This window comes from Anopheles merus, chromosome 3R (genome assembly GCF_017562075.2).
Source record: "Anopheles merus strain MAF chromosome 3R, AmerM5.1, whole genome shotgun sequence".
NCBI classification, from domain to species: domain Eukaryota; kingdom Metazoa; phylum Arthropoda; class Insecta; order Diptera; family Culicidae; genus Anopheles; species Anopheles merus.
The window spans coordinates 36398470-36504542 of record NC_054084.1 but is presented as its reverse complement, the minus strand read 5'-3'; the positions used below and the strand labels follow the sequence as shown (position 1 = coordinate 36504542).

At 42.1% G+C, this 106073-nt stretch overlaps 14 protein-coding genes across 17 annotated transcripts; 3 read left to right on the top strand and 11 right to left on the bottom strand.

Moving 5' to 3' along the window:
* Positions 1-5573: 5573 nt before the first annotated feature.
* Positions 5574-14128, bottom strand: LOC121597668 (Bardet-Biedl syndrome 2 protein homolog). The gene is made up of 11 exons (XM_041923623.1): positions 13787-14128; positions 13348-13531; positions 13120-13239; positions 12161-12270; positions 11597-12002; positions 10935-11489; positions 8673-8773; positions 8350-8559; positions 8013-8176; positions 7512-7660; positions 5574-6438 (listed from the first exon to the last, which is right to left on the bottom strand). The coding sequence occupies exons 1-11, from the start codon at positions 13910-13912 to the stop codon at positions 6338-6340; spliced, it is 2226 nt and encodes a 741-aa protein (XP_041779557.1). The 5' UTR covers positions 13913-14128; the 3' UTR covers positions 5574-6337.
* Positions 14129-16997: 2869 nt separating this feature from the next.
* On the bottom strand, positions 16998-18297 carry LOC121597439 (keratin-associated protein 19-2-like). Its single transcript, XM_041923193.1, has 2 exons — positions 18050-18297; positions 16998-17991 (listed from the first exon to the last, which is right to left on the bottom strand). The coding sequence occupies exon 2, from the start codon at positions 17544-17546 to the stop codon at positions 17229-17231; it is 318 nt and encodes a 105-aa protein (XP_041779127.1). The 5' UTR covers positions 17547-17991; positions 18050-18297; the 3' UTR covers positions 16998-17228.
* Positions 18298-29317: 11020 nt separating this feature from the next.
* LOC121597238 lies at positions 29318-30804 on the bottom strand. The gene is made up of 3 exons (XM_041922847.1): positions 30326-30804; positions 30131-30263; positions 29318-29967 (listed from the first exon to the last, which is right to left on the bottom strand). The coding sequence occupies exons 1-3, from the start codon at positions 30755-30757 to the stop codon at positions 29915-29917; spliced, it is 618 nt and encodes a 205-aa protein (XP_041778781.1). The 5' UTR covers positions 30758-30804; the 3' UTR covers positions 29318-29914.
* A 5942-nt stretch (positions 30805-36746) lies between these two features.
* Positions 36747-50155, bottom strand: LOC121597237. Of its 3 annotated transcripts, none has more exons than XM_041922845.1 (4): positions 50079-50155; positions 37749-38161; positions 37554-37686; positions 36747-37396 (listed from the first exon to the last, which is right to left on the bottom strand). In XM_041922845.1, exons 2-4 carry the CDS (start codon positions 38118-38120, stop codon positions 37344-37346), a joined length of 558 nt encoding a protein of 185 aa, XP_041778779.1. In that variant the 5' UTR covers positions 38121-38161; positions 50079-50155; the 3' UTR covers positions 36747-37343. The 3 variants fall into 3 exon arrangements, with proteins under 3 accessions (XP_041778779.1, XP_041778778.1, XP_041778780.1); XM_041922844.1 differs by lacking the exon at positions 50079-50155 and adding an exon at positions 49302-49412; XM_041922846.1 differs by lacking the exon at positions 50079-50155 and adding an exon at positions 48115-48360.
* On the top strand, positions 49653-50362 carry LOC121597239 (glycine-rich RNA-binding protein-like). The gene is made up of 2 exons (XM_041922848.1): positions 49653-50046; positions 50153-50362. Exons 1-2 carry the CDS (start codon positions 49787-49789, stop codon positions 50268-50270), a joined length of 378 nt encoding a protein of 125 aa, XP_041778782.1. The 5' UTR covers positions 49653-49786; the 3' UTR covers positions 50271-50362.
* Positions 50363-54115: 3753 nt separating this feature from the next.
* Positions 54116-55273, bottom strand: LOC121597604 (glycine-rich cell wall structural protein-like). Its single transcript, XM_041923480.1, has 2 exons — positions 55161-55273; positions 54116-54662 (listed from the first exon to the last, which is right to left on the bottom strand). The coding sequence occupies exon 2, from the start codon at positions 54619-54621 to the stop codon at positions 54202-54204; it is 420 nt and encodes a 139-aa protein (XP_041779414.1). The 5' UTR covers positions 54622-54662; positions 55161-55273; the 3' UTR covers positions 54116-54201.
* A 1079-nt stretch (positions 55274-56352) lies between these two features.
* On the bottom strand, positions 56353-57159 carry LOC121596382 (lamprin 0.9-like). The gene is made up of 2 exons (XM_041921270.1): positions 56912-57159; positions 56353-56827 (listed from the first exon to the last, which is right to left on the bottom strand). Exons 1-2 carry the CDS (start codon positions 57102-57104, stop codon positions 56445-56447), a joined length of 576 nt encoding a protein of 191 aa, XP_041777204.1. The 5' UTR covers positions 57105-57159; the 3' UTR covers positions 56353-56444.
* A 4792-nt stretch (positions 57160-61951) lies between these two features.
* On the top strand, positions 61952-66967 carry LOC121596335 (hemicentin-1-like). Its single transcript, XM_041921182.1, has 7 exons — positions 61952-62168; positions 64651-64807; positions 64880-65028; positions 65095-65572; positions 65631-65833; positions 65903-66587; positions 66656-66967. The coding sequence occupies exons 2-7, from the start codon at positions 64744-64746 to the stop codon at positions 66895-66897; spliced, it is 1821 nt and encodes a 606-aa protein (XP_041777116.1). The 5' UTR covers positions 61952-62168; positions 64651-64743; the 3' UTR covers positions 66898-66967.
* A 1248-nt stretch (positions 66968-68215) lies between these two features.
* LOC121595979 (estradiol 17-beta-dehydrogenase 8-like) lies at positions 68216-69489 on the top strand. Its single transcript, XM_041920490.1, has 3 exons — positions 68216-68375; positions 68480-69094; positions 69160-69489. The coding sequence occupies exons 1-3, from the start codon at positions 68336-68338 to the stop codon at positions 69240-69242; spliced, it is 738 nt and encodes a 245-aa protein (XP_041776424.1). The 5' UTR covers positions 68216-68335; the 3' UTR covers positions 69243-69489.
* LOC121595977 (serine/threonine-protein kinase ATM-like) lies at positions 69186-79416 on the bottom strand. Its single transcript, XM_041920487.1, is given in 19 exon segments — positions 69186-69894; positions 69963-70242; positions 70245-70332; positions 70407-71049; positions 71120-71655; positions 71726-73127; positions 73187-73308; positions 73385-73677; positions 73753-73906; positions 73972-74214; positions 74278-75225; positions 75287-75564; positions 75639-76163; positions 76227-77779; positions 77838-77971; positions 78045-78404; positions 78489-78718; positions 78782-79310; positions 79374-79416. Coding segments are annotated over 18 exon segments (8661 nt in total). The 5' UTR covers positions 79275-79310; positions 79374-79416; the 3' UTR covers positions 69186-69515.
* A 1680-nt stretch (positions 79417-81096) lies between these two features.
* On the bottom strand, positions 81097-84954 carry LOC121595978 (protein PAT1 homolog 1-like). The gene has a single exon (XM_041920488.1). The coding sequence runs from the start codon at positions 84568-84570 to the stop codon at positions 81454-81456; it is 3117 nt and encodes a 1038-aa protein (XP_041776422.1). The 5' UTR covers positions 84571-84954; the 3' UTR covers positions 81097-81453.
* Positions 84955-87801: 2847 nt separating this feature from the next.
* LOC121597516 (syntenin-1-like) lies at positions 87802-88825 on the bottom strand. Its single transcript, XM_041923331.1, has 4 exons — positions 88657-88825; positions 88358-88596; positions 88015-88281; positions 87802-87940 (listed from the first exon to the last, which is right to left on the bottom strand). The coding sequence occupies exons 1-4, from the start codon at positions 88795-88797 to the stop codon at positions 87895-87897; spliced, it is 693 nt and encodes a 230-aa protein (XP_041779265.1). The 5' UTR covers positions 88798-88825; the 3' UTR covers positions 87802-87894.
* A 396-nt stretch (positions 88826-89221) lies between these two features.
* On the bottom strand, positions 89222-90475 carry LOC121597515. Of its 2 annotated transcripts, none has more exons than XM_041923329.1 (4): positions 90389-90475; positions 89633-90299; positions 89475-89567; positions 89222-89407 (listed from the first exon to the last, which is right to left on the bottom strand). In XM_041923329.1, the coding sequence occupies exons 2-4, from the start codon at positions 90272-90274 to the stop codon at positions 89348-89350; spliced, it is 795 nt and encodes a 264-aa protein (XP_041779263.1). In that variant the 5' UTR covers positions 90275-90299; positions 90389-90475; the 3' UTR covers positions 89222-89347. The 2 variants fall into 2 exon arrangements, with proteins under 2 accessions (XP_041779263.1, XP_041779264.1); XM_041923330.1 differs by having other exon boundaries at positions 90365-90440.
* Positions 90476-95207: 4732 nt separating this feature from the next.
* Positions 95208-96279, bottom strand: LOC121597517 (general odorant-binding protein lush-like). Its single transcript, XM_041923332.1, has 5 exons — positions 96103-96279; positions 95965-96040; positions 95805-95893; positions 95616-95730; positions 95208-95524 (listed from the first exon to the last, which is right to left on the bottom strand). Exons 1-5 carry the CDS (start codon positions 96199-96201, stop codon positions 95436-95438), a joined length of 468 nt encoding a protein of 155 aa, XP_041779266.1. The 5' UTR covers positions 96202-96279; the 3' UTR covers positions 95208-95435.
* Between the last annotated feature and the right edge of the window lie 9794 nt (positions 96280-106073).

Genomic DNA, 106073 nt, shown 5'->3' with positions numbered 1-106073 from the left:
CAAGAAATGTAAGCGCGAGAGAGACAGCGATAAAGAGGAAGTAAAAGAAGTAGTAACGTATCCAAACCATTCAATCCCGCCTTCGCAGCTTCCTTCCCCTTCGCAGTCCCCAGGCAGCGACCGATTCCGTCCTACGCCATCGCAATGTAAGGCACTCTTTCAGGCCGTCACCCACGCGACAGGCAGTTCGATACAAAATACAGACAAACACACGCCAACTTGTCGGGCCAGACAAGATTTGTCGCCGTATTTTTGGGCCATTTTCGGACGGAAAAGGAAACTGCTGTGTGATTGCTAAAATCGGACAAACACGATCTGTGGAACCGCTTATGGGATATGGAATGGGAATGCGAATCTTTGCGAACGAAAGCACGGCACACCAGGGACATCCTATCGATATTTCCGTTTTCGGACTGATGGTGGATGGGAGATAGCCGGGGATGCCGTGTTTGGTGCTCCGGAGATTGTGAACTGTGATGCGTCTATGAGATCATGTGTTGGACCAAATCGCTCAATTGGAGTGTCTGATGAGGAGTGTTGGCTGAAATCAAAACGAAATCTCGCAACAAGCATTTGATTTCCGCAAAGATTGATTGTTTTGATTCAATGAAATAGTTCCTAATAGTTTAGATGGAATGTTTAGAGAAAAGAACAGTCCTTTAATCACTAAGAATCACGATCAGAGGTTGAAAACTGATCGACTTCTTCGTTCTTACAAAATATCGACTTGAAAGTGATACTTTGACATGATGCTTAATTCTAGTTCAAGTGTGTAAAGTCATCCAAATTGTTAACTTTTTTAGGTAAAAAGCATAAAAATGAAATCCATAAATCAATGGTGCTTGAAACAAGTTTGTAAAAATGAAGGTAACTTATTATCCTAATTTATTAATAAGCAGCAGAAAATTTAAGATTTTTTTTATAACTTATAGTATGGATTATCCACAGATTCTGAAATGAAGACAGCAAAGGAGCATTATTCTCAATTGTCCAAAATTTACTACTAAACATGTTGTTTCGAATTTTAGAATTGAAAATGAGATATTGGATAATATAAGGACAAACAAAATATATGTTCCCCGTTGGCAAGTAAATTGCATAAACATAAATTATTAAAAAGTTAACGCATTTTTAAGCAATACGGCCTTTTTGGACCGTTACTCCTGAATAAAAAATAAATAAAAATAGTTAACGCAATTCAAAGACAAAGCTATTGAGCATAATTTTTGAGCAAATGATTAAGGAATGCAGTATTCTTATCATTGGTGTACAACATGACATATACAACATGATAATATACCTTACTAAATGTACGTTAAGATAACGGGTAATTTGTACGCTGTATCAAGTTTTCTCAATTTTACAATATTTGACCACCAGGTTCAATGCTTGATCCACATCATTGTATCACTATTTAAACCGTTTTGGATTTATTCCAACCAACTAGATAAGTAGTTGGTAGGGGCAGTCCCGTGGTACAGTCGTCATCTCGAACGACTCAATAACATGCCCGTCATAGGTTCAACCCCAGAATGGACCCGTCCCCCCGTAGCAAGGATTGACTATCCGGCTGCGTGGTAATGAATTAAGTCTCGAAAACCTGTATAGGCCGGCATGTCCCCGTAGGACGTAACGCCAAATAGAAGAAGAAGAAGAAGAAGAAGTGGTTGGAGAGATAATAAAGCAGGTAGGCACAATACTATTTACTTTTGAGTCCTCTCCACATTACTTTTAGGATGCGTAGAATGATAAATTGGGATTTTCTACCAAGACACTCGTAACCCATCAGGCTTTTTACGATCCCTAATTAGTACGTAACATGATGTTGAAAACACTGTTGAACAAACACAAAGCCTAGCACATTATTGTTAATTTATCTAGAACCGCAGAACGAACAACTTCAAAGAGTATAGATCATGCTATAGAAACGGCTCTTGAAGCACGTGCTTCCCTACAATCCTATACGATTACCTTATCTATCCACTCATCGGCACTGATTGGCCTGCGAAGTGCCTGATTGTAGTGTTTAGCCACAACGGTAGCAACAACGACTACTACCCACTACCAATACTACCACTGCTTCTGTCGGTTAGTTAACGAGCGTCTATAATTCATAGGTTGGCTAGTAGCGATCACCAACAGATCGTTCAAGTGTCCACACTTTCCTATCTCAGGTATGATGATGAAGCGTTTAAGTGGCAGTTAATTCGTTTAACACCAAAACGAAACATTCATTTACTTCTCAACCAGTGCAAAACATGCGCCAAAAGTGTATTATCGAACTCGGTACTAGGTGTAACAGTGCATAGTTTTTTGTGTGATAAAAACAGAGTTATTTTATTGGGCTGTATTTATAGCGAGCGCGTTATTGCAGCCGTAAACGCTTTATCAGTGATGATAAAAAGAAACACGTAACACACGATGCTAGAAGACGGATTGGAACCTGGCTGTGATCCCGCCCGGTTGAAGGAATGTTAAAATAAAACAATCCAATGCTGTCGGTGTGTCGTGTATGTTTAGAGAGTGAAAATTACGACGCTCGATGTCTGCCGATGCGTCTAATTCCCTATCTTTGTTTGTGTGTACGTGTGTGTGAGATTGAGTGTTTGTGTCCATCGTTTGGTGTGGCCACATTCGTAGCACACATGTGTTGCTTGTGGAGCCGCGCATTCGTACGATAAACCTTGACACTTTACCAGCGCACTTAGAAAACTCAAAGCACACGCACACTTGAAATCACCAATTCTTTGATAAACAGAGAACTACCAAATTGACCTCCAAGGTTGCCCTCACCTCTCCCTCTTTTTATTCGGCACAAACAACTGTGTTCGTCTCAGTGGACGAAGCACTACCGACGGCACTTGTGGCTGGTACACTGGCCCACACTGGCTCAAAGGTGTTGTCCACTTATCATTTATCGCTAGTCCAAAGTTGGGTGGAACGCGGAATTTTTCGGAGCTCGGTGTGCCTTCATGAATGTCAGTGAATCAAGCGACACATTTACCGGACCATCGCAGTGTATGCACTACGATCGACCTATGCAAAACGACGACAACAAAAAAGGAAAGCGTTGCATTTTAAAGCAACGGGTTTGCACGCGACTTCATCATTACCCCTTGGTTCGTTTGTCGCTAGTGGATACGGGTTAGTGGCTGGGAAGTGAATGCGCTTCCCTGGGAGAGGTACGGTAGAGCCACGAGCACATTGTATCTAGTACGGCATGTACACAAGCGGCTTATCAGTGCAATTGCATCAATTGCCGGCACGGAATGTGCAACACAACCTTGACGATGAGCGCGCCAATGGGATGTGTTTTTCTCACTGTACTAGATTACTTCGTGTGTGTGTTTAAATTAAGGCACGAATTTCGGATTACCCTAGAGCTGGCAGTGGGGTACCTATTAGTGATCAATCCATTACAATCATGTGCAATAAAATGCAGTTGACCGGGTTGCAGCAAATGTACTAGAGCATTTTTTATCACAATTTGTTGAGTTGATACTGCAAATACGCTACCTAAACAACTCAACAAATATCTTTTATATTATCTTGATTAAAACAACCTAGGAACTCATAATCTTTTGGTTTCTTTCTAGGCAAAATTAATAGATAAAGTTCTGATTTTAGGGGAGCGTGAATATATTATTCATTTTATTATAATCTTTTATAAACAGGCAGAAATATTTCAAAAATACTCTAAAGGATTTTGCGTGAGGGAATATATGTTCCCTTGGATAATTATAATTCCATATGAAGCTGAATAATGCCTATGATTTTTGTAGTCATTTCCTAACGGATGTCAAATTCAAATTCATTAAAGCATCGAAAACTTGGATAAACCATACTGCACTAATTAAACCAAACAACAAGAAGTCAAGCAATCTTCCAACAGTTGTAATCTCAAGGCAAATTGAAATATCTATATTGCTTTCTGCATACGGTTCTTCAGTCTAAACTTTAATTTAGAATTCAAGTTGCACTTGCAACTTTTGAATTCAGTATATTCTAACATATTTAAATGATGATTATAGCTTGCATAGTTATTAACACACCTCAGCAAATCCTAAGATGTTTTTCCTAACGTGTTTTGATTTAACTTCAACAGATTGAATAAGATAAAATCATAGTGAAATATATCCAGAAAGTTTGACATTTTATTTCGAAATGCTTTGTTGACTAAAACTGCCAATATTACTCAACTTTTAGTATTAGACACTATTTTCCACGATTATATTTTAAGGAGCAAATGCAAAAACAGTCTCATTGAAAATACCAACAACAAGGATTGAATGCAGCAAAATGAATATATGACACATTGAAATTATTATATTAATTGATTCACTATTTGTTTGATTAGAAATAATCAATCATTGAATTTAATAAACATAAAAGTGATTTTTAGGGAGTTTTATGCATCGTTGTAACTAAGAAAATAAATTATTGATACATAAATAAATGAGAATAAATGAGGTATAATAATATTAACCAAGGATCATTCAATTCTTATTCTAATATTAAATAAAATTAAGAAATTAGTCTTCCGAGTGTATTGTACGAAATATCGAGTTTACAAATAATGGAACAAAAAAAGATGAAACATGGACTGACACAAACAGATAAAAATGATATTTGAAACACTAAACACATTGATTTTTGTTATGCAATACTCTACACATCCATCTTGCTTGGCCCCACAAAACCACTTCCTTCCTGGGGCGCTTTGGAAACAATCAATACTTCCTCTGCAACTCTACAGCGACTCGAAAGCCAAAGTGTTGGTGATGAGCCGAAACGAAACCCCAAAGCCCGCCCGTCGTAAACCTTTCACGAGCACACATTCACATGATCACCCACCCGGCGGTACGTCGTCCGTAGGATGGCCCTGAGCAGTAGGATTGCAAACACAGTCCAACACACGCCCCGTGTGTCGTCGTCGTCATCATCGTCGTCTTTGGGACCACCGTAGCCACCACAACACAGCCAGTAATGAGGTGGCAGTGTATATGGTGGAGTTGCTTGAACGCCCGTAGGGTAGGTTGGCCAGGGCCGGGTTGCTGTAGTTCGTTGCGGGATGCTCGAATGCTGCAAGAGATCCCCGAGTGTGGCAAAACCGATCGCTTCTCGGAACGATCGTGATGGTGGTGGTGGTGCTGGGTCTCCTTCAAAGGCAGGCTGTTTTCATCGTCGTCGTCTTCGTCGGTCGGAGATTTTATAGTCCCGGCTTCTCCGCTCGCAAAAACTTGCGCGTTCTCAGCATTTTGGTGACTTTTATTGCAGCGAAACCTGTTTTTACATGCCTTTTTTGGACACATTGCCGCGAACGTGGCACGGTCGGTTTGGATGAGTGAAGTGCGGCCGCAAATGAAAACTCCACACCGGTGCCCACTTTATTCAAAACGCAAAGAAAGCTGCGGACTTCAGACTTCAGGGAATGTGTTTTTGTACAATTTAAAAATTGTTTTTCTCCCCCCCCCCCCTCATTTCGTAATAATCCAAACGAAACGAAAGGGAAACACAATGAAGACATTCAAACGACGGTGCCGTACGCAAGCGCGATTTGTTTTGTATTTCAATCGCGGCTTTGTACACACAATCAATTCGCTCCTTATACGCCACGCACAGCTACGATCGTTCGGTCTAATGTGCTGTCAATAATAAGTAGTACAACAGCTCGAACTTCCGTAGCAAGTACACGACAGTTTGATTAGAACCGGTGCAGTACTGCTTCGACCGGTATGAAGTCATCAGCCGCTCCATACCCAATAGCACGATCACGCTACTGCTGCTGATCACGTAGGACGTGTTTTATTGGATGTTGGTGTTACAGTTCCCGCCGGTGATTGGACTGCTTTCGGTTGGCGCTGGCGACAAACTTTGCATTAGCGAGACACACTGATTTATTTCTGCTACGAAAGCACACACGGCCATTCGCGTGCAGCGCCAGTAAGACGACGTGGGAGGGACGCCTCCATGCGTAGTGGAGAGCGATAGTTAACTGACGACCAAAAACGAACGGCTTTCCCAAACGCCATCTGTTGACTGTTGCTGTAGTACTTGCTGGTACTCCCCCTTTCGGATGTGTGGGTCGTATTGGTTTCGACCAGGCTTCTCAACAATTCGTTCCCCATTAGGGTACTTCGTGTGATCAAGTGATCTTGATCGTCAATCAATTTATTCGTACGAACGAATGGATGCAAAATAAATATTACAAAACTGTCAACTCTCTACCGATGCTCTATTCTCCTTACAGAATTATACAGAAAAGAACTTACGACGTCGAGCGGACAAATCGGCTCCATTAGGCCTCTGGTGATGATGATGTTGGTCAGAGCTCGGCTTACATCTCTCCCATCTCGATGATTTTAAGCACCGCATCAATGTTGTTAGTCTTGAGTGCCTCCTTGAACCTGCCGATCATGGACGAAGCAAATGTTCCGGCTGCGCGTGTTTTGTTTGGAGGGCGTTGGTAAAAAAACAACAACAGTAAGTAAATTAATAACATTACACCCTCGATCCGGTGCAGGTTTTTTGTATGGAACACAATGGCACTTGTGCTGAGGGAATGCTGCATGTTTATAGCTATGTGGAGGAGGACTTTAATTCGCACACTGTTTTATTATTAAATGCGTGGTGGTGGACCGCAGCATTGACTACATCCGGCGAGTGACTGCAGAATGAGCAAAGTGCCGGTGTTGGGAATTGTTTTCCGTAGTTTGTTTTTGCTGCGCCTGCGTCACCTGAAGCGAGTCTACATCCATGCTCAACTTGACCAAAGTGACATAATGATTTGAAATCGCTCAAAAATGAAGCTCTTCGCAGGTTGTGAACTGAAGATCGCATTGTTTGGAAGCTGCTAAATGTGCAGGCATTTCACCAGGCGTTGATAATTGCTTGATAACTTGTTTAATTAAGATCATCAAGCCCTACCGCAGACGAAGTCCCAAATTAATCTTCATTAGACCTGATGGATCATCGTGAATGTTTGATCTTTTGCTGCACGTGAACTCGTCACACGGCGCACAAGCAATGCTCGGTAAAGTCATCTAAAGTTTAGCGTGTTGGTCAAACTCAACCTAAACAACTCTCCCAAATTGTCTAACGGTAAGCTTGTGGACACTAACTTCCTCTCTGTCTCTGTCTTTCTATGCCATAACCACCACAACAAACGATCGTTTGTTGGTAACGCCAACCCGCTCCCCCCTCCTTCCAGAAAGCCGAGTTGAATTATTCATGTCCGTAAAGTAATTTAGCCAAAACGCGACTCCGACCCACCAGAAGGTGAGGTAAACAAGCGCTGTCTTTTCAGCGTCAAATCATTGGAGGGGTGGACAACATCGCGTTTAGCCCCTTTTGTGGTGTGATCGTTGGATGTGCAAGCAATCGCTTTGCAGGGTTTCTACATTTGAAGTGATCTTCATCTTCAAGCTAAACCAAACATGAACTGATACATCAAGTTACGGTTGAAAGATTCAAAATAACAGACGAACCCTGTAATACCCTTGGTCCCTTACCTCGCAGTCGCGACGCATTGTACAGGATACCGTGGATGCGCTTCAGTGCCAGCTGTATTTCGCTCGTGTTGACCAGCCGGATTTTATAGCTCTTCACGAGATCCTCGTTTGTGGCCATCATTTCATTGTGATACTTTATGACGTCTTCGCTGCAGTTTTGCACCAACGTGTGGGATTGGTCGCCCCGGGTCTCGTCCCGAGTGGACGGATGAGGCAAGAAAGAAAACAGAAAGCACGAGAGAAAATGAGTTTGTGAAGCGAGGCTCACCGAACGACTCGACATTAGTGTGATTCTTTTTACAGCACCATGACATCATCGCTTTCATGTTGGCATGACGATGGTTTTGACGCTATACGAGCCAGACATGGTAGCGATGATCTTCGTTGCACCATGGGCGATGATGGTAAACCGTATTTAGCAAAAAAAAAGATGACAATTGCTAACGCCAATTGACACAGACGATGCTAATAGTATTGTACCAGTAGAAAACCAAGCCTTACCCGTTGTAGTACCGAGCATCTTCGGCCCGTATCAGATGACTTTTGATCTGATTGATGTGCTCCACGATCTCCGAGCTGATCTGCTTCTCGGTCTCTTGAAGGCCTTGCAGTTTTTGAAACAGTTCCTTCACTTCTTCGCTTACCACCGGAAAGCAGGCCTGGGACTGTTGTGGTTGCGTTGGCGAGAAAATAAATTCTACTTTAGCACCGAAAGGACGTCCAGGCAGGCGATGGCACAACCATAAAGAGGGAAACTCTTCCGATGGTCGCCCAGTTGTCCAGTGCACGTCCGTGCAGCCGTGATCGTGCAACAATGGGACGCATTATTTCTACTTACGTTCATGTTGTCTATATTGAGAAACTGCACCAACGACTGCACGAGGTCACCGGCCAGACCGATGTCCTCCGTGTAGAAGCGCGTCTTGCCATCGTAGCTGAAGTGTAGGCATACGCATTTGGCCGTCCGCAGGCTGATCAGGTTCAGCTTCAGCTCGGTCGCGTCAGCGTCTGATGTCATGTACTCGATGTTGGACGGTAGCAGGAAGTTCTGTAACGTTAACGCGATACAGAGAGAGCAAAAACGCATTCGGTGATCCCGACCCTCAAGATCGTTCTGACTGCCCTCTACTAGATTAGCGCCGACCAGCATCTCTCCCTTACCTGATTGACCCAGATGCATATGCGCTTCAGACGCTCCGAGATGCGAAACTCGACGTAACATCCCCCCGGGCCATCCTTCGTCGGAAGTGTGTTGATGTAGGCTGCAGTATGATCGTGTGTGTGCGTGCGTGCGTGAAAGAGAGAAGTAGGGGGGAAAACAGATACAGTCACGATCATTCCTTTTGCGATGCATCTCACCCACCCTTATACGTGTAGTCTAGTGTACGTGGTCGGGTGGGCGAACTTGTATGGGTGGGTTGTTTTTTACCATGTATGTAACCCACTATCCCCACCGTAGCCTATACCACCACGGACAAAAACGGATCATGACGTGTGAGGGTTACAGAAACAGTACAACAACGACTCACCGCAACATGAGGATGCGGTTATCGAGGAGGTTGACGCAAGGAATGGAAGGCATGACAAAAACTTGTTTCCCGTGCACTTATCGCTTTCGTTTGCCGGCTTGGAGAGAGATATTTACATTTTGCAGTGGATGTTTTTTTTTCTTGTTTTGGGGTTGTCTCTTCCCCCAACGCACGAAAGATTTCGTTGAGATAATGGTAAACCATTGATGGTTGAGGTGATTTTGTCGCAAAGCCCCGGCGCGGTGTCACTCGCAGCAACGACGGAAGGTGTTGCACCCCGACTGTGTTTGCAGTGGCCGGGTTGCAAACGTTTTGCCAGATAAGACGTTTGCTAGACTCAGTTGGACTAAAGGTATACAGGGTAAGGTTGTGTATGGAATAGCGCATTACACTTGAGAACCTTGTCGCTTCGTCACTTTGTGTTTGTTAAGAATTTAACGACCTGTTAAGAGACGTAACGTTTGCTCATCCATGCTAAATATTGTCGTACTGATCCAGTACACAGACAGAGCTGGCGCAAATCAACTTTCAGCGCTTATCAGTGTCAGCAAAAAACAAATGAACGTTGAATACTGTTGAAAATGTAACGACATGGGATTGTTTGTTAATGTTGACAAATTGGATCATTTGATTGGCTTTTACAATCAAATTGTGTTTGAGTTTACATGATCCTTTCTTTTGACTTCGTCGCATAATTGGGTTGACTGTTTTGCTTGGTTTTAAAGTTGAACGCGGATTTTGGCTACCAAAGTTTAGCAGATATTCTATTACAGCTAATATTTAAACCCATATAAATAAAACATACATTAAACTAGTTGCATGAGAACTTCAATAATCAATAAACTTCATTATAATATAGACAATCAGTAGCATAATGAAAAAGGCGATCAAATAAATAAAATATAACCCAAAATATACAAAACATACAAAGGGTTAATAACTAAACATAATGATTGCAGAGTATAGTTGAATTTATCCGATACAGTATTTCACGCTAAACTAATAAAGTCTATATGGAAATAGTAAAATAAAATAAAATAAGAATAAAATATAAAAGTACTACTACTAAATACGATAAAAGTATAAAATATATAACATACTAGAGACAAACAAAAGCCGAAAAAGTTATAACGAATAAAGTACAAAATATGAAAAGAAAAAAATAAACGTTATGGTACATACGAAAACAAAGATAGAAAACGTATTAATTAAACGTACATAACGCATAATCAAACGCTTGTACATAATCAAAACAGCTAGGAATTGTTAGATTCAAAATTAATCTGTGAGATTTAGTTTGTTGGACGAATCAATTACTGATTAATTATCAATTGATTTTATTTATAACAAATTCAACGTTTAACCATATCCTGTCAAAATTCAAAATCGCAATTCTTTTTCCATTTAGCATTAACTTAATATAACATAAAATTCACATTTGGTGAACAGGATAATTGCCATCATTAAAATATGGTTTCAATCATGTCAGATTGTCGGATATAATTTATGTCTATTGTAAGTTAGTTTGTGTCAAAGCAATACTTCTACAATGTTTTACGTAAAATGATTGCTCATCTCACTTTGCTTCCTCTCTGGCACAAAAAGAAACAAGCGTACAAAAGTCATTTATCACACTAGAATTGCTTGCAACTGTGCAAACAGCACACAGCTGCCACTCCCGACCGTGAAGCATCTGTTAGCGTTTAACACACGATAAAACCATTCATGGGCCTGCGATTGGTCATTAAGTCAATCGCAACGATGACTTACGCATGCAAGCACGTGTTGGCGGTTTAAAATAATCAGACGATCTTCACCTCATCTACAAATACCGGGTGACTAAGCGCGTAAAAAAAAAACAAAACTGCACACATAACGTAAGCGGCATACTTACACACACTTTTCGGTGACCCGGTCAGATTGTGCGGTATGGTGTACATCGCAAACTTGGGCAGCTGACGGGTCAGTTCAAACACGTGAAACTGCACACTGCTCGGGTAGCCGACGAACGCTTTGATGTGAATGTCCTGCGCATTGTCCTTGAGCGTCTTGAGCGGTATCAGTATGCGCGAAACGTCCTTCGTCAGGTGCGCGATCAGCGTTTCCTCCTTGAACAGCTGATCGGCAAAGATCAACACGGCACGGATCGTGGTCGAGTTGTTGGTCGACACGGTGATGTCGATGTTCATATCGTTGCTATCGTAGCTGGTGGAAATGCCGATCTGTAGCCGCGTGTTGGACGGTATGATGCCGACGTTGTCCGGCACACTCTGCACCAGATTGCTTTCGCTCGTGTTGCTCAGGATTTCCTTGTTGTACTTGATGTTGTTTTCGTAGTGCTTCAGCTCGAGCAGCAGTTTCTGCTTCTGAGTCAGCAGAGCGTTCATTTCCTCATCGGCAACGTTGTGCAGCGTTAGCATGTTGACGCTTGGCGTCGTATATCCCCGTACTGGTGGAAAAGCAGAGCGAAAATCAGAAAGAGAGAGAAAAGGGCATGAAACAAGTGTCTCATCGTGTGATCTCATCGATCCACACGCCCGATCCCCGTGGCCTCACTTTCTCCATCCGCCGTCACGACGACAAGATCCAGCAGCCCGATCCCCCGATAGTCGTTGCAAGCGATCCCGCACACGAAATCGTTCATCTTCATCCGGAACCAAACGTCCCCGGTGCGGGGATCACGTACATCGATCTTGCCACTCTTCCAGCCGACGATCATTTGCTTCGCCTCGCATCCCAGAATGTCGTACGTGGCCATCGCTGTGGCGCGGGCCTTCGACTTGATGCGCCACATTCGCACGTTCTCCTCGAACACACCGATCGTGCCGTTCTTGACGCTGTACATAAACTGGCCGGTGCGCAGGGCGACCAGATTCTGTATCTCGTTGCCCTCGGTAAACTCGTGCAGCAGCGCTTCCTTCTTGTAGATCCGTATGCATCCATCATCCGTGCCGGTGATGAGCTGTAATTCGGGTAATGAAGGCGAAAAGGTTTGACAGACGTTTGATGGGGCGATTCTTTCTGTTTGATTGAAATGTCTTCAATTCTAGCAATAAATCACCTTCAAAGCTTGGTGCTTGCCTGCGGGTGTGAGAGTGTGTGTCAGTGATAATGTCTTACCTCATTTTGACCGTCCTTATCGATATCGATTAGCAGCAGTGAAACCACGCTGCCAGACGTTATCAGCCACAGCACTTCGGTGCCCTCCTGATTGTAGCCTCGGACGACCGCTGCAAACATAAATAGAATTATTTGCTTTGCTGTATTTTGGACTCTTTTGACCAGCCGTAACCACTTGACCGGTAGTTTGTTTGTGATTGCGTAAAAAGCATACCTAGGCAGCCCTGTTGCGATTAATAATGATATTCTAATGTAAAATAAATGTTTCGATCGACTTTATATTGAATAGATTACTTAAAATACATACTTTTTTAACAATGATAATACGTAAATTACTGCATTACTGCATGTTAGGATAATTGTTAACGAATATAAATTTATCTTCAAATATATTATTTATAAAGACTGCTATGCCTTAATATAATTCTCAAATGAGCAGTCCTTCCTAGTCGATCTTCATGAATAATACGCATAAATTCCCAAAATCATCTATACAATTCTTTCTTTTTAACCACAAACCACGGACAGAGACGATCGCAAGGGAGACGATCTGCATCTTGCTACGTAGTATATATTGCCATTGCCGTGACCGAAATTGATTTTTTCCATTTATACAAGTATTGTCACAACGAGAGACCATGTTAGGAGAATATTAATAAAAATAAACGCACCGACGCCTTCAAGACAGGACGTAGTTCAAATCTTATTCACACACAGCATAGACTGACCGACTATACCCTGGTGTGGAGTTAAGCATGTTGTGAGTTATATTAGATAACCATATTATTGATATTAGAAACCATAGCTTTTTAATAATTTTAATCGTATCAATTGTTTATACATTTAAAGGAAGTGAGATTAAATTATCGCACTAATACACAATATTTGTTATTTGAATATTTCGTAGACTGTTAAAATATACATTGAAATGCAAAACATTGCCCCATATACATACATACCATTGCCGCCAACGATCAGCGTATTGCCCGGTTGGTTTGCGTAGCCACCGATCACGGCGGACCGTACGCCCTCGTGGAAATCTCTCTGAAACATGTTACAATTTTCATCCACATGGTACGCTGAAAACAGACAGACAGAAAGCAAAACGATGCAACCCACACGGTTGCAATCCAGCAGTTGAAGTTACTTTCTATAAAACGGTCGCTGCACTCGACACGGCCACCTACCTAGCACATGCGAAGGACTTCCAATCACCAGCACGTCGCGTTCGTCGTCCTTCTTCAGCCGCCCGGCCACGATCGCCCGTATCGGAAAGTTCATGTTAAGCAGTGCGATGTCATTTTTGATTTCCGAAATCGAGAGCTTCGAGTTTTGCAGCCCGTAGCGTTTGTGGGGCGTGTGGATTAGAATCTGTCCGGACGGGGTGGAAGAGGTGGATGAGAGGGTTGAGAAAGTCATGCACAATCAGCAGAGCGGAAATCGATCACACTCAAGATCGTTTCGATTCGTGATGATGGTAGTGCGAACGAAGTGCGTGCAGCAATCGAGCGCAACTCTCCGGTTTTGGTACACAGACGGTGAACTAGTTTTCACGAGTCTCCTTTTGGCCGAGGGTCACACTACCATCACACACATAGCATAGGGTGCGCAAAGGCAAGCTCCTACCTTGTCCGCCGTTGTGACCATGGTCAAACAGGAATGGATCCCGTCGTACTTCCCGCAGGTCACCAGCTTTTCGAACACTTTGTAGTTGAGGGAGAACGAAAATACGGGTTTGGTGGATATGTCCATTGCGATGGGATTTGGCAAACCACAAAGAAAAAACTTCCACTGCACCAGCAGTCAAGACGTTTGTGATTGTTTTTTATCGGGCAGGAAGTTTTCGCTACGATTTGTTTGTACATTGATTCGCGCCATGGAAACCGTCCGCCTTGACGGTGATGGAGTCGCTCATGCGCACTCTAGCGTGTTGACATACCTGTTGATAATGGATTCCGCTGATCTCGCGCTTTTGGAAGCAACAGGTGATACTGCCGGTGATTTGAATGTATCGAGGATGTGTTTTATTTAAGTGATGATATTATGATTATTTTAAGGAAATGATGCATCATTGATCGAAGCGGCTAAACTCTTCTAGTGTGCCGTTTTAAACATTTACAAATGAAATTGATGACGGTGTGAATTGGTTTTAGGGTATAAAAAATAAGCTTTTAAAATTTCTCTCAGAAATAAATCATTTTTACAAATTCTATTTTTTTTAAATTATATTTATATTTTTGTATGACATAAATCACCATCGTTTATTTGTTTTTATTATGTGTATTTCAATTGATGGTTGGAGATTAAGATTACTAACTCTTTTTAGAAAGTTATATTTCCAAACAAAATCTGTGAATTTTAATCACAATTGTTGTTCGTTGCATTTATTCTCTTCTACTTCGTTAGAAATGGAATGTTGTAGCTGATTCAAACCGATCAATCGTTGAACGCAATGAACCAACCGACAAGTGAATCGCCTTGTTCATCCGGCTAAAGGTCGAAAACGAAAATGTGAATGAATTTCGAACATTAAGCTGCCAGTACACGACCACCATGTTTGTTTGAAAGCGTGTCAATAATCATTCAAGCTATAAAACATATTATTTTTTACACTTTTAAAGAAAATCTTTTAAATTACATAACATTTAAAAAGAGCTCCTAAAGTATCTTTCATAATTAGAATTTTGATTATGTTATTAGCTATAACATTTCAACATTTTAAGTTGTTTTTTCTGGCTTACACTTAGTTTGAAAAGTTCTAGTCTGTTAACTTCTTCTTCTTCTTCTTCTTTGGCTCAACAACCGATGTCGGCCTGTACCCATTTGTGGGCTTGGCTTTCAGTGACTAATTGATTTCCCCCCATAGCAGGATAGTCAGTCCTACGTATGGCGGCGCGGTCTATTTGGGGATTGAACCCATGCATGTTGTTAAGTCGTACGAGTTGACGACTGTACTACGAGACCGGCTAGTCTGTTAACTTACTGATGCTTATTTAAAATAAAATAAGGAGAATAGTCCTAAGGCTGGAAATAGACGAACTGAAATTTTCGGAGTACCGTGAACATCGCGTAAGACTTGTTTTGTTATAAAATCTGGCAGACTGGCGAGATAATCGTGGTTCGTGTATGGCCTCATCCGAGGTCTGGTGACGATTGAATGTGCCAAGATAAGATATGTTTTATTAATTGGCGAATCAAATTATTTATTTCACATAGTTTATACAAAATAAAATAAAAAACTCGTCTTTCGACAGGAGTTTTCAAACAAGTGCACCAGAAAAAGTAAAACTAATTGGTTCGCGCTACCACGAAAATCTCAGCAACACCGAAGTTGGGTATCTCTGCGAAACAGCAGGCGCGATTGTAGGCGCGGAAGACTTGACGGCCCAACTGTCCTACAACTGTTTTTAACAAGGCGCGAATTTCGCGGTGCCGTGACGATCTCGGTTCGTGTATTTCCAGCCGAATGAAATGGTACTGAAATTGGTGATGAGGCCCAGATCGACTGTATTATCAACTTTTACTTCTACCGCTGAATGATCGATCAATTTGGTAGGATTGTAGCAGTTTTTACACTTATTATTTTTTGTGATTTCACACACTTCAAACAATATTAAACAAGGGTTAAAAAACACACACAATATTGCATCGAAATTTAAACAAAATCGAAAAAAACAAAACGAAAATGTTAAACATGGCACTTCTATAACAAACATTCAGTTTTCATTTGTGTTGGCAAAAAATTATCTCTAGCCACAGCAAGAGGGGCGTAGGGCTGTGTAAATAAATTCTTCGACGCGTATTCCTGTTGTGCATGTTTGGCATTTGAACTGTAGATCGTTTCAATTTGCGAACTTTCTTACCACTGCTCAAGTGTAAAGTTTCGAAACGGGGATCTTTTGCATGAGAATGGCAGATGTAAGCGAAAGTAGCATTCACTAGAGATATCCTCTTCTTTGTTGGCGATCAAAACATTTAAAAAACTGTTTTTCATTCAAAACTATTACTAGTAAAAAGATATATCTCCAACCCAATTTTGTTGTTTCCTAAATTAATAGGAAACAAACTTATGAATAACACATATTTTTCTAATATGATATCCAATGTTTATTACAGTCTTAGTTTATCGATTATTTTACTTGCTTGCGAATGTATACCCCCATACATCAGTATGATGTCATTGTAATCAGATGCGTCACACAGTTATATTCTCAAACAACCGTTGAAATTCAAATGAAAGTCCCTTGAGGTTCGTTTAGTGGATTCTTCTTTTTTAAGCAACAGTATTACTTCTGCGTCGAAGTCGTCTCTCTTCGATTCCATACCAAAGTAGGAAACCATGTAGAAAAAACCAGCATGTAGACGAGGGACAAAATGTCATCTCGCTTGCTCGGTGTGCACTGCATTTTGCAAGCCCGAAGTATATTAGATGTTGCTGTTTTGCAGGCCTTATCACGACCTATGAGACCATTGTTTGGCTGTTGGCTGCAGTGCACGAAGTCTAGCTCGTGAAAAGCCTTCAGCTTGTCGAGCAAATGCAACACATGTAGCACATCAATGTACCAGAACCATTCACAAGCTTTCGTCAGTTGCCCATAGATTTTGCACTCTACTTTTATGACTTTTTGCGTCTTATCATTCGATATTTTAATGGCCATGTTTTCGTTTTTTCCCAGCGTTGATCCTTTTCGTCCAGAATCTGATAATTACTTAACTGAGTGCTAAGTTTTACCATCATCGACATGTTGATTGCGTTGTTTTGTTGTGGTGAGGTGTGTTTCAACTGAAACAGCGATTACTTCCGAGAACACATTGTTGATACACAACTATTAGTATGATTAGTTATATAATTTTTAGTAATTTTATTACATAAAACAACATATTATAATTTAGTTTTCTTATCTTTAGAGTGTTCACTTTGCTTCTCCAAAACTAGCTCACTAAACTGTTCCATTTTAATGGCAACCGAGTTAGACGACATTCAACAATCGTTTACGAGCAATATTTGTAGTTTAACGATCACAAACAGATTTTCGCAGCTCTCTCTTTTAGTTCCCTTCAGCTCAACTTATCCTACCAATATAGCAGGCGGAGCGAAGAATGGTCGTCTTCGTCGGTAGTATCCATAGCCATGTCCGTAACCACCGTAGCCACCGTATCCACGATATCCACCATATCCACCGTAGCCATGTCCATATCCTCCGCCGTAACCACCGTATCCTCCGCCGTAACCACCGTATCCTCCGTATCCTAATCCACCGTATCCGCTGTACGGACCTATTAAGCCAACTCCAAATCCAATCTGTGGCACAGGATTTGACTGTGTCGGTACAACATTAAGGCTCAGGATTACAGTAAGAACCCCCAACAACACGACGCACTTCATTTTGTGATTTAGGAAAAAGTTCACTCCAAACTATTGCTTTCCGAACTCTTCAATAATCCGGTTGTAAGACGAATGAAATCGGCGAAAACACCGGAACAGGATTTAAATAGCCAAGCCGAGATGAGAGAAGCGTTAATTTTCACTCAAGCAAATCGTCGTAACAGGCTTTACAAACACGCTTCCGAAAACATACACGACAGAGACGATGAGATGGCTTGCCACGAGGCATGTTGGTGCTAATAACGATTTATCTGGATGATGAGAATGTCGAGGAAGGGAAGCTTGCTGGGAAGCGAGAAACGACAAAGTTCCGAGACGAAGAACGTAATGCGCCATTTGTTTATCGAAACTCATCATTCTGTGCAGTGATGTTAGTCGGAGATGTTGACATACGCATCGGGAATTCGGCTTCCGTAGTATCCTTCATATCGTTGAAAGATAAACCCTGTAAGTAAAACCCATTTGATTTACAATAAACACAATTCCTGCGCTGGATTGCATACCTGGTATACTACGGTAGCGAGTATCATCGTATCGAACTCCAACACCGAATCCGCCCCCGGGAAATGACAGGAACGGTGATCTACGTTCCCGTTCAACGTTCCCTTCCTCGTGTACGATCGCGCCAAGTTGATCCTCTCCAATCACTACACCAAACACTAGAACCACAAGCAAACAGTGTACCGCGGGTTTCATCCTGCGTGTTAAGCTTTTAATCGTTTCGCAGCTCGCAAAGTACTGTAGGTTGCTACTGTCAGCAGCTTCTCTAGAACCTCTCTGGTCAAAGGAATCAGTGTGCAAACAACAGCAAAAATCAAACACATTTGTGTCGTGTCTAGCTCGCGTACATTTTCAAAATGCAAAAAGTAAATATGCACACACAAGTGAACCGCGGTAGAACTATTGAAAGCTGCTGAACAGGTTTCGCGCCAAAAGATTTGTGGCAAGATGAGAACGAGGGTTAAGTTCGGAAGTAAGCGTTTTGCAGTGAAGAAATGATAAAAAGAAACCGTTTCCTGCTGCAGTATTACTATTTTTTATCACTATTGATATGCAGCTTAAAAACCAGTTCAAGCCGAGAATGTTTCATCAGTGCTTTTTTTATTCTCATATTATTTATTATTTTAAATTTGCAAGGTGAAGAATTTGTGTTATGTTTGAAAAGCCTTTTGAGTGCTACAGTGATATTAACTTTGAAGCTTATAGGATTTAAGAACATTTGTTAAGTAGGACTATCACAATTTATGTGTCCCAAACTAATGAATCTAAATTGTGACTTTTTTGAAATTGTCTTAACAATTATCTATTATCTAACACAGAGGAGTCCTACCTATTGTAAAGATCAAACCTTATTTATACTTTATACTACTTTTAAAGGTCCTAAAAAGTCGTCAAACTTGCACGACTTCACAACATGCCCGTCGTGAGTTCAAGTCTAGAATGGACCTACCCCCTGTAGCTGCTGCGTGCTACTAAAAAAGGCTCAAAATCCTGTGTATACCGGGCAGGTGCACGTAGAACGTTACTCCAAGTAGTTGCAGTAGGTAGCAAATGATAAGGAATGGAATGAAAATGGAATTAAATTCAAATCATAACGATATAAATAAATCGAAATATTCTCGTTCTACATTAGACTTTTACATAGAACGAGTATGAATTATTATAAAATAGTCAAATGCAAGATAAATATGCAGGTAGTTTATGCCTGTATGCATTAATCAAGAATCAGCTGGCCTGTAAATAATTTGGCCTTGACAATTAAGAAGAACGGTTGTATTCATGTATCATGCATACGCAAAAAAAGCGTACCGCTGTACAAAATCGAATCAAAAGCATTTAATGCGTATGACCACTGAGCGTCCCTCAGTGCCACGCGCACACTGGTATTTGAGAACGGACATAATTTTTATTCGGTTATTTGTTATGTTCAGCACGAAGTGGATTAAAATTTGTGATATTTACATCGAAAAAGAATTTAAATTTCTTGATAATTTCTAACATTGTAGTCATTTAAACAATGCCATGCTAATGATGTAAAGTAGCTTTTCATAATTGTCATTGCTTTAAAATTGTGCGGGAATTTACGATATCAAGTAAAGGTTTGAAACATTGTATCATTATAACGATAAATGATTATGAGTTGAAACTAACAGAATACATTATCTTGCAAAGACCAGCTAAAATGCTATTTAAATCTCTCAATTGACTCTTAAATGCGCAATCATAGCGGTTTAAGTACATTAAAAAAATCATGTTCAGCCTGAAATTTGGTTGAGCCAAATGGAAATGAATTTATTTTCAGTATAAAAACGCAAACTGCATGATGGATTGGCTGTCGTTATTATTAGCATTTATTGTACATTCTTCAACGACACTCATTTATCATTTTGAATCTTCAACTTTTGCTTGTATTGGATCAGAGAATCACAATATGGTAATGATGCATAGATATGCATAGACACAAACCGTCCCATTATCCCCGAAATATTTTAATGCTTTCGTAGTTATGGAGCTTTTTATTTTATTCCAAAAATCGAAAGCACTGGTCCGACAACAAGTCATAAAAGTCGACGAATAAGTCGACGCAAGATCTTGCGATCTTATGTAACTGCACATAAAAAAAAAGACAAACCGTAATAATTATTATCAAAATCATATATTTATTGTATCAGTTCGTTGTTTCCCAAATTCAGGTCAAATATGTTTTCCATTTTCCGCCGCCTGCACACTATCTGTTGTGCTCTGACATTCTCAACAGCAGCAATCATCATCAGCTGTTGCTTCATCCTGCACTGTTGTGTAAACATAACGGTCCACTATTTCGTTTGCCGTTCATCGTTTAATTAGCGTCCGAATCCGAATTGCTTGACCTTGGTCACCTCGCGGTAGTGTCCACCGAGCAGCCCATGGTGTCCGTGCTTGATGTGGACCTTCCTCTCGACCGTATGCTTGAACGGCAGCAATCCTCCTCCGAAGCTCTTTTCCTTGTAGTGATACTGATATTTCAGTCCTCGCTTTTCCCGCACAGTCTCGTCGTTGACTTCCGCCACGGTTTGGTCGTTGTGAAGCTGACTCTCTTCCGCCAGCATATCGACCGGCGAATCGATCGGTGTTAGCGTGTGGCCAACATGAAGCACCGCCACAATCAACACTAGCCCGGCACAAAGGAGCTTCATTTTTCCTTCACTGAAGTCACTTCACTTTGTTTCTGAAGCTTGCGAGACAAAAAGTGAGCGGCGTTGGCTCTGTTTTTCCGCGATTCACGAAAATGCTGCCCCGAAATGATCCGGCTGATGGAACTGTCTGCAATTGACTGGCCAAAGATGATCGCCTCTGTTTTCGGCGGGTCCAAATCTCACACCCGCACGCCGATGGGCTTGGTTTGAGCTTCTTTTTTTGTTCAAATCAATTTACATAACTGGTCTGTGACGAGTGGGGAAAGTGATGCCCTCTTCTGGACGGTGGGGGGTGAACTTGAACCGACCAACACTGCCTGCCGAAAGATTTGCTCGCAACGTGCAGATGGAAGCGTATCCGATTTTTGAGTCAGCGTAAAAAAACAAACACCTGAACTCTAATGCTACGTGCTTGGAATATCAGTGGAGCGGATTTTGCGGATGTTTCTGACATAAATATAACTTTTCCAAACGGGTTCTAGCTTGGATTGAAACAGGTTTAGAAAATGCGAGTAAAAGGGGCAATCCCAAAAATACTTTTTTCCCTATCTTATTGAAATATGGTATAGTGATAAATCAATAATTGACTATTTCCACCAGACATACCAAACCCAATACAATCGAATTATTATCACAATCAGCAATCAGTTGCCAGGAACATTTAATCCGGCATGTTGTATGAAGAATGATAGTGGGGACAACAATTTTGACCAATAAAATTCCCAATGGTTTATTTGTTACTTCACGAGCGGGTTAACTGCTCGTTTAGAATATCATTTTTAACACAATTTGAACCAAATCAAGGAAGTTGAAACAATTTGATATTTGAACTTTGTGTTTTGTGTTTTGAACCATGCTGGCTAAATAGACTGCATGTGTGTTTTTTACTCTAATTTTGGTCGTCATCATGAATAAGTAGTAGATTGGTAAGAAAAAAGAAATCGTTGCTGAGGACTTTGTATGAAACCCCTGTGCAATGTGCACTGTATAAACGAACCTGTAGTAATTTATAGGACCTTGCTTTGAACGAAATGAAACCCAAGTTTGGTGGAAAAATTCATTCCTGGATCTCAAAATTTGACACTCGAATCAGGATTTTTAATTCCCGGTATCCGGGAAAGCTGGATACTTGTCATTAAAACTGGATAAAAGTTATTAGTGAATAATTGAACAATATAATATCCAATCTGGAGGTGTGACAACGCATTTGAGAACCATTTTTTGGCATGATATCTATCAAATTTGTACAAACAAATTTTCAATCGTGCGCTCGTTTGTGGATCTAACTTGGCTACTATAGACCTTAAGCGATATAAACATTCTTTATACATTCTTTATATTTTTGGAAGTTTTGTATGAGCAAACAACTGATGAAAAAACTACAAAAAAGGTTTTACGAATATTGCTTTGTACCATCATGACACTAACATGTAAAGACTTTACCACGTGGCAAAGATATTTTCATCTGCTATCAATGATTGATTAACAGATGTCATCACACAACCTTAAAAAAGGGTAAACAGAAGTCATGGACCAACCAGCCACTGAAGAAAACATAAAAATCTGCGGAGAACGAATTTCCTGTAAAACAGCAGCCATACATTACTGCCACTGTTACTCGCACGACGCTGATGATGCACCTCACGAATAGATGCAGGAGATTTCAGGGGGTTTCTTAATTTTGAGTCGAATAAAGCCGCCTAAGTCGAATTTCACGTTTTTTGATACTATTTATTACACGCAGTTTTTGATTTATATTAATACTTTTATACACTTTATCGTTTATTTGATATGATTCGTGCAGAAAATTCTAATATTTCTGGCTTTTAGCGGTTTCAATTTGTTAGCAAAAATGCAATTTATACCGAACTGGAAGCAAATTGTACTGATTTGACATTTAATCTGTCAAAGGGGTCCTTTCCGTTTTAAGCAAGGTGGAATATAGAGGAGGTGTCTTCTTAGCGTTTGGCATGTTGCCATTTTGAGATTCAGTTTGACAACAGCCGTCGATATTTGTTTACAGGCAGCAGCTGCATTATAACGTGTAAAATGCCGATTTATGGATTGTGGATGCAAAATTTTAATGCTAAAAAAATGTTTATTAAACGAAAACAATTCATATATCATATCCAAATACCAGCAGCATTCGTCGCATTGGACAACTGCCGTCGAATCCTGGTTTTGTGCTTTTTTCTAAAGCCTCGATGCCCAATTGTTCTACATGACGACACCTCCTTTCTACCCACTTTGGTTTTAAGTTCGTTGGCTAAAAATTCAGAAAAATCGTGTCAGCTGTTTGCATTGTATCGCAGTTTTCGAGCAGCTATCTAAGTGGGTATAATATACAGGTGGGCTTATCCCAAGGTGTATGAATTTAGAAGGCTGATTTTTATCGCTTCTGTTTCTGAATGGAGATTTTAAGAGTGTTTTGTGTATTCGTCTAGCCTCCAGAAAGCTTTTTTCTACAAAAGTCTTCACCTATCCTGTCAAAAAGTGATATTCAAATTGATGAAAGTGAATTGAACTGATGCGTACATTTTCATCCGCTGCGGCTACAAAGTCCATGCATTTTCGATCTCGCTACTTGAGAGACAACACAACCATTGGCATTGGCATCTTTGCGATCGGCTCTGCTGTTGGGGGTATTAAAAAGACACACGATCTAAGCAAACGTGCGTGTGATATATTGCACATTTATTTCTAATTCAGCTAGCGGACGCAACTGGAAACAAAACTTGAATTGAATGCATACAAAAGAGGATTCTGGATTTGTTTATTACGGTGCGCGTATGCTGGTATACGGTGCTAAGTGTGTACCGAGGTGCAAGGTTGCAATAGGGCTATCGGGCGAGCAGATTGTCTCACCCGCGGCTATCCAGAATGGAGCAAACATAGGACGAGCAGACACGGCTATTGTCGATGTTAATCGAACAAACAGTAGCTGCTCGACAACCCGATGCGGAACGGCATTCGAATAGCTCGTCCAATTTTTCTTCTATTCGGGATAGCTTAAGGTTACTCAGTTTAACCTCCCGCTCCAACGACCCAATCCGCTCCTCCATGGTTTCAAACCGGGCAGTCAGACAATCAATCGAAGAGGACACTGGAAAAAATAAACGCATAAACGTTCCTCATCGATTAGTACGATTAGTACGATGGTAAACAGTGATGACAAAAGTTTATGATAATTTCCCGGTTTTCCCGGTTTTTTTCCCGGAAAAATAAAATTCCCGGCTAATTCCCGGTTTTCCCGGTTTTCCCGGTTGTGTGGCCACCCTGGAGATCGAAGTAGGCACCAATTACAAGTGCCAATACTCCATATTTTTTACATAAATCAAAACGAGACATTTTTAACGACGTAATAGCTAAATGCACAGTTTATGGATTTTGTTTGATATTTGTTACAGAATATAAGAATCCACCAAAGAGTAATATTTCACATCGAAATCGCTATCATCGTATCATATCGAATCACCATCCACTTTCCACTAGGGCAGCGGTTTTCAACCGGTTTAAAACCACTGCACTAGGGGTTTGATGTCGGGAACGAACATGTTGACTCTTTTTTTTATTCAAGAAGGTAAAGTATACATAGGTATAGGTACACAGGGAATGTTGATTTTTGACAGATCAATGCTGTGGGCTCCTGCCGAAACATGAAACAATAACATACTTTTGATTTTGCTGAATAATCAGATATGTACACATGCGCTACGCGCTATGATATTTTTTTCAGTAATATTTTTTAAAACTTATTCCGGGCAATCGTGAACATAATTGGCGCAGTCGGCTAGGCCCAATTCACGTTCAGTGACAAGTATTCAAGTACAGTGCAGTGAAATAACGGAAATAAATCTGTGTATTCATTATTTCATAAAGTGTAAGAACAAGTGCACGAACGGTTAGTTTCAACTATTTAGAATTGGAAGAGAACCTTCGAACAAAAGCTAGCGGCAAGACTCCCCAGCCAGCGTTACTGGGTAAACTAATCAACGCAGGACAATCGCTGACCTAACCCGTGGACAACGAGTGACCAAAGAAGAAAAGGAAGGACAATCGCTGACCCAATCCGTGGACAACGAGCGACCAAAGAAGAAAAGGAAGGACAAAGCAAAGGACAGGTAACGGAAAACCCTAATTTCCCGACACGTGGATAAAAAAGGTGAGTTACATCCTAAAGCATAAGTTCCCCCACTCTTGTAATAAAAAGGCGGTAGGCAACAAAAAAATTTTATCATTGAATGCCAAAATATACCCCTTTCCCAAAAGTTCGTTCTTTGAAATTCACTAGGGACAAGAAAGTACCAGTGAAAATGGAACAAAATATACACGCACTGATTGAATCTATGCGCTTGTTAGAGGAACGCGTTAACACGCTCCAAGCGGAAAACGATAGTTTACAACGCTTCCAACAACAACAACAGCCAACGACCTCGAGTCGCAGTGCTGACTATTTTCGCATCCCGGATCCAATTAGGGTCATTCCCGGATTCGACGGAAACAAAAAAAAGTTAATCGGTTGGTTAACAACAGTTAAAAAAACACTAGACCTCTTCAAAAACAATGTGGCACCAGAAATATTCTGTGTCTACGAACAGACCGTAATTAATAAGATAGAGGGCAAAGCACGTGACACTATTTGTGTGAACCATTTAAACAAAGAAACCCTACTACTTTTGATGAAGTCGCAGATATTTTGCAGAACGTTTATGGCGATCGAAACAACATCGCAACGTATCAAACACAACTGTGGAACCTAAAACAAAACGAATCTTTGAGCCTTCACTATAGAAAAACAAAAGAAATTTTGATCAATATGAAATCAGTAGCAAGACAGAATACGGTATACGCTTCACATTGGGAGGCAATTAACCTGTTTTTAGAACAAGAATGCCTCGCTGCGTTCATAAATGGTCTGAGCAAAATATATTTTGGATATGCACAAACCGCACAACCAGAAGACTTGGAATCAGCTTATGCCTTTCTATGCAGATTCCAAAACGCCGAAAGAACTAAATCAAACACCAATAATGGGTTCGAAAATCATCCTTATGTCGATAAATGTAAAAAGGGATAATAAATTTTCACAACCTAAACACCTTGAAAATAGACCATTCAATAACATGAAACCATCTTCAGATCGTACAAAAATTGTTCCCATGGACGTCGATCAATCCTTACGGTCCAATATGAGAAACAAAATTTTCTCGCATACAGCCGAAGAAGATGACGGAAAAACAATATCAGAAGAATCCGATTCAGACGAAGAAACCGATAATGAAGAAGATGTAAATTTTCAAATTACTGCAAACTTAAACCCACCGAGTTAAACGTAATTAACGGACTACCCTTTTACACAACAAAATTAAATGACTCAAACATCAAACTTTTAGTAGACAGCGGAGCGAACAAAAACTTTTTAAATCCAGAATTAGTTCCACTAACTCAAAGAGTGAAATGCGAAACAATCACCATAAAAAATAAAAATGGTAGGTTCAAATCACAAGAATGCACATTCATAACCATTCTAGATAAAAAATTAAAATTTTACCTTTTCAAATGTCATAATTATTTTGACGGAATACTCGGATACGAATCACTCTCCGATATGGAAACACTAATTGATACAAAAAATCATAAACTTATTCTACCAGATCGTACAATCGACTTAGAAATAAGAACATTAGAACCCCCTTCAATTACATTAAAAGCTAATAATTCTCAAATTATAAAGCTTCCTGTTTCTCAAACAAAAGGAAACATTTTTCTTCCGAAAGACTTTCAAATAAAAGATGCAATAATTCCTTCAGGCGTTTATAAAGCAAAACAAGGATATGCTAAAGTTCTTGCCTGGAATTACGGCGAAACATTAACATTTCATTGGACTAAACCAGCAAAAACATATGAATTAGACAAAATGATCGAAATAAATCATATGAGCACACACCCATATAATGATCATCCACAAAATTACATAGCAAATCTCGAAAATTTAATTCGCACCGATCATTTAAACAAAGAAGAAAAACATAAACTTTTCGAAATTCTTAAACAAAATCTAGGCATCATCCATCAAGAAAAAGAAAAACTTTCATGCACCACCGCTATTAGACATCGAGTAAAACTAAAGACGATATACCCATTCACACAAAAACTTATAGATACCCCAATATTCATAAAGCAGAAGTGAATAGGCAAATTGAAGAAATGATTGCTGACGGTATTATCCAACATTCTATATCCCCATGGACATCCCCAATCTGGATAGTCCCTAAAAAATCAGATGCAAGTGGAAAGGAGAAATGGCGCATCGTTGTTGACTATAGAAAATTGAATGAAAAAACGATCGATGATCGATACCCTATTCCCAATATAGAAGAAATTGTGGACAAGTTAGGTAGAAGCATGTACTTCACTACACTTGACTTAAAATCCGGCTTTCATCAAATTGAAGTTGATAAAAGAATAGACCAAAACAGCTTTTAGCACAGAAAAAGGACACTTCGAGTTTATACGAATGCCCTTTGGCTGGATACTTGTCATTAAAACTGGATAAAAGTTATTAGTGAATAATTGAACACTATAATATCCAATCTGGAGGTGTGACAACGCATTTGAGAACCATTTTTTGGCATGATATCTATCAAATTTGTACAAACAAATTTTCAATCGTGCGCTCGTTTGTGGATCTAACTTGGCTACTATAGATCTTAAGCGATATAAACATTCTTTATACATTCTTTATATTTTTGGAAGTTTTGTATGAGCAAACAACTGATGAAAAAACTACAAAAAAGGCTTTACGAATATTGCTTTGTACCATCATGACACTAACATGTAAAGACTTTACCACGTGGCAAAGATATTTTCATCTGCTATCAATGATTGATTAACAGATGTCATCACACAACCTTAAAAAAGGGTAAACAGAAGTCATGGACCAACCAGCCACTGAAGAAAACATAAAAATCTGCGGAGAACGAATTTCCTGTAAAACAGCAGCCATACATTACTGCCACTGTTACTCGCACGACGCTGATGATGCACCTCACGAATAGATGCAGGAGATTTCAGGGGGTTTCTTACAGGGTTTTCGAGGATTATATAGACATGTTCAGCGAGTTGTAGATTCGTTCAGGCATATAATAGACTCTTTCAGCGAGATATAGAATTGTTCGGAAGTAGGCGTAGACATTTTCGGTTATACTGTAGAGCTGTCACTTTCGTACCCCTTGGACTGCAAGTTGGATCATTCTCATCAGGAGGTAAACAAACTTTTTTCGAAAAAATAAGCTTTTTTCAACTAATTTATGTATTAAACAGCTTGGGTAATGATTATTAACTACTTTTAGGACTTTAAAGAATGAAAAATTGAACCCTGCGGCACAGTGTGTAAACAAAACAAATGACAGCTCTACAGAATCGCTGAACATGTCTACGCCTACTTCCGAACAATTCTATATCTCGCTGAAAGAGTCTATTATATACCTGAACGAATCTACAACTCGCTGAACAAGTCTATATAATCCTCGAAAACCCTGTAATTTTGAGTCGAATAAAGCCGCCTAAGTCGAATTTCACGTTTTTTGATACTATTTATTACACGCAGTTTTTGATTTATATTAATACTTTTATACACTTTATCGTTTATTTGATATAATTCGTGCAGAAAATTCTAATATTTCTGGCTTTTAGCGGTTTCAATTTGTTAGCAAAAATGCAATTTATACCGAACTGGAAGCAAATTGTACAGATTTGACATTTAATCTGTCAAAGGGGTCCATTCCGTTTTAAGCAAGGTGGAATATAGAGGAGGTGTCTTCTTAGCGTTTGGCATGTTGCCATTTTGAGATTCAGTTTGACAACAGCCGTCGATATTTGTTTACAGGCAGCAGCTGCATTATAACGTGTAAAATGCCGATTTATGGATTGTGGATGCAAAATTTTAATGCTAAAAAAATGTTTATTAAACGAAAACAATTCATATATCATATCCAAATACCAGCAGCATTCGTCGCATTGGACAACTGCCGTCGAATCCTGGTTTTGTGCTTTTTTCTAAAGCCTCGATGCCCAATTGTTCTACATGACGACACCTCCTTTCTACCCACTTTGGTTTTAAGTTCGTTGGCTAAAAATTCAACCTGTCAGCTGTTTGCATTGTATCGCAGTTTTCGAGCAGCTATCTAAGTGGGTATAATATACAGGTGGGCTTATCCCAAGGTGTATGAATTTAGAAGGCTGATTTTTATCGCTTCTGTTTCTGAATGGAGATTTTAAGAGTGTTTTGTGTATTCGTCTAGCCTCCAGAAAGCTTTTTTCTGCAAAAGTCTTCACCTATCCTGTCAAAAAGTGATATTCAAATTGATGAAAGTGAATTGAACTGATGCGTACATTTTCATCCGCTGCGGCTACAAAGTCCATGCATTTTCGATCTCGCTACTTGAGAGACAACACAACCATTGGCATTGGCATCTTTGCGATCGGCTCTGCTGTTGGGGGTATTAAAAGACACACGATCTAAGCAAACGTGCGTGTGATATATTGCACATTTATTTCTAATTCAGCTAGCGGACGCAACTGGAAACAAAACTTGAATTGAATGCATACAAAAGAGGATTCTGGATTTGTTTATTACGGTGCGCGTATGCTGGTATACGGTGCTAAGTGTGTACCGAGGTGCAAGGTTGCAATAGGGCTATCGGGCGAGCAGATTGTCTCACCCGCGGCTATCCAGAATGGAGCAAACATAGGACGAGCAGACACGGCTATTGTCGATGTTAATCGAACAAACAGTAGCTGCTCGACAACCCGATGCGGAACGGCATTCGGCGAATGAAGATGAGGTTCAGGAGCATGTGCCGCAGCTGAGCAGCGAAGAGCACAACGCGATAGAGGAAACGGAAGAGGATCAGGATGACGAGCAGGAACATCATGAGCATGAGGCAGCGTCAAGAATTACAACAGGAGGTGGTCGCATCGCAAACGAGAGCCCGGAACGTGAGCCGAGTGATGGAGACGCTCGTCACGTACGACGTCCACCCCCCTACAGGAGCTTTCATTCATTTCGTGTCTGGCATAATCGCTTCTTGTTTTGCGATGAATGTTTCACGGCATTGCGAACACTGTTGACAATGGATGATCGCTCCTGCTCCGTCTGCTCTGCATTAAGCCCAAAACTGAGGGCTTTGACTAGCAGAGCGATAATGCCAGACAGGTCTGCAAACCTGTACTTGAGGAAGAGGCTAGTGAAGAGAAAAGAGAGCGAAAAGAAAGAAAATTTAGATTAGATTTGGATTTTGCGAGCGAAAGAGAGAGAGAGAGAGAGAGAGAGAGAGAGAGAGAGAGAGAGAGAGAGAGAGAGAGAGAGAGAGATATAGATAGACGACAATGCGCTTAAATACGTACAGTCAGTGATGGCATCTCTTCCAGACCAACTAAATTGGCATAGAACGTTGTACGTGACGAGCGCCTCCATTACTCGTCTGACGTTCCGGTCTCTCTTTTGCGATGCGACCACATTCTGTTGTAATTTTTCCGCCTGAAAGATACAAATCGGTTAACTCCTCCGGTTAATGGTCATCTTCCCACGTTTACTCTTACCATTTGCTGTACAAACGCTTCCTTTCTGGCACAGCTATGGTCCAATGTTAAAAATGCAGTCACGGTTCTTACTGGCAGAACCGGGATTTCTGGCACTGCCTCATGCTCCTCATGACGTTCCTGCTCGTCATCCTTATCCTTTTCCGTTTCCTCTATCGCATTGGTCTCTTTGCTGCTCGGCTGCGGCACCTGCTCCTGTACCTCATCTTCATTTGCCGAATGCCGTTCCGCATCGGGTGCTGCTCGACAACCCGATGCGGAACGGCATTCGATCAACATCGACAATAGCTCGTCCAATTTTTCTTCTATTCGGGATAGCTTAAGGTTACTTAGTTTAACCTCCCGCTCCAACGACCCAATCCGCTCCTCCATGGTTTCAAACCGGGCAGTCAGACAATCAATCGAAGAGGACACTGGAAAAAATAAACGCATAAACGTTCCTCATCGATTAGTACGATTAGTACGATGGTAAACAGTGATGACAAAAGTTTATGATAATTTCCCGGTTTTCCGGGTTTTTTTCCCGGAAAAATAAAATTCCCGGCTAATTCCCGGTTTTCCCGGTTTTCCCGGTTGAGTGGCCACCCTGGAGATCGAAGTAGGCACCAATTACAAGTGCCAATACTCCATATTTTTTACATAAATCAAAACGAGACATTTTTAACGACGTAATAGCTAAATGCACAGTTTATGGATTTTGTTTGATATTTGTTACAGAATATCAGAATCCACCAAAGAGTAATATTTCACATCGAAATCGCTATCATCGTATCATATCGAATCACCATCCACTTTCCACTAGGGCAGCGGTTTTCAACCGGTTTAAAACCACTGCACTAGGGGTTTGATGTCGGGAACGAACATGTTGACTCTTTTTTTATTCAAGAAGGTAAAGTATACATAGGTATAGGTACACAGGGAATGTTGATTTTTGACAGATCAATGCTGTGGGCTCCTGCCGAAACATGAAACAATAACATACTTTTGATTTTGCTGAATAATCAGATATGTACACATGCGCTACGCGCTATGATATTTTTTTCAGTAATATTTTTTAAAACTTATTCCGGGCAATCGTGAACATAATTGCCATGGCTAGGCTAGAGAAAGTCCAACGCAAATTTACCCGTATTGCCATTCGTCGCTTCCTTCCCAATCAGTCTTCTATTCCTCCATATCATGTCCGTTGTCGCCTGCTTAGTCTGGAACCTATCCAAGCCAGACATTCTATCATCCAGTCCCTTTTTGTTGCCAATCTTCTCTCCTCTGACCTTGATTCCCCATCTCTCCTGTCGCGTATACCCCTTTATGTTCCGTCTCGACCCTTACGCCCGAGAGCTCCCCTCTACATTGAATTTCGCCGAACCCGTTACGGCCAAAATGACCCACTCCTACGAGCGTTAGCCACCTTCAATGACCACTCCGATCTCTTCGACTACCATATCCCACCCCCCCGTTTCCGCTCCCTCCTTCGCAACACTATCACCCTTCCCACTCCATAATTCGTTAACCCGCACATTCCTTCCTCCCCTTAGTTTTTAAGCAACATATTGTTAAGCCTTTGGCGGACAATTTAATTAAATAAATAAATAAATAAATAAATAAATAATTGGCGCAGTCGGCTAGGCCCAATTCACGTTCAGTGACAAGTATTCAAGTACAGTGCAGTGAAATAACGGAAATAAATCTGTGTATTCATTATTTCATAAAGTGTAAGAACAAGTGCACGAACGGTTGGTTTCAACTATTTAGAATTGGAAGAGAACCTTCGAACAAAAGCTAGCGGCAAGACTCCCCAGCCAGCGTTACTGGGTAAACTAATCAACGCAGGACAATCGCTGACCCAACCCGTGGACAACGAGTGACCAAAGAAGAAAAGGAAGGACAATCGCTGACCCAATCCGTGGACAACGAGCGACCAAAGAAGAAAAGTAAGGACAAAGCAAAGGACAGGTAACGGAAAACCCTAATTTCCCGACACGTGGATAAAAAAGGTGAGTTACATCCTAAAGCATAAGTTCCCCCCCACTCTTATAATAAAAAGGCGGTAGGCAACAAAAAAAATTTATCATTGAATGCCAAAATATACCCCTTTCCCAAAAGTTCGTTCTTTGAAATTCACTAGGGACAAGAAAGTACCAGTGAAAATGGAACAAAATATACACGCACTGATTGAATCTATGCGCTTGTTAGAGGAACGCGTTAACACGCTCCAAGCGGAAAACGATAGTTTACAACGCTTCCAACAACAACAACAGCCAACGACCTCGAGTCGCAGTGCTGACTATTTTCGCATCCCGGATCCAATTAGGGTCATTCCCGGATTCGACGGAAACAAAAAACAGTTAATCGGTTGGTTAACAACAGTTAAAAAAACACTAGACCTCTTCAAAAACAATGTGGCACCAGAAATATTCTGTGTCTACGAACAGACCGTAATTAATAAGATAGAGGGCAAAGCACGTGACACTATTTGTGTGAACGGAAACCCTTCTACTTTTGATGAAGTCGCAGATATTTTGCAGAACGTTTATGGCGATCGAAACAACATCGCAACGTATCAAACACAACTGTGGAACCTAAAACAAAACGAATCTTTGAGCCTTCACTATAGAAAAACAAAAGAAATTTTGATCAATATGAAATCAGTAGCAAGACAGAATACGGTATACGCTTCACATTGGGAGGCAATTAACCTGTTTTTAGAACAAGAATGCCTCGCTGCGTTCATAAATGGTCTGAGCAAAATATATTTTGGATATGCACAAACCGCACAACCAGAAGACTTGGAATCAGCTTATGCCTTTCTATGCAGATTCCAAAACGCCGAAAGAACTAAATCGAACACCAATAATGGGTTCGAAAATCATCCTAATGTCGATAAAAATGTAAAAGGGATAATACATTTTCACAACCTAAACACCTTGAAAATAGACCATTCAATAACATGAAACCATCTTCAGATCGTACAAAAATTGTTCCCATGGACGTCGATCAATCCTTACGGTCCAATATGAGAAACAAAATTTTCTCGCATACAGCCGAAGAAGATGACGGAAAAACAATATCAGAAGAATCCGATTCAGACGAAGAAACCGATAATGAAGAAGATGTAAATTTTCAAATTACTGCAAACTTAAACCCACCGAGTTAAACGTAATTAACGGACTACCCTTTTACACAACAAAATTAAATGACTCAAACATCAAACTTTTAGTAGACAGCGGAGCGAACAAAAACTTTTTAAATCCAGAATTAGTTCCACTAACTCAAAGAGTGAAATGCGAAACAATCACCATAAAAAATAAAAATGGTAGGTTCAAATCACAAGAATGCACATTCATAACCATTCTAGATAAAAAATTAAAATTTTACCTTTTCAAATGTCATAATTATTTTGACGGAATACTCGGATACGAATCACTCTCCGATATGGAAACACTAATTGATACAAAAAATCATAAACTTATTCTACCAGATCGTACAATCGACTTAGAAATAAGAACATTAGAACCCCCTTCAATTACATTAAAAGCTAATAATTCTCAAATTATAAAGCTTCCTGTTTCTCAAACAAAAGGAAACATTTTTCTTCCGAAAGACTTTCAAATAAAAGATGCAATAATTCCTTCAGGCGTTTATAAAGCAAAACAAGGATATGCTAAAGTTCTTGCCTGGAATTACGGCGAAACATTAACATTTCATTGGACTAAACCAGCAAAAACATATGAATTAGACAAAATGATCGAAATAAATCATATGAGCACACACCCATATAATGATCATCCACAAAATTACATAGCAAATCTCGAAAATTTAATTCGCACCGATCATTTAAACAAAGAAGAAAAACATAAACTTTTCGAAATTCTTAAACAAAATCTAGGCATCATCCATCAAGAAAAAGAAAAACTTTCATGCACCACCGCTATTAGACATCGAGTAAAAACTAAAGACGATATACCCATTCACACAAAAACTTATAGATACCCCAATATTCATAAAGCAGAAGTGAATAGGCAAATTGAAGAAATGATTGCTGACGGTATTATCCAACATTCTATATCCCCATGGACATCCCCAATCTGGATAGTCCCTAAAAAATCAGATGCAAGTGGAAAGGAGAAATGGCGCATCGTTGTTGACTATAGAAAATTGAATGAAAAAACGATCGATGATCGATACCCTATTCCCAATATAGAAGAAATTGTGGACAAGTTAGGTAGAAGCATGTACTTCACTACACTTGACTTAAAATCCGGCTTTCATCAAATTGAAGTTGATAAAAAGAATAGACCAAAAACAGCTTTTAGCACAGAAAAAGGACACTTCGAGTTTATACGAATGCCCTTTGGCTGGATACTTGTCATTAAAACTGGATAAAAGTTATTAGTGAATAATTGAACAATATAATATCCAATCTGGAGGTGTGACAACGCATTTGAGAACCATTTTTTGGCATGATATCTATCAAATTTGTACAAACAAATTTTCAATCGTGCGCTCGTTTGTGGATCTAACTTGGCTACTATAGATCTTAAGCGATATAAACATTCTTTATACATTCTTTATATTTTTGGAAGTTTTGTATGAGCAAACAACTGATGAAAAAACTACAAAAAAGGCTTTACGAATATTGCTTTGTACCATCATGACACTAACATGTAAAGACTTTACCACGTGGCAAAGATATTTTCATCTGCTATCAATGATTGATTAACAGATGTCATCACACAACCTTAAAAAAGGGTAAACAGAAGTCATGGACCAACCAGCCACTGAAGAAAACATAAAAATCTGCGGAGAACGAATTTCCTGTAAAACAGCAGCCATACATTACTGCCACTGTTACTCGCACGACGCTGATGATGCACCTCACGAATAGATGCAGGAGATTTCAGGGGTTTCTTACAGGGTTTTCGAGGATTATATAGACATGTTCAGCGAGTTGTAGATTCGTTCAGGCATATAATAGACTCTTTCAGCGAGATATAGAATTGTTCGGAAGTAGGCGTAGACATTTTCGGTTATACTGTAGAGCTGTCACTTTCGTACCCCTTGGACTGCAAGTTGGATCATTCTCATCAGGAGGTAAACAAACTTTTTTCGAAAAAATAAGCTTTTTTCAACTAATTTATGTATTAAACAGCTTGGGTAATGATTATTAACTACTTTTAGGACTTTAAAGAATGAAAAATTGAACCCTGCGGCACAGTGTGTAAACAAAACAAATGACAGCTCTACAGAATCGCTGAACATGTCTACGCCTACTTCCGAACAATTCTATATCTCGCTGAAAGAGTCTATTATATACCTGAACGAATCTACAACTCGCTGAACAAGTCTATATAATCCTCGAAAACCCTGTAATTTTGAGTCGAATAAAGCCGCCTAAGTCGAATTTCACGTTTTTTGATACTATTTATTACACGCAGTTTTTGATTTATATTAATACTTTTATACACTTTATCGTTTATTTGATATAATTCGTGCAGAAAATTCTAATATTTCTGGCTTTTAGCGGTTTCAATTTGTTAGCAAAAATGCAATTTATACCGAACTGGAAGCAAATTGTACAGATTTGACATTTAATCTGTCAAAGGGGTCCATTCCGTTTTAAGCAAGGTGGAATATAGAGGAGGTGTCTTCTTAGCGTTTGGCATGTTGCCATTTTGAGATTCAGTTTGACAACAGCCGTCGATATTTGTTTACAGGCAGCAGCTGCATTATAACGTGTAAAATGCCGATTTATGGATTGTGGATGCAAAATTTTAATGCTAAAAAAATGTTTATTAAACGAAAACAATTCATATATCATATCCAAATACCAGCAGCATTCGTCGCATGGACAACTGCCGTCGAATCCTGGTTTTGTGCTTTTTTCTAAAGCCTCGATGCCCAATTGTTCTACATGACGACACCTCCTTTCTACCCACTTTGGTTTTAAGTTCGTTGGCTAAAAATTCAACCTGTCAGCTGTTTGCATTGTATCGCAGTTTTCGAGCAGCTATCTAAGTGGGTATAATATACAGGTGGGCTTATCCCAAGGTGTATGAATTTAGAAGGCTGATTTTTATCGCTTCTGTTTCTGAATGGAGATTTTAAGAGTGTTTTGTGTATTCGTCTAGCCTCCAGAAAGCTTTTTTCTGCAAAAGTCTTCACCTATCCTGTCAAAAAGTGATATTCAAATTGATGAAAGTGAATTGAACTGATGCGTACATTTTCATCCGCTGCGGCTACAAAGTCCATGCATTTTCGATCTCGCTACTTGAGAGACAACACAACCATTGGCATTGGCATCTTTGCGATCGGCTCTGCTGTTGGGGGTATTAAAAAGACACACGATCTAAGCAAACGTGCGTGTGATATATTGCACATTTATTTCTAATTCAGCTAGCGGACGCAACTGGAAACAAAACTTGAATTGAATGCATACAAAAGAGGATTCTGGATTTGTTTATTACGGTGCGCGTATGCTGGTATACGGTGCTAAGTGTGTACCGAGGTGCAAGGTTGCAATAGGGCTATCGGGCGAGCAGATTGTCTCACCCGCGGCTATCCAGAATGGAGCAAACATAGGACGAGCAGACACGGCTATTGTCGATGTTAATCGAACAAACAGTAGCTGCTCGACAACCCGATGCGGAACGGCATTCGGCGAATGAAGATGAGGTTCAGGAGCATGTGCCGCAGCTGAGCAGCGAAGAGCACAACGCGATAGAGGAAACGGAAGAGGATCAGGATGACGAGCAGGAACATCATGAGCATGAGGCAGCGTCAAGAATTACAACAGGAGGTGGTCGCATCGCAAACGAGAGCCCGGAACGTGAGCCGAGTGATGGAGACGCTCGTCACGTACGACGTCCACCCCCCTACAGGAGCTTTCATTCATTTCGTGTCTGGCATAATCGCTTCTTGTTTTGCGATGAATGTTTCACGGCATTGCGAACACTGTTGACAATGGATGATCGCTCCTGCTCCGTCTGCTCTGCATTAAGCCCAAAACTGAGGGCTTTGACTAGCAGAGCGATAATGCCAGACAGGTCTGCAAACCTGTACTTGAGGAAGAGGCTAGTGAAGAGAAAAGAGAGCGAAAAGAAAGAAAATTTAGATTAGATTTGGATTTTGCGAGCGAAAGAGAGAGAGAGAGAGAGAGAGAGAGAGAGAGAGAGAGAGAGAGAGAGAGAGAGAGAGATATAGATAGACGACAATGCGCTTAAATACGTACAGTCAGTGATGGCATCTCTTCCAGACCAACTAAATTGGCATAGAACGTTGTACGTGACGAGCGCCTCCATTACTCGTCTGACGTTCCGGTCTCTCTTTTGCGATGCGACCACATTCTGTTGTAATTTTTCCGCCTGAAAGATACAAATCGGTTAACTCCTCCGGTTAATGGTCATCTTCCCACGTTTACTCTTACCATTTGCTGTACAAACGCTTCCTTTCTGGCACAGCTATGGTCCAATGTTAAAAATGCAGTCACGGTTCTTACTGGCAGAACCGGGATTTCTGGCACTGCCTCATGCTCCTCATGACGTTCCTGCTCGTCATCCTTATCCTTTTCCGTTTCCTCTATCGCATTGGTCTCTTTGCTGCTCGGCTGCGGCACCTGCTCCTGTACCTCATCTTCATTTGCCGAATGCCGTTCCGCATCGGGTGCTGCTCGACAACCCGATGCGGAACGGCATTCGATCAACATCGACAATAGCTCGTCCAATTTTTCTTCTATTCGGGATAGCTTAAGGTTACTTAGTTTAACCTCCCGCTCCAACGACCCAATCCGCTCCTCCATGGTTTCAAACCGGGCAGTCAGACAATCAATCGAAGAGGACACTGGAAAAAATAAACGCATAAACGTTCCTCATCGATTAGTACGATTAGTACGATGGTAAACAGTGATGACAAAAGTTTATGATAATTTCCCGGTTTTCCCGGTTTTTTTTTCCCGGAAAAATAAAATTCCCGGCTAATTCCCGGTTTTCCGGTTTTCCCGGTTGAGTGGCCACCCTGGAGATCGAAGTAGGCACCAATTACAAGTGCCAATACTCCATATTTTTTACATAAATCAAAACGAGACATTTTTAACGACGTAATAGCTAAATGCACAGTTTATGGATTTTGTTTGATATTTGTTACAGAATATCAGAATCCACCAAAGAGTAATATTTCACATCGAAATCGCTATCATCGTATCATATCGAATCACCATCCACTTTCCACTAGGGCAGCGGTTTTCAACCGGTTTAAAACCACTGCACTAGGGGTTTGATGTCGGGAACGAACATGTTGACTCTTTTTTTATTCAAGAAGGTAAAGTATACATAGGTATAGGTACACAGGAATGTTGATTTTTGACAGATCAATGCTGTGGGCTCCTGCCGAAACATGAAACAATAACATACTTTTGATTTTGCTGAATAATCAGATATGTACACATGCGCTACGCGCTATGATATTTTTTTCAGTAATATTTTTTAAAACTTATTCGGGCAATCGTGAACATAATTGCCATGGCTAGGCTAGAGAAAGTCCAACGCAAATTTACCCGTATTGCCATTCGTCGCTTCCTTCCCAATCAGTCTTCTATTCCTCCATATCATGTCCGTTGTCGCCTGCTTAGTCTGGAACCTATCCAAGCCAGACATTCTATCATCCAGTCCCTTTTTGTTGCCAATCTTCTCTCCTCTGACCTTGATTCCCCATCTCTCCTGTCGCGTATACCCCTTTATGTTCCGTCTCGACCCTTACGCCCGAGAGCTCCCTCTACATTGAATTTCGCCGAACCCGTTACGGCCAAAATGACCCACTCCTACGAGCGTTAGCCACCTTCAATGACCACTCCGATCTCTTCGACTACCATATCCCACCCCCCCGTTTCCGCTCCCTCCTTCGCAACACTATCACCCTTCCCACTCCATAATTCGTTAACCCGCACATTCCTTCCTCCCCTTAGTTTTTAAGCACATATTGTTAAGCCTTTGGCGGACAATTTAATTAAATAAATAAATAAATAAATAAATAAATAATTGGCGCAGTCGGCTAGGCCCAATTCACGTTCAGTGACAAGTATTCAAGTACAGTGCAGTGAAATAACGGAAATAAATCTGTGTATTCATTATTTCATAAAGTGTAAGAACAAGTGCACGAACGGTTAGTTTCAACTATTTAGAATTGGAAGAGAACCTTCGAACAAAAGCTAGCGGCAAGACTCCCCAGCCAGCGTTACTGGGTAAACTAATCAACGCAGGACAATCGCTGACCTAACCCGTGGACAACGAGTGACCAAAGAAGAAAAGGAAGGACAATCGCTGACCCAATCCGTGGACAACGAGCGACCAAAGAAGAAAAGGAAGGACAAAGCAAAGGACAGGTAACGGAAAACCCTAATTTCCCGACACGTGGATAAAAAAGGTGAGTTACATCCTAAAGCATAAGTTCCCCCACTCTTGTAATAAAAAGGCGGTAGGCAACAAAAAATTTTATCATTGAATGCCAAAATATACCCCTTTCCCAAAAGTTCGTTCTTTGAAATTCACTAGGGACAAGAAAGTACCAGTGAAAATGGAACAAAATATACACGCACTGATTGAATCTATGCGCTTGTTAGAGGAACGCGTTAACACGCTCCAAGCGGAAAACGATAGTTTACAACGCTTCCAACAACAACAACAGCCAACGACCTCGAGTCGCAGTGCTGACTATTTTCGCATCCCGGATCCAATTAGGGTCATTCCCGGATTCGACGGAAACAAAAAACAGTTAATCGGTTGGTTAACAACAGTTAAAAAAACACTAGACCTCTTCAAAAACAATGTGGCACCAGAAATATTCTGTGTCTACGAACAGACCGTAATTAATAAGATAGAGGGCAAAGCACGTGACACTATTTGTGTGAACGGAAACCCTTCTACTTTTGATGAAGTCGCAGATATTTTGCAGAACGTTTATGGCGATCGAAACAACATCGCAACGTATCAAACACAACTGTGGAACCTAAAACAAAACGAATCTTTGAGCCTTCACTATAGAAAAACAAAAGAAATTTTGATCAATATGAAATCAGTAGCAAGACAGAATACGGTATACGCTTCACATTGGGAGGCAATTAACCTGTTTTTAGAACAAGAATGCCTCGCTGCGTTCATAAATGGTCTGAGCAAAATATATTTTGGATATGCACAAACCGCACAACCAGAAGACTTGGAATCAGCTTATGCCTTTCTATGCAGATTCCAAAACGCCGAAAGAACTAAATCGAACACCAATAATGGGTTCGAAAATCATCCTAATGTCGATAAAAATGTAAAAAGGGATAATACATTTTCACAACCTAAACACCTTGAAAATAGACCATTCAATAACATGAAACCATCTTCAGATCGTACAAAAATTGTTCCCATGGACGTCGATCAATCCTTACGGTCCAATATGAGAAACAAAATTTTCTCGCATACAGCCGAAGAAGATGACGGAAAAACAATATCAGAAGAATCCGATTCAGACGAAGAAACCGATAATGAAGAAGATGTAAATTTTCAAATTACTGCAAACTTAAACCCACCGAGTTAAACGTAATTAACGGACTACCCTTTTACACAACAAAATTAAATGACTCAAACATCAAACTTTTAGTAGACAGCGGAGCGAACAAAAACTTTTTAAATCCAGAATTAGTTCCACTAACTCAAAGAGTGAAATGCGAAACAATCACCATAAAAAATAAAAATGGTAGGTTCAAATCACAAGAATGCACATTCATAACCATTCTAGATAAAAAATAAAAATTTTACCTTTTCAAATGTTATAATTATTTTGACGGAATACTCGGATACGAATCACTCTCCGATATGGAAACACTAATTGATACAAAAAATCATAAACTTATTCTACCAGATCGTACAACCGACTTAGAAATAAGAACATTAGAACCCCCTTCAATTACATTAAATGCTAATAATTCTCAAATTATAAAGCTTCCTGTTTCTCAAACAAAAGGAAACATTTTTCTTCCGAAAGACTTTCAAATAAAAGATGCAATAATTCCTTCAGGCGTTTATAAAGCAAAACAAGGATATGCTAAAGTTCTTGCCTGGAATTACGGCGACACATTAACATTTCATTGGACTAAACCAGCAAAAACATATGAATTAGACAAAATGATCGAAATAAATCATATGAGCACACACCCATATAATGATCATCCACAAAATTACATAGCAAATCTCGAAAATTTAATTCGCACCGATCATTTAAACAAAGAAGAAAAACATAAACTTTTCGAAATTCTTAAACAAAATCTAGGCATCATCCATCAAGAAAAAGAAAAACTTTCATGCACCACCGCTATTAGACATCGAATAAAAATTAAAGACGATATACCCATTCACACATTTAGCCGGTCTCATGGTACAGTCGTCAACTCGTACGACTTAACAACATGCCCGTCATGGGTTCAAACCCCAAATAGACCGTGCCGCCATACGTAGGACTGACTATCCTGCTATGGGGGGAAATCAATAAGTCACTGAAAGCCAACCCCACAAGTGTGTTGGCAACCCCACAAGTGTGTTGGCAGGCCTTGACCGGCATCGGTTGTTGAGCCAAAGAAGAAGAAGAAGACCCATTCACACAAAAACTTATAGATACCCCAATATTCATAAAGCAGAAGTGAATAGGCAAATCGAAGAAATGATTGCTGACGGTATTATCCAACATTCTATATCCCCATGGACATCCCCAATCTGGATAGTCCCTAAAAAATCAGATGCAAGTGGAAAGGAGAAATGGCGCATCGTGGTTGACTATAGAAAATTGAATGAAAAAACGATCGATGATCGATACCCTATTCCCAATATAGAAGAAATTGTGGACAAGTTAGGTAGAAGCATGTACTTCACTACACTTGACTTAAATCCGGCTTTCATCAAATTGAAGTTGATAAAAAGGATAGACCAAAAACAGCTTTTAGCACAGAAAAAGGACACTTCGAGTTTATACGAATGCCCTTTGGCTTGAAAAAACGCACCTGCTACTTTTCAACGAGCCATGAATAATATTTTAGGTGGCCTTGTAGGAAGAAACTGTCTCGTATATCTAGATGATATTATTATTTTTGGTAAATCACTCCAACAACATTTGGACAATTTGAATAAAGTGTTGAAAAAATTAATTGAATCAAATTTAAAGGTTCAATTAGACAAATGTGAATTTTTAAGAAAAGAGTGTGAATTCTTAGGACACATCGTAATCCAATTTAAACAAAATAGAAAAAATATTGCATTGGCCCATACCAAAAACAACAACCCACATTAAAGGCTTCTTAGGAATCCTTGGTTATTACAGAAAATTCATAAAAGAAAATTCAAAACTGACCAAACCCCTCACAAAATGTCTTAAGAAAGGTTCTAAAATAACACATAATGACGAATTTATAAATTGTTTCAACGATTGTAAACAAATGCTCACTACTGATCCAATTTTAAAATATCCTGATTTTAGCAGAAAATTCATTTTAGAAACAGACGCAAGTGATTTCGCCCTTGGCGCTGTACTTTCACAAAAATTCGAAGATGGTAAGGAACACCCAAGCGCTTACGCTTCTAGAACGCTTAACGAAACAGAGTGCAACTATTCAGCTACCGAAAAAGAGCTACTCGCCATTGTTTGGGCAACCAAGCATTTCCGACCGTACATTTTCGGAACAGTTTTTGAAATAAGAACTGACCACAAACCTCTTGTTTGGCTAAGACAGAAAAATGATTTAAATAGAAGACTTCTTCATTGGAAACTGGCCTTGGAAGAATTCGAATTTGAAATTAAGTATAAAAAAGGTACTCTTAATGGAAATGCAGATGCACTATCCCGCATAACGGAAAACCCTGCTTTAACATCCGAATTAAATGCAAATACTGCCTCTAACAATACTGACACTATGACGCAACACTCAGCAGATACTAATGATGACGAATTCATCCCAGCAACTGAAAACCCACTAAATGAATTTAGAAATCAAATAATACTAAAAGAAAATAATAATGATTCTCGAGAAGCAATTACACTTTTCGGAAATTATCATAGAATAACAATAAAAACACCCCTTTTTGGACCAGCTATGTTGATCAACATAATCAAAGAATATGCATCTCCCAAATGTGTTACTGGCATTTGTTGCAGCGAAAAAATCTTACAAAACTTACAAATTATTTACAAAAACTATTTCTCTCGCGCAAAATCGATCAAACTATTTTGGACAAAAACAATTTTAGAAGATGTAGATGATGAAATTGACCAGGATTTGATTATTGAACGACAACATAATGCAAACCATAGAGGAATTATTGAGACCAAGCTACATATTGCTGGAAAATATTATTTTCCAAACATGAAAACTAAAATTACTAAATTTATTAACATTTGCAAAATATGTCAAAAGCTAAATATGAAAGACGCCCATAAAAACAAAAATATCAAATTACTGCCACTCCTAAAAAACCTTTGGAAATCGTTCATATGGACATCTTTATAATTAGTGATAAACATTTTCTAACCCTTTGCGATAAGTTCTCAAGACTAACCATGGCGATTCCTTTACAATCAAGAAACGCTATACATATACTAAAAGCACTAACTCAATTCTTCGCTAACGTTGGAAGACCTTGTTTGCTTGTGATGGACCAATAATGATCGTTTAAATCCACCACAATCAAACAATTTCTTGAAGAAAATAATGTAGAATTCCATTATACATTAAGTGTTGGTCAATCCTCTTCAAATGGAACAATAGAAATTGTCCATAGAACAATAAGAGAATTGCACAACATAATCTCACTACGAGATTCAACAAAAAATTTATCAAATACTTCAAAAATTAATTTGGTAGTCTCAATCTACAATGATTCTATACATTCTCAAACAAACATAACCCCTAAAGAACTATTTTTCGGCTTCAAAAACGAAGATCCTATCCCTGAGGACCTTCAAGAAAGAATTAAACAAAAAGAGGAACTTTATAGAGTGTATGCCACAAAACAAAAAGAAAAAAAAATCCAAATACATAGAAAAATTAAACAAAACACGAGAAGAACCAGAACTATTTAAAGACAATGACACGATCTTCGAAAGGAAAAGATATAATTTAAAACACGAAGAAAGGTATCGTGAAACGAAAGTTTTCGATAACCTAGTTACAAATATTTTAGACCGAAATGGAAGAAAAATTCACAAATCAAAATTGAAAAGGAAACGAAAAACCTAACATACCATTTAAATTCTTTCTCATCCTTACGGAAATCACAGCTGAATATTATAAAAAACTAAAATTGAAATTTGGAATGATTCATTTCCTCATAATAGTTTTAACAAATTCAAAACTTATAACAGCAACAATTTATAGAGACTAACCTTAACTATATTCAGAATTTAGCCAATAATATTAGCCTAACCAACCATCTTAAAGAAACCTTAGACTACAAAATCCTATCAGCTTATAAAAAAATTAGGAAATATAAGACCTAGAAAACAAAAGAGAGGCATAATAAATGGTTTAAGAACAATTATAAAAATAATCGCAGGAAATCGCAGATCAGAAAACACTTAGAACATTCAGAATTTAGAACAGTCAGAAAACAAAACCATATCCAACATTAACGCTCAAGTTAGAATTAATTCTGAAATAGAAAAATCAGTGAACAAAATTACACAAACTCTAAAAAAAATCGAAAATCAAATGAATAATCAGATAAAAGTCGTAAAAACTCAAATAGAACAAGTAAATCTTATCCTGAACATTGATAACATTGTACAACTGCTAGAAGATATAGAAGAAGAGACGGATGTAAAATTTGTAGCCAAGCATAAAAACACCATTTTCAATGTTAACGAAGAGTGCACGATTTCATTCAACAACCCACAACCGCTAAACGACGAGTGTATCTCAAATATCATCAGAAATCATCCATTTAAATGTACCACCACCACGAGCTCCGAGCATACGATAATACGAGAAATGAAACCAGGAGTCATTCTAATCGATACCACCTTTGGCGTGTCAGTCATTGATTCACGTTCAAACAGCCAAATAATAGCAGTACCCACACTAATTGAAACCGGCAATTGCACCGTAAAAATCTTAAATAGCACATTTACTGCGCATATTGATGTGTTAGACCAAGAAGACTACTTCCTACCCTTAACTGGCAGCAAAACAGAATTAATTCTAAACAAGCCAAGTATACAAGATCTACACACAACGCATATTAGTAACATACATCAACTCCATACAATAACACTCCGCTTACGCACGCATACAATTGCAGGAGGGATATTAATTGTTGTTCTAACAGGCTTTCTTATAACTGCATTTTGCATCTACAAACACAAAACCAAACATGCAAAGAAGAAAATGTCTACCGAAGCTATTCACAACATCATCCCACTGCAAACGTCGGTAAGTCGATCGAGGACGCCCGACGTTTAAGGAGGGAGGAGATATGTACACATGCGCTACGCTCTATGATACAGGTGCTGAGTAAGAAAACGGTCGCAAGCGAGCCATCGATGTTACTCCACGCGCGGAGTCAGGTTCCAACGGAACTCCACTGGAAGCAGGTTCCCACGACCAGGTGTGGTGTCGTATGTTCTGACGGACCGAGGCAACATGATCATCATAAACGTGGACGACAACGTGACCGGCAAATCTGGCAGCACCGAAAACACCAGCCTAGCTAAATACCACCGAATCCAGAAGTTAGCTTTAGTCTTAGTTTAGCAGTTCGCAAATAAAGATCCCCAGTAATATTTTTTAAAACTTACTCCGGGCAATCGTGAACATAATTAATCATTAAAAAGTTGACCAGAAGAACACTAAAATACGTATAAAAACACACATAAAACCACATTTCTTGTATCAAATATCACCAATTTCACTATGCATAATCCAATGACTTGAGAGAAAAACAATCGGCCTCAGCACAATTTTTCGATCGAAAAAATTCGATCGATCCGGCTGTCATTTTGGTGTCATTTGACACTCATTTCGCCGCCAAGGTGTTCATTTACTGGTTTTTTTGAAAACTGGTATACCATGACACTCACGAGCAAAATGAACTATGCTACAAAAATTCGATCGTTCCGCTTTGTATGGCAAAAAATCCGCAACTCATTGAGCTGCGGAAATTTTAGAGTATCAGAAAAATGCCATAAATCAAGGTTAATGGTTTTGAAAAACGTTATGTAAAAGCAAGTTGGTAATTGTTCTGGTTCTTTTTGAATATTTTGGGTGATAAAAAATCATTTATTAAATATAAAAAAAAATGGTTTGCCTACACTAAGTACGAATATCTCTAAAAAATACATTTAAATTGGAAAATAAAAAATAGCAGAACATAATACGATAGTTTATCGTTCAAAATAATGTCACTTTCATGAAAAATAATAAAAACTGTAAGTGTACGAGCTGCTGCTGAATTAACCTGCCCAATACTAGTACAGTTACCCTATGTGCTTTTTAGTTGGCAAGTTTTTTGCCAAAATGATTTTTTTTTCAATAGGCAATAGATAACTCTTCACGGAACGATCGTTTAATGGCGAATCTTTCCCCTTCCACAGTCAAAAAAAGAAACGCGAATAGTTTTGCGTTTCCATGACACGATTCTGGTCAACACATCAACACATGTTTTTACAATACGAAAATCACTAAAAACTTTAAAAGAATCTTCTCTCAAGTGCAGGCATCCAAAAAAAGTTTAAATAACAAAATACACAGTTTTCTTTGCACCTATTAAAAGATTACAAGTAGAGATTCTTGCCATCGACAAAAATTGCATGAATAAGATTTGCCCAGCTCTGTTTGATTTTCCATTGCATGGGAAACGGTGATTTTAACAGGAGTTTGCAAGCAGAAATCGTTTCGTCGAAACGCGGCTAATAAGTTTTTTTTATGAATTTTTCAAATATCGGATTTTCTATACAAACGCATGCTTCTTTAATGAACTTTCAGCCAACTATACAGCGTTCAACTAAAAGCGTTCACTATTGAATACTGTGTAGCAGATTTACTGCTAACAGTAGGTCACATCTAACTTAGCATTGTCAAAAGCCAGGTAAAAAGACGTAACCACCAGAAGCGTAAGCGCATAGCCAGCAGCCAGGAAAGAAACGTTAAACACCAGAAGCGTAAACGTTCTTGTGTTTTACCCCAGAACATAAATAAGGAAAACGTGCCACATATAAACAATAAAAACCGTAAAACCCGTAAAACCCAGGCATAAACAGGAAAACGTTTGCCGCATTCACAATGCACGGATAGTTGATAAAACACAGGCACGCTAGGTATAATTTAAGAAACCCCTGTAAAAAAACCAAAACCGGAAAACCAAACGAAAGCTCACATTTGACAAACATCTGGTTGCCAAGTGTGTCACAAATTTCACACTATCTTTGTTATAAATAAAGCTTGAATTGATGGCGAAGTCAGTTCACCTTCCATAGACACGTAGATCACTCGTGTTCTGGTGCATAAGGAAAAGATAACCACTTTTGGTTATCAGCTGTTCAGTCAGTTGACCGATCAGCATTATCCTCATCGAAGTAAAGTGCACGTTTGCACTAGTTCCACCCAACTTCGCCCACGGTGTCCGATTCCGCCTCGGTCATCAACTCGACGCGCAAGGTCGATCCAGTCCGCTATTCCGCTGACTTAGCAAGTACTTCTTTCGAACTTTGCGTAAGTGTGAACGGGTTGACGTAACCGATACGCGACGAATTTGACGCTCCGCGCATTGACTCACCGAAACGGTTTGAGAAGCGCGGCCGAACCTACCACAACTGACTGTAATTGCACTCGACTACGGGATCAACTGCTATGAATATCTCAAATTCGATAATAACCGACTGTTACTGGGACATTGTAACAGCAAAGATGCATTTAAAAATGATTTACAAATCCTTTTGGGACGACTCGTTGCTTCTAGCAATCTGTCATAGCTTTTGCCACGAAAGTATGGCTAACTTCGATCGTAACGTCGCTAAACGCGAGCAACGCGGTTTGTGAAAAATTTACCAAAACCTCGAAAACCTCCACGAAATCCACAAGTGGCCTACTACGATTTGCTGTCATTGAAATGCGATTGACCATTATAATTTCACATTACAAAGAAAGATTTTGCTTTTGCACAGAGTGAAAAGAGAAATGTACAAATGATTCAAAGAATTTCATTGGTTAGGTCATTGTTACTCGAAATTTGTCCTATAATATACGTGGCTCCGATAGATTTGGCGTCATAGTAGACGCATCAGTAACAATGATGAATCATCATGACACAGTATCATGAAAAGATCAATCAAGCCAGTTTGCCTCATCATTGTTGACATTGGACTATTTACCGCCCTTGACTGGTCACACCGCACCATACATAACTATCGCTCGACTCGACCACCACTCCCACCACTCTCGCCCCTCTGTGTGGTGTGTTCATTATGCGGTAAACAAGGTGAAGATTTCGGAAAACCCTATTGCTTAGGACCTGTTAAACGAGCCCAACCGACCTCCACCGATAAACAAAGATCTTCGAACGGTTCACTGGGCCTGCGGCTCCGCGTTCAAAATCATTCACAAAATTGCCCCACCTTCCACCGAAGGCAAACGACCGGATAGTGGCGTCCACAGTGATTGAGAATCACGCAGATCAACGCGGAGTAAACAAATTATGAGGGAGAGCAAGCAAACAAAAAAAAAGGAACAAAACCGAAAACAAAAGCAACAAGTAGTTCAGTTTCCGCAGTTCATACGATTAAAAACAACAATAATAACAGGTTCGTCGTCTAACGTAACGGTGAGCTCTTTCCTTTCGGCATCGATGGTGCTGCTGCTGCTGCTGCCCTTTTCGCTAAGCCGGAAAACATGCACCGCAGCACACATACACACACACACACTTATATGAGCGCTGGCGGGCTAATGAGACATCGGAGAACTTACGCACTTCCAACACCAACGCACCCACCCAACCTGTCCCGGCGCGTACCATCCCAGGCGAGACCCAGGTGAGATTCTACTAACGATACGACGTTCGAGAAGCTGCCGTTTCTCAGTGTGTGCCCCTTGGAGAAGGGAGGAATTGGGAGGGGGGGGGGGGGGTTTAGGACACCCTGCCAAGCAGGAAGAACTGCGTCGTGCGACGATGACAAACGATACGGCGGGGCACACGCCACACAAAATGTTCTTGCTGTGCGCCGCCGCAGCCGCAAAAATCCCCGCACGTCCCTTCGGGGGGCGGGCGGAAGGGTTGATCGCGGGCGCATTGATCGCGCTCATATAAATACGGCTCGGATGTTCCCGACAAAACACACACACAAACCGATCTAGAACGACAACGGACGCGCCAGAGAGCTCGCTAGCGGAAAGGAAAGCCAGCAGTGTACGTACAGTGTGCAGTGAGATTCTGTGTGAAACAAGGTGAAAGAATGAAGCTATTCGTGTGTGGTTTGCTGTTGGTGGCAGTGGTGGCTGTGGCCAGAGCCGCCCCAATGGACGACGGAATGCAGCAGCACGGTGACGCGATGATGGTGATGCTGGTGGACGATCCGATGATGCACGAGCAGCAGCCGCAAACGCTGGAGGATATGGTTGCGGTTTACGATCAGCCTGAGATGGATTCGATGGGCGAAATGGCACGGGAGAAGCGGCACCATCGATATGGCGGCGGCTACGGAGGCTATGGCGGGTAAGTCCACCACCCGTTTTAAAAACACTTACCCCATCAGCGGTTCCACGTTCCATTGGGCTGTTGCTTATTCATACTGCTTTCGGTGTTTTTGTTTGCATTGCAGCTACGGTGGTGGCTTCGGAGGATACAGAGGAGGATACGGTGGCTACCGGGGTGGGTACGGCGGTTATGGCGGCTTCCGTGGTGGATATGGAGGATATCGTCGGGGTGGATTCCACTGAGCATCCAGCGCTGTATGAGCTGTAAAGTGTAAAATAACAAAAAATAAAAAAAGAAACTTAATAAAGAACGATTGTGATATGGCATAACAAAATTAAGTGCATTTTTCATTCAACCAGTGGCCGGTGAAAATGTTGAGAAATTGCTTGACCTTTAGGACCACATACAAAGGATACGGTTTCTTTTCATCCTTTCTCAATGTGTCGTCTTTGCAATGATGGTTTCTTTGTATATACGTATACAGTTCGCTACCTATTTATCTCAAACTCTCTCCGACTGTGCGTCATGTGTACTAATTTTAAATAAAATAACAACAAAAAGATAAATAAATAAAAAAAGGGCAAAAGTCAAACATTAATATACAACTCATAAACATAGCAAACATCTTTATCAATAAAAATACTGAAAAAGCTACAATAATGGCTAATCGTAACATTAAACGAAGGATGAATATATCGTATATAAAAAAAACAGTAGCTATCTATTTAACAAAGCTTAATAACATGATCGCTTCAAGGCGTTTGCGGATGATTATGCCAATAATTACGCATTAACAACTCTCTGCTGCTGGGGTTTTACACAAGATAGAAACGCTCGTATTGTACTGTACAGAAAGAATAACAGTTGCTTATCCTTGAGAAATTGAAACAACAAGGAAGGGAAATAAGAAAGATGATTAGCCAGTTATCTTAGTTTGCTTTTTAATCAATACAAATAAATTTATTTTTAAATTGAATAATAACATTAGCAGCAATATGTAATAGGGGAACTGGGAGTAGTGTCGACTCCTTTAGGTTTTTACCCTGATTACAATACGTTTGCAATGTAAACTTACTAATAAACATCTAAAAAGCTGTTTTGATTCATTATCTACCATCTTACGAGAAACTACGATTCCTCGATTTATTATGATAACATTTTGATAAAAATTAAAAAAAAGTGTGTTTTTTGTTGCATCAAGACTGGAGTGCGGGTAACATCGACACCTGGTGTGGGGTGATTTCGACACATTGATCATAACTTTTAAAATAACAAACTCTGAAAGCAAAAATAACACAAAACTTACTGAAATATGCGAAAGAAATGAAGTTACAAGCAATAACAAAAATGTCGTTACAAATAGCATGGAACCAGGCTCCACACAGTAGAAGCTGCGGAGATAGCTACGGTTTGCGGAATGAATGGTCCGGATTCGTTTAAAACAAATAACCGTGCAGTCAGCAATCTTCGTTTTTTTCATAAAATGGAAGGGTGTTTATTTTATTTTTTTGCATTTTATTTTTCTCTGCTAACTCGAGCGCCATAAGTCGAACGTTGGTCATTGTGATTCCAAAGAAGCGACTATTTTGTTCTTCAGTTAAGCCTAAACCGGTCAAAAATAAGCCTAAAATACGGCCGAAGCCGTAATAATATTAATTTTAATTAGCCCAAACCAAATATTAAACAGTTTGGCCGAGTCTATGAGATAATAATAGCTCGCAATTCAATAATTATAATAAGCTGCTTGGTTTGTTGACGTCTCAAGTCTTATAGCTTCTAGGGTATTTTTTTAATTGAGTGTTTGCGCAGCGTTTACCGCACTTAGTTACGAGACATCTCTAGAAAATAAAGTCACTTTCAAATTAAGATATAATTATAATGTTAACTTACTACAAATAAGCATTAAACTATTACAAAGTGTGGTGTCGATTATACTCCAATTGGCCACACTAGTTTTGGTGGCATTTTATACTATATAATGTAATGTAATAATGTAAAAATTGCGCAATTTGATACAGAACTAATAAATAGTGCTTATAAAGCAATACTATTAACACGGAAACTGTAATTTTGTTGTATAAACGCCACAATTCCTCAAGTTCAAGAAGCAACAAATTACATCGGCTGTCAATCAGAACCATCGTGTGTTTATTTTGTTGTTTTTTGACAATTGACAGGTTTCTGATCAGTAAAGTGTGACTCAAATATTCAAAACACTTAATATAAATAATTTATACTAATTTTTTCTTCAAAAAATTCTATAAACACTAAAACGGCTAAGTGTCGAACCAACCATGACTTCCCCTGAATAAAAACAATCATCAAACAGAGCTATCAAATGTAGCTTGAAACATCAACAAAAGATAAGGCATTCTTTTGTACACAAACAATCTTTACTCATTACCATGTACACAGCATCGCGCTTAGCAAAAGACATGCTAATCAGAGATAAACAGGTTCATCCCCTTTCGAAATGGTTCCAGAAATGAAATGTTCCTCCCGAAAAAAAAACCCCTATTACTCACATCACTCTCGTGGTCGCGATCATGAATTCTAATGAGCCAAAACAAGAAGAAGCCCGCGAACTGTTGCACAACATAAGAAATTAAACAGTTTCCTCTTTAATTGCGCCACATCAAGCAAACGTTGGCCATGGTGGCCATTTTGTTCGATGAACATGTTTCGAGGTTTTCTCCTTTTATTTTGTTCTTCCTTTGTCATTTCTTTCTTTCTTTCTTTACTTTTATTTCTATTTTCTTTTCTTTCTTTCTTCGTTTCTGCTTCATGCTTAAAGGTTTTTGTTTTTGATTTTACTTTTTTTTTGCGAAGATATCAGTTCCAATGCTTAAATAGTGCTAATTTATGCATTTTGGAGTGCTACATTTTAAAACAGCATTTCTTTCTAAATATTTGACCCTTCTATCGGACGCTGCTAGAGAGTATCTCCTGTCCTGTCCATACTTTCTCCTTCACAGCCAATCAAATACAGATACCAAACCGGACCTTTTGCTGATCGAAACAAACCATTGAAACGAAAAATTGTAATTAGCGCTAAATCAAAACAGACCGCCGCTGGGGTGGTGGGTAGAGTAGTGTAGTAAAAACTCACCCCCTCTTCGTCATGTGTAGTGTCGTCTTCATTGACAGAAACGTGTTTGAATGTGCGAATGAAAAAGTTTGCCAAACCGGGGAATCCCACTACTGCTGCGCACGGCATCAAGCAACGAACAGAAAAGGAAGAGTGCAATGCACCGTGAGAAGTACGGAAATAGAAGTGTCAATCCTAGCATGCAATGACAATACATTACACATGTAGCTGTGAGCATGCATCCTTTTTTCTCTCCCAGTCTTTCTCACTCTCTCTCCCCCACTCTCTGGATGATATTTGCGCAAAGTTAGTTGCGCGTCACTTGTTTAGCTGATGCGTTGTAATTGACTTTTCTCACGTACAGGGGTGGAAGAAATGGCTATTGAATAAAACAGGTTTAAAATAACGATTCTTTCTTTGATGCTTGTAGCATTTAAAGCCATCAGCTTCAATCGAAGAATAATAAAGATAAACTATACAATACGGAACGCCTGTTTTTTTTTGTAGATTTTCTCACCTTACAACATCACATTGAAAGTCCCTGGCGATTTAAAGCAAGTGTCCTCCCTCATTTTAGCAAACCAATTAATATACAATAAGTCACAACGATATCTAAAACACGCTAATGCGATCACATCAGTGAGATCATCTACGAACGCAATGCGCAACATCGCGTGGGAACGCTGCTTTGCGGTTGAATTTCACAACAAAATCTGCCAAAAAGACATCATCTCCCAAAAAACGGCATCAAATCTTACTTATTACTTAATAAATGCCACCCAACTTGACCTTGTGCCGTACATAAAGCACTACTGACGTTCTGTGAGAATCGTACGTCCATTCATCCCCCTTATTGTGTCTGGAGAGTCGCGGCATCTCCCCCACACGAGCGAAATTCCCACGCAAAATTAGCGCCCATTCTTTTCGATTTCCCTATTTCGAATTTCTAGAAGTTTCCAAAAACCAGCACAACACAAAACACCGAACCCGTTTGAAAGCTGAGATTAAAAAGTTTTGTGTTTTATTTTTGGCTTATTGTCTTACACCACACTCACACACGCACGCACCATCACAAGGGTCATAGATTAGAAGTAGTACGGGTGTCCGAAGCCGCCACCATATCCACCGTACCGGTAGCCGTATCGGTGGTAACCGCCTCCGTATCCATAGCCGGGGTAGAATCCACCATATCCGTAGCCGGGATAGCCACCGCCGTACCCGAAGCCGGGATAGCCACCGAACCCACCGCCCACCAGCCCAACACCGACGCCAATGCCGACACCGCCGAATCCGATGTGACGCTTCGATCGTTGACCTTCCGCATCGCTGACCGGCTCCGGAACTGCGGCAACATTCTGCTCTTCCGCCGGCACTAGCTGCACCAACTCGACCGGTTCTGCTGCCGCCGCCGCTGGCTGAGGATTAGCTTCCTGCGATTCGGCGGGGTATGCTACGGCCAGGCTGGCAATCACGGCCAGCACGAGTAAGCTGTACAGCGTCTTCATGTTTGTCTGCGTCGGAAGTGCGTCGGAAGTGACTTGTTAACCTGGTGAAAAGAGATGTGTTCGGGATTAGGCACGTGAAGTAGAGACCTGCGAGCGTAGTAGGCTTTGTGCTCCTATTCAATACACTGGCAACGAACTTGATAAGATCTTGATCACTTAACGTGTCCGTCACGACTGTTATTTAAATCTGACCAGGGTAAGGTACCTCCAGACATTCTTGTTCTCACTTTGGCACAGCCTGAGACAATGCTTTTTTTCAAATTGCCGTACATCTTCTAACAGCGAAAATCCCCTATTTCCCTGATGTAATGTGGCGGGAACGTTCGATTAGCACAAACACTACAACCCACAGCTTACTGTGTTTACCACATTCTATCTGTCACACGGCCGGACACCCGGCCGGTTAGCACCTCACGTCACGAAAACGGCAAAAAACACACTGTCACACTGTCACGCTATTCTAGAACCATCTATAGATGGCCTACTTTTCTAAGGGTGTCCCCCACGAAAGCACCAAACACACGCTCAGGATGGCTTACCTGCTTAAAGAGCAACAACGAACAATCAACCGTAGTGAAACTTTGCTTTCCGCGGTTCCGCGCGCTCGATGGTTGTGCACCGTTTGATCGTCTCCCGGTGATGATCGCGCCGTTTTTATATGTATATCGAATCCAAGCGACACCCCTGGAGCATGGACCTTTTGCGTGCCCAACGCGTCTTGTTCGTGTTCCGCGCGAAGATCTGAGGGAGGGCTCAGAATGGGTGGGGGGAAGCTGACTCGCCCCATTAGGCTCCGGTCTCGCCGAGCAACACCAGTGGGGAGAGAACATTTATTTCCCATCATCTGTCTCCAGCGTGGAATGCGTGGTTTAGCCCCAAAAAAGAAACGAGAGATACAAAACAAAAGCATTTGTTTCTTTTTTCGAGGCCTGTTTAACACATTTTGAGAACGACGACGGCGTGTCTTTAGCAGAAGCAACCGATGCAGAGGCGTCGGCGTCGAAAAGTGCCAGTGCGGCGCAATTCTGCGCGACAACAGCATCCGTGTTTTGTCGTTCGATTAGGATGGATGGATGGTGATGGATTTTAAAAGTTTATCTCTGACCAACCTTGTGGGATTTCCCTCTCTCGGGCGGGTGAGTAAGCGAACGGTTCTAAGCCGTTCATTTCCGTAAACAGTAAATACGGACGGGGTGGTAGCTTCTAGTGTTGCCGATCGGTAGCCTTAGAGTAGGGCTTCAGGGGAAGAGATAACAACACACTTTGACGTCACGAAGCAGCTATTTTCCGTACAAAATGGAAGAATACATTTTTAATGGAATGCGTTACATTAGAAGTGGAATGCCAAACTATGCCTAATGAACGGGACATTAATTTGATCTTCCATTGTTTGATCTTCGCTGGGTAGTGACTGCTGTTGGAAGAGGTGAGTTCAAGATTAGATTTGAATGTAAAAATGATTTCATTTTTGTTGAAGACATTAAAAGGATGCTAGGAAACAATGTAAACTTGTTTTGTGAACGATCTTCTTTCTTTCTAAACTAAAGATCACTCTTTTAGAACTTTTGTTTCCTAGCGATCGGTAACCATTGGAGTTCAACCACGATCGTTCACAGTTCCTCCAAAAATCATCCTCCATTTCCTCACCCAAGGGCAAACTTTCTAATCGGTATGCAAATTAAATGCCCGACTCGGGACTACTTTCGAATACCAGACAGATCAAGAAATAGCTCTCATTTTGCAGATCAACAAGCAATATGCTAACGTTCATGTTTATTATCAGTCATCTCATCCATCCATCTCGAGATCGGCAGCATTCTTCTTCAAACGTAGAGCCCTCGATTGTAGTATCCTCCCAGTTGGCCACCGTAGCCGGCGTATGGAGTCTGGCCCACGCCCGCATTCCATCCTCCAGTGTACGGGTAGCTGCCAACACCCTGACCACCTACCAGCCCATTATAGCCGAACTGCTGTACTCCAGCGGTAGGATATCCGGCAACTCCGGCACCCGACCCCAAGTATGCACCATTGCCTACACCAGCAGCAAGACCTCCGTAGCCACCCGCCGTGCCAAATCCAGCCACACCTGCACCACCGTATCCGTTCAGGCCACCGAAGCTGTACGGATTGTACAGGCCCTGCTGACTGTACGGACTGTACAGTGGGTTATGATGTCCAGCGTACGGATGATAGCTGTAACCTGAGCCTGCAAATGCATGCAAAAGATCGTTGAAGATCCCATCTCTATTGGAAAAATGTTATTCCTAATAGCACTACTACTACTACTAACCAAAGTAGCTCAATTCCCGGGAACGACGCTCCGGGACACTTTGATCGTCACGCAGCCTAGCCTCCAGGGGTTGCAGGAATCGCGCCAGCGAAGAATCCTTAGATTCTGCAATATCCTCGCGATCGGTTGTCGTGCCCTGGCACAAAGCTGCAGCGCCTAGCACAACAAGCAAAACACTCACCGCGGTTCTCATCTTGAATGGACGGGATGTTATCTGATTTGCGTACGAAAGATGTAATGTCCACCGTAACACCAGAAGCGTCCCTTAAATAGGAGGTTTTTGGGCAGTTGTGGCTAGATCGGTCGGCCAGGTCTGGTGACAGTTTGCACTCCGGAACCTTAAACAATGCAACACTTTGTTCCTTGTCCATTACATCATCCGCAAGGGTCATAAAAAGGTACGCAAGCTTTAGAAGGCCCAACTTTTCCTTTCAAGGCTGGACATTGTTCTGGCCGTTGTTGTTTTTTGGCGCGTTCATGGCTCATAAATGGCTAAAACAATGCAACGGTCTTAGGCGTTTTAAGTACAAAAGACCCCGGGAGGCTGGGGTTAGGCCCGATTTCGGCAAGTATCAAACACCACTTATGCCGACACTTTACAAAGCCTAGTCATGCATTAGGGCATTCGCTTGCAGTTGGGGGGGGGGGGGAGGAGGAGATGGAATAGCTAGAAATAGACCACGGCGAGCGCAATAACCTCGCCGCGATCGCGCAGTGCCGCGTGTGTGGTTAGGGTTTGTTAAACCGCTAACCGGTTTCTTATCCGATCCGTTGTCCCTTTTGCCACGATCGAGTCTCCCCCTCTCGGTACAGGGTATAGGTTCATAACATTGACATTGGATTGAACCACCTCCAGGGAGGAAGAGGGATGCTAAATGAACCTGGTGATCGGGAGACAGTGTGACTCATCCCGCTGGATGGACATTCTAAATTAGCAAGTTTATCGCCCAGCAGCAGCGGCAGTGGAATATCATCATGATGCAGCAAATTCAAATCAAACGCTTTATTTAGCGTATTACAGAATCCGATTCCGAATCAGAACGGAATTTAGCCGAAACAAACACAACAAACACGAAAGCGACAATAACAAAAGCAGCGCAAACACGAGTTTCGGAGTTCGGGGCAGTGTTTTTGGCAGTCCCGACCGAAGCACGATGATCGTTTGTCGAACAAACAAGAAATCAACACAAAAAAAAACGAACAAATAATTAGGAAGAAAGAGATCAAAACAAAGCCAAAAGTAACGCGAAACTTTAGTTCGCTCCATAAAAATACCTTCATGTGTGTGGGCTTAATTAGTGGAGAGTTGTGGTGTGCAAAGAAGCCACGTAAACCATTAGCATGGAGCACATCACCATCGTCGTCCAACAATTAATTGCGAGATTAACCATGTTAGGCTGGATGGGTTGGCCGGTTCTGTTTGCATAAAACCGAAACTATACATACAATCTTTACTTACACACGTCAGCTGCTACATAGAAGGATATGAGACTTTTCTGTGGAATTTAAGGGACGGCGCGGCACAACGGTGTGGACCGTTTCAATGTACAATTGTTTAAATGTATTTGTTATGGGTTGTGGAAGTTACGGGAACGTGCCTTCTTCCTTGGTGTGTTATTTTTGTTCCTCTTTTTTATAGGAATTTGTTTTAGTATGATTATCCGATAATTGTTTTTTTCGTTTATCCAGCCAAATTGGTTGCTACATTAAGAGGGAAAAGGCGGAACGTGATAATCAAAATCAATTTACAAAAGTTTTTCTTTTGCTTTCATACAATATACTATCGTCATGATGTTTGGTCTGATTAATAAAAAATATGTTTAAAAGTATGTAAAAGAATAAATAAATATATGGGTTGTTGAGGTGCTTTCGGAAGCTTCCTCACCTAGCAAAGACTTGACTGACTGTATAGTTGTACTGTATGCTAAAGGAAAATGGGGCAAAATGTCCACCTTTCATAAAAAAATGGAGAAAAATATGACCTTTCTCTACAATTTGTTTGTGTAACTTTGTGTAAATCAATGTTTCTTTTTATAATGTTTAAACCAAAATATACAAATGTTGCAAACCTTGTGCAAAATGGGCTAAAATGCTTGAAGCAAATTGGGCTATATTTTTTCTATTTTTATTTAAAGTTTAAGTTAAGTAACTACATGCTAGCCCTACATTGGCAAATAAGCATCAAATGAATGATCGGAAAGGAATTTTATTTTATAGCTTTACCTCGCCCGGATACTCGAATAAAACGGAGAATGAGTCAAAGTATATATTTTATCACAAATTTCTGATTTTTTTATAAAGTTTATATTATAGTTTGGTAAAACCTAGCCAGTTTTTATTAACTTCATGTTTTTCCAATCAGAATATTTGAAACGGGCCATGAATTATATCGTTTTTTTATGAAAAAGTGCTCTGATTACCGTTTTTTTACAATTATCCTCTTCAAAACGCAACATCACCTTTGCATTGAACTGCCATTTCTCATTTCTCAAAAAATGCATAAATAACATTGTTTAGTAGCTTTGTGATATTTTTAATTCATTGAAAATCTGTAAAAGCATAGATGGATGCAACATATCTTGTGTTCAGTGATAAATTCAAACAAGTATAGATTAAACTGCTGCATAGTACGCCCATATCGCAGCACATTCCCATACACAATCAATCTTAAGTCCTACCTTACATTAGATTAGAAACTAAGACCATTCCTTAGTTATCCATTGAATGTAGCAAATAAATAAATAAATAAATAAATATATAAAGTCTCTGTAAATACGTTGGTCATTGCGCTAAAGAAGAGAAAAAATTAAGATCAATAAAAGCATGGAAGCAATATGTGGTTGACATCAAACACTTTTCTTCAGTGATAAGGTGTTACTGTCGCAAAAAAAAACTATTTAGACATTCAAAAAATAAGTTTAAATTCGATAAGGATTTCAAAAAGATTCATAACGTTTGGTAGAACTGACGTATAAGGATGGACTGGAAAATGTTCAACAGGAATACAACCAACAGCTCGTGGAAGAGGTCTGCCTTCAAAATTGGCCTTACGACAAGGCCGGGCCAAATACAAGATTGAATGGGAAATCCAAGCTAACAGCTATCATAGCTGAATCTAGGGCCCAGTAAATGTCATCATTTCCGATCCCTGACGCATTATTTTAAATGAATATTTCTCACTAACGCACACTAGCTCAAAAGCAGTGGTTAAAAGTTTACTTCATCGAGAGGAACACAAATGAATGTTACGAACATAAAATTTTACTCAAAATAACAAAAAAATATAAAATAAATAAAAAAAGTAAGGAATTGGATGAGATTCTTCCTATTCACTCCATCCTTCCATCCTTCCAAACATACAACATATGAGTAAAACTAATACAATAGTCAAGTGAGTCTCGAATTGAATCAACTTGATGAAACATATGTTTACATATTTTTACATACATATACAAACATTTTTACATACATCTTCTTCTATGGCACAACAACCGCTGTTGGTCAAGGCCTGCCTATACCCACTTAGTGAAATGAGCTTGGCTTTCGGTGACTTATTGTTACCATAGCAGGATAGTCAGTCCTACGTATGGCGACACGGTCTATTTGGGGCCTGAACCCATAACGGGCATGTTATTACGTCGTACGAGTTGACGACTGTACCACCAGACCTGCCCAATTTTACATACATACACATTTTTAATAGCTTATTTAACAAATCTCCAAATAAGCTCAGTTACAGTAGCTTATCGAAACATTTATTATGATTTGGAGAAAATAAGCAATAAAAAGACGAAATAGTCCCGCTAAAAAAGGGACGAAGTCAGTGAAGTATTTCGAACTTGAATATATCAGACATTGTAAGAAATCTACATTATTGGAGTATGATTTTCATGATGTCATTTTGATTATGTTAATGCTGAATTTACAAAAAAAAAAAAAAACGAAAATCTTTAAAATATTAACAATTGCACCAAAAATCGCCATGATTTATTTACCACAATAGGAATTCACCACGCTTATTAAACAAACACTCCCACACATTCCCACTGGTCTCTCTCCACAATGCACGACAATCGACCCTCAGCCTGCACTCCGAAAGGGCGGAAAAGCATCACCCGCTGGTGGTCACTCATTCTCAACCGAAAAGCCCGGAACGTGAGCGATCGTTACGATCGTAGCAGTCACACTTGCAAAACTTCCCCGACCGGCTCACGTACCGGCAGTTGTCTCGGTTTCGGCCCCAGCGGCCACCACTCCGATCGCTGCTCCGTTCGTCGCTCGAGCTCGAGCTGTGGCTGCCGGAGTGATCGTCCCGTCCAAAGACACGCCCCAGGACCTCCCGCACATGATCGGACGTGGTGTGCTTGGCGACGGCAACCTTCCCAGTTTGCTTGCCAACATCACCACCCACTTCTATTGCGGATGAAATGTGTACAACGGCGGTAAACAATAGAAGCACACCGATCAGTGTCCAACGTCGTGATGGACCCGAAACTAAACGGAGAACGGCGGGACGTTCCATTGGTTTGTGCAACGGCAAAAGCTCCAAATTTAACTAATCGAATGGACGGTGCGGTCCGTGTTTTATGGTGCTTAGTACTGTTTGGTTTGCGTGAATCCCCATTTTAATTGTTCGCTATTAGGCTAAGAGCGTAATGCATGAAGATCGGACAGATAGGTGATCATTACTGCTCACTATTGATATGTAAGGCTACAATAACCTTGGCAGAATTGTACAGCATCAATATAAGGCCATGAAACTACTGACCAATTATTCTAAAAAATGATTGACGAGTGTGTGTGTGTGTACATATATATGATACTAAACCGCTGCGATCAGTGTTGTTCATGCAAAAATGATCGTTTTGATTATCTTTTGACCGTTTTCAAATTGGGCGAGGGAACTGAATTTTATGATATACCGTCGCCGTCGGATTTTAAGCATTTTTCTCTTCAAATACACCACAGGCTTCGTGTATGCATGTTTCAATTTAATCCATGTTTATGCTGAGCTTACCATACGCAAGCTTTAATTATTTTCATCAAAATCTAAATCAAGATCCCATGCTTGACGATCTCCACCATCTACTCATCTCGTTGGGAAATGGAACTATGTTTAACTGCTTCAACTTCCGCCACAATTCTCAACGATTACATCCCAGCTGAAGATCACCAATGCAAGGTTCATGGACATCGCGTCCCAGTTCAAGGGCGCAGCAGCTTAGCCATGATCAAGGTGTCAACGCCTTAAGCAACGGTGAGTCAGACATAATGTATGGGTGGGGTACTGTGACAAAGTGAGCAATCGGCTCGAATGAATTTCATGATCTTAAACGATTCAATCTGTGTTTCTCCAGGACCAGAAATAGAGACAAGAATAAATGTTATCATATTACATCAAATCAGATCAGCAATCAGTGAGAAGATTTTACTGCAGATTCTTCGTTGGGGAATGATGTAAATCTAATAATTACATGTGTTCGAATAACGATTTAAGTAATGATATTCTTGATGTCAACAGAATTGTAACATGAAGCACGCATTGAACCGGAGTTTTCCGGTGTTGGCCAAGTTCTATTTCAACTAATTAGTACCTTACTAATTCGTTCGATCATTAACCAACCAAGGAAGATGATGATGACCAAGGCTTTAATTGTTTTTCTTCGTTTAGCTATTATTATAGAAACCTATGCCATCTTTATATTTTTGATTGAAATTGGGGACTTAGTCACATAGGACAATGCCATCGTAGCGTGTATAAAACCTGAAATTACATTAACATGTTGAAGCACTCAGCATGACACCTACTTGACTGATCGCTGGAGGAATTGACGATAGATCCGTCTATACATTACGGTTTTCCCAATTTATTTATAGATTTGATAGCATAACTTCAAATTTGATACAGTGCCCTGCGGCCCACTTCTTATCTATCAGGGCAAAAAGAGCCAAATAGTTCGGGAGGAGCTCATAGTGAAGCAGTCACCTTCCTAATGCATTATCTTTGCCGTGTTTGTCCATTCTGATAGTTGGAATCTCTAATATCCACTCTTTCCACTCTATGACATCGGGAAGCTCATGACCGATCAATAACAAACCCTGTTAGATGTGTTAAAATTAACTATGTATGATCATTCGTATATCCCAGAAAATGATGGATTGATGATTCTGCCGAATAAGCCCATCATTTGATTATGGACTTATTAGGATTAGTGTAAGAATAGATCTAGCGCTGGTTTTAGAATGATTATAAGAATGATTGATAGGATTTTAGAGGTTTTTAAAGCATTCAAATAAAATGTATGCTTACAAATAAAAAATCGACATGAAGCGATAACATGGGATGATAATATGATTGTAAGTTCGTATCGTTAATCTAACACCCAGTTCTCGAATGATAAGACATAGTTATGGCGCTGACAGTTACATAAGAGCAATAGGCGTTCGCTGTTCTGGCGGGTTTGGACTAGAGGTGGGCATTTCGGTTTATTTTTAAGTGAACGTGAGTGATACCGAGTCGTTCATTGCTGTGAACGTGAACGTGAACCGGTAAATTAGTTGTTTTTTTTTTTGCAAACAAATCTGTGAATCGGTACACTATTCAAAAATCGATACAACTACAGATTAATCCGTTGATCTAATCTAGTGATGGATAATCCGTGATGGAGTGGTGAATCAACTCCGACTCCAGTGCGCAAAATGTGAATCCGACTCCGGATCATAACCGGATTCGACTCCGGATCAGTCCAGATCGGTCCAGATAAGACCAGATCAGTCCGGATCAGTCTGAATGAGTTCGAATGGGTCTGGATGAGTACGAAACTTGAAATGCAAAATAATTACCCGTTTAGATCGAATTTCAAGCACAATTCGAAAAGGTTTAAAATTGTAATTTTTCAGTCAGTATCATATCAAATAATGTATTTAGTGGCTAAAAACCACCCTCCACACAAAATTACACCAAAAGTAGCGCTTGATTCAGCTCACGCAGGTTCTTCTCGATCGGTCGGTAATAGAGTATCTTAAGAACAACCTGTCCTAAGGAGAGTATAGCCAAGCGTTCTATTTAGAAATCGTACAAAAATGAACGACAAGTTTGGATTTTTGATTGAAGCTCACAAAATACACTTTACGTTAAATAAAGTTTGTTAAACAATTGTGTCTACAGTTGAAGGATTGAGGGAGAGAATGATTCTATTCGCTTTCACGCTAGCTCACAATTAACCATGGAGCCAGTAATTCACCGATTTATATATCGATTAGTAGATCTACCTCTGAGTGTTTCTAAGGTTAACGCTCCTTCCCTTGTACTGTTAGCGTAACGAATTACTCATCCAAAAGTAACTAGTTTCTTTTCGGTACATTTTGTAGGAGATATTCCCTCATCTAATTTGCGTCATCTGTATTTGAAAGCAGAATTCATCGATTTGAACAGCTATGGATTAAATCAATCTATGGATTAGATACATAGCATATGATATTTGGACAAAAATAGCACGAAGATAACATTGTTTAATTAGCGAATTAAAGATAACACAGTACTGCGACATTTTTAAAAATCCCTTGTGAAATCACTCAAGCACACGCCCAATCTGGGAATGCGTGAATTTGCGTTATTTGTTTGTGTGTTTAAACGGACGCACAAGCGGGGAGTGAGTGAGCGGGAACGAAGGTTCTACCAACGTATTATGAATCATTGGCAGAATTGCATTTTAACACGTTCTATCTTAATCGCACAGCAGAAGCAGTCACCCACGGAATGTCGTGCCCGTACGATGGTTTGGATTAATTCGCACTAATATAGCACACAAAAGCTGCACTCCACCAACAAGATGGTACAACAATTGTGCAAAACAGTTTTAATATTAGTGAATCTCAGCGTTGCGCTCAGCATTGGTAAGTCATTGTTAGTCATAAGTTTTAAGACGTTATATTATATTTTACAATTTTATACTCTATTTCCCTAAGTAAAAGCATCCCTCATTCACATCAGTGGTCCAAGAATTGCGGTCCAGTACAGCAAGATACAGCTGCGCTGTATGGCTTCCACCGGGCAGAAGCCTTTTCTTTGGTACTTTTCATCCAACGGATCTGCAGCAGCACAATATCCAAAGGAGGTAACAAAAATCCGCTCCGCTTAATTGCTCCCTCTATCTTAAACTATTTCACTTTCCAATTCCAAGCCACTCAGTTCACATCCTCTCAGCGCGATCCGGTTCGACACGCACGGAGCAATGCTAACGATACGTGCGGTGGATAGGACACACGTCGGTAGCTATCGTTGCTGTGCCACTGACACACTTTGCGCTACCATGAGCCTGTTCGTGGTGTCCGCCACGGACGATCCTTCGGAGCTGCGACCGACCGACAGCTTGGGAGGTGGTGGTGCTGTGCTGGATGTCCAAAGCGATGGAACGTTCGAGCTGGCCATCTTTCACGCACCGCTGCTCGAGGGAGAGATTAGCCTCGAACGGGAGGCGGGCGCCGTACGGTTCTGTGATCACTTTCGCCACCATGCGGAAGAATGTAACGAGCAGCGCATGAACGGTGTCGTAGCGTACAGTGTGCGCAATGCAACGATGGAGGCGAGTGCACAGTTTCACGTTAAGATAACGATCAACAAGCGGCTGGAAGTGATGCATCTGCACATTTTAATAAGAGGTAAAAAGGAAGGTCTTCAATGTGATCGTTTCATCGCTTCATACTATTCGTTTTGTAGGTAAACCTATCGTACGGATGGACACTTATTCTGTGTTAAGAAATTTAAGCCACATCAACTTAAGCTGTCAAGGACATGCTTATCCGACGCCGAACGTTACCTTCACTTACACACCATGCCTTCCGACGGCAATGGACCGCTTAAGCGACATTCAAAGGGATGCCTGCGAGAAAAGCATAACCGTACCGCAACACTTGGAACGAGTAAGTGGTTTGAATTAAACGGATATTTGAATTCTAAAAATACTCTTTAATGTTTCCCTCGCTCATCAGCTCTCACCCTTCAACCACACCACCATCTTTGAGGTGATCATCCCTTCCTGGCCGGTACAAAAGCCCGGCATCGTGTCCTGCCGGGCATCGAACGGTGAAGGATCTTCCTCGATCGAAACGTTACTGTTTGTGCGCAATTTCCACGAGCCAATGCAATTCCGTATCGAATCGCCCACCGATGTGGTGCTGTACGATGACACCGTGAACATAACGTGCCAGGCGGACGTTTACAACTTCACCAACCAGCTCACTATCCATCACGGTGGAAGTAGCTTTCATCTTGCCGGAGAACAGCTCGGCTACGCGTGGACGATAACGTACCTGGCGCACATCACAAACGACTCACAGAACGAGGTAGTTTGTGAAGGTCACCACAAGAATGGGACCCGGGTCCGCAGCACGCTCAATCTATCGATCCAGTATCCCTCGAAACCGCACGTTGTGAGTGTGAACGATTCGGTGAACGTAACGATCGCGCACGGCGATGCGGTACGGCTCGAGTGTGACATCGACGGTACGCCTTCGCCCGACATTGTGTGGTTTAAGAACGATGCGCACCTGCGGTATGCGCAGGGACATTTCGTGCGCGTGGCGCTCGATGAGGACGAAACTCGAGCCACCTACCGGTGCGTCGGTAGAAGCCGTTTGGGCAGGGCCACCAAAACGTGGTACATTGTGGTTGAAGGTGAGGAGGCGGAGATGTTGAGCAGGTAATGGGATAGTTTACTCATTTTCACGCATGATCTATTACAGAATCGATGCGTTGGTTGCTGATCGGTGGTCTGGGAGCGGGTGCTCTGATTGCTTTGCTAGTGATCGGCACGGTAGCGTGGAGCGTGGGAGCCTATCAACAGCTGCTGCACCGGCAGATGGATCTGGAAACGCAACTAAGGATGAGCAAAGAGAACGTAGCGGACGAGCTCATGACTGTACCGTTAAGTCAACGGAACTACAACATGCCCGGCATGGGCTCAAGCTTGGTGCATGAAGCCTGAAAGCATCCCATACGATAGGACTTACTATCATGCTATGAGGCAATAGCATAGCATAGTATACGAAAAAAACAGCTTTAAAAGTGATTAGGCTTACGGACTGACGGAGATCTGCATGGACTCTGCATGGATGGGAGGTTGCAGCTCTATCGTGACCGAGCATCTGAGAGAAGAGAGAGAGAGAGGATGAGAGAGTGAGACGAGAGAGGAGAGAGAGAGAGAGAGAGAGAGAGAGAGAGAGAGAGAGAGAGAGAGAGAGAGAGAGAGAGAGATTCTCAAGGAGATAATTTGCATTTTCTTCGCCTAACGACTTACACAGTTATAGTGGCTTATACAAGCATATTGCATAATGAAACATGAATGGGAATAAAATCGTGTCAGGTCGTACGAATGAACAATCCATCTCCATCATGAATTCAAATCCCAACTTCACCTAGCTCTTTATACGCAGCTCTATATTTCACAACCAATGCAGTTAAAGAAAATGCTCCATTAATGGTTCACAAGTATTTTCATTTTACCCAAATTATAGATTCACAGTCCATCACTGATACTAAACAAGTCCCGAAAGGCTCTATAGGGCGACATGTCCACGTAGAACTTTGCGCCAAATTGAAGAAGCAGAAGAAGAAAAACAAGAAGATGTTATACATTATTAATTTGAAGATTTTACGTTGAACCAGTGACTTCTTTTACCACTTTGTATTTAAAACAGAGAGCAATCAAATAATATTTTCAAGAAACAAACGGATTATATGAAATAATTGAAAATAGTTCTACTATTTCTTCCCAAGTTTGAGTTATTTAAAAAATGGTTATTTTATTATTTACACCATTCGAATTAAATTTAAAAAACAGCATAAGCAATTGCTATTCATGATATCAGAAATTGTAAAAATTGTATTAAATATTGAAAATACAATCTAATAAAAAGTGAAAAAGTGTTATGTCCTTAAGGTTAATCAAAAGCTATTGATATATTTTTAAATGAAGAAATAACGAAGAGCTTGTGTAAAGAAAGTAATGCTTGAAATAATAAAATAATAAAACCTCTGTCGCTTAGACAAAACAAAAATCAGAATGGACCACCCTGTACCTCTGTTTTTGCTAGGAAATTACATTTCAAATCGAACATAATTTATAAAAAATAGAAATAATTAAAAAAAATTTATTGAAAAAATCATCACTCTTATAATGTAAAAGCATAAATGATTTAATAACAAAAATCAACAAACTTTCCCTTTCTTATGTTGCTATAATTCCTTCACACCGTCTACCATCATCAGATGTTTATAGCATGACTGTGTGTGTGTGTGCGCTTCGTTTGTTTTGATATGCTGCCGCGGAAGCGATAGCATATTCCCCTCCGGTTGTCATCTACGCTCAGTTTTTAATTTGTATTAATCTTACTTTAACCTTGCCCTTCATCTGCTGCGCAAGTATGGCCACTCCTTTGGCAGGAAAGCTAGCCCTTGTGACCGGTAAGTATGGTGGTTCGTGAAGCATCCCCTTAGTTAGCAGTTGGTTAGTAACACAAGTTAATGCTTAAACACCAAAAAACCGGACCAACTATTACGTAAACCAGGTGCCGGTTCTGGAATTGGCCGTGCGACAACCAAACTGTTGGCACGCGATGGTGCGATCGTTGTAGCGGTCGATCGTAACGTACAGGCGGCCCAGGAAACGATCGCATCGCTCACGGCGGGCGACAATGCGGCCTACGAGATGGATGTTTCTTCCGGCGACAGTGTTGATGCCGTGCTGAATGAAGTGATTGGCCGGTACAAGCGACCACCGACGGTGGTCGTTAATTCGGCCGGTATTACCCGCGATAACTTCCTGCTGAAGATGCCCGAGTCCGACTTTGATGCGGTGATCAACGTGAACCTGAAGGGTACGTGGTTGGTGCTGCAACGTTTCGGCCGGGCCATGATCGAGCACGAGCTGGCCGGTTCGATGGTGAACGTGTCGTCGATCGTTGCCCGCACCGGCAACATCGGACAGTCGAACTATTCCCCGAGCAAGGCCGGGGTGGAAGCGATGACCAAGGTGGTGGCACGCGAGTTCGGCCGGTACAACATCCGGGTGAATGCGATCGTGCCCGGGTTCATCCACACGCCGATGACGGGGACGGTGCCGCAGAAGGTGAAAGATATGATCATCATGCAATGTGCGTTGCGGCGCTTCGGAAATCCGGAAGGTATGATAAGTGTTCCTTGGTCAATTGGAATTAGATTAGAGTAAATTTAGAATATTTGTTTGCAGAAATTGCGGAGGTAGCAGCCTTTTTGGCATCGGAAAAGAGCAGCTACGTAAACGGTACCTCGATCGAAGTCACTGGCGGATAAACGAACAGAAACGATCCATCTTCCGCCCAATACGACGGCTCAAAAGGATGATACAGGTGTTACAGCTCAAAGCTACCTCGTACAAAACCATACTACCTCCCTCAATTGTGCATTTAATATTGAGAATGATTCAAATAGTTTTTTTTCTCAAAATTTTCTAACAACATTTTGCAACTCATCGTGTCATATGCATGTGATACATGTATGTAGAAAACGAAAAGAAATTAAATAAAAGATAACACTATCACCGTAAAGTCCCACACACTCACTTGCTCACAGGTACGGTTGCCATCCCGCAAACACTTGACAGAGGTTGCGCTTGTTCATCGCGTTGAAGATTAGCATTTGCACCTGTCCATCGACGGAGATGTACTTGTTGTCCTCCTGGCCAAGCAGCTTCTCTTCCACCTGCATCAATGTACGCTCGGCCGTCACATTGATATTCGCCCCATCCATCGGTAGACCACCGACCGCTCCATCGGCCTCATCAGCGTCACCCGAAGGCGAAAGGAAGGCTTGCTGTTGCCGACGGTTTGCTTTCTTGTTCGACAGCACGTTCCACGAGTAGAGCGGATCGTACAGCAGCACCTCCAGGATGGCGAGGATCACCGTCTGATTGTTGCGCAACACTTCCAGCGTTTTCTCGCACGATCTGGAAAGCAATGGGGAAAGATTGTTTGGTTTAATAGCTGCACACTTTACCAATGAACATGTGCTTACTTGCGGAAAACACCCTCAACACCGCTTATCCCCATGCCATCCACAATGTCACGCGTCAAGCGGAACGGGACGGTCTCCGGGGTGGGCAGATTTTTCCCCATCTCGAACGCTATGCCAAAATCAATATGGATCACCTCCCCTGTTAGCTTGTCGATCAGGATGTTCTGCACGTGCCGATCGCCGATGCCCAGCACGTACCCGATCATCGAGCTGGCGGCCACACTTTTGATGTAGTTCTGCTGCCGCTCGAACCACACGCCGGCTTCAGGTACTGCTCGAGAAAGTAGTGCCGAAAGACGGGCCGAATTTTGTCGCAGATTTCTTCATAGTTTTTCAGCTTCTTCGGCAACGTCATGCCGGCCACCGCGTTCTGAGGAAAAGAGGAGCATTTTTCAACATCGTTAATATTCAAACAAAAAAACGCTCTCAACAGCTTGTGCATACATTGGAAAACTTTTTCCGCGCCGCTGTCGGTTCCAGGTCCTGCGGCCGATATTTGGCATGCCCGGAAAGTAGCCACGCACCGATCGGCATCGTGTTGTTGCACCATTCCAGTATGCCGCTTTGCCGCGACAGCGGTACCACCTTGTACGTGCGCACGGACAGCTTCCGGTGCGCCGTTTCCTTATCGTGGCGCAGCAGTATGTTCATTATACCGAACACCTGCTGCATTACCGCATCCTGGCGCATATCATCCTTCCCCTTGAGCAGCTGCGTCCGTTTCGTACCGTTCAGGCAAAGGCAGGCAAGCTTTTTCGGCGCATTAATTCCACCGACACCGATCACCTTCGCATCCCACCGCCTGATGCCTACGATGTGTGTGCGATAGTTGCCGGTTTTTAGGACGGGCAACTCCACCGTTGGACAGTGAATGAGATCCAAGCTTTCCAGCTGCCCGAGCGGATCACGTTTCGTCATGGTGTACTCCCGGAAGGAAGGACTGCTGGAGAGCGTTTTGTTGGCCAGCTCGATCAGGGCGAGATTCATTCTCTCTGTTTGGTGCAACATTTGCTCGAGCGTTGGTTCTTTGCGCAGCTTTTTGTACACCTCCCGCACACCCATTAAACGGTTATCGTTGGTGGGAGTTCTTGAAATGTTTGAAAAAGCATTTAAATTCAACATAATGTGTTATTCCACTACAATTAACCAACACTTACTCATGGTCCGGCTGATCCTTATACGCATGCAGCTGCGCAAACACAAACGGAAGCGTGTGATGGGGATGGTCCAGGGCGCATCTTATCAAAGCTTTCTGCACCAGCGCACCGACCCCACTGTCCAGGCCGACGCGCGGTGTAAGCTGCGGTAAAACGGCAATAAACTTGTACGAAGGAATGGTAAGCAGCGACTCTTCGATCAACTCCTTTGCGCTCGTATTTTCCTGATTGTTCAACCACAGCGACATGATCCTAAATATCACCATGTCGCTCACGATCGTGCTCTGTTTCGCGTACATCAGATAATAGCACAGTGCCAGATTCAAGTAGTCCCAGCGATTCTGTTCCACCTCTTCGGCCGCTTTCTTGTCGCGCTGCAAGTTTTTCTGCATAAAGTGAAGCGAACGGCCAAGATCCTTGCGCCTCTGATCGGTGGCACGTTGCGTTTCCTCCTTCAGGCGGATCAGCTCGACCTCCATGCGGGCGAGATTCGTTTTCCGTGCCTCCCACTCCTGAGAGCGGATGAATTTGGTGAGCTGCAAGAAAGGGAGGAGTAAATTTTCATTTAGTTTACCCCATTTAACATTGAAATGCTCCTCAACCTACCCGCACAAACTCACGATCCGCGTACTTCGCGACGGTGTGCTGCACGGTGAAATTACGATCCACTTCGAAGCAACGATGGCTGGCGGGAACGTTCCCGGGCGAGGTTTTCTGTTCGCCACCGGCCGCTGCCGCCGCCGTCTGTCTCGACAGCACAAACTGGACACACTTTTCCGCTTGTTGAAAGTAGTCCGAGCATAGCGACTTGATCTCCTGCGAGTGTCCTTCGGCAAGGAACTCACCGTAAAGGCGACACGCCACTCCCTTCACCATCGGATCAGTGTACTTGGTGCTGTTCATTACTTCCCATGCGAGCTCTTTCGCCAGCACCGGCTGGCCGGCACTCCAATTGAGCTGTGCATTTTCCAGCATCACCACCGACTGCACGTTGGCCGGCAGCTCCTGCTTCCCGATCAGCACCACATTCCGTATCGCACAGTCCACGAAGCCTCGCAGGCGCGATTCGTGGATCAGCAGCAGCAGCGTGCTGTACACTGCCGGCGGTACCCATTTACGTTTCGCACGAATCCCGGCCGTGCTGAAGATGGACAGCCGCTGGGAAAGGATCGTTTCCAGCAGCGTGAACTCGCTGTGCGGCAGCTCGTCCTGTTCCCTCCACCGGTTCAGCAGGTCCTGCTCGCAGTCGATCTGTCTGGAGAAGTGTACCTCACCGAAGTCTTCGATCTGCTGCAGCATCCGCAACCGGCACAGCCCGTGGTAGATGTGTTTGGTGGATTCGATGCTGGTAAGCTTGAAAAGCTCGCTAACTGCACGCTGCGCTGCCACGATCGCACTTTCCACCGCGAGTTCATCGCGCAGCTGCAAACACTTGAGCGCTTTGTAATGCGCTCGCTCGAAGGATCGCGACTGTAGGAGCAGCGCGCTCGAACCGGCAGCCGGTGCTCTCTTCGGGACATTGGGACCAACACCGCCGTCCGCGTCGACTAGTACATTCCAGTCGGACAGCCGCCAGGCACACTCGTAATCAATCTGTTGCGGTGCGACATGTAACGATCTAGCCAAACCGTACAGTGAGGAGTCTTTCAGTGTTTGCAAGATGGCATTATGTTGGCCCGCACTGTCCAGGGCGCTATCTTGCGACCACGATGAGCTTGCATCTTGCATTACCAAGCATCTGGCGTAATTCTGCTCTAAACGATAATATTCCATCCGTTCCTGGATTGGGTTAAGGAATGATTTTACTGCATCGTTTACACCGATCGCCAAATGGCACGATTTCATTATGTTTAGCAGTTCCGGATGTCGTTTGGCATCATGTTTTCCTTGCTCCTCTTCCTCCCGGTACCAGAGGTCACCGTAAAGGATGGCTTTAAAGTGTGCCTGACAGAATTGAGACGCTTGTGCGATTCGTAGATAGTTAACGGCAATTTTGTACTGTGGAAAGCTATTACAAATATTATTTTTTAGGAAAAGTATTAACAAAAATCTGTAAATTACACTTACCATTGATTATGTATCCGAACACATTCCACAATGGTAAGCATCAGTTGAATAGCTTTCGGGTCATTGAAAATATTGTGAACCTCATTTTGAATGGCAGCGAACTTGTTGAAAAACTCATTAATCTGCAAAAAAGGAAGATATATTCAAATGTTTCCTTATCATCCGTGGCATCTACTACTGTGCAACAAGAGCACTTACAAAGCTGCCCATGCTATCGATGATTGACTCTTCGAATTGCTTTATCGTTATCTGTACCAGCAAAGGGACAAGCTTCTCGGCGAATGCCGTTTCCTGTTCGGCCAGCTTTTTAAGCATCGTATTTCCCAAAAATGACAGCAACGCGGCTGACAGCTGCTGCACGAAAGCGCTATACTCGATCCGTTCGATGGCGAGCATTGGCCGCAACGACAAACTGCGTCCGGTGGTATAGGTGAAGAGTTTGATATCTTCCGCAGAAGTTCCCAAAAATGGGTGCAGTGTTGGTAGTTTGGCTGTTAGAGATACAAATATCATCGAATTTAGGATTTAAAATGAATTTCTGTATGCAATTTTGTTTAGAATCTCACCCGCCAAAGCATGGAATGTTTTTCCGTACAGCATTTTGTAGCAAACCTGTGAGGCGTAGTTAGCAACCGGAACGTTTCTGTTCGTTAGCAGCTCGTTCAATTCGCTCAGCAGCACGGCAGCACATCGTTCGATTGCTTCCTTCGAGTTGTTGATCTAAAGGGAGATAGAAATTTAAAATTAAACTGATATTGCTACTGCAGAGGGCTTTAAAACAGTACCGTATCGTATGCAATCGTTTCTGCGTCGGATTTTAACAGCATTGTTCCCAGATCGATCGGTCCTATTTCACCCAAACATCGGAGCGCTTCCATCGATCGCTTATCGAACGGGGAGCTGCGCACAACTTCCAGCAAAATGTAGACTAACCGATGAAGAACGCTTTCCCCACTAGCACCCGACGATGCGCTTTGCTCGCTCAGCTCATCGCACAACAATTTTAGATCTTTCTTTTTTGTGGTGAGCTACAATAAAAAAATTAATAATTATATAACTTCCAAGTCACTCAAAATACAGCAAAAACTTACCACAATCTTCAGCGCAGCCAAATCTTCGTATCGTAAATTGGGCAACTCAATCAGCGCCGCGATTTCTTCCCTTGGCAGCACATTTTCATGTCCGGTCGTTTTTTGGCGCGATATGGCAAGCCGGAGCTGATCGAATCGTTCGTCCTTTGGTAGATAATTCAGCTTACCGATCGCACCCGCAAACGCGGCAGAGTGTTGTAAGATCAGAAACCGTAGCAGGGTTAGCGACTTTTGAGAAATCTCCGATGCCGGATCGACATTTTCCACCTCCAGCAATGATGACACTATGAAGTGCAAATGTTCCGAGAGCAGCTCGCACGCATCGCTAGATGCGACCACGTGCTCCAGGAACCGCCCGAAGCTGTTGAGCGTGGCAAGTCGTAGGGCGGGAAAGGAGGACAACGAGTTGCACAGGAAATACACCACATCTCGCACGAGATAGGGTTTGAACGCGCGTTCCTTCTGTTGTCCGATGTACTCTTTCAGATGATCGAGAAACACCGCGTACTGGAAGAGGTGAACCATTTTCTGTTCTGGTTCTTCAGCTGCCCAAAGCCAGCGTTTGACATCCGTTAGGGTGCGTTCGATTGGTGAGCTGTTTTTTAGACACAAATTGCTCAGCAGCGTGTACTTGAACGATTGCGATCCCCATACCGACTGTTTCAGGTGCTCGAGCGCCGTCGAGTAAGTGGCTTTGCTAAGCGACAAATCGGCAACGAAGCAGCTTGGCAGGTCCTGGTCCAACAGCTTGCCCAGCTCGACGTGATCGTTCAATCGGTGGGTGAGATGTTTGATAATTTCCGACACGTAATCTTTAAGATCTACCGTGCTTATTATAGGGGCAAGTGCTTTGTGCATCCGACTAGCCATTGCATCATACTTGGGCGCCATCCCTTCACATTTGGCGTACTTGGGCAGAAGGAATGAAACACATTTCGGAAGTATACTCTGGAAATGAAATGGAAAATTGGTCATTCATCATTTTAAATTCATGCAAACGAAAACATACCTTCACCATTTCCGCCTGCTGTACGCCAATCGATTTGCAGAACTGTTCGAACCGTTCCGGCTGCATGCAGAGTATGACGAAGGAAATGTTTTTCTTGAACAGTTGGATAAACTCTTCGATCGTGGCGATCTTTCCCGCTAGACGGAACGGGAAATGCAGCAACCGATTCCCTTTGGTTAGCCACAGCTCGAGTACGGTGTCCAGGTTAGCTTGAAGCAGCTTGCAGAAGTCGATATCGCTGGAGGTGCGCATAAGCCGTATGGTGTTTGCCATTTTGTCTAGAAGAAGGACAAAAATATGATTATAAAATAATAAAACATTAATTGTTAGCTATTGCTGAAACAACTCTTACCATCGTTTACGTTTCCCAACTGAACGAGCAGCACAAAGTCACACAACGCGCGCCGGCGCAGCATGAAGCAAATGCGAAAGATGCCCAACAGCAACTGAAGGCAGCCGCTAATCACGTTCATTCTCTCATCGTTCACGTCCATGCCACCGTCGGCCGCTACTAGCTCCTCGAACTGAATTTGATCGTACAGTTGCAGTTGAAACTCGTAAAAGCTGCACGGAACCGACGAAAGGTCGGAATGAGACCATTCGAGCTGCATGAAGTGCAGAATATTCCTGACCGCTTCCAGCTTGATCCGATAGCTTGGGCTGCTCAGCAACGGCACCAATCCGTTGTAGATGCTCTGGTGCGTTGGCGTACGGATGTGCTGCGGGTAAGCGCGAAGCAGATACTTCACCTGCGCCAGTATCTTCACCTGCAGCTCGGTAGAGTACGTGTGTTTGGCGCACTGTTTTACGAACGAGTACAGCACGATCGTTACGTTGCGGATCATGTCTTCGTACGGGCTCACGAAGGTGGTTAAAGCTGAAACGAATTAAACGCAATTTGAGAAGAGAGTTCAGTTGATCACAGCTACAATAAACTTACCACCGTACAGATCGATAATCTGCTCCGTAATGTCAGGATTGGTGTAGTGGTTTTTGCACACATCTACTAGGTTTCTCATTACCCATACGGCCACCACTTCATGGGAAGGTTGCGCCAGCAGTATTCGACACAGATCAAACAGATAGAACAAATCCAAACTGCAGAACACATTCAGTTCCAACCGATCCAGCAGCTCGTGAGCCTCGTTCAGGCTTGGCCCTTCGTACTGCAGATATTCCGCTACGACGTGGAGGAAACATCGCTGCAGTTGCTCTTCCGTGGCCAGTTTATCCGGCTGCAACACGGTCACGCACTGCGAATCCTCCCCCTGCTTCAGACTGATCTGCCCGATTGCCCATCGCATAATGAACGTGTGTTCGGTTTGCTGCAGCAGCTTCCTTACCGACGGATGGTAAGGGCCACGAAAGATGGCCAACAATCGTTCGGCGAGGTTTCTGGTTTTGATCAGATTCAGCGTGGCGGCTGCATCGTTTTTCAACAGCCGTTCAAATCCACCGTTTAGTAGGTCGAACTTGAGCAGAACCTTTTTGTACAGCGGGCTCCTGGTGCACTGGTGCTCATCGTACGCGGCGTGCAGCAGCAAAATGTTGAGCATCTCCAAGTACAGCTCCAAATCGTCGCAGATGCATGCCAATCCATCGGCTAAAAAATCATTCCCATCGGGCAGGATATGCTTGTCGAAGCTTACAACCTCACACAGGCGCAAAAACAGTGGTTCGTTTATGTTGTACGAGATTCGTGCGCTGCCTTGCAGTGATTCCGCATCAATGCCTTCCTTTTTGTGCTGCTCCAACGCTAGCAATTCCTCTAAACTATGGTAGCGAAGTCTTTGCTCGAGCGTTTGCAACTGCCCGTCTCGCTCCCGGTAAAAGGTATCGTGCACTCCGGCGTGTGTGTGCCGCTCTGTCTCATCCATTGCGCAACGTGTAGTCACCACGCAAAGGATCGAAATGCGTGCCAGCGTCTTTGCGCTCAGCCGCTCCTTTGCGTGCAGTATCGCTTTCGACTGTGTTTCGCGCGTCTGCGGATAGAGATAGTTGAGCAGCTTGGTCAGCACACCGTCGACACTGCCGAGACACTCGGCGTTGCCCACCGTCTCCAGGATGGATAGCACCGTGCCGACGTTAAGGTTCGTCTTCTCCACGGCATAGGTGTAAAAAGCTTCCAGCACGGTGCCGTTAAGGAAGCCGACGTTCGGATACTTCCGATGGCGAATCAATAGCTGCAGCAGGAGATTAGATTTAGCGCACGTTCTTGCGGCGGTGTTGGTGCAGGCACGGAACGCAGCGGCTATCATTTTGGCCCAAAGCTCGCCAATCGATTCACCGCTGGCCGCCGCTGTGTTCAACAATCGATGGGTGGACTTTTGTTCGAACGCGAGCAGCACGGAACAGCACTGGTAGAAAGCATCATGCTCGTGCGGCGATTGTAGGCTCGGTTGCACATTGCACAACAGTTGCAACAGTTGCGCATAGTCGTCGCTAGTAAGTGCTGCCTCATATCTGTATAGAACCGCAGAAAGGATGTACAACCTGGAGGAAAATGTTTATTAATGATCTTTTCTAGATGAAAGAGGAAGCGTGATCGTACCAACGCAAATTAAGATGATTCGGAGCAGTACCGACCATCTCCATGATGCTTTGCAGTTTGTTAAACTGTTTGTTCCGTTTTGCGGCCGTTTCTTCGCCGCTAGATTCCTTCCAATTATCCTCGCTCCAGTACACCTTTGAAAAAGGGATGAGTAAGAAGTGGTAATTTTCCCTTTAAAAATGCAGAAAAAAACTCAAATAGTCTTACCGTATAACACAACCGGGCGGCAAAGTCAATGAAACCATCAGCAAAAGGGGCCTCATTCGAGCCAAAGAACGAACTCTGATCCCGTGCCTTCATTTCACTCGTCAGTATGTAATGATATTCGCGCAACGTTTTCCTTCGCGCTTCATCGTCCTCGACCTGCTGCACACCGTCTCGGGTCAGTGGTTTCGCAAGGGTATGAGATTTTCCTCCCGGGTACAACATTATCAGCGATAGATGCATCAGCCGGAACAGTGGCGCTTTCTGTTCCTTGCGCAAGTTTGCTTCCTTGTAAATTTTCACCGTGCATGGAACGAGCGACTCCAAGAATGCAATTATCTTCGTCTTACAATCCACCGCTATCTGCCCGTGGCGCAATCAAAGTGTGATTAGATTTAGCTTTGAAACGGAAAAAACTCACGCCGGATGGTGTTAAACGCTACTTACCGCTTCTGTTATGTACAAAGCGATGTTTATTAGATCGCATAAAACGTTACTTTTCTTCTCGTTTACCGCCTGGCGCAGGTGAACAATCAGCCGACTCAAATAGTCCGCCAGCAGTGTTTGCATCGAGCAGTTGGCTAAAAATTTCACCACAGCCAGCGAGAGACAGTTGGCCGCCAGGTGCTTTGGTACGTGCGCTGTATCCAGCATCACGAAACAGCAGTCAAGAATTTCTGCAAAAAAATCCCCGTTTAATACTAAATAAAGTAAATCAACCTTTCCACCCCTCTGCTTACCTTTCCAGTGCTCGTAGCTCACCGGCGTTAGGCACCACTTGGAGCACAGCACGAACTTGTTCAGCACGTGCAGAAAGCACACACCAAAACTGTCCCGCATCGCTTGATCATTGATCGCGCGCACAAAGCACCCGATCAGCTGGCTGTGCGGTAGCTGCGGCGCATCCCGATCCATCGCCAGCTCAACGAGCTTGTGCAGCACCACGACGTAGTCGTGGTTCTTGCTCTGCACCTGGGCCGTATTGGCGTAGCTCTGCTTCTGTATACCGTGGTAAGCCGCATCCAGCACCGCGCACCACTGCGTCTCGAACGCATCCGATGCCATGTAGTCGAGAAAATCGTCCTCCCGGTTGTTCAGGATGGTGCTCATCTTGTTGAACGCCTTCTGCCGCACGGTAACCTTCTCGGACGACATCTCCACCAGCAGCAGACAGAGGTCGCGGTCCATCACCGACATTCTGCTGCTGCTGCTGCTGGACGAGGAAGCGGCCATCGTGGTTCGTGGGGCGTGGTTTGTTTCAAGTTGTTTCTGTAATGAAAATTAAAAACATAATTTAGAATTTATATAAAATAACCCTTATCTCCTTTTAACCTTCTTTCCGTAAATCCTGTTGGAATTTCTTGTTCGTACGAAAAGAAAAGTGCTACGACGGCACGGTCTATTTAGGGTTTGAACCCATGACGGGCATGTTGTTGAGTCGTACGAGTTGACGACTGTACTACGAGACCGGCTCAAGCCTACTACACTTCGTTTAAACTAGCGATGTTGCTATGATCACAACAAATCCTCCTTTAATATTGTGATATTGCACCATAATTCTACGCCAAAAAACACAAAAACTAACGACCCATTTTGCTCGCGTTCATAAGCATCATAACAAAAGAAACCCAAAAAAATTAGTTCGATTTATTTGTTTGTTCTTTTTCGACAATTCCATCTTGGATATCTTCTTTTTTTTTTGTTCATTTTTCTTAGACACATTTTCTCTATCGCATGTTTCAGAATTTGCGCTTAATTGCTTTTTTTTAATTACAGAGCTTTTACATGGATAGTTTAACTCAATTGCAGTTTTTTATGCTGCTCAGTGTTTAAGTTTATGTTCAAGATTATAGCCTAAAATGCTCATTTACACAGCTTTGTTGGCATGTTGGCTCTCTTCACATGTTTTAAACCGTTCTTATATTGGAAAGTAGGTAGAGAAATCAAAGCAATTCATGTGAGTAGTGTAATAGGTTTTAAGTTTTCCGAAAAGTGATTGCAGTGCCATAGTACATCTAGCTAGTACATTTGAAAAGGAAAGAAGAAATCGTGTAAAGAAGTTCAGTGAGTGATAAACACCAACGGACACGTGAAAAAAGGAGCTATCGAAAGATTGGTCTAAAAAAAAGTTCAGGTAAAAGCACTCAACTATAAAATTATGTATCTATAGATGTATGTAGTACTGAATGAAGAGACGAATGTGTTTTAATGTTTCGTTTTATAGTGCCGTAAGCGGGTACGGACAGTGTTTACAGTGTCTACAGCTACTCTTTCCATTTCTCATTGCACGTGAAGCTTAATTGTGTAGAGGGCGGATGGATGTGACAAAGTGGCCCAAATGCAGTTTACAAGGTTTTCCAGGGGTTCTCATAGTTGTGGGACAATACTCCTAGGACTCTTTCTAATTGGGAAGTGAACTTCATATGACGGGAATTGAACTGTATTGCACTCTGTTTGGAAAGGTTCAATGGAAATTCTTATTAGATTTGCTGGATTGGAACAAAGGTGCTATAGAGTCCAATTCCCGTTACATTTCACGCAAGAAAGAGTCAATAAAGTGTCCCACAGCTATGAGAACTCCTGGGGAAAACCCTGTAGCATTGTACACTTCGAAACTGTCATCCTTGGCCAGCTAACTAACTTACACTACACTACAGAGTTCGATTCGATCGATTCGCAATCCTATTCAAACCGCACGTGCTCTGTTTGCGCGAAACACTATGGGCGAAATTAAATATCAGCACGACCACGACAGGCGGATAACCTAGTAACCTAACCGGGGAGGTAAGAGGGGGGGCTTTTTACGTCGTGCCCAAACTTAAATGACTATATAACACGGTTTGCAAAAGCAATATCTAACGACACCATTCGGTTCACAGGGGTTTATATGGAGAGGAGCATGGAATAAATTCATTTCGGCGTGTGACAGAGTTCAGTTTACGCTCCAATTCAGTTTACGCTACCCATTCACACACACGTTTGTCTTACATACGCAAAGCCTAATAAATAAGGAACATTAAATGATCATCGACAACGCAGTATCAGTTCTTCTCTTGCCACACTTTACAAGTGTGAGGTTGTGTGTTTTTGTGTGTTAGGCTAAAAACTAGTCTTCTCTAGATTTTCACATTAAAATATATATGGTAATATCGCAATATTTCGCTTATTGAAAAGCAGATTGAGAGCAATTAAATTAAATTTAAAAAACCGAAGCTTAGTATCGACATTAACAGGATTTGTTGGTTAAATCATCTTACGTGAGTATAATTAAATTTCCAATTCGGATTAATTATCAATGCGTTGCATTGTGCGCACGTAACACTACCATTTTTATCCTGCAAAGAGGGGAACGGTAAAAAACGGATTGGTTCGCCCCACTTCTCCTTGCTCCACAAGGTTAAACGCATTATCTTCACTTGGCAACGCCTGGCTCTTGCAGCGACTGTTTCCTACCCGACTTGGGCTTGCCGTTCCCATTGTCGGTAATAAAGTTCAGCAGCTCCGTCCCATCGACCCGCGTACCGAACCGCGCAAAGTGCACGATCAGCGTACGGACGATGTTGTTGTCCGGGTTGATCGTAATGCTGCTGCTGCGGATCGGTCCGACGCTTTCCTTCACAATGCGGTTCACGTCCCCGAGGAACGATACCCACCAGCCATCCTCGGAAGCTTTCAGCAGCGCTGACGGGTTCTTGCCACAGAACATCTCCATCTGGAAGATGATCGTGATGATGCAGGAGAGCAGGAACTTGCTGCTGACGATGCACTGCATCACCTTGCCGGCAGTGCCGATCGTTTTCGCCACCAGCAGCAGCTCCTTGATCGTGCCGTACCGCAGCTGGCGCTCGAACTCGCCGAACAGCGTCAGCAGCAGCCCGTCCGCATCGTCCCGATCCTTCCGCGGCAGGGAGGGCAGCGCGACGAAGATCATGCCCCACAGCATCCACCGGCCCGGATGCTCGTGCAGGACGGCCAACGAGCGGCGCAGCAGTATGCGCCCCTTGCGCACGGCCAGTATGGAGGTGATTTTGTCCTGCGAAAGCTGCGCTACGAGCGACCCGGCCAGCTCGTCGTACGACTCTTCCGGCTCGAGCGGCTCACTTGGCGCGGAATCGCTCGATAGCGACGCAATCGTGGAACTGTCGTTTGAGCGAATCTTGGCGCCCGCTTCTGGCAAACACGCCACACCGCTGCCGCTGCCGGTGCTGCTGGTTCGCTCGCGCATTTTCTTTTCGCGCAGCGCTTTCATCGCTTCGATCGCAACGGGATTGCCGAGATCTTCCAGCTTGAGCACCAGCTTGTACAGCGTCTCGATGAGCAGCAGCACATGGCGAGCTTTGCGCTGGATAGCGGCGGGCGGCGGTTCAATTGCCGGCACGCCATTTCCGTTCAGCTGGTCGCTGCCCATCACATCGGCGTCGATGAGCTTTCGCGGCGCTATCACACTACCGCACTGCAGCTTGCCGAGCGAATTTTGAAACTGGAGCGGGGTATACGCTCGACCACCACCAGCCGGCGCTGAGCCATCCTTTCCCTCGCTACCGCCGTTCGGGTTCGAGCGGGATTCGGAACTGCGACGTTCGCGGTTCGTGCCGAGCAGTCCGCTCTTGCCGTTCTTCGACAGCAGCGACAGTAACAGCAGCTGCGCATGCTCCTTCGGCTGGGTGAACGGATGGTTGAGCTGATTTTCGCGATAGATCCGATTATCGCCCTCGCCCTTCGCCGCTGCCAGCCGCTGCTTGTACACGGTGAAATAGTAATCGTTAAAGTAGGGCGCGTCCGAGTTGAGCTGCGTCAGCTGTATCCCGATTAGCCACTGCTTGTCGCGATTGCTCATCATGTTTGCGTACTCATCGCGCTCCTCTGGCTGCCCGCCGCCTGCAGTGCTCGATGGCATTCCATTGCCTACTCGGGATCGTTGCTGCTGCTGCTGCTGCTGAAAATGGTGCTGCTGCTTCATAAAACCCGCCCTTGGCAGGGCTACTAGCGGGGCTGCTTTGTTCACGCCATTGCCGCAAACGCTGAGCGTGCTGGCCGCAGCGAGCTGTCGGTTAAATGCGAGCAGCGGATGGTTTTGTTGAATTTCCTGCACCAGCCGCTGGTTGAACTGGTTCGTCGGCAGGGGCGTCGGGCTGCGCTGCATCAAAAAGGGCGGTGGCCCGCCAGGCGCTGGTCCCGGATGGCGGGGAGGTAGCGGCGGTGGCGGACCCATCTGTACCGGGCCGGGGCCACCCAGAAACCCTTGCAGCGGGGAACCGTACGAGCAGCGCTGCGGGAATGCCGGATGCATCGCCAGGTTGTTGATCGGGGTCGAGTACGGTCGGGCGGCAAGCATGTTGTACGGCAGCAAACCAAGCGGAAGACGGTTCGCGTTGTTCAGCATGGGAGGCGGAGGTGCCGGCGGTGGTGGCTGCGACGGTCCGGGTGGGAACAGGGCAGCGGGACCAGCGTTTCGGGCGCCCAGCAGCGAGGGCGGCGGGGTGAGCAGCGCCGGTGGTACCCGTAACGGTGGTGCTGCTACTGGCGAGGAGATCATCGGGATCGGCGGCTGCATACTCTTTACCTCCTTGGCGGGTGTGAAATGTTCGCGAGCTTTCACTGGTGGTGGTGGTTGGGCCGGGACCGGTGCCGGTGTGCGGAATGGTTGCAGTGTCTGCTGCTGCTGCTGTTGGTGAAATTGGTTGTGATGGTAATGGAGTTGGTGTTGGTGTTGTTGTTGTTGTTGCTGCTGCTGCTGCTGTGACATTTGCTTTTGCAGCATACTTTGATGCTGATTTTGCTGATGCTGATGCTGGATGATGGTTCGTTCAATGTCCTCCACTGACAGCATCTTCATGGGTGGAAACAAGCCCGGTGGCAGTGAGGGAGGCGGTTTTGGCGGCAGGCCACCTCCCCCGATCGGATGCGCCGGTTCCGGTGGTCGAAAGGCGCTCTGCTGTGGTGGCAGGGCAGAAAATGGCGTACCGCTGGGCCTATACTCGCTGTACGGTGGTTGCACCGGAGCCGGTACCTTCGCCGGGCTGCCCCAGATGCTCGGATCCAGCCGTAGCTTGCTCGCGAACTCATCGCCAATGCTTTGGGCTACCACACTGCTACGGCCGCTCTCGCTGTTGTTGTTGTTGCTGTTGCCGTGATTGTTGTTGCTATAGAAGAGATTAAGCTTCGAAAGCTGCAGATCCAGCTCGTAGTCGTCAAACAGCAGATCGACACTGCTGCTGCCTCCGTCGTCCTCATCCTCCCCAAGGAAGGAACCGGTTCGCCCCCCATTCCTGCCACTTTCCAGCCGCACGAGATGCTCGTGGATGTCCTCCCAGTCGCCCTTGTCCGCCGCACCGAACGTTTCGTCATTCAGGGCGTCATACTCTTCCTCGTCCGAGATATCTTCTTTGCATCGGCGCCGTTGCAGCGGCGAATGCAGTTCGGCGGTGCGCCGCGGTGCTGCCTGGAAGAATCGGCGAGCTTCCTCCTCCTCCTCCTCCTCGTCGTTCTCACCCGGCAGACTGGTATCGAAGCCGAAAAAGGAATCCATCACTGGGCTTTAACACTGCATCCGTACGAGCGGTTAAGGCGTGCAACACAAATCACAGTTTTCCATCCAGCACCACCACCACACCACACAGCAAAACTGGTTCGGGCATTCGGTTTTGGGGTCGAAACTGCACAACAGCCGCGTCACTGCTTCGGTTTAACTATTACTTTCGTTTTGCTAGCTTTCCGGTCATTACTAAATCCGAAAGCACTAAATCCTTTGGCAAAAAAACAATCACATCTACGCTAGTTGCGATGGTGAAACACTTGTGCATCGACAGAAAATCCTTTTCCAGTTATATCCATCGAACCAACAAATAAATGACAACCGACGACACAAATTGTCAAACGCGACCGCCTCTGCCGAAGTGCTGAACGTGGGCGTTATAAACGCCGGTTTTCGTGAGCTCGCCAAACGCTCCAAATCGGTGCGATTTTCCCTCGCTGGCGATGCTTTTTGTAAGTTGTTGTGACGGTTTTTGAGGGTTCGAGATGACCGCCAAAAAGCTCGCGCTGGTGTACGATTGTGATGGTGGGCAAAATTAAATGTCCAAAAAATAAAAACACTCCACCACCACCCCCCTCATTGACCACACGGGGTCCTACGTTTCATTTGTGTGCAATATCTGCGCTCCGTCGTCTCACTTGCTCATACATGTTCCGTTATCGCATTAGCTGATCCGCTGGTGGCTTTTTATGTACAGTCTTCATTTGAGGGTGATCTTGACGTTGAGAGAATCGGAGAAAGCCGGTATTCAACTTTTAACGGTACTTTTATGAATGTATATATTTCGTGCCAGCTCCGACAAGGCCCTTCACGTGCCTTGCCGTTTGATGGATACGAACCCTACCCGCAAATTTCCATTAAATGCCTTCTAATCGCCTTGTAATCGCCGGCGAATTGAAGGCGATCAGCAGTGCATTTAGCAGTAATTAAATGCCTTTGAAATATGTCAATGAAAAATTTCGCTTTTAATTTGAAATTTGAAATTGCAACTGTCAAAAGAAAACCTTACAAGTGTCTTCAACACTGCACTGTTGTAGTGTTCCCAGATATGAGCGTGAGATTCGATAGCACGATTTACGTGTTATGTTCTCTTGCGTTAAGCTCTGAGCTATTTCACTTTATTAATGATGGTCTGCATTATTCGGTTGTTAAAGACCAACCCGTTGAAAGGAGTTAATATATCAAACTCATTTCGATAAATCTAATAAAATGAGACATGAGATGCATATTTCTCCCATCCTGATAATGATGGGTGAAGATAGAGAAATTATTATGTTTTTTAAAAAGGTATTATTTTCATTTTGCTTCACAAAAAGTTTGTTTATATTCAATATAGCAAGAAAATATTAATATAAAAAGAAATAAGCACAGAAAAAAGATCATAAAAAATCAGGATTTGAACACACGCTTTCCCGGTTCGGAACCAAAAGCGTTGTCACTGCTCTATTTGGCAGTTACATTAGTAAGGGTGCAAAACCAGTATATATACAAGCGAAGATGGCGGCAAGCTATCTGTTCTTGTTGAATCAAAAAGTTGAAATATTTCGAAAAGAACCCGTTACAGCCTTGAAAGTTTCGGTTGAAATCTTAATTCGCCTTCTAAGGCGACTAAGGCCTTAAATGCCTTCTGAATGCCTTCAAAGCCGTTTAATGCTGGTAGGGAAGCCATATCAAACAATCATAAGTGTAGGTGGAACTCAAATAAGTAAAAAAAAAGTTAAACATGTTTCATGCATGATCATCATACTTTACTCCATGTATGAAAGTAATACGGTGGAACCCCTCATAACGAGTACCCCTTATAACGAGATTTTCGCATAACGAGCAAATCTCTAAATCTCTAGAATACTCGCTCCTAACGAGTTCCCGGGAACGTTCGCCGCGACGCTCATTTTCACTCATTTCATAGCCCTCTATGATCAAAAATTAGAAAACCGTCTAGGTTTTGTTCTGCCCAATCTAGTGGTACAACCCTGTACACTGATGAGCGACGAACGTTCTTCGACGAACGACCACCCCGATACGGTCGAACGTGATCATTTCGAGGGTTTTAATACTAAAAATCGTTAAATATCAAGCTATTTCCAAAAGAGATAGGTATAAGTGTGGAGGTGACACATTAGCGCACATTGCCAGTCCAAAACTCACGAAGTCATACAACAATCGAAGCCGGGGTAGGCCGTGGGCTCGTCCACTGTATGTTCCGATAACTTTTTTCAGATCAGATAGCGGAGCTAAGAGTTTTGCTGCGCTTATTTACGGAAGGAGAAGTGAAGTAATGTCTTCCGGTTTGAATTCTCTATTTGCTTCCTTCTTATTAAACAATATAATATAATTATATCGTTATTAGCATAACGAGCGTTCGAAGAGAAATGGGACGCGGGAGGAGGGGGGCACACAAGCTCATTTTGAAACGAGCAGTGTCGGCAAGTAAAAGCAGGATAGAGAAAATCAGCGAGATGCAGCGATATCCGCGTCAAAAACCCTCCGCATGTTGTACGGGAGGCCAAAATCCGATTTATGCTCTACGGGTTTGCAGTGTGTGTACCGGCATTCGCGAGAAAACGGGCCGATATTTTATCAAAACAATAGCGGCTTCTTTGTCAAGGTCACTGGATTTTACTGTGCCGAGGAGGCAGGCAAGTGGCCTATATGCATGTAATTCACCCGAAAAAGGCATTAACAAACACAATTCTTACCCGACGTGGTATTTCGTGCCATAACATGAAGGAGGAAGGCGCAAATTTTCAGCCTACAATATTGAAAACAACTAAACTAACACAAGAACATTCCGTACATCTCGAACAATACTGTTGCAGCTCATACATATTTTACATTTTACTCTAAGCCCCATTCCGAAAGAAGCTATTTTACATACCGTGTCGTTCTAACCGATGCTGGGCGCAATTAATTTTCAAAGAAACACAATTCCTCCGTTGCTTTCCTTTCGCAGAACTACGATACAAACAAAAACACGAACGGTACACGATTTGACTAGTTCCCGAGATCGGCGCGCGCTGTCAATCCCTGAAACGCGTCTAATGTGATTTGAAATTTGAAAAATGACACACCGTTGAAGGTCTTGAAATTAGGTTACATTCGGTTTTGTTTACCAAAAGTCATTTTAGTTTCGTTTGGAGTTTCGCTCGGATCTTCCAAAAAGAAGGAATAACTCAGCGCAAATCTCCGGGAAATACTTGATTGAAGCTACAAACAAGTGGTAAATATTGGATAAACATGTTTATTCTAACAAACTATTTAATCTAAGTCGGACATATAAATTCAGATTTTTTGCGCATGAGAATAATACACCGATTCTCACAATTCAACCAACGTGAGAGAATCATTGCTGATGGATGATAGCCTTAAATCATGGAAAAACAATTAGTTTACCCTTACATCCCAGTCTCAAATGCACAAAACAAAAAAACAACTCACCTCCTAAAAAGCTGCCGGTAAACTTTTACCGGTACAACGCAGAGCGTCACCGTACCACCGTCACAGCCGCATATGATCGCCTCAATATCCTCGTCCTTGGTTCCCACAACAACCTCCTCGTTAACCTCTATGATTTGCAGCTTCCGCTCCAGACCTTGCCGTTGGGCCGATGTGTTCGCCCGAACGAACGTGATCTCTCCGTCCACAAACCGGAAACCGTAACCCTTCTCCTCATCCCGCACGACGGTTACATACCGTTCACCTGGTCTAAATGGGAGGACGGCAGTGATCACACGGTTGTACAGGATTGTACTTTGCAGCAGTCGATGACAACAACACTTACTTATCTTTCGTGCGCAACTTGATGCTATTGCGTGTATTCTTCCGCACCAGCTCACGAACCCGGTCCACCGTCTGCCCAACAAGAGGTTCATCTTCAAGGCTCAACACTTCGTCACCGTAACGAAGCCCTGCCAGATATGCGGGACTTCTGCGCAGCACAGCGCAAATAAGAATCTTTCCTTCCTCGATATGGCGCACGGCAATGCCAATTTTGCCATCTTCCCCTTTGCGTATAAGTAACTGGAAGCAATGGAGTGGAATTCAACCTTTCGGTTCTAACTACACAGTAGCGCACTTTACCTCTCGAATTCCATCGACGGCAGCAAACCGAGATATCCTTACGGGACATCCCGGTTCCACAAGGCCTCGACCATTGCGAGGGGTGCGGTTCGCTCCGCTGGAAGAAACAAACAAATCCTGCTGCTCCCAACTAACCGACATCGATTCGACGCTACGTCTGTTCTAGCCAAACTGAACTCATTCTCCGAAACCGGGAGGTCCGGAGACTGAATTTGATACGATTCAGACTTGTACGATTCAGAATTTGATAAGCCAACACCGAAAACCACGCGCTACTTTCATTTGGTTCGTCATAACCAGATAAGCCGAATTGTGATTTGTGATTTGTTTTCTTTTTTTGTTGCTGTGTGTTTTTTGTTCTAAGGAAACCGAAATGAAACGACGCTTGATAGTGAACGATCTAACACGATCTTACCTCTTAGGAAGTATGTTGCACCCGTAATTCAGATTCACATTTCACATAACACGCCTTTTTGCGCATTTGTTTCCATGAACAGAGCTCACCCATAAAAGAGCACAATAAAGCGGAAATTACAGCGATACAGTGCAAAAGAAAAACGCAGTCTTCTCGATCGATCTCTATTTAAGTCAGAAGTACATAATTTTGGCAGAGTCCAGAAGAAACGGTGTACACACCCAAAACACACATACGTAAATAGGAAAAAATAGGCAACCGGCATAGGCAACTGCCCTAGCTAGTCATTCGCTTCGTCGACCGGCTGCCAACCGAGTTCACTTTTCGGAGCAAAATCTGGAAAAATAATATTTTTAAAATTTACAAATAAGTTTCTGGAAGGACATCCCGTCCGCGCACTCACCTCATTTTCTGCTGCAATTTTTTCCTGCATCTTGCGTCGATTTGTCGCTGCGCTGGTTACCGGTGAAGCGTTCGTTGAGCTCTGCAACAAACGCTAAAATCATGCACCCCAACCATTAGTTAAGAATCTGGTTAAGAATCATGACCATTACTACTTACGGTCCTTTTCACCGGTTTACTACTATTTTGCGTCTGTAGCGTCGGTCGGGTGGTAATGATACGGCGCAGCAGAATCTGATTGGTTCGCTCGATCTCACGTACCCGCTCGCGGCTAAAGGAAATGTTGTGCTGCTGGGACTGTTGCTGACCGGAAGCGGATTTCCTTCCCGTTGCACCACTTCCCATCGTTCCCATCGGTCGACGGCCTCTGCTCTGGCCCGAGCTTGGCAACTCGAACCGTCCCAGCTCGTCGGTAATGAAATCAATATGCAGGAGGTGACTGCCCTGCTCGAATCTTTTCGGCGGATATTGAGACACCTGAATCGGCGGATGCGCATGTTCTGACCAGCCGTGCTCGTTGCGGTCGGCCTGCTCGTCGTCATCCTCTTCCTGCTCGGTGTGAAACTCCGATTCCGAGTAGTGCTGCTCCGTGTACTGATCATCCTCCTCCGGGGGTTCTGTGGGTTCTTGGTCCGATTCCGAGTCCTCTTTGCGACTCTTTACCTGCCGGGCAGTTTCGTAGCCATCGCCAAACGGTGCGAGCGATTGTTTGCCGGCTGTGCGGGACAGTTGTTCCCATTTTCGTATGCCACCGACCATGGTTTCCGGTGTGGTTCTTCCGGGATAGAAGTGCGAGTTCATGGTTTTCTTATTTAGACACACACAACTGTGGGTAGAGAAGTAAACAGAAACTTAGAAATTGTTGTACTTCAGTTTTTTTTTTGTTTGCACCATTTAGTGGTAAAGTTTCTTTACCAAGGCTAACCGTTCACTGCACCTGACTACTTTGGTTTTATGTCTGCGAGCACTGTGCAAGGGGGAAAGCAAAAGCGCCAGCGAAGAATATACAAATGTTTAACCATGTGCATTGCTATGGTAACGCACACCGAAATGCGTCAAGTTCAATACTAAACGTTGTGAGGTGGGGAGGGGGGGGGGGAGGTCACATTCGTTTCGCATGATTTGTTATGAATCACTTTCGGTTTTCTATTGCAGTTGGTTGTGAGGAGTTGTTGGAAAAGGAAAATGGATTTTGTTTTTGTTGCTTCACAAAAACTACGAATCAATACAGCTACCAGATGGATATGCTGTAGTAGGAAAACTAATGAAAATAAATTGAACTTCTATTGTTATTTAATTCCCCATGTACTAGGACTTGTATTCCTTCTTCATTACTTAATTATTCTCCTATTTTCAAACTTGCTTCACGGCATATTTTTTATGGATTATCATATCTGTGTCATCGAGTTTTGTCGGCCTAACCGCAATCTCATTCTATTTACACTGTACGATTTATGGGTTGACCCGTAGCAGGATGGTCAACCCGACATGTGCGGAAATCGATATCCTTCGTCCTTTTATAAGCTCTTAGCATCTCTCTTCTTTACATAAGACCACCAGGTTTGGTTTGGAAGAAGCAATATGAATAGCTTCAAATTCTGAACTATGATGATGATGATGATGATGAATATGTTTTCAATGATTTATTCATATCCAGATAATAACCATACCGCTTATTAATTATACATAGTTTTTCAGTATATAATTATGTCGTATAATTGTCAGAAACCTTGGTACTGGTATAACAATAATACGTGTGGCAGCTTTGTGACGTTGACATCGTTGGATCGAGAGACGATCTGATGATCCTCTTTTTCCGCTATCTGCCGAGCAGTACAGACGTCTTTGACGAGCTAGGTTTTTTTTTTCTTATTTTTTATAGGGGAAGATAGGTAAAGACGGACACAGCGGGTAAGATGGACACTCCTCATAAATACATGACAAAGGTAATTTTCGAATAATTCAGCAATGCAACATCCTAACTTAAAGTTAAACATCACATTTGAGAACATGTTTGGCATAATATATGCAAAAATGGTTGAATTCACGATCAAAGTCAAATTTCAATCGTGCCCACCCTTGTGGATCTAATTTGACTAGAATTGGCGGATATTAAGCTCTAGAAAATTCCATTATTTATGTTTTCGGAAGTTTTATTACATGAATAAACTGACGTGATTGTTATGCAAAAAAAAAGGCGAATGAACCAGAATGAAAGCAATTAAAAAACTTTGTTTTTTGTGATTTATGCTTCCGGACAAAAAAAAGCGGGAAAGACGGACACTTTGTTCTAGGGAAAGATCGACACCGAATTTATTAATTTATTTTCCTTATTATATCAATTTGTGGTTAATATATTTCATCAAATACCTTAAATAAGGGTATACCGAAGATATAAACCTTTCAGCGACTAGAGAATAATAAAATAGCAGCCATTCATTATGTTATTACTTGCTCGACGCTGATGAGGCGCTTCACGAAATCCAATATCTTGTCACGACTTGGACAACTTTAAGCAGTAAAAAGATGAGGCATTGATACGACATCGTTCAGGAATAGATGAGAGATTCTATGGGATTACAAATATCAAAAAGTGGAATTTTGACATGGTGGAAAAAATGGATTGATCTATTAACAAGTCCTTCAAAAAATGCTGGGGATGTCGACTTTCCGCGGAGTAATTTCCCAAAGCGAAGTTCTAGACTGTTGTTCTGTAAGTTGGTGCAACATCAGCTCTTAGTGCCCGATATTTCAATAATGCTTTAGATTCTGCGTTCTTCGAGGTGTTCGAAGTGGCCCCTACAATTCCTAAATTAACGGTTGATAAAACGCCATTGAAATTGGCCTAGAATTGGTTTATTTACGCACCCGGAGGTAGAAAGCAATACGATATGTTAAAATACCATAAAACTCTTCAATTTCCAACGTTTTCCATCTTACCCTTCATGGTGTCGATCTTTCCCATGTCAGGTGTCCGTCTTACCCGTACATTTCAAAACTGCACGAAAAAAAAAACATGTTTTTAATTCACGAAAAAACATAAAAATCGATAGAAACTTAAAAAATTCAACATATTTTCTGATTAAAAAATAATGAAGGATAATGTATAATGTAAACATTTTCATGGTCGTTGCATTTATACATACCTAGATTTTTACCATTTTTCTTAACGTGCCCGGTACAACTGATCAACGCGTACCAACGCGGTAGGTCAGTGTTTCCCTGACATGTATCGAGGTAGCGGACTTTTCAACACTTGATCGTCCAGGCGATCAAAGAAACCCAGAAGGGGTTTTCCTCACTGGAAACGTTGGAGTTTAGAAGCCTTACCTTGGGAAAGGGGACATTACAAAACTCTTGAAATAAGTTGAAAGGCGAAGTTTATGGGGAGCGCTACGTCCTATCTTGACAGTCCAAACGAATCTGTTCTGCCGCGTTCGGAATTGGTTTTATTTATACTCAATAGATGTTATGGGTTTGGTACATTTGGTTTTGGAATATGTTTTTGTACCAATTAAAGGTTATTGATATGAGATAAAATTCATACATTGCATTGGAGTGAGGTGTCTATCAATTTGTGCCTATGCTGCGCTTTTAGTGTTTTTACAAATGTTCTGGAATCAATATAAAACACATTTTATTGTATTTATTATTACTCATTGAGTTGATAATAAAGAACTCAATGCTTGTTATTAACTCTAATTTAAGGTTATGCGTCATCATTCAGCAAAGTGTACCGGTCCCTAAAGCGAATCTTAAAGGATTGTAAAGAGACGCAGGCATTGAAAAGATTATATACTTCGTCTAATCCTCAAATCATTGAGATAGGTTAGTGAGGACGTCCAGAGCCATAGCCAAGGTTCAACTACGATTCAATGGAACCGGTGGACGGCAACTTTGTTTGAACCTGAAGGCATACATGAATTGAAGCAGAAATATATAGGCTGAAGCAAGCAATTGTCGATGCCGCTTCAGGAGTAAGCCTGCCATGAATAGTTGTATCGTTTCAATTTCAAACATAGTTGATCAATATTCCATCACGTAGTACCGTGCCTGAATTGCATTTGTTTGTTACGCAGCAGTCAAGACCATTTGTGACTGGGGGAAACAGCCGATCACCGTGAAACGGGAGTTGAAGTTGTTGAAAGTTATCTTCAGTTCCATTCAACCATGGGAACAGGCAGACTGCAGCAGATTTTCTTGTGCGGTGTTTAATGTGGAGCGGTTGGCAGCCCCTTTAGAAGCATAAGTAGCGCTTAATATGGTGGTAATATGACTGCAAGGAGACCAGGGTAGCAGGCGTGTCGCGTGACGTTCTATTCCTATCAGAATAGCCTTTCGGTTGAAGGGTTTTCCATACTACTCGAGTAACCGGTGGATTATCCCACAGTAAAACGGGTTTTTATGCAGACTGTGTTCTTGGCATTGTTCCACGATCGTTTGAGAGAAATTAATGAGAAAAATGTCAACATTAAAGGTGTTAACACAGTTTAATTTGATATTAAATTATTTTTTTAATCCATTACAAAACTAAATTACTTGTTGTTTGATACACATAATATATTTTTTGACTATTGTTAAATATTAAAAATATATAAAAAGGAAATCATTTTCTAGCACGGAACTTGAACGAAGAGGTTTACCAACTAATAAAATATTATTTGTGGAGCTTAGAACTGTAAGAACTAAGATAAGGTATTTATTAAGGTATTTTACTATAAGATAATTTTTATAATATCATAGCAAAAAGCTTCGAGATTAAATTTAATCTTAAATACAACTTCTTAACATACATTTTTTTCAAAACGACGATCGCCTTTGCCCTTGATTTATGACGATCTTTGCAATAACATTCTCCTCGACTCGATCCTCATTGTTGTCGATCGATGATGGAGAGCTGTGATGAAGATGAGATGAGCAAACAAAGATGTGGATCGGGTAACAGGCAAGCATCCAACACAAGCTCACGATCCATCGAATGTTGCGCCGTGGCCTCTTATGCTGGACCAACAAAACAAGCACATGGAACCAGTCGCGCTTGTGCAAGTGCCCCTAGTAAAAAAAAACTCGTCCACGAGGGGTGAAACACGAACCCCAAAAAGCATAAATAAAGCAGCAAAATCAAGTCCACCGCATTCGTCTGCCATTGTGCGGCGATTGGCGGCAAGTGGATCGAAGCGGCCCGAAGCAATCACACACGATCACGATCACACCGGCGCGGATGGGTCAAGATCGGGCACGACGAGCATCCGTCATCGGACATCGAGCCAGCTTCGGATCAACTAACCGGACCGCATGTGCAGCGGGAGGCACTCCCGCGATTGCTCGGTGTGGCCGACCGCAACCCACCGAACCGGACCGGGAACCAGTCGCCAGTCGCCATGCGCAACGCAATATGCGGGTGGTGGTGGTGCTGGTGCTCTGGATGTGCGCACCCTCGCTTGTGTGCGCGCATGCGCCAACATTAATTAATGCTCTGTTTGGTTGACCTCCCCGTCGCGAGGGGTGTGCTGCACGCGTTTGAACCCGGTGGCGCTCTCAATTTCACGGTTCAATGAGCACGCGAGATGAGCGAGAACAGTGAACCATGACAGCGAGCAGGATGAGGATGCTGCTGCTGCTGCTGCTGCTGCTCAACGACCCTCGCATCTGCACAGCATCAATTGTCTTCTATTTCGGAGTGTGAACGGCTTTCTTCCCATGCGGGTTTGCCTGCGCATTGCTTTGTTTGGTTTTGTGCTTCTGTTCGTTTATTTCCTTTCCCATTCTTTCCCATTAACAGCTAACACCACCACCACCACGATGTGCCATCTATGCTGCCTATGCTGTAAGGTTATGCTGCTGCCTGCTGCCTGCTGATGCTGCCTGCTGACGTCCCTGCAATCCCGGTGCCGGATCGCTTCATCCCGGACCGATCACGAACATGCTGCCGACGATCGACGCGCCAAACATGCCAAGACCATCAGGGAAAGAGAAACACGTCGCGATCGTACTCGGCAAGACATTTGGTCGAGTAGAACGTTTTGTCGCACGAGTCCTTGTACCGACCCTCTGGATGAAGGAGGATGAGACAGGCAAGGCAGACAGACAAGAGAAATAATGCAGAATTCTCATCGGCTCAAAGAACTAGAACGATACTTACGCACATCGCGACAGGAGTGGATCGCTTCCTTCGCCTTGTCCCGCATGTCCGGCGGTAGCATCGCGTCCATCTGGGCGATCGTTTTCGACACGTTGATTTCGCCCTTTTTGTTCATCTGGTGAGGGAAGGAGAGTGTGTTTCCAAAGATCAGTGATCGCTCAAATGCACAATCGTACCGCTCACTCATACCGTTCCCGCCATCTGCGCAATGCACATCGTGTAGCATTTGAGTTCGCGATCCTCGGCGAATATGCCGCCCCGCAAGTTGTCCAGCATCTCTGCAGCAAAGCGATTGGGAAAGAAGCGATCAAGCAAGGACTTTTTCCAAGGCACACCTTCACTCACTTACCGGTCGATACTTTGAACTTGGGAGCGCACGCCGAACGCATCATGTCCATCGAGTTGATCAGTTGTTTTCGTGTCATCTGAGGAAAGAAATGATGCACCTAATCACCTTAATCACTCACTGGCCATTCGTTTCACTTACCGCACACTCCACAGAAGGGAACGGAATGAAGAAGAAGGCGACCAATCCCAGCATAAAATCCCACCACCACCAGCACCAGCACGATCTGCTTGCGGCCATGGCTAAGCCGTTGCGCGATGATCGCCACCACCAACGATGATCATCCTCCGGTTAGTGCCGCGCAGCTCGACACACCGAACAGAAATGCCGAATTGCGAAGATTCTAACCGCCGGTTCTACCTTTTATATCTGAAAATCAGTAGCATCAGTTTTAAGGCCCAAAGGTAACAATTAGCAATCCATTGATTGTTCATCAACTTCTCTCTCTCTCTCTCTCTGAAGCATTTTGCGAGTTGACGAAGAAATAGGTAGCAATTAACACATCAACTCTTCGGCCGATTCTTGCATGTATCATTTCCTTCCGTTTGGGGGGAGACATTGCGTTACGATGATGTGTAAATAAGAAGTAAAAGGTGCAAATGTTACTACTTGTTCTAACTAAAGAGGTAAGTAAAGAAAGCTTTGCGCAATTGTTGTTGAAGTAAAACTGTTTGATTTTTTTTTATCAAATTGAAACATGAGGTCTCTGTTAAAACATCCAGACGAAGCATGCCTTTGTCGAATGTGCGTATATTTTAGTGCATTTAGAATTTTCCCATACTAAAAGTTGTGCCGAATAAGGAAGGCTTTTGGAAATAAATATAAGATATAGGGCGGTCTTTTCATACTGATTGACATTTTTGTTAAATGTCTGTTAAAAGCTTACGGCAAAAGACCCGTGTCACTGTCACGCATGAACACCAGTAACAACAATCCTGGTACCAATGTATCGATCGACGTGAAATTGTCATACGATAGTGTGTGATTTGCATACTTTAAATCGATATTTTTATTTTATTTTTAGCAGCCAAACATTGTTTCAGTTTTTCTCTGAGTTAATTTGGAATTTTCTAATTTAGCAAAGAAGTTCGTTTTGTAGAATTTGTGATTCACTAATTAAATGAAAGTCATACTTGATAGCAGAAGTGTATATATAAATGGTCGTCAATCAGTTAGATTGGAGTTAACGACTACAGAAAAGAATAGAATTTCTAACAAATACATAAAGGCCGGAGGACATTGTCCGTACTCGCTAGTGTAATTTCGATTTTCACTAGCGCATTTGGCGACGGCTGACTGAAGCATTTTGCCAAACAATTTGGAGCCGCTTCAGAAAATGTTTTAATTTTCCATGTTTTCTTCTCAAACTGAACTGGAAATGCTTTGTAATTGATAAATACACATATTGTGCATGCATTTCAGCCATTTTCGCATAAAATGATGAAACAAATACTCAATTTTGAAATCCGGCACGTCCATTCCCTCGATGACCAAAGAAAAGCTTCCACCAGCCGCCACCAGATGCGCTAGTGAAAATCGAAATTACACTAGCGAGTACGAACAATGGCCCCCGGCCTTAATTTTGCTAAGAAGCTCGTGTTATAGAGCTTGTGATTCACAAATTAAATGAAAGTTATTCTTGATAGCAGCAGTGTATAAACCGTTATGATTTAAATTACGGAGAGCTTCAAATTCCGGACATTTGGCATGTTTTTATTGAACTTCTTCATACCCAGCCCCTGAACATGCTGCTTTTTAATTTTAAATGTCTTAAATGATTTACTAGGATAAATTAAAAATGTTAAAGTAGTTATCAACGTAAAAATAACAGTGTTCTAACTCGAAACTGTCCGGAATATTAATCAAAATATTGTGACAATGTAATGATTTTTTGCAATGTTTCTAGTAAATTTATTGACAATCTTTATTTTTTCTCAAATCTAGAAGGTTTTCCTTAGTAAAGGGAGCTGTACAGAGGTATGTATTTAAGAATGTATTAAAGTGTCTGTAATTCGAAGCAATACGGTACATGGTCGTCAATTAGTTAGATTGGAGTTAACGACTACAGAAAAAAATTAATTTCTAACAAATACATTATAAGAAATGATTTCAGAAAAATATGTTACTTCCCCGGAACCTAAACGATATTATAAAATCCAAAGACAAGACACAAGGAAGATATATGCAGTGTAGGACATTTGTACAATGGAACATAATTATACGAATAGAAAATATCATTCCGTAACTGCAGCTGCTTAATATGCCCAACTAGCCAACATGCTTGTTAAGTAAGTCATGGTAAAAAAAAAGTTTTTTTCATAAGAAATTGTCCGACGAAAAGAGCAAAATTACAAGTACAAGCGGTCCCCGAGATACACGGTACCTTTTATATGCGGATTCGGAGATACGCGGTTAACAAAAAATGACAGTTATTTGAGCAAATTGTACTGATTTGACACATCGATTGTCAAATGTTAAATAATTTCAAAATTGATCAAATGTTAAAAAACAATTTCAAAATGTTTATTCAGTAAAAATCATACCAAATAATTAAATAAGTAGCTAAAACCACCCCTTAATTGCATTTTTTTTTGGAAAATTAGTGATATTTTGGCTGGAAATCCCGAGATTCAACTGACGCAGAAATTCGTGGTATTTTGCGGCCGTTTTCGGTCCCCATTAACCGTGTATCTCGGGGACCACCTGTAAGTGTTGTCGTTTATAACGACTTTCCATTGCCGATGAACCACAAGCTATGAATAAAGTGCAATATATGTGCAATAATAGCTATAGTTATACATCAAATTGAAATATTTTTGAAAATTTTTGTTCCTTTTGAGGAATTATTGGTTTTACCTAATCAATTAATATTTTTAATATTGTTTTTCGTTGTGCCGATCGTTGTGCCAATTATGAAACATGCTCAAACAATAATTCAATAACTGTTTGCTCTATATAATCTCTAAAGTGCTCCCGATTAAAATCCAAACCAATACAGAACGTTTGAATAGCTGAATAGCCACGTGCGCTTGATGTACGCAATAGGCGGCATCGCGCCGAAAATGCCCGCCGCAGCTAGAGGCCGGTATCTATTTTCACAAGATTTTCACCCCCTGTCCGAGCAAAACTCCCCTCATAAACACAACACAGCACAGCCGCCCGTCCATCCGTCGCATCCGCCGATCAGCAGCGGCGGCTTTCTATACGCCCTGCGTGCCTAGTCGCCGGACTTCACCCAACATCGCCGCCACGCAACAACAAAAAGAAAACACGCCCGCCGTTGGGTCCGCAACGAGCAAACGCGCCAAAAGAGTGCCGCTGCAACGAAACGACACGGGGTCCCGCGCGCAATCATCGTCGTCGTCGTCGTCGTTGCGTCGGCAGAATCACATTTTTCAACCATTTCAACAAATTCTACCAGGGTCGCATGCGGTCGCGCAGCGCTCACACGATCAGCTGGGGCGGGTGCTGCCGAACGGGCACGCTTCTCGAACGCTTTCGGCCGTTTTCGATGAAAATCCGAGGTCGACCCCGTGGCGGTACGGCGGCGGTTGCGAACAAATTTTGTTCGATTGAAAATTTCTTACGAAAAATTTCAACAAACGCACCCGGAGCGCATGTGCGCAGGAGGACAAACCGGCACAGCCGTAACGTTCCCCTCGCAACGTAGCGCGCGCGTACCAACGCACACATACGCACACACCAGTAGTGGTGGTGGTGGTTGAGCGGGCAGCTACCATGGCAACCACCGGTGGCGGGTTTTTCGCGCGCTACTTCACATGCACACCCGCCCACCACGTGCCCGAGCGGTGGCGTCCCGTGCAAGCGGCCGTGGCCAGCACGCGTTATCCGGGGTGGACGCGTGCTGTCACTTGTGTCTACAGCGCGAACGCCACGGTGCAAAATTTCGACCAGGAGTGCAGCATTTGGCGGAGGTGTGCGACATCCGCATCGAGGCTTTTACTGTGCAGCGTGCAGCACGTGGTTTTGGCACTCCACTTGCAGGCGGAAATTAATGACAATTTAACATTTTTTTAATCAAAGTATTTTTACACCTGGAAAGAAATGCATTTTACAGCGGCTAAACATTATGATAATGTACCAAAAGTTAAAAATTGCGGTAAATTATCGCTTTTATTACATGCAGTACTGAACTATGCACTGTAACCGATGGTTACAGTAGAGGCTGCACGTTGGATTTGTGAATGATATTTGAAGCGACCGTTGGATGACCATGTATAATACGAATGAGTTTCACTAGATAGCTAGCAAGTTTTAAGATCAAATAACATTTTCGTATAATGTTTGTGAATTTCAGGCCAGTTTGTACGAAGGGTAGGTGTACCATTTATGGACGAGTTTGTACCGCATTTGGACTAAAACAAGAATTGTGGCGTAACTAATGAATAAAAATTCATTAACAAAGGTGAAGTAGATAGATATTAGCTTAATTATTACTTTTACCTTTTGTAAATGGAATTCTTTTTCAAAAGTTATGGCTATTTTCCAAAACTTCTTGCATATACCAATGGTTATGCTAGCTGTGTAGCAATTTTTTGTGCTAGTCCAAAAACGTGCTAGAATTGTATAATCTACCAAAATTTATTTTCAACACTCAGGTGAATGGTTTTAAGAAATGTACCATTACAAAATGATAAAACTAGATGTTGAAAATCAATAAAATTTGATATTTTAAAGATCAGGTTTAGAATGTCAATGTTTTATGATTTTCCATGCGAAATAACACAACTGATTTTTGTTATTTGACAGCAAAACTTGTATACATGGGAATGGGAAACAATGAGTACATGGTTTTTCTTGCACCAATTATTGTGCTATTTTTCAACTTGATAAAATAATTATTTTATATTGTTAATCAATAAAAAAACTTTGCTGTTTTCGTGTGAATGAATTATAATCGAACTGTTAACAACATTTGGCGCATATTTTGTGCTTTAGTTAACGTATAATTTGATAATTAATGTTGGGCGATTTATTCATTCATCGATAAGCAGTGGCTGATTTTGGACAGTAATCATAATTATTATGATTATTTGATTAGTTGACTTCGAAAAATTATGAAACTTGTAAGAAAATAAGGAAATACGATAAATGAAACGAACACATTGATATGAATCCGGAAATTGCCCGATTATTTTCTTAATTATAACTTTTTTTTGTCAATAGCATAACAATTTTAATTATGTTTCAATTGCTGTGTTTTTACGTGCAATGTTGAAAAAAGAGGAAGATGACGTGAGAACAAACAAGATAATTTTTGCGCGATCTTTATAACGGAAACGAAAATGTTATAAAACCAGTCATTTTGAATAGAGTTTTTGTTTCAACAATACAGTAAATAATACAGTAAATAAACAATCGTTTTCTTTCAATATTAGCGCAAAGAGTACAAACACAAAACAAACAAAAACACTTTGCACACTTTCAACTACGTATATACTTTTTCACAATTTGCATTTTTATTTTAATCACGTTACTTCGATTTTCCCGACCGGTATGTATCTCCTAAGCATATACATAATATATAGTCAACATTTGTTTTTTTTTCTTTCTTTTCTTTTCGTGTAGTTTTGTTTTGTTGTTTCCGCTTTAATTTCTTTGCGAGTTCAGCATCCTTATTCTCTTTGTTAAAAATTGTTGCTTTTGCTCCTCATCGTGTCTCTACAAATACGCTGTTCTGTTCTGTTGTTTCAAGTAATGTGTGAGGACGGCGGGGTGTCTGTGTGTGTTTGTGTGTCTATGTACTTGTCTGTATGTATAAGTGTATAATAATTTGCATCTATATTTATATATGTATGCATATACGTTTCAAGACTGAAACGCTTTCCTTCTCCTTCTCATCTTCGCACAAAACCTTTCTTAAACTTCTAAACCCATTTTTGTTTGTTTTTTGCTCGCAAGATGATGCACGGTTAAGAAGATACCTTCAAGAAAGCGGCAAGGATATACAAGTATACGAAGGTTAATAATAGGCTGGCGCTCCTCTTATCAACTAACTCGTGTTTACGTGTTCTTTTTGTTTGTTTTTTCACCATCTTCTTTTTCTTTTCGTTATAAAAATGTTTCTGCTTTTGGGGTGTAAAAATGTGTTGTTTTTGTTCTTCGCTTTTTATCAGGATTTTAATTTTAATGGAAAAAAGCTGTTTGAATGTTTTGTACAAAAGTTTGATCTTTTCAGAGTGCAGTAAAACAGCTATTTAAGTTCACAAACAAATGTATTAGCTTTTTGTAATTTAATATAATAACGAAACATATCCTAAGAAGCACACTATTGTAAAGACAAATGAGAAAAGTAAATCGATTTTAGGTCCGTAAGAGGAGTAAAGCGAAAGAGAGAAATAGGATTGGTAGTAATGATGGTGGTGGTCGTCGTGTTGGTGCGAACAGCGTCATTTTTACACAATTAGTAACGAGATCAATCGAAAGGAGAGAAGAAACAAAAAACTATAATGTAACAACGTGCGTTAGATAATTTATTACTGCTGCATCAACTACTAAAAAAAAAAAAACTATGCTTCACCGGTATATGCATGCTGCTGTTAAGCGATGTTCGTATCCTGCCCAAAATGTTTCATCTATATAAGCTGTTCCGACTTCTCTCATCACTCATATGCTCGCCACACTAACGATTTATGCTAAACTAGCTATTTACTTTACTCCTTCCGTCTCTTGCCGTTTTGTGGGATAGGGCGAATAAAAAGCAAGTTGCACGTTTTGTCCTTATTTACACACATTCATTCGCTTCATTCTATACTTTTATCTTTTGTGTGTGTATGTGTTTTCGTGTGTGTGTTTCTTATGTTCTTTCTGTTCTTATTTTACACTTTTGCGTTTTACCACTCTAGTATATCTAATCTTACATATTGATTTTGTACTCTAGTGTTTATTTTTTCTTCTTTTCGCTCCATACTTTCTCTTAGCGTTTAACTCTTCCTTTCTTATGTATGCTAAATCAGCCGAGCGTGCAAGAGAACAAGAGCAAACACACACACGACGCCAGTGTGCGTAGTATTTCGTTATAATTACTTTCTTTTTCGATCCACCATTTGGAGGTGGCTGTGTGTGTTGGTGTGGTGTACCACGTGCCGCTTTCTTCTTACACCTATACTTGTACAATAGTTTCTTGTTCGCTTGTTTTTTTTTTCGCGTTTGTTAACAAACGTTTTTCGATTGTGTGAGTGTCCCCCTCCTTTTCTCGTAGCAAAGTACTGCGAAGCAACTAAATTACACACAAAAAACACTAGCTACGAAACTACCTCGACTATCCACAGCCACGTGGGCACGTGTGGGTTCGTTCTCCTGTGACAGGCTGCCTTTCTCCAACACGAAAATCGATACATTTATACACTATTTTATCAGGCGAGACAGACCGCGATCGTTGCTAGGCTGATAAGGAATAGAAAAGTAAAACGAGAGGAGTGTGTTGTGATGCTGCTGTTGCACATGCGTTTGTGTGTGTGCGTGTGTGTCGGTGTGTGATGGCTTGTGTTTTTGACTATTATCAGCGTTTGTATGAAATCTTGGTACACACATGTTGGGGTCCCTCCCTTCTAGGCTAAACCCCTTCGCAGAAGGAGAAAATGCTCATCATTATCATCATTATTACTTCGTAGAAGAAGGAGAAGGAAAAGGTGCTCCTGAAGAAGGCGGTTGTTGGAAGAATTTGGCAAAAATTCAAATAAAACACCAGAAACAGTTCTTCCAAAACCAACAAAAGGCAAAGTAGAAAGTGTGTGTGTGTGTGTGTGTGTGTGTGTGTGTGTGTGTGTGTGTGTGTGTGTGTGTGTGTGTGTGTGTGTGTGTGTGTGTGTGTGTGTGTGCATTTGGAAGAATAGTAAAATAAACATAGAACATGTAACAATACTATTACGCAACGAATATATATAATCTCTAGCCTTTTTTTACATCTAAACAAACACAGACACATTTATCGATTAAAACTTACAAACTAACAAAGTTTGCATCAAACACATAAAAAAAACTTCCCCATCATAGTGGGAAAAGAATAATGGAAGAAACTAGGACATAAGACGATTTTTCAGGGGTAGGACACTTTCTTAACTCTTTCTTACGGGAAATTTACTTTATGCAATGGGAATTGGACTCTATAGTAGGCTTTTTGGAATTTCCCAATAGGAATTCAATAGCTATTTGCAATAAGCTTGTCCAAACCCCCTCAGGCAAGATTCCTATCATAAAAAGTTAATTTCCACTAAGTAAGAATCAAGGAATTATGAGAACACCTGAAAACCCCTGTAAAGGACGATACACACGTGCGCGCGCGCCCTTAAACTAACCATAACGCATAGCAACGCAGCTTAATAGACAAATAATGTGAAAGACATTTCACTTTTTGAATTCAAAATGTACCAAAAAAAAAGAAGGACCTTCCTGCAAACGTGTCTTCTGCGCACTGTAGTACGGAACACAAGGTGTAGAGGCTTTGAACAAAGTGTGTACGCGCGTGTGTATGTGTTTATACAACTTGGAAATTTAACTTATATACCACAGCCTTATTATTTTGTTTGTGTGTGTTTTGTTGTGTTTTCTTCCTTGATCACCATGAACACCGCAAGATCTCCTCTCTGCACTTAAGTTGTATTCTATTTTTCACCCCCAAGGTTTTGCCTACACTGCCCAAGCTCTCTGCTGTTGTTTGCCGACTTACTGCCTGATACAAGAGTTAGCAGGCCTACAACAACAACACACACACAGACACTCACACACACCAACGCACTTCAATTGCTAAACAATATATGGCCACACCGATAGCAATTACTTTTCTTCGCGCTATGTAGAGTAAATTATCTTAAAAGCTACACACCTTGTCCCTACTATTAGCATGACGTTTTAGAAGAAGAGCAAAAAAAAAATCAACAACTTCCTACAGCCTCCAGATGGCATCTCTATTTGTTTGATATCAAATCGTCGTGTAGCGGTGGTGATCGCGATCGTGATCGTAGTGTCGTCGTCGGCGACGGAGAGTGTTGGTCACCGAAATTGATGCATTTTACGTTATACGTTTGTAGCGTAATCTCACCACACTATGTATAGAGCGCGCACAGCATAAGTACGTGCAGAAGCTTCTTTTGTTTTTGTGTAGGAAAGAGAAACTCGACGCATTTTTTTGTCCAGTATGAGGAGAAGATCATGACACGGGGAATCTATCCCCGCTCCGCTCCCCCGATAAGTTACTGCACTAAACACGCGCGCCTTAATCTACCGAATTTGTCTTACGTTAGATTGTTACTAGATTACTATTTGTTCGTTATCACCATTGCGCCATATTCGCCTAATCTAATTGTATGCTTTTGTATGATACTCAGAGCTAAGCGCTATACACACTCACAAGTACACATGTACATAGGATTCTATACACACAAAAAACACAGCTATTCCTTCTTAGTGGTGTTGTCTTAAGGTGGTAATAATGCATGTACACTTTTTATACACCGTTCGCCGCACTTGTCTGCTTTTTGAAGGCGATTAATTACAATCATAACGCGGACACCATACGACGTGTCCGTTCCCTTACCACCAAACACACACCGATCTTCTCAATAGAGTATTGTTTGCTTTTACCCGATTTTCCCTATCCAAGCTCTCTCGTTCTCTCTCTCTCATGTCTAGTTTTGTTTTGCTGTTTGCGTGCGAATGTTCCAAAAGTGCATAAGAAGGTGCAGGGAGGTGGTGGTGGCGGCGTTTTTTTATACGTGTATGTACATTTTCTCCTCCTTTTCTACCAGCAGTGACCAGTACGTAGCTATGTTTCTTAAATTGTGCAGATAAAAAAAGAGAGAGAGAGAGAGAGAAAGAGCGAGGGAAACTAAGCACAGCACAAAGAATAGAAGTGTAATGAAAAGTGGAAACAACTAAAAGCGTGCAAAAAAAAGGAAATTGTGTGCAGAACACAGAACACGTGCGCGCGCGTTTATAGATGCGTCGATTCACCTGGAAAAATAGGAAAATTGGGAATTGGTTGGTTGGTTAGATTTACTTTGCTGAAGGTTTAAAGGGTACACGGACGGGCGCCACAGACAGCAGCAAACCGTTGTGAATTAGGGCGTGCGTGTGTGCAGTGCGCGCGTGAG

Bases quoted from the DNA above. Each gene is read 5' to 3' on its own strand.
- LOC121597668 (XM_041923623.1), bottom strand. From the start codon at position 13,912: ATGGACATATCCACCAAACCCGTATTTTCGTTCTCCCTCAACTACAAA. The intron at 12,271-13,119 runs GTATGTATGTAT...TTATGTTTGCAG, and splicing joins GCTGATCGTTGGCGGCAATG to CGGTCGTCCGAGGCTACAAT. The intron at 8,560-8,672 runs GTAAGGGAGAGA...TTAACGTTACAG, and splicing joins TATGCATCTGGGTCAATCAG to AACTTCCTGCTACCGTCCAA.
- LOC121597439 (XM_041923193.1), bottom strand. From the start codon at position 17,546: ATGAAGTGCGTCGTGTTGTTGGGGGTTCTTACTGTAATCCTGAGCCTT.
- LOC121597238 (XM_041922847.1), bottom strand. From the start codon at position 30,757: ATGCGTTTATTTTTTCCAGTGTCCTCTTCGATTGATTGTCTGACTGCC. The intron at 30,264-30,325 runs GTAAGAGTAAAC...TGTATCTTTCAG, and splicing joins AAGCGTTTGTACAGCAAATG to GCGGAAAAATTACAACAGAA. The intron at 29,968-30,130 runs GTACGTATTTAA...TCTCTTCACTAG, and splicing joins AAGAGATGCCATCACTGACT to CCTCTTCCTCAAGTACAGGT.
- LOC121597237 (XM_041922844.1), bottom strand. From the start codon at position 49,350: ATGGTACGCGCCGGGACAGGTTGGGTGGGTGCGTTGGTGTTGGAAGTG. The intron at 38,162-49,301 runs GTAAGTTCTCCG...TATTTTTTCCAG, and splicing joins TGCGTTGGTGTTGGAAGTGC to TGTCCTCTTCGATTGATTGT. The intron at 37,397-37,553 runs GTACGTATTTAA...TCTCTTCACTAG, and splicing joins AAGAGATGCCATCACTGACT to CCTCTTCCTCAAGTACAGGT.
- LOC121597239 (XM_041922848.1), top strand. From the start codon at position 49,787: ATGAAGCTATTCGTGTGTGGTTTGCTGTTGGTGGCAGTGGTGGCTGTG. The intron at 50,047-50,152 runs GTAAGTCCACCA...TTTGCATTGCAG, and splicing joins GGCTACGGAGGCTATGGCGG to CTACGGTGGTGGCTTCGGAG.
- LOC121597604 (XM_041923480.1), bottom strand. From the start codon at position 54,621: ATGAAGACGCTGTACAGCTTACTCGTGCTGGCCGTGATTGCCAGCCTG.
- LOC121596382 (XM_041921270.1), bottom strand. From the start codon at position 57,104: ATGAGAACCGCGGTGAGTGTTTTGCTTGTTGTGCTAGGCGCTGCAGCT. The intron at 56,828-56,911 runs GTTAGTAGTAGT...ATGCATTTGCAG, and splicing joins CCGGGAATTGAGCTACTTTG to GCTCAGGTTACAGCTATCAT.
- LOC121596335 (XM_041921182.1), top strand. From the start codon at position 64,744: ATGGTACAACAATTGTGCAAAACAGTTTTAATATTAGTGAATCTCAGC. The intron at 65,573-65,630 runs GTAAAAAGGAAG...TTCGTTTTGTAG, and splicing joins TCTGCACATTTTAATAAGAG to GTAAACCTATCGTACGGATG. The intron at 65,834-65,902 runs GTAAGTGGTTTG...CTCGCTCATCAG, and splicing joins TACCGCAACACTTGGAACGA to CTCTCACCCTTCAACCACAC.
- LOC121595979 (XM_041920490.1), top strand. From the start codon at position 68,336: ATGGCCACTCCTTTGGCAGGAAAGCTAGCCCTTGTGACCG. The intron at 68,376-68,479 runs GTAAGTATGGTG...TACGTAAACCAG, and splicing joins AAAGCTAGCCCTTGTGACCG to GTGCCGGTTCTGGAATTGGC. The intron at 69,095-69,159 runs GTATGATAAGTG...ATTTGTTTGCAG, and splicing joins GCGCTTCGGAAATCCGGAAG to AAATTGCGGAGGTAGCAGCC.
- LOC121595978 (XM_041920488.1), bottom strand. From the start codon at position 84,570: ATGGATTCCTTTTTCGGCTTCGATACCAGTCTGCCGGGTGAGAACGAC.
- LOC121597516 (XM_041923331.1), bottom strand. From the start codon at position 88,797: ATGTCGGTTAGTTGGGAGCAGCAGGATTTGTTTGTTTCTTCCAGCGGA. The intron at 88,282-88,357 runs GTAAGTGTTGTT...CCTCCCATTTAG, and splicing joins AAGTTGCGCACGAAAGATAA to ACCAGGTGAACGGTATGTAA. The intron at 87,941-88,014 runs GTGAGTTGTTTT...CCATGATTTAAG, and splicing joins TACCGGCAGCTTTTTAGGAG to GCTATCATCCATCAGCAATG.
- LOC121597515 (XM_041923329.1), bottom strand. From the start codon at position 90,274: ATGAACTCGCACTTCTATCCCGGAAGAACCACACCGGAAACCATGGTC. The intron at 89,568-89,632 runs GTAAGTAGTAAT...GCATGATTTTAG, and splicing joins GTAAACCGGTGAAAAGGACC to CGTTTGTTGCAGAGCTCAAC. The intron at 89,408-89,474 runs GTGAGTGCGCGG...TTATTTTTCCAG, and splicing joins AAATTGCAGCAGAAAATGAG to ATTTTGCTCCGAAAAGTGAA.
- LOC121597517 (XM_041923332.1), bottom strand. From the start codon at position 96,201: ATGGCCGCAAGCAGATCGTGCTGGTGCTGGTGGTGGTGGGATTTTATG. The intron at 96,041-96,102 runs GTAAGTGAAACG...TTCTTTCCTCAG, and splicing joins TCCCTTCTGTGGAGTGTGCG to ATGACACGAAAACAACTGAT. The intron at 95,525-95,615 runs GTAAGTATCGTT...TCCTTCATCCAG, and splicing joins CCACTCCTGTCGCGATGTGC to AGGGTCGGTACAAGGACTCG.